Source organism: Oncorhynchus clarkii, chromosome 5 (genome assembly GCF_045791955.1).
Source record: "Oncorhynchus clarkii lewisi isolate Uvic-CL-2024 chromosome 5, UVic_Ocla_1.0, whole genome shotgun sequence".
Taxonomy (NCBI): domain Eukaryota; kingdom Metazoa; phylum Chordata; class Actinopteri; order Salmoniformes; family Salmonidae; genus Oncorhynchus; species Oncorhynchus clarkii.
Window position 1 is genome coordinate 9,757,008 of NC_092151.1, and position 110,808 is coordinate 9,867,815.

At 42.1% G+C, this 110,808-nt stretch overlaps 3 protein-coding genes across 3 annotated transcripts; 2 read left to right on the forward strand and 1 right to left on the reverse strand.

The window, feature by feature from the left end:
- Positions 1 to 28,111: 28,111 nt before the first annotated feature.
- Positions 28,112 to 41,186, reverse strand: LOC139408314 (receptor accessory protein 5). The gene is made up of 5 exons (XM_071152040.1): positions 40,933 to 41,186; positions 40,505 to 40,598; positions 38,130 to 38,268; positions 29,074 to 29,242; positions 28,112 to 28,508 (listed from the first exon to the last, which is right to left on the reverse strand). The coding sequence occupies exons 1-5, from the start codon at positions 41,057 to 41,059 to the stop codon at positions 28,453 to 28,455; spliced, it is 585 nt and encodes a 194-aa protein (XP_071008141.1). The 5' UTR covers positions 41,060 to 41,186; the 3' UTR covers positions 28,112 to 28,452.
- A 4,963-nt stretch (positions 41,187 to 46,149) lies between these two features.
- On the forward strand, positions 46,150 to 64,201 carry LOC139408315 (decapping mRNA 2). Its single transcript, XM_071152041.1, has 11 exons — positions 46,150 to 46,450; positions 47,340 to 47,491; positions 47,783 to 47,910; positions 48,052 to 48,150; positions 48,302 to 48,454; positions 48,565 to 48,677; positions 55,762 to 55,866; positions 55,974 to 56,100; positions 59,260 to 59,343; positions 62,040 to 62,091; positions 62,762 to 64,201. The coding sequence occupies exons 1-11, from the start codon at positions 46,398 to 46,400 to the stop codon at positions 62,902 to 62,904; spliced, it is 1,209 nt and encodes a 402-aa protein (XP_071008142.1). The 5' UTR covers positions 46,150 to 46,397; the 3' UTR covers positions 62,905 to 64,201.
- Positions 64,202 to 78,344: 14,143 nt separating this feature from the next.
- LOC139409836 (carbonic anhydrase IX) lies at positions 78,345 to 102,091 on the forward strand. The gene is made up of 12 exons (XM_071155221.1): positions 78,345 to 78,905; positions 91,718 to 91,750; positions 92,806 to 92,976; positions 93,107 to 93,249; positions 94,191 to 94,283; positions 94,527 to 94,593; positions 96,055 to 96,212; positions 98,026 to 98,152; positions 99,606 to 99,689; positions 100,687 to 100,701; positions 100,955 to 101,048; positions 101,517 to 102,091. Exons 1-12 carry the CDS (start codon positions 78,773 to 78,775, stop codon positions 101,575 to 101,577), a joined length of 1,179 nt encoding a protein of 392 aa, XP_071011322.1. The 5' UTR covers positions 78,345 to 78,772; the 3' UTR covers positions 101,578 to 102,091.
- The last annotated feature ends 8,717 nt before the right edge of the window (positions 102,092 to 110,808 follow it).

The following is a 110,808-nucleotide window of genomic DNA, read 5'->3' on the forward strand; positions in this document are numbered from 1 at the left end:
TGAAGCAAGCCAGCAGTGGTATGCTGCTGGCATAGCTTGAACTTGAAGCTTGAACTTAAGCTCGAACTTGAAGCTCAACTGACGTTGGGTGATGCAACAGGACCACGACCCAAAACACAGAAGTAAATCAACAACAGAATGGCTTCAACAGAAGAAAATACGCCTTCCGGAGAGGCCCAGTCAGAGTCCTGACCTCAACCCAATTTAAAATGCTGTGGTATGACCTCGAGCGGTTCACACCAGACATCCTAAGAATATTGCTGAACTGAAACAGTTCTGTAAAGATGAAAGGTCCAAAATTCCTCCTGACTGCTGTGCAGGTCTGATCCGCAATTACAGAATACATTTGGTTGAGTTATTGCTGCCAAAGGAGGGTCAACCAGTTATTACACCCAAGGGTTCACATACTTTTTCCACCCTGCATTGTGAATGTTTACACGGTGTGTTCAATAAAGACATGAAAACACATTGTTTGTGTGTTATTAGTTTAAGCAGGCTGTTTGTCTATTGTTGTGACACATTTTATGACCAATTTATGCAGAAATCCAGGTATTTCCAAAGGGTTCACATACTTCTTCTTGCCACTGTGTATGTGTGTGTGTGTATATATATATATATATATATATATATATATATATATATATATATATATATATATATATATATATATATTGACATATATACACAGTACCAGTCAAGAGTTTGGACACACATACTCATTCAAGTTTTTTTTCTTTATTTTTACTATTTTCTACATTGTATAATAATAGTGAAGACATCAAAACTATGAAATAACACGTATGGAATCATGTAGTAATCAAAAAAGTGTTAAACAAATAAAAATATATTTGAGATTCTTCAAAGTAGCCACCCTTTGCCTTGATGACAGCTTTGCACACTCTTGGCATTCTCTCAACCAGCTTCATGAGGTAGTCACCTGGAATGTATTTCAATTAACAGGTGTGCCTTGTTAAAAGTACATTTGTGGAATTTATTTCCTTTTAATGCGTTTGAGCCAATAACTTGTGTTGTGATAAGGTAGGGGAGGTATAAAGAAGACAGCCCTATTTGGTAAAAGACCAAGTCCATATTATGGCAAGAACAGCTCAAATAAGCAAAGAGAAATTACACTTTTTTTGTTAACATGATTCCATCTGTTATTTCATAGTTTTGATGTCTTCACTAATATTCTACAATGTAGAAAATAGTAAAAATGTAGGATAAACCCTTAAATGAGTCGGTGTATCCAAACTTTATATATATACACACACGAGATGCAGTTACTCAAATAATACAGCAGGTGGTTCTACAACTATAAATACATATTCATAACCTAGCTGCTTAATTATGACAAAACTTATACAACTAAGGATGTCTTTTTCAACCCTGTTACACCTGCAATCCTCCTCCATGCCATTGACCTTCAGATTGTCACTATATTCTAAAATAATTCTCAGCAGAAAAAAAGATGTAGAATTAACGCTCTGCACACCGTTATTTTCCTTAGACTAATTGTAAGCTCCTTATTTTTCATGTACTTTACCTATATGGAATGCAAGGGTTGGATTTGCACTTAACAATTTCATGTAAAAAAAAAAAGAGTAAAAAATCTGGCTCATGTTACCCTCATACATTATCTAGTGGTATCATTTACAATTGAGAACATATAGCTTATCTCAACGATATGGGGATGATTTGTGAGTTCAGCTATTCTCTGTCTCAGATGTACAATGACAAGGGGCACATTGATTGCATATGCCCATTAGGCCAGTAATGCCATCATACTGTAGGTCTATGGCTGTATTGGTAATGCATGCCATTATGATAAGCAGCTAAATGGGTTCACATGGCTGATATCCTGAGACAGTGCCAAGCAAATAAACCCCATTGGAGCTCTCACAACTGTACAAAAACAATGTTCAGTTAAAAAACACACCTTCACACCTTTTTATTGTAGAACTATGATCTGTGATTAATGAACATTGACACTAGTTCATCTTGAATAATGTTTTTTAAATTAACAATTAAAACAAGTTTAAACATATAATTTCAAAATGTACAAATTAGCTAACTTGTTTGTAAATATTAGACATCTTAGTAAGGAGGCTATAATTACTAAAGCATCATTTCAGGTGAACAAAAAAAGTCCATACCAGTTGTGACAAACCTTGATCCACTCCCTGATCTACTGGGTGGGCAGACTTCTACTTCCCACCAATAATACACATTATTATCAACTCATTCGGTTTGATCATTTTAATCAAATGTGTTAGTGCTGGGCTTGAACAGAAAGAAACCTGCACACCCAGCATACCTCCAGGAGAAGGATTGGCCTGCTACAGTTGTAATAGGTTTGTAGTCTAAATTGTGTGTGACTTTTAACTGTATTGTTGTATATAACATGTGCTAACATATACAATCCATGGTATACGAGGATGTGCCAGCAGGTTCTTGGGACATTCACTGGGACCTCTTCATCTGCAGACAGTGTTTCACAGCTGAGGAGAGACAACAACACAAACAGGCTCCATTATATTGCAATTAGACAGCCCTGACTATTATCTCTGTTTGTCTTCATGGTTTTCCTATCAAGGACTAGAACTGTAGAATGTTTTAATACACTATGTCATCCCACAACCTGCCCTATCTAACTAGCTAATAGACCTACTCCCTTGTCTGACAGCTGGAGCAGGACATGCTTTCACCCTGTTGAAATTTAGAGTATGCCTTTTTAATTTACAATGATAAATAGGCCTACATCAAGACAACAAGCTAATATGAAGTTTGCTAGCTGATTATATTTCACTTAGCTATAGTATGTAAAGTTGTCTAGCTGGCTAGCTAGCAGCTCATTAGCCTACACACAGTTGCCTGTTGTAGCTAGCTAGCTAATAATACTGTAACGACCCTGGGTTTATAAGCGCGGAACTCGAGCATGCCTTTGCGGCACAGTCGATAGCGCGCCGGACCAAGGGCTAGAAGGTCGAGGGTTCGAGACCTGCTCCCTGCTGTTCATTACAATACTGTAAATACTGTAATGACACTGCAGGGGGCAGGTCTCGAACCCTCGACCCTCCCCTCAATGAGCGCTAGTTTGCGACTCGACGTCTTTTCGGAACAAGCTCACCGGCCAAGCACACGCATTCTAAATGTTTATTTTGGAGCAAAGGGTTGTCAAGCGGAGGCTCCGCTTATGGTCAAAACATACCGTTAGGGGCCAAGCTGAAATTGTCTCCTTAGGTTGAAGAGGCACTGTTGCGCCTTCTTCACCACGGTGTTGTGTGGTGGGACCATTTCAGGTCCTCTGTGATGTGCCCACCAAGGAACTTGAAGCTTTTTACCCTCCACTGGGGCCACGTCGATGTGAATGGGGCGTGTTGTCTCTGTGGTCTCCTGTAGTCCCAGATCAGCTCTTTCGTTTTGTTGACATTGTGGGAGAGGTTATTTTCCTGGCACCACTCCGCCAGGAGTAGTAGTAGGCTATCTCATTGTTGTTGGTAATCAGGCCTACCACTGTTGTGTCATCAGCCAACTTGATGATTGAGTTGGAGACGTGTTTAGTCACACAGTCATGACCAATGAATTCAAAGCTGCATTATATTCATTGGCTAAATGCCATGCTAAGTGCGTACGGCCCAGTACATCACTGGGGCCAAGCTTCCTGCAATCCAGGACCGCGCCTATATCGGCGGTGTCAGAGGAAAGCCCATAAAATTGTTAGACTCCAGTCACCCAAATCATAGACTGTTTTTGCTGCTATCGCATGGCAAGCGGTACCAGAGCACCAAGTCTAGGAACAAAAGGCTCCTTAGCAGCTTTTACCCCCAAGCCATAAGACTGCTGAACAAATAATCAAATGGCCACCGGACAATTACATTGACCCCCCCCCCAATTAGTTTTGTACACTGCTGATACTTCTGTGCATAGTCACTTCACCCCCCCCCCCCCCACTTCACCCCTACCTACATGTACAAATGACCTCTAACCTGTACCAAATGACCTCTAGCCTTGTTATTGTGTTAATTTTTTTAAAATGTTTTTATTTCATAAATATTTTCTTAAGTCTTCCTGAACTGCGCTGTTGGTTAAGGGCTTGTAAGTAAGCAATTCACGGTAAGGTCTACACTTGTTGTATTCGGGCGCATGTGACAAATAAAGTTTGATTTCTAAATATACAGTGCATTCAGACCCCTTGACTTTTTCCACATTTTGTTACGTTACGCCTTATTCTAAAATGGATTACATTTTTTCTCATCAATCTACACACAATACCCCATAATGACAAAGCGAAAACAGTTTTTTGAAAAACAGATACCTTATTTACAAGTATTTAGACCCTTTGCTATGAGACTCTAAATTTAACTCGGGTGCATCCTGTCTCCATTAATCATCCTTGATGTTTCTACAACTTGATTGGAGTCCACCTGTGGTAAATTCAATTGATTGGACATGATTTGGAAAGACAAACACCTGTCTATATAAGGTCCCACAGTTGACAGGGCATGTCAGAGCAAATACCAAGCCATGAGGTCGAAGGAATTGTCCGTAGAGCTCAGAGACAGGATTGTGTCTGGGGAAGGGTACCAAAAAATGTTTGAAGCATTGAAGGTCCCGAAGAACACAGTGGCCTCCATCATTCTTAAATGGAAGAAGTTTGGAACCATCAAGACTCGTCCTAGAGTTGTCCGCCCGGCCAAACTGAGCAATCGGGGGAGAAGGGCCTTGGTTAGGGAGGTGACCAAGAACCCGATGGTCACTGTGACAGAGCTCCAGAGTTCCTCTGTGAAGATGGGAGAACCTTCCAGAAGGACAACCATCTCTGCTGCACTCCACCAATCAGGCCTTTATGGTAGAGTGGCCAGACAAAAGCCGCTTCTCAGTTAAAGGCACATGATAGCCCGCTTGGAGTTTGCCAAAAGGCACCTAAAGGACTCTCAGACCATGAGAAACAAGATTCTCTGGTCTGATGAAACCAAGATTGAACTCCTTGGCCTGAATGCCAAGCGTCACGTCTGGAGGAAACTTGGCACCATCCACCATTAGAACGTGCGTTGAAGATGTCGTTCCCATAGCAACGATTAAAACATTCCCAAACCAGAAACCGTGGATTGATGGCAGCATTCGTGTGAAACTGAAAGCGCGAACCATGATTTGCTACATTCACCTTTCTATCTCACTTCAGATATCATCAAATGTGAAGTGAAATAGAATGGTGAACACAGCGATCAGGACGGGTTATGCCCTGGACATTATATGCACCTAAGAAGTAGACAGTAAACAACAAATAATGTATTACACAAAACCAAAATAATGGGCATCAATATGGAGTTGGTCCCCCCCTTTGCTGCCTCCACTCTTATGGGAAGGCTTTCCATTAGATGTTGGAACATTGCTGTGGAGACTTGCTTCCATTCAGCCGCAAGCACATTAGTGAGGTAGGGCACTGATGTTGGGCGATTAGGCCTGGCTCACCGTCGCCATTCCAATTTATCCGAAAGGTGTTTGATGGCGTTGAGATCAGGACACGATGCAGACCAGTCATGTTCTTCCACACCGATCTCAACAAACCATTTCTGTATGGACCGCGCTTTGTCATGCTGAAACAAGAAAGGGCCTTCCCCAAACTGTTGCCACAAAGTTGGAAGCATAGAATCGTCTAGAGTGTGATTGTATGCTGTAGCGTTACGATTTCTCTTCACCGGAACTAAGGGGCCTAGCCCGAACCATGAAAAACCGCCCCAGTCAATGTTTGTCTATGGAGATTGCATGGCGGTGTGCTCGATTGTATACACCTGTCAGCAATGGGTGTGGCTGAAATAGACAAATCCACTAATTTGAAGGGGTGTCCTCATACTTTTGTATATATAGTGTACCTGTGTCATGACATTGATTATAGCTCAGTTCATTCTCTCAGCAATGAATGTTACATGGGTAAAGGAAATTGTGGTTTTGACTTGCAAATCTCCCTTCCCCCACCATCAACACCAACATCTCTGTGTAACCGCTCTCATATGGCTCATCGACAAAGGACACGGTGCTGTTCTACACAACACTGTGTAAATTGCAAACCCACCATGCAATCTCCATCAAGATTTAACAACCCTTTTGACCGGATGCTGCGTGATCATATACAGTGGCAATAATAAAGTATGTCAAAAAAAATTGATCTGATCTTAGTTACAGCAATAGACAAACACACCCATTATTGTATTTTTCTTGTCTATATTGAATACATCATTTAAACATTCACAGTGTAGGTTGGAAAAAGTATATGACCTCCAAGGCTAATGACTTTTCCAAAAGCTAATTGGAGTCAGGAGTCAGCTAACCTGGAGTCCAATCAATGAGACGAGATTGGAGATGTTGGTTAGAGCTGCCCTGCCCTATAAAAAACACATACATTTGAGTTTGCTATTCACAAGAAGCATTACCTGATGTGAACCATGCCTCGAACAAAAGAGAGCCCAGAAGACCTAAGAATTGTTAACTTATATAAAGCTGGAAAGGGTTACAAAAGTATCTCTAAAAGCCTTGATGTTTGTCAGTCTGCGGTAAGACAAATTGTCTATAAATGGAGAAAGTTCAGCACTGTTGCTACTCTCCCTAGGAGTGGCCGTCCTGCAAAGACAGCTAAAGACTTACAGAAATCTCTGGAACATGCTAACATCTCTATTGATGAGTCTACAGTACGTAAAACATTAAACAAGAATGGTGTTCATGGGAGTACACCTAAGAAGAAGACACTGCTGCCCCCCAAAAAACATTGCTAGACATCTGAAGTTCGCAAAAGAGCACCTGGATATTCCACAGTGCTTCTGGCAAAATATTCTGAGGACAGATTCAACTAAACTTGAGTTGTTTGGAAGGAACAGAAAACACTTTGTGTGGTGAAAAAAAAGGCACAGCACACCAACATCAAAACCCCATCCCAACTGTAAAGTATGGTGGAGGGAGCATTTTGGTTTGGGGCTGCCTCAGGGCCTGGATAGCTTGCTATCATAGACGGAAAATGAATTCCCAAGTTTATCAAGACATTTTGCAGGAGAATGTAAGGCTTTCTGTCCACCAATTATTTCGTTATATTCGTTATTTTACCGGGTAAGTTGACTGAGAACACATTCTCATTTACAGCAACAAACTGGGGAATAGTTACAGGGGAGAGGGTGGGGATGAATGAGCCAACTGGGGATTATTAGGTTTCCGTCATGGTTTGAGGGACAGATTGGGAATTTAGCCAGGACACCGGGGTTAACACCCCTACTCTTACAATAAGTGCAATGGGATCTTTAATGACCTCAGAGAGTCAGGACACCCGTTTAACATCCAATCCAAAAGACAGCACCCTACACAGGGCAGTGTCCCCAATCACTGCCTTGGGTTATTTTTTTAGACCAGAAGAAAGAGTGCCTCCAACACCACTTCCAGCAGCATCTGGTCTCCCATCCAGGGACTGACCAGGACCAACCCTGCTTAGCTTGTGCGAGTTCATTAGAACGTGCGTTGAAGATGTCGTTCCCATAGCAACGATTAAAACATTCCCAAACCAGAAACCGTGGATTGATGGCAGCATTCGTGTGAAACTGAAAGCGCGAACCACTGCTTTTAATCAGGGCAAAGTGACCGGAAATATGACCGAATACAAACAGTGTAGCTATTCCCTCCGCAAGGCAATCAAACAAGCTAAGCGTCAGTATAGAGACAAAGTAGAATCTCAATTCAACGGCTCAGACACAAGAGGTATGTGGCAGGGTCTACAGTCAATCACGGATTACAAAAAGAAAACCAGCCCCGTCACGGACCCGGATGTCTTGCTCCCAGGCAGACTAAATAACTTTTTTGCCCGCTTTGAGGACAATACAGTGCCACTGACATGGCCTGCAACCAAAACATGCAGCCTCTCCTTCACTGCAGCCGAGGTGAGTAAAACATTTAAACGTGTTAACCCTCGCAAGGCTGCAGGCCCAGACGGCATCCCCAGCCGCGCCCTCAGAGCATGCGCAGACCAGCTGGCTGGTGTGTTTACGGACATATTCAATCAATCCCTATCCCAGTCTGCTGTTCCCACATGCTTCAAGAGGGCCACCATTGTTCCTGTTCCCAAGAAAGCTAAGGTAACTGAGCTAAACGACTATCGCCCCGTAGCACTCACTTCCGTCATCATGAAGTGCTTTGAGAGACTAGTCAAGGACCATATCACCTCCACCCTACCTGACACCCTAGACCCACTCCAATTTGCTTACCGCCCAAATAGGTCCACAGACGATGCAATCTCAACCACACTGCACACTGCCCTAACCCACCTGGACAAGAGGAATACCTATGTGAGAATGCTGTTCATCGACTACAGCTCGGCATTTAACACCATAGTACCCTCCAAGCTCGTCATCAAGCTCGAGACCCTGGGTCTCGACCCCGCCCTGTGCAACTGGGTACTGGACTTCTTGACGGGCCGCCCCCAGGTGGTGAGGGTAGGCAACAACATCTCCACCCCACTGATCCTCAACACTGGGGCCCCACAAGGGTGCGTTCTGAGCCCTCTCTTGTACTCCCTGTTCACCCACGACTGCGTGGCCACGCACGCCTCCAACTCAATCATCAAGTTTGCGGACGACACAACAGTGGTAGGCTTGATTACCAACAACGACGAGACGGCCTACAGGGAGGAGGTGAGGGCCCTCGGAGTGTGGTGTCAGGAAAATAACCTCACACTCAACGTCAACAAAACTAAGGAGATGATTGTGGACTTCAGGAAACAGCAGAGGGAACACCCCCCTATCCACATCGATGGAACAGTAGTGGAGAGGGTAGCAAGTTTTAAGTTCCTCGGCATACACATCACAGACAAACTGAATTGGTCCACCCACACGGACAGCATCGTGAAGAAGGCGCTGCAGCGCCTCTTCAACCTCAGGAGGCTGAAGAAATTTGGCTTGTCACCAAAAGCACTCACAAACTTCTACAGATTCACAATCGAGAGCATCCTGGCAGGCTGTATCACCCACCGCCTGGTACGGCAACTGCTCCGCCCACAACCGTAAGGCTCTCCAGAGGGTAGTGAGGTCTGCACAACGCATCACCGGGGGCAAACTACCTGCCCTCCAGGACACCTACACCACCCGATGTTACAGGAAGGCCATAAAGATCATCAAGGACAACAACCACCCGAGCCACTGCCTGTTCACCCCGCTATCATCCAGAAGGCGAGGTCAGTACAGGTGCATCAAAGCTGGGACCGAGAGACTGAAAAACAGCTTCTATCTCAAGGCCATCAGACTGTTAAACAGCCACCACTAACATTGAGTGGCTGCTGCCAACATACTGACTCAACTCCAGCCACTTTAATAATGGGAATTGATGGGATATTATGTAAAATATATCACTAGCCACTTTAAACAATGCTACCTAATATAATGTTTACATACCCTACATTATTCATCTCATATGTATACGTATATACTGTACTATATCATCTACTGCATCTTTATGTAATACATGTATCACTAGCCACTTTAACTATGCCACTTTGTTTACATACTCATCTCATATGTATATACTGTACTCGATACCATCTACTGTATCTTGCCTATGCCGCTCTGTACCATCACTCATTCATATATCTTTATTTACACATTCTTTATCCCCTTACACTTGTGTGTATAAAACAGTAGTTTTGGAATTGTCAGTTAGATTACTTGTTGGTTATTACTGCATTGTCGGAACTAGAAGCACAAGCATTTCGCTACACTCGCATTAACATCTGCTAACCATGTGTATGTGACAAATACAATTTGATTTGATTTGAAGCAAGCCAGCAGTGGTATGCTGCTGGCATAGCTTGAACTTGAAGCTTGAACTTAAGCTCGAACTTGAAGCTCAACTGACGTTGGGTGATGCAACAGGACCACGACCCAAAACACAGAAGTAAATCAACAACAGAATGGCTTCAACAGAAGAAAATACGCCTTCCGGAGAGGCCCAGTCAGAGTCCTGACCTCAACCCAATTTAAAATGCTGTGGTATGACCTCGAGCGGTTCACACCAGACATCCTAAGAATATTGCTGAACTGAAACAGTTCTGTAAAGATGAATGGTCCAAAATTCCTCCTGACTGCTGTGCAGGTCTGATCCGCAATTACAGAATACATTTGGTTGAGTTATTGCTGCCAAAGGAGGGTCAACCAGTTATTACACCCAAGGGTTCACATACTTTTTCCACCCTGCATTGTGAATGTTTACACGGTGTGTTCAATAAAGACATGAAAACACATTGTTTGTGTGTTATTAGTTTAAGCAGGCTGTTTGTCTATTGTTGTGACACATTTTATGACCAATTTATGCAGAAATCCAGGTATTTCCAAAGGGTTCACATACTTCTTCTTGCCACTGTGTATGTGTGTGTGTGTGTGTGTGTGTGTGTGTATATATATATATATATATATATATATATATATATATATATATATATATATATATATTGACATATATACACAGTACCAGTCAAGAGTTTGGACACACATACTCATTCAAGTTTTTTTTCTTTATTTTTACTATTTTCTACATTGTATAATAATAGTGAAGACATCAAAACTATGAAATAACACGTATGGAATCATGTAGTAATCAAAAAAGTGTTAAACAAATAAAAATATATTTGAGATTCTTCAAAGTAGCCACCCTTTGCCTTGATGACAGCTTTGCACACTCTTGGCATTCTCTCAACCAGCTTCATGAGGTAGTCACCTGGAATGTATTTCAATTAACAGGTGTGCCTTGTTAAAAGTACATTTGTGGAATTTATTTCCTTTTAATGCGTTTGAGCCAATAACTTGTGTTGTGATAAGGTAGGGGAGGTATAAAGAAGACAGCCCTATTTGGTAAAAGACCAAGTCCATATTATGGCAAGAACAGCTCAAATAAGCAAAGAGAAATTACACTTTTTTTGTTAACATGATTCCATCTGTTATTTCATAGTTTTGATGTCTTCACTAATATTCTACAATGTAGAAAATAGTAAAAATGTAGGATAAACCCTTAAATGAGTCGGTGTATCCAAACGTTATATATATACACACACGAGATGCAGTTACTCAAATAATACAGCAGGTGGTTCTACAACTATAAATACATATTCATAACCTAGCTGCTTAATTATGACAAAACTTATACAACTAAGGATGTCTTTTTCAACCCTGTTACACCTGCAATCCTCCTCCATGCCATTGACCTTCAGATTGTCACTATATTCTAAAATAATTCTCAGCAGAAAAAAAGATGTAGAATTAACGCTCTGCACACCGTTATTTTCCTTAGACTAATTGTAAGCTCCTTATTTTTCATGTACTTTACCTATATGGAATGCAAGGGTTGGATTTGCACTTAACAATTTCATGTAAAAAAAAAAGAGTAAAAAATCTGGCTCATGTTACCCTCATACATTATCTAGTGGTATCATTTACAATTGAGAACATATAGCTTATCTCAACGATATGGGGATGATTTGTGAGTTCAGCTATTCTCTGTCTCAGATGTACAATGACAAGGGGCACATTGATTGCATATGCCCATTAGGCCAGTAATGCCATCATACTGTAGGTCTATGGCTGTATTGGTAATGCATGCCATTATGATAAGCAGCTAAATGGGTTCACATGGCTGATATCCTGAGACAGTGCCAAGCAAATAAACCCCATTGGAGCTCTCACAACTGTACAAAAACAATGTTCAGTTAAAAAACACACCTTCACACCTTTTTATTGTAGAACTATGATCTGTGATTAATGAACATTGACACTAGTTCATCTTGAATAATGTTTTTTAAATTAACAATTAAAACAAGTTTAAACATATAATTTCAGAATGTACAAATTAGCTAACTTGTTTGTAAATATTAGACATCTTAGTAAGGAGGCTATAATTACTAAAGCATCATTTCAGGTGAACAAAAAAAGTCCATACCAGTTGTGACAAACCTTGATCCACTCCCTGATCTACTGGGTGAGCAGACTTCTACTTCCCACCAATAATACACATTATTATCAACTCATTCGGTTTGATCATTTTAATCAAATGTGTTAGTGCTGGGCTTGAACAGAAAGAAACCTGCACACCCAGCATACCTCCTGGAGAAGGATTGGCCTGCTACAGTTGTAATAGGTTTGTAGTCTAAATTGTGTGTGACTTTTAACTGTATTGTTGTATATAACATGTGCTAACATATACAATCCATGGTATACGAGGATGTGCCAGCAGGTTCTTGGGACATTCACTGGGACCTCTTCATCTGCAGACAGTGTTTCACAGCTGAGGAGAGACAACAACACAAACAGGCTCCATTATATTGCAATTAGACAGCCCTGACTATTATCTCTGTTTGTCTTCATGGTTTTCCTATCAAGGACTAGAACTGTAGAATGTTTTAATACACTATGTCATCCCACAACCTGCCCTATCTAACTAGCTAATAGACCTACTCCCTTGTCTGACAGCTGGAGCAGGACATGCTTTCACCCTGTTGAAATTTAGAGTATGCCTTTTTAATTTACAATGATAAATAGGCCTACATCAAGACAACAAGCTAATATGAAGTTTGCTAGCTGATTATATTTCACTTAGCTATAGTATGTAAAGTTGTCTAGCTGGCTAGCTAGCAGCTCATTAGCCTACACACAGTTGCCTGTTGTAGCTAGCTAGCTAATAATACTGTAACGACCCTGGGTTTATAAGCGCGGAACTCGAGCATGCCTTTGCGGCACAGTCGATAGCGCGCCGGACCAAGGGCTAGAAGGTCGAGGGTTCGAGACCTGCTCCCTGCTGTTCATTACAATACTGTAAATACTGTAATGACACTGCAGGGGGCAGGTCTCGAACCCTCGACCCTCCCCTCAATGAGCGCTAGTTTGCGACTCGACGTCTTTTCGGAACAAGCTCACCGGCCAAGCACACGCATTCTAAATGTTTATTTTGGAGCAAAGGGTTGTCAAGCGGAGGCTCCGCTTATGGTCAAAACATACCGTTAGGGGCCAAGCTGAAATTGTCTCCTTAGGTTGAAGAGGCACTGTTGCGCCTTCTTCACCACGGTGTTGTGTGGTGGGACCATTTCAGGTCCTCTGTGATGTGCCCACCAAGGAACTTGAAGCTTTTTACCCTCCACTGGGGCCACGTCGATGTGAATGGGGCGTGTTGTCTCTGTGGTCTCCTGTAGTCCCAGATCAGCTCTTTCGTTTTGTTGACATTGTGGGAGAGGTTATTTTCCTGGCACCACTCCGCCAGGAGTAGTAGTAGGCTATCTCATTGTTGTTGGTAATCAGGCCTACCACTGTTGTGTCATCAGCCAACTTGATGATTGAGTTGGAGACGTGTTTAGTCACACAGTCATGACCAATGAATTCAAAGCTGCATTATATTCATTGGCTAAATGCCATGCTAAGTGCGTACGGCCCAGTACATCACTGGGGCCAAGCTTCCTGCAATCCAGGACCGCGCCTATATCGGCGGTGTCAGAGGAAAGCCCATAAAATTGTTAGACTCCAGTCACCCAAATCATAGACTGTTTTTGCTGCTATCGCATGGCAAGCGGTACCAGAGCACCAAGTCTAGGAACAAAAGGCTCCTTAGCAGCTTTTACCCCCAAGCCATAAGACTGCTGAAAAAATAATCAAATGGCCACCGGACAATTACATTGACCCCCCCCCCAATTAGTTTTGTACACTGCTGATACTTCTGTGCATAGTCACTTCACCCCCCCCCCCCCCCACTTCACCCCTACCTACATGTACAAATGACCTCTAACCTGTACCAAATGACCTCTAGCCTTGTTATTGTGTTAATTTTTTTAAAATGTTTTTATTTCATAAATATTTTCTTAAGTCTTCCTGAACTGCGCTGTTGGTTAAGGGCTTGTAAGTAAGCAATTCACGGTAAGGTCTACACTTGTTGTATTCGGGCGCATGTGACAAATAAAGTTTGATTTCTAAATATACAGTGCATTCAGACCCCTTGACTTTTTCCACATTTTGTTACGTTACGCCTTATTCTAAAATGGATTACATTTTTTCTCATCAATCTACACACAATACCCCATAATGACAAAGCGAAAACAGTTTTTTGAAAAACAGATACCTTATTTACAAGTATTTAGACCCTTTGCTATGAGACTCTAAATTTAACTCGGGTGCATCCTGTCTCCATTAATCATCCTTGATGTTTCTACAACTTGATTGGAGTCCACCTGTGGTAAATTCAATTGATTGGACATGATTTGGAAAGACAAACACCTGTCTATATAAGGTCCCACAGTTGACAGGGCATGTCAGAGCAAATACCAAGCCATGAGGTCGAAGGAATTGTCCGTAGAGCTCAGAGACAGGATTGTGTCTGGGGAAGGGTACCAAAAAATGTTTGAAGCATTGAAGGTCCCGAAGAACACAGTGGCCTCCATCATTCTTAAATGGAAGAAGTTTGGAACCATCAAGACTCGTCCTAGAGTTGTCCGCCCGGCCAAACTGAGCAATCGGGGGAGAAGGGCCTTGGTTAGGGAGGTGACCAAGAACCCGATGGTCACTGTGACAGAGCTCCAGAGTTCCTCTGTGAAGATGGGAGAACCTTCCAGAAGGACAACCATCTCTGCTGCACTCCACCAATCAGGCCTTTATGGTAGAGTGGCCAGACAAAAGCCGCTTCTCAGTTAAAGGCACATGATAGCCCGCTTGGAGTTTGCCAAAAGGCACCTAAAGGACTCTCAGACCATGAGAAACAAGATTCTCTGGTCTGATGAAACCAAGATTGAACTCCTTGGCCTGAATGCCAAGCGTCACGTCTGGAGGAAACTTGGCACCATCCACCATTAGAACGTGCGTTGAAGATGTCGTTCCCATAGCAACGATTAAAACATTCCCAAACCAGAAACCGTGGATTGATGGCAGCATTCGTGTGAAACTGAAAGCGCGAACCATGATTTGCTACATTCACCTTTCTATCTCACTTCAGATATCATCAAATGTGAAGTGAAATAGAATGGTGAACACAGCGATCAGGACGGGTTATGCCCTGGACATTATATGCACCTAAGAAGTAGACAGTAAACAACAAATAATGTATTACACAAAACCAAAATAATGGGCATCAATATGGAGTTGGTCCCCCCCTTTGCTGCCTCCACTCTTATGGGAAGGCTTTCCATTAGATGTTGGAACATTGCTGTGGAGACTTGCTTCCATTCAGCCGCAAGCACATTAGTGAGGTAGGGCACTGATGTTGGGCGATTAGGCCTGGCTCACCGTCGCCATTCCAATTTATCCGAAAGGTGTTTGATGGCGTTGAGATCAGGACACGATGCAGACCAGTCATGTTCTTCCACACCGATCTCAACAAACCATTTCTGTATGGACCGCGCTTTGTCATGCTGAAACAAGAAAGGGCCTTCCCCAAACTGTTGCCACAAAGTTGGAAGCATAGAATCGTCTAGAGTGTGATTGTATGCTGTAGCGTTACGATTTCTCTTCACCGGAACTAAGGGGCCTAGCCCGAACCATGAAAAACCGCCCCAGTCAATGTTTGTCTATGGAGATTGCATGGCGGTGTGCTCGATTGTATACACCTGTCAGCAATGGGTGTGGCTGAAATAGACAAATCCACTAATTTGAAGGGGTGTCCTCATACTTTTGTATATATAGTGTACCTGTGTCATGACATTGATTATAGCTCAGTTCATTCTCTCAGCAATGAATGTTACATGGGTAAAGGAAATTGTGGTTTTGACTTGCAAATCTCCCTTCCCCCACCATCAACACCAACATCTCTGTGTAACCGCTCTCATATGGCTCATCGACAAAGGACACGGTGCTGTTCTACACAACACTGTGTAAATTGCAAACCCACCATGCAATCTCCATCAAGATTTAACAACCCTTTTGACCGGATGCTGCGTGATCATATACAGTGGCAATAATAAAGTATGTCAAAAAAAATTGATCTGATCTTAGTTACAGCAATAGACAAACACACCCATTATTGTATTTTTCTTGTCTATATTGAATACATCATTTAAACATTCACAGTGTAGGTTGGAAAAAGTATATGACCTCCAAGGCTAATGACTTTTCCAAAAGCTAATTGGAGTCAGGAGTCAGCTAACCTGGAGTCCAATCAATGAGACGAGATTGGAGATGTTGGTTAGAGCTGCCCTGCCCTATAAAAAACACATACATTTGAGTTTGCTATTCACAAGAAGCATTACCTGATGTGAACCATGCCTCGAACAAAAGAGAGCCCAGAAGACCTAAGAATTGTTAACTTATATAAAGCTGGAAAGGGTTACAAAAGTATCTCTAAAAGCCTTGATGTTTGTCAGTCTGCGGTAAGACAAATTGTCTATAAATGGAGAAAGTTCAGCACTGTTGCTACTCTCCCTAGGAGTGGCCGTCCTGCAAAGACAGCTAAAGACTTACAGAAATCTCTGGAACATGCTAACATCTCTATTGATGAGTCTACAGTACGTAAAACATTAAACAAGAATGGTGTTCATGGGAGTACACCTAAGAAGAAGACACTGCTGCCCCCCAAAAAACATTGCTAGACATCTGAAGTTCGCAAAAGAGCACCTGGATATTCCACAGTGCTTCTGGCAAAATATTCTGAGGACAGATTCAACTAAACTTGAGTTGTTTGGAAGGAACAGAAAACACTTTGTGTGGTGAAAAAAAAGGCACAGCACACCAACATCAAAACCCCATCCCAACTGTAAAGTATGGTGGAGGGAGCATTTTGGTTTGGGGCTGCCTCAGGGCCTGGATAGCTTGCTATCATAGACGGAAAATGAATTCCCAAGTTTATCAAGACATTTTGCAGGAGAATGTAAGGCTTTCTGTCCACCAATTATTTCGTTATATTCGTTATTTTACCGGGTAAGTTGACTGAGAACACATTCTCATTTACAGCAACAAACTGGGGAATAGTTACAGGGGAGAGGGTGGGGATGAATGAGCCAACTGGGGATTATTAGGTTTCCGTCATGGTTTGAGGGACAGATTGGGAATTTAGCCAGGACACCGGGGTTAACACCCCTACTCTTACAATAAGTGCAATGGGATCTTTAATGACCTCAGAGAGTCAGGACACCCGTTTAACATCCAATCCAAAAGACAGCACCCTACACAGGGCAGTGTCCCCAATCACTGCCTTGGGTTATTTTTTTAGACCAGAAGAAAGAGTGCCTCCAACACCACTTCCAGCAGCATCTGGTCTCCCATCCAGGGACTGACCAGGACCAACCCTGCTTAGCTTGTGCGAGTTCATTAGAACGTGCGTTGAAGATGTCGTTCCCATAGCAACGATTAAAACATTCCCAAACCAGAAACCGTGGATTGATGGCAGCATTCGTGTGAAACTGAAAGCGCGAACCACTGCTTTTAATCAGGGCAAAGTGACCGGAAATATGACCGAATACAAACAGTGTAGCTATTCCCTCCGCAAGGCAATCAAACAAGCTAAGCGTCAGTATAGAGACAAAGTAGAATCTCAATTCAACGGCTCAGACACAAGAGGTATGTGGCAGGGTCTACAGTCAATCACGGATTACAAAAAGAAAACCAGCCCCGTCACGGACCCGGATGTCTTGCTCCCAGGCAGACTAAATAACTTTTTTGCCCGCTTTGAGGACAATACAGTGCCACTGACATGGCCTGCAACCAAAACATGCAGCCTCTCCTTCACTGCAGCCGAGGTGAGTAAAACATTTAAACGTGTTAACCCTCGCAAGGCTGCAGGCCCAGACGGCATCCCCAGCCGCGCCCTCAGAGCATGCGCAGACCAGCTGGCTGGTGTGTTTACGGACATATTCAATCAATCCCTATCCCAGTCTGCTGTTCCCACATGCTTCAAGAGGGCCACCATTGTTCCTGTTCCCAAGAAAGCTAAGGTAACTGAGCTAAACGACTATCGCCCCGTAGCACTCACTTCCGTCATCATGAAGTGCTTTGAGAGACTAGTCAAGGACCATATCACCTCCACCCTACCTGACACCCTAGACCCACTCCAATTTGCTTACCGCCCAAATAGGTCCACAGACGATGCAATCTCAACCACACTGCACACTGCCCTAACCCACCTGGACAAGAGGAATACCTATGTGAGAATGCTGTTCATCGACTACAGCTCGGCATTTAACACCATAGTACCCTCCAAGCTCGTCATCAAGCTCGAGACCCTGGGTCTCGACCCCGCCCTGTGCAACTGGGTACTGGACTTCTTGACGGGCCGCCCCCAGGTGGTGAGGGTAGGCAACAACATCTCCACCCCACTGATCCTCAACACTGGGGCCCCACAAGGGTGCGTTCTGAGCCCTCTCTTGTACTCCCTGTTCACCCACGACTGCGTGGCCACGCACGCCTCCAACTCAATCATCAAGTTTGCGGACGACACAACAGTGGTAGGCTTGATTACCAACAACGACGAGACGGCCTACAGGGAGGAGGTGAGGGCCCTCGGAGTGTGGTGTCAGGAAAATAACCTCTCACTCAACGTCAACAAAACTAAGGAGATGATTGTGGACTTCAGGAAACAGCAGAGGGAACACCCCCCTATCCACATCGATGGAACAGTAGTGGAGAGGGTAGCAAGTTTTAAGTTCCTCGGCATACACATCACAGACAAACTGAATTGGTCCACCCACACGGACAGCATCGTGAAGAAGGCGCTGCAGCGCCTCTTCAACCTCAGGAGGCTGAAGAAATTTGGCTTGTCACCAAAAGCACTCACAAACTTCTACAGATTCACAATCGAGAGCATCCTGGCAGGCTGTATCACCCACCGCCTGGTACGGCAACTGCTCCGCCCACAACCGTAAGGCTCTCCAGAGGGTAGTGAGGTCTGCACAACGCATCACCGGGGGCAAACTACCTGCCCTCCAGGACACCTACACCACCCGATGTTACAGGAAGGCCATAAAGATCATCAAGGACAACAACCACCCGAGCCACTGCCTGTTCACCCCGCTATCATCCAGAAGGCGAGGTCAGTACAGGTGCATCAAAGCTGGGACCGAGAGACTGAAAAACAGCTTCTATCTCAAGGCCATCAGACTGTTAAACAGCCACCACTAACATTGAGTGGCTGCTGCCAACATACTGACTCAACTCCAGCCACTTTAATAATGGGAATTGATGGGATATTATGTAAAATATATCACTAGCCACTTTAAACAATGCTACCTAATATAATGTTTACATACCCTACATTATTCATCTCATATGTATACGTATATACTGTACTATATCATCTACTGCATCTTTATGTAATACATGTATCACTAGCCACTTTAACTATGCCACTTTGTTTACATACTCATCTCATATGTATATACTGTACTCGATACCATCTACTGTATCTTGCCTATGCCGCTCTGTACCATCACTCATTCATATATCTTTATTTACACATTCTTTATCCCCTTACACTTGTGTGTATAAAACAGTAGTTTTGGAATTGTCAGTTAGATTACTTGTTGGTTATTACTGCATTGTCGGAACTAGAAGCACAAGCATTTCGCTACACTCGCATTAACATCTGCTAACCATGTGTATGTGACAAATACAATTTGATTTGATTTGAAGCAAGCCAGCAGTGGTATGCTGCTGGCATAGCTTGAACTTGAAGCTTGAACTTAAGCTCGAACTTGAAGCTCAACTGACGTTGGGTGATGCAACAGGACCACGACCCAAAACACAGAAGTAAATCAACAACAGAATGGCTTCAACAGAAGAAAATACGCCTTCCGGAGAGGCCCAGTCAGAGTCCTGACCTCAACCCAATTTAAAATGCTGTGGTATGACCTCGAGCGGTTCACACCAGACATCCTAAGAATATTGCTGAACTGAAACAGTTCTGTAAAGATGAATGGTCCAAAATTCCTCCTGACTGCTGTGCAGGTCTGATCCGCAATTACAGAATACATTTGGTTGAGTTATTGCTGCCAAAGGAGGGTCAACCAGTTATTACACCCAAGGGTTCACATACTTTTTCCACCCTGCATTGTGAATGTTTACACGGTGTGTTCAATAAAGACATGAAAACACATTGTTTGTGTGTTATTAGTTTAAGCAGGCTGTTTGTCTATTGTTGTGACACATTTTATGACCAATTTATGCAGAAATCCAGGTATTTCCAAAGGGTTCACATACTTCTTCTTGCCACTGTGTATGTGTGTGTGTGTGTGTGTGTGTGTGTGTATATATATATATATATATATATATATATATATATATATATATATATATATATATATTTATTGACATATATACACAGTACCAGTCAAGAGTTTGGACACACATACTCATTCAAGTTTTTTTTCTTTATTTTTACTATTTTCTACATTGTATAATAATAGTGAAGACATCAAAACTATGAAATAACACGTATGGAATCATGTAGTAATCAAAAAAGTGTTAAACAAATAAAAATATATTTGAGATTCTTCAAAGTAGCCACCCTTTGCCTTGATGACAGCTTTGCACACTCTTGGCATTCTCTCAACCAGCTTCATGAGGTAGTCACCTGGAATGTATTTCAATTAACAGGTGTGCCTTGTTAAAAGTACATTTGTGGAATTTATTTCCTTTTAATGCGTTTGAGCCAATAACTTGTGTTGTGATAAGGTAGGGGAGGTATAAAGAAGACAGCCCTATTTGGTAAAAGACCAAGTCCATATTATGGCAAGAACAGCTCAAATAAGCAAAGAGAAATTACACTTTTTTTGTTAACATGATTCCATCTGTTATTTCATAGTTTTGATGTCTTCACTAATATTCTACAATGTAGAAAATAGTAAAAATGTAGGATAAACCCTTAAATGAGTCGGTGTATCCAAACGTTATATATATACACACACGAGATGCAGTTACTCAAATAATACAGCAGGTGGTTCTACAACTATAAATACATATTCATAACCTAGCTGCTTAATTATGACAAAACTTATACAACTAAGGATGTCTTTTTCAACCCTGTTACACCTGCAATCCTCCTCCATGCCATTGACCTTCAGATTGTCACTATATTCTAAAATAATTCTCAGCAGAAAAAAAGATGTAGAATTAACGCTCTGCACACCGTTATTTTCCTTAGACTAATTGTAAGCTCCTTATTTTTCATGTACTTTACCTATATGGAATGCAAGGGTTGGATTTGCACTTAACAATTTCATGTAAAAAAAAAAGAGTAAAAAATCTGGCTCATGTTACCCTCATACATTATCTAGTGGTATCATTTACAATTGAGAACATATAGCTTATCTCAACGATATGGGGATGATTTGTGAGTTCAGCTATTCTCTGTCTCAGATGTACAATGACAAGGGGCACATTGATTGCATATGCCCATTAGGCCAGTAATGCCATCATACTGTAGGTCTATGGCTGTATTGGTAATGCATGCCATTATGATAAGCAGCTAAATGGGTTCACATGGCTGATATCCTGAGACAGTGCCAAGCAAATAAACCCCATTGGAGCTCTCACAACTGTACAAAAACAATGTTCAGTTAAAAAACACACCTTCACACCTTTTTATTGTAGAACTATGATCTGTGATTAATGAACATTGACACTAGTTCATCTTGAATAATGTTTTTTAAATTAACAATTAAAACAAGTTTAAACATATAATTTCAGAATGTACAAATTAGCTAACTTGTTTGTAAATATTAGACATCTTAGTAAGGAGGCTATAATTACTAAAGCATCATTTCAGGTGAACAAAAAAAGTCCATACCAGTTGTGACAAACCTTGATCCACTCCCTGATCTACTGGGTGAGCAGACTTCTACTTCCCACCAATAATACACATTATTATCAACTCATTCGGTTTGATCATTTTAATCAAATGTGTTAGTGCTGGGCTTGAACAGAAAGAAACCTGCACACCCAGCATACCTCCTGGAGAAGGATTGGCCTGCTACAGTTGTAATAGGTTTGTAGTCTAAATTGTGTGTGACTTTTAACTGTATTGTTGTATATAACATGTGCTAACATATACAATCCATGGTATACGAGGATGTGCCAGCAGGTTCTTGGGACATTCACTGGGACCTCTTCATCTGCAGACAGTGTTTCACAGCTGAGGAGAGACAACAACACAAACAGGCTCCATTATATTGCAATTAGACAGCCCTGACTATTATCTCTGTTTGTCTTCATGGTTTTCCTATCAAGGACTAGAACTGTAGAATGTTTTAATACACTATGTCATCCCACAACCTGCCCTATCTAACTAGCTAATAGACCTACTCCCTTGTCTGACAGCTGGAGCAGGACATGCTTTCACCCTGTTGAAATTTAGAGTATGCCTTTTTAATTTACAATGATAAATAGGCCTACATCAAGACAACAAGCTAATATGAAGTTTGCTAGCTGATTATATTTCACTTAGCTATAGTATGTAAAGTTGTCTAGCTGGCTAGCTAGCAGCTCATTAGCCTACACACAGTTGCCTGTTGTAGCTAGCTAGCTAATAATACTGTAACGACCCTGGGTTTATAAGCGCGGAACTCGAGCATGTCTTTGCGGCACAGTCGATAGCGCGCCGGACCAAGGGCTAGAAGGTCGAGGGTTCGAGACCTGCTCCCTGCTGTTCATTACAATACTGTAAATACTGTAATGACACTGCAGGGGGCAGGTCTCGAACCCTCGACCCTCCCCTCAATGAGCGCTAGTTTGCGACTCGACGTCTTTTCGGAACAAGCTCACCGGCCAAGCACACGCATTCTAAATGTTTATTTTGGAGCAAAGGGTTGTCAAGCGGAGGCTCCGCTTATGGTCAAAACATACCGTTAGGGGCCAAGCTGAAATTTTCTCCTTAGGTTGAAGAGGCACTGTTGCGCCTTCTTCACCACGGTGTTGTGTGGTGGGACCATTTCAGGTCCTCTGTGATGTGCCCACCAAGGAACTTGAAGCTTTTTACCCTCCACTGGGGCCACGTCGATGTGAATGGGGCGTGTTGTCTCTGTGGTCTCCTGTAGTCCCAGATCAGCTCTTTCGTTTTGTTGACATTGTGGGAGAGGTTATTTTCCTGGCACCACTCCGCCAGGAGTAGTAGTAGGCTATCTCATTGTTGTTGGTAATCAGGCCTACCACTGTTGTGTCATCAGCCAACTTGATGATTGAGTTGGAGACGTGTTTAGTCACACAGTCATGACCAATGAATTCAAAGCTGCATTATATTCATTGGCTAAATGCCATGCTAAGTGCGTACGGCCCAGTACATCACTGGGGCCAAGCTTCCTGCAATCCAGGACCGCGCCTATATCGGCGGTGTCAGAGGAAAGCCCATAAAATTGTTAGACTCCAGTCACCCAAATCATAGACTGTTTTTGCTGCTATCGCATGGCAAGCGGTACCAGAGCACCAAGTCTAGGAACAAAAGGCTCCTTAGCAGCTTTTACCCCCAAGCCATAAGACTGCTGAACAAATAATCAAATGGCCACCGGACAATTACATTGACCCCCCAATTAGTTTTGTACACTGCTGATACTTCTATGCATAGTCACTTCACCCCCCCCCCCCCACTTCACCCCTACCTACATGTACAAATGACCTCTAACCTGTACCAAATGACCTCTAACCTGTACCAAATGACCTCTAGCCTTGTTATTGTGTTAATTTTAATTTTTTTTTGTTTATTTCATAAATATTTTCTTAAGTCTTCCTGAACTGCGCTGTTGGTTAAGGGCTTGTAAGTAAGCAATTCACGATAAGGTCTACACTTGTTGTATTCGGGCGCATGTGACAAATAAAGTTTGATTTCTAAATATACAGTGCATTCAGACCCCTTGACTTTTTCCACATTTTGTTACGTTACGCCTTATTCTAAAATGGATTACATTTTTTCTCATCAATCTACACACAATACCCCATAATGACAAAGCGAAAACAGTTTTTTGAAAAACAGATAACTTATTTACAAGTATTCAGACCCTTTGCTATGAGACTCTAAATTTAACTCGGGTGCATCCTGTCTCCATTAATCATCCTTGATGTTTCTACAACTTGATTGGAGTCCACCTGTGGTAAATTCAATTGATTGGACATGATTTGGAAAGACAAACACCTGTCTATATAAGGTCCCACAGTTGACACATGGAGTAAACAATTAACAAGTCAATAACACAGTAGAAAAAAAGAGAGTCTATATACATTGTGTGCAAAAGGCATGAGGAGGTAGGCGAATAATTAAAAATTTTGCAGATTAACACTGGAGTGATAAATGATCAGATGGTCATGTACAGGTAGAGATACTGGTGTGCAAAAGAGCAGAAAAGTAAATAAATATAAACAGTATGGGGATGAGGTAGGTAAAATTGGGTTGGCTATTTACCAATGGACTATGTACAGCTGCAGCGATCGGTTAGCTGCTCAGATAGTAGATGTTTGAAGTTGGTGAGGGAGATAAAAGTCTCCAACTTCAGCGATTTTTGCAATACGTTCCAGTCACAGGCAGCAGAGAACTGGAACGAAAGGCGGCCAAATGAGGTGTTGGCTTTAGGGATGATCAGTGAGATACACCTGCTGGAGCGCGTGCTACGGGTGGGTGTTGCCATCGTGACCAGTGAACTGAGATAAGGCGGAGCTTTACCTAGCATGGACTTGTAGATGACCTGGAGCCAGTGGGTCTGGCGACGAATATGTAGCGAGGGCCAGCCGACTAGAGCATACAGGTCACAGTGGTGGGTGGTATAAGGTGCTTTAGTAACAAAGCGGATGGCACTGTGATAAACTGCATCCAGTTTGCTGAGTAGAGTATTGGTAGCCATTTTGTAGATGACATCGCCCCCCCCCCCCCCCCCCCCCACACACACAGAGGGCCACAGTTTAGAGAAGTCATCTCAGACAGATCCAGCTCAGAGGCCCAACTCCTGAGCTTCGATCAGCAGTATTTTAAAATGAATGTTCATGCAACAAAACAAAAAAATCTAACACGTATCAGAGACTATGCATCTTGATGGGTATCGGATTGTTAAGGAGAGAAGCACATCCCTAGTAGATAACAGTCGTTAGAAACGTTTGGTGATCAATGAGACAGAGCTAGCTAACCAGCTGAGCTAGCAAACAATGTTACAAAAGTAACATTTTGGATTGGAAAAATACTCTCAACAGGCTCTGCAATTCATAAATCAGAGTAGCAAGTAATCATGATGCACTGTTCAATTATTTATCCATTTAAACATACATTTTTTGAAGAAACCGCAGTTTTTGCCACAGCCTTCAACGGCGCTCATGCGTTTTAAACGTGAGCTTGTCCAAAGTGTCGGACTGGAAGACAGCTGCTATCCATTGGAGCACTGCAATTTGTTTCCCAAAACGCTGGGGCCAGGCTTAGCAAAAGGTCATTGGGTGAAAGTTTGCAGTGTATATACCTCGAGCGTATCAAAGTTATATGTGTGTTGTGAATCGCGAACGGGATACATTTATAGCCTGGTAAAAACGTTAGAGCCTATTGTGCAATATGTTCCAAAATGCAAATAAAATACACATGTGACAGTAATTCAGAGATGCAGTTCATGAGCATAGTGTTTCTGTATTTGTCTGGCTACGATGTACATTTCGACACGTCTTCACTCCATGACTGTGTAACAAGAACCCAGCATTATTTTCGGAATAAAAAAACATCATGCATCATAGACAACGTCAGAAAGTAGAAGTTACATTTATTAGACATCGGTAGTTTCATTTCTCTTGAAAGCGAGCAGAAAATTATGTTCGGTAAGCACAATTAGAAGTTACATCAAATACATGTAATTTCTGATTTCTCATTTTTGATGCATGTTTTTTTTCTTTGGGAAATAAATGCTAGGCTCTTGTTACACCGTTTACACAGTCATGGAGTAAAGACGTGTTGAAATGTCCCCGAGTCCGGGTTATTCAATTGAGTATAATATCCTAATTTAGCACAAGTTGTAAGTATAGGGTTGAACAATGGCGACGAGGATAACGTTTGAAAAAGTATAGTCAAATATGAAAAGTGTGTTCGTGTCGACAAGATGGAAAGCACCGTACTAAAGTTTGACTGCTACAGTGAACCTGCTACACTCGTCCGCGTTGAACTAGGTGGTTGATGGCGTTAGAGCAGGATGAATACTACCGGTTTATAATTCCCAACAACGCACAGAAAAATGACAGTCAGGTTGCACCAGAAGCGAGAGGGAAAACCACTGACTTCATCACACCTCTATCAGAAACCATGGAGATACGTGCCGCTGCTCACACCAATGCACCACATTACAATGGCCCCTCCCACTGTCCCCAACAACGAGTAGGCTTCCTTTCACCCTTCATTTCATGGACAACCAGGACACTGGCAATGTTGCACTGATATCATGCTTAAAAACATTTCCCAAATATGATACTGGTTACCTGGTAATGGTTTCTTGTTGACAATCCTTGAACACAGCGCCAGGCCTACAGGTACACGTGACATAAAGTGGAGGGAGGGAGAGAACACTCAATATTCTCAGTGGTATAAAGTACTTAAGTGAAAATACTTAAGTCTTTTTTTTTTTTGATATCTGTACTTTACCTTACTCTTTATATTTTTGACTACTTTTACTTTTACCACACTCCTAAAGAAAATAATGTACTTTTTACTCCGTACATTTTCCCTGACACTCAAAAGTACTCATTACATGAATGGCTAGCAGGACAGGAACATGATCCAATTCATACACTTATCAAGAGAACATCCCTGGTCATCCCTACTGCTTCTGATCTGACAGACTCACTAAACAGAGAACATCCCTGGGGGGGTGGCAGGTAGCCTCTGAGCGTTGGGCCAGTAACTGAAAAGTTGCTGGATCAAATCCCAGAGCTGACAAGGTAAAAATCTGTCATTCTGCCCCTGAACAAGGCAGTTAACCCACTGTTCCCTGGTAGGCCGTCATTGTAAATAAGAATTTGTTCTTATCTGACTTGCCTAGTTAAATAAAACAATCCCTCTGATCTAACAGACTCACTAAACAGAGAACACGTGGCCATCTGTACTGCCTCTGATCTGGCAGACTCACTAAACACAAATACATCTTTTGTGAGTGTTGGAGTGTGCCCCTGGCTATCCCGTACATTTTCAAAACAAAATGGGTCCGTCTGCCATATAAGAAATTTGAAATTATTTATACTTTTGATACTTGAGTATATTTACAACCAAATACTTTTACTCAAGTAGTATTGTACTGGGTGACTTTCACTTTTACTAGAGTAACATTTAAGTATGACAATTGGGTACTTTTCCCACCATTGAATATTCTAGCATCTCATGCACCGCTGACAGCAAGGGTTCAGCACTCATCTACCTTTCACCTCTGCATCTCTAACCAATAAACAGACAAAAAAATGTTTTTCCATTATTGATCATGAATGTACACCAATTGTTCCTCACTCATATATCAGTCTATCGTGTTACCAAAGGATACATGGGAAGGTTTCTGCTTCAAGCCCAGAGGGGTATACGTCAAAACAGGATCAATGAGTTAGCCTGCTAACTTGCCTATTCAGAAGAAGTTTTGTTTAGAAGGATATGCTTGAAATTGGCATCATCTACTTAACTCAACAACCAAAAACACATATCTAAATCTAGCTTTATGAACCAGAAATTAAATGGTTCTTTCTGGTTGTTTGTCAAAGTTAACTTGCTTTGTAGTATACCCCGCTGGACCGGACTAAATAAGCTGGAACTAACCTGGCAACAGATGGCTGCTGATCTCTGATCCCAGGTACTATTCACTGCCAACGTGTCCTTGAGCAAGTCACTTAACCCCTACAATTGCCCCAGCGATGCTGATCTGCAGCCGAGTCTGTGCTGCTGCCAGCCTTGTGTGTTTGTGCTGTTTATTAGGTTGGATTTTGTATCAGCAAATCAATCCTTTTCCATGTAAAGTTAATCTTCTATCAGTATCTTTCTTCTATAAGCAGGCCCCAATTTACAGGGGAGGTTCAGGTATGCAAATCAAAACAGTAAATCCAGCCAAAATGTTAGCTTTTGGTCTAGTACACGTCACAAACTCTCTGCCAAAAATAACATTGTAAAAAAGACCATAATCCATACACAATGAGGGAGAGAAACAATGGAGAAATAACAGCAAGTTTCTTTTTTATTTTATTTGGTGTACTTAAAGCGTAGCAGGAGGAGAAACAACATCACTGGCTCATTACAGCCTTAAAGGTACGCAAACAAGTTAAAGGTTTCAAACGGTTTTACATCACTCTTGGATACGTGACCATCTATCGCTGTGTTTTTTTTTTTTTTTTTTTTTTACAGACAAACTGTGCAAGACCAAGATGCTATCCTTCAGATAATTTATAAAATAATAAACAATAAAAAAAATCCAAGGCAACATTTATGAGCTGTGTAACACAGTCCACTCCAGAGATGACAATGCTGTTGAACTTTGGGAACTTTGTCCTCGCCGCGCCTTTAGGAGTCCTTCTTCATCCCCTCCTCCCACATTATGTTCGCCGTCGCTTTCTTCGCTGTGGAACAAAAACATTACACTTTAGACGTAAGAGGCATACCTAAACAACTCTGCCTGTCTGTCTGTCAGTCAATAGGCCTACGTCAACAAAACTATATGTGTGTCTGCCTGTCTGTCAAGAGACCTACCTCAACACCGTCTGCCTATCAAGAGGCCTACCTCAACAACACCGTCAGTCTGTCTGTCAGAGAAGCAGTCACAGACAATTTGACAATGAAAATGAATGGTCAAGACCAGAGCATTCCAATTAATGTGATGCTGACCTTTTAAAATTGTACATATCAACAATGGCCATTTAAAATCTGTTAATGTGACAGGTTCACCGTTCCTCAATAATGCAATGAAGAAAACGTGTTACATTTCCGAAAACTGTCTGAACCCATTCCTCAAAACCTGTTAGAGCGAAAGGCATCACCGTCAGCTACTGTCAAAGAGCAGATGCTGCATATTTAATCCTTTAAAATGGTAAAGATAAGATTCAAAAGGGCAAAAGCTGAGACAGTTTTAAAAAGGATTCATCGTGTTTCAGAGAGACATTGAAAACAGATGCCCGGTGTGCCTACCTTCATCTTTGAACTTGTCCGCAGCCTCTGTCGCCTTGCCCTTGAGGTCCTTGGCTATGTTGTCAATCTTGGACTCGTGCTTGAGGAAGATGGGGCGGATGATCCGCGTGTATATCTGGATGGATCCGTTAGAAGGAGTTGGAGCCATGCACCACACCAAGAAGGCACACTGAGGGGAAACAAACAAAAGAACGTTCTCACCCAATGCTTCCAGGAAACGCCGCCAAGAATAAATCTCAGAGTAAGTGCTCTAGCAAATTACACAAGCTGGCAGGCATGAGCTCCGTTGCCATGGAGATTTAGATGGGAAGGAAATAAGTACATCTGCTTCATACCAGCACATGATGAATGTAGATTAAGGAAGGAGATTAAGTTATTGAATCGAGTCCATATAATGTTATGATTTAACATGCTTTTAAATACCTTAACGATGAGCTACTGTGCCTTCAGAAAGTATTGCACCCCTGGACTTTTTCTAAATGTTGGTGTGTTACAAACTTAAAATGTCGTCACTGGCCTAAACACAATACCCCATAACGTCAAAGTGGAACTATGTAGAAATGTTTACAAATTAATTACAAATTAAAAGCTAATGTCTGGAGTCAATAAGTATTCAACCCCTTTGATATGGAAAGCCTAAATAAAGTTCAGGAGTAAAAATTTGCTTAACAAGTCACATAATAAGTTGCATGAACTCGCTCTGTGTGCAATAAGAGTTTACATTTTTTTTTGTGTGTATCAATACAAAGATACAGGCATCCTTCCTAACTCAGTTGCCGGAGAGGAAGGAAACCGCTCAGGGATTTCACCATGAGGCCAATGGTGATTGTAAAACAATTACAGAGTTTAATAGCTGTGATAGAAAACTGAGGATGGATCAACAGCATTGTAGTTACTCCACAATACTAACCTAGTGGACAAAGTCAAAAGAAAGCCTGTACAGAATAAAATATTCTAAAACATGCATCCTGTGTGCAACAAGGAAAAGTAATACTGCAAAAAATGTGGCAACGCAATTAACTTTCTGTCCTAAATGCTAACTTATGTTTGGGGAAAATCCAACACATTACGGAGTACCACTCCATATTTTCAAGGATTTTTTATTTTACCTTTATTTAACCAGGTAGGCTAGTTGAGAACAAGTTCTCATTTACAACTGCGACCTGGCCAGGATAAAGCATAGTAGTGTGAACAGACAGCAACACAGAGTTACACATGGAGTAAACAATAAACAAGTCAATAACACAGTAGAAAAAAAGAAAAAATGAGTCTATATACATTGTGTGCAAAAGGCATGAGGAGGTAGGCGAATAATTACAAATTTGCAGATTAACACTGGAGTGATAAATGATCAGATGTTCATATGCAGGTACTGGTGTGATACTGGTGTGCAAAAGAGCAGAAAAGTAAATAAATATAAACAGTATGGGGATGAGGTAGGTAAATTGGGTGGGCTATTTACCGATGGACTATGTACAGCTGCAGCGATCGGTTAGCTGCTCAGATAGCAGATGTTTGAAGTTGGTGAGGGAGATAAAAGTCTCCAACTTCAACGATTTTTGCAATTCGTTCCAGTCACAGGCAGCAGAGAACTGGAACAAAAGGCGGCCAAATGAGGTGTTGGCTTTAGGGATGATCAGTGAGATACACCTGCTGGAGCGCGTGCTACGGGTGGGTGTTGCCATCGTGACCAGTGAACTGAGATAAGGCGGAGCTTTACCTAGCATGGACTTGTAGATGACCTGGAGCCAGTGGGTCTGGCGACGAATATGTAGCGAGGGCCAGCCGACTAGAGCATACAGGTCGCAGTGGTGGGTGGGATAAGGTGCTTTAGTAACAAAGCGGATGGCACTGTGATAAACTGCATCCAGTTTGCTGAGTAGAGTATTGGAAGCTATTTTGTAGATGACATTGCCGAAGTCTAGGATCGGTAGGATAGTCAGTTTTACTAGGGTAAGTTTGGCGGCGTGAGTGAAGGAGGCTTTGTTGCGGAATAGAAAGCCGATTCTAGATTTGATTTTGGATTGGAGATGTTTGATATGAGTCTGGAAGGAGAGTTTACAGTCTAGCCAGACACCTAGGTACTTATAGATGTCCACATATTCTAGGTCGGAACCATCCTGGGTGGTGATGCTAGTCGGGCGTGCGGGTGCAGGCAGCGAACGGTTGAAAAGCATGCATTTGGTTTTACTAGCGTTTAAGAGCAGTTGGAGGCCACGGAAGGAGTGTTGTATGGCGTTGAAGCTCGTTTGGAGGTTAGATAGCACAGTGTCCAAGGAAGGGCTGGAAGTATACAGAATGGTGTCGTCTGCGTAGAGGTGGATCAGGGAATCGCCCGCAGCAAGAGCAACATCATTGATATATACAGAGAAAAGAGTCGGCCCGAGAATTGAACCCTGTGGCACCCCCATAGAGACTGCCAGAGGACCGGACAACATGCCCTCCGATTTGACACACTGAACTCTGTCTGCAAAGTAGTTGGTGAACCAGGCAAGGCAGTCATTATAAAAACAGAGTCTGCCGATAAGAATACGGTGATTGACAGAGTCGAAAGCCTTGGCCAGGTCGATGAAGACGGCTGCACAGTACTGTCTTTTATTGATGGCGGTTATGATATCGTTTAGTACCTTGAGCGTGGCTGAGGTGCACCTGTGACCGGCTCGGAAACCAGATTGCACAGCGGAGAAGGTACGGCGTGATTCGAGATGGTCAGTGATCTGTTTGTTGACTTGGCTTTCAAAGACCTTAGATAGGCAGGGCAGGATGGATATAGGTATGTAACAGTTTGGTTCCAGGGTGTTTCCCCCTTTGAAGAGGGGGATGACCGCGGCAGCTTTCCAGTCCTTGGGGATCTCAGACGATAGGAAAGAGAGGTTGAACAGGCTGGTAATAGGGGTTGCGACAATGGCGGCGGATAGTTTCAGAAATAGAGGGTCCAGATCGTCAAGCCCAGCTGATTTGTACGGGTCCAGGTTTTGCAGCTCTATCAGAACATCTGCTATCTGGATTTGGGTAAAGGAGAAGCTGGGGAGGCTTGGGCGAGTAGCTGCGGGGGGGTGGGGGTAGAGCTGTTGGCCGAGGTTGGAGTAGCAAGGAGGAAGACATGGCCAGCCGTTGAGAAATGCTTGTTGAAGTTTTCGATTATCATGGATTTATCGTGGTGACCGTGTTACCTAGCCTGGGCAGCTGGGAGGAGGTGCTCCTGTTCTCCATGGACTTTACAGTGTCCCAGAACTTTTTGGAGTTAGAGCTACAGAATGCACATTTCTGCTTGAAAAAGCTGGCCTTTGCTTTCCTGACTGACTGGGTGTATTGGTTCCTGACTTCCCTGAACAGTTGCATATCGATGGGACTATTCAATGCTATTGCAGTCCGCCACAGGATGTTTTTGTGCTGGTCGAGGGCAGTCAGGTCTGGAGAGAACCAGGGGCTATACCTGTTCTTAGTTCTGCATTTTTTGAACGGAGCATGCTTATCTAAAATGGTGAGGAAGTTACTTTTAAAGAATGACCAGGCATCCTCAACTGACGGGATGAGGTCAATATCCTTCCAGGATACCCGGGCCAGGTCGATTAGAAAGGCCTGCTCGCAGAAGCGTTTTAGGGAGCGTTTGACAGTGATTAGGGGTGGTCGTTTGACTGCGGACCCGTAGCGGATACAGGCAATGAGGCAGTGATCGCTGAGATCCTGATTGAAGACAGCGGAGGGGTATTTGGAGGGCCAGTTGGTCAGGATAACATCTATGAGGGTGCCCTTGTTTACAGATTTAGGGTTGTACCTGGTGGGTTCCTTGATGATTTGTGTGAGATTGAGGGCATCTAGCTTAGATTGTAGGACTGTCAGGGTGTTAAGCATATCCCAGTTTAGGTCTCCTAACAGAACAAACTCTGAAGCTAGATGGGGGGGGGGGGGGGGGGGATCAATTCACAAATGGTGTTCAGGTTACAGCTGGGAGCTGAGGGGGGGGGGGGGGGGGTCGGTAGCAGGCGGCAACAGTGAGAGACTTATTTCTGGAGAGATACATTTTTTTAATTAGAAGTTTGAACTTTTTGTGTAAGGACCTGGAAAGTATGACATTACTTTGCAGGCTAACTCCTCCCCCTTTGGCAGTTCTATCTTGACGGAAAATGTTATAGTTGGGTATGGACATTTTTGGTGGCCTTCCCAAGCCAGGATTCAGACACAGCAAGGACATCAGGGTTGGCAGAGTGTGCTAAAGCAGTGAGTAAAACAAACTTAGAGAGGATGCTTCTGATGTTGACATGCATGAAACCAAGGCTTTTTCGATCACAAAAGTAAACAAATGAGGGTGCCTGGGGACATGCAGGGCCTGGGTTTATCTCCACATCACCCGCGGAACAGAGGAGTAGGATGAGGGTGCGGCTAAAAGGCTATCAAAACTGGTCGCCTAGAGCGTTGGGGACAAAGAATAAAAGGAGCAGATTTCTGGGCGTGGTCAAATATATTCAGGGCATAATGCGCAGACAGGGGTATGGTGGGGTGCGGGTACAGCGGAGGTAAGCCCAGGCACTGGGTGATGATAAGAGAGGTTGTGTCTCTGGACATGCTGGTTGTAATGGGTGAGGTCACCGCATGTGTGGGAGGTGGGACAAAGGAGGTATGAAGAGTGGAACTAGGGGGTCCATTGTAAACTAAAACAATGATAACTAACCTGAACAACAGTATACAAGGCATATTGACATTTGAGAGAGACATACAGCGAAGCATAAAGTAATCGCAGGTGTTGATTGGGAGAGCTAGCTAAAACAACAGGTGAGACAACAGCTAATCAGCTAACACAACAACAGCAGGTAAAATGGCGATGACTAGGCAGAGAGGGTCGGATTAACTACACACAGAGCCTGAGTTCGCGGCTGGGGCCGACAGATAAAAAATAAATAAACAGAATGGAGTACCATGATTAATGGACAGTCCAGCAGGCATCAGATATGTAGCCAAGTGATCATAGTGTCCAGGGGGCAGCAGTAGATGAAACAGGGGAGCCGCCACTACGCTAGTGACACGGCGTTTAAAGTTAGTAGCCCTGGGCTAGTAGGAGCATCTGCTCCAACAGAGGCCGGATGAAAGCACAGCTGATGGAGTATTCGTCGGCAGACCAGTCGTGGTGGTGCGGCGGGGCGCCGTGTCGACAGAGAATCCAAGCCAGATGGTGAAAGAGGTATAGTGGAATTTAGTTTGCTAGCCGGGAGATGTGCCTGGCTCACGGCTAACTGGTGCTAGCTTCGTGGCAGTGGCGTTAGCCACTATATCCAATCGGTAGCAGCGGTGATCCGGTGCCAAGGTCCAGAGTTTACAGCAAGGATCCGGTGGAGTTTTGGGCTCTAGCCGTGTATGAGTGGGGTTCGTGTGAACAGCTGAGTAGGCCGGGAGGTGGGCCTCGGGGATAGCTTCGGTACTGGGTGCCACGGTGAGTGAAAGCTAGCTGTGAGCTAGCTAGCTGTAAGCTGTGAGCTAGCAAGCTGTAAGATGTGAGCTAGCTAGTGAAGATCAGAAGTAGTGGTCCAGGGATTACGGCAGGAATCCGGCGTTGTTGTGGAGAGACAGTCCGATATTGGTAGACTAGCGAGTATTATCCAGGCTAAAAACAGGGCTGGTATCTGTGCAGAAGGTAAAAGCCGCTAGCAGTGGTTAACAATGACTAAATAGCTTGTAGCTCATTAGCTGGTTAGCTTCTGGAGATTCTTGAATGTGTTCTAAAATTGAAAATAATATCAATTCCGTATCACATTGGGTGAGGCAGGTTACTGGAAGGTATAATCGAATAAAAAAATTGAAAAGAGATTGAAAATCAATTGAAATATATATATACAAAAAATACGAAAAATACAAAAGTACACGAGAGGACAAAACAAACACATCTTCACTGCTACGCCATCTTGGATAGTGGTAACTGCATCATGTTATGGGTATGCTTGTAATTGTTAAGAACTGTGGGAGGTTTTTTTATATATAAAAAAGAAACAGAATGGAGCTAAGCACAGGCAAAATCCCAGAGGAAAACCTACTTCAGTCTGCTTTCCACCAGAAACTGGGAGATAAATAAAAAAATTCAGCTGGACAAACCTAAAATACAAGGCCAAATCTAACCTGGAGTTGCTTACCAAGAAGACAGTGAATGTTCCTGAGTGGCCAAGTTACATGTTGCAAGACCTGCAAAAGGTTATCTAGCAATGATCAACAACCAATTTGACAGAGCTTGAAGAATTTTGAAAATAATAAACGGGCAATTGTTGCACAATCCAGGTGGGGAAAGCTCTTAATTAAGAGACTTCCCCAGAAAGACTCAAAGCTGTAATAAGAGACTTCCCCAGAAAGACTCAAAGCTGTAATTGCTGCCAAAAGGTGATTATAACATATTGACTCTGGGTTCAATACTTATCTAATCAAGATATTAGTGCTGAGAGATTAGTCCTTTAGATTGGTTCAGATTCATTTTGATTATAAAATAAATACGTTTTTGATTTGGATTATTTAGGTTGAATGCTGTAACACAGAACAAAACAATAAAAGTTCCATGATGGTAGTGACTGCCCATTACTGCTAATCACTTATTAGCCATCATGTCTACTTTAAAATATTTCAGTTGTTGTGTATTACATTTGTTTTATTTGATTACTTTATTTCAATCTAAGTCATCTCATCTCTATAGATCTGCTGTCTGACAAAAATCACTTTTCTAGTTCTTCAAACTAAATAAGGCATACTTTCATTACTGCCGAATACCAACTATCACTTAGATCATGTGTTTTCAGGTAGAGATGCCCGATACCCCTCAAAATAACGCACTCCGTCTCTTCCGTAGCAGGCATAAAAGAAACACAGACCGAACAAGTAGATAAGAAATGGATTATGGTCATTAGAGTTAATTACCACGTTTTATGAGCTAAACTATGTAGAACATTGGCCTGTTGATCTGATAAACACTACCAGTCAAAAGTTTTAGAACACCTACTCATTCAAGGGTTTTTCTTTATTTTTTACTATTTTCTACATTGTAGAATAATATTGAAGACATAAAAACTATGAAATAACACATATGGAATCATGTAGTAACCAACATATGCTGAGCACTTGTTGGCTCATCCCAAAAGTTGGTTGAGGTCCGGGGATTGTGGAGGCCAGGTCATATGATGCAGCACTCCATCACTCTCCTTCTTGGTAGAATAGCCCTTACACAACCTGGAAGTGTGTTGGGTCATTGTCCTGTTGAAAAACAAATGATAGTCCCACGAAGCCCAAACCAGATGCGATGGCATATCGCTGCAGAATGCTGTGGTAGCCATGCTGGTTAAGTGTGCTTTGAATTCTAAATACATCACTGACAGGATCACCATAACACCTCCTCTTCCATGCTTAAAACGGTGGGAAATACACATGTGGAGATAATCTGGTCACCCACACTGCATCCCACAAAGACACGGCAGTTGGAACCAAAAACCTCCAATTTGGACTCCAGACAAAATAACAAATTTCCACCGGTCTAATGTCCATTGCTCGTGTTTTTTGGCCCAAGCAGGTCTCTTCTTCTTATTGGTGTCTTGTAGTAGTGGTTTCTTTGCAGCAATTTGACCATAAAGGCATGTTATCCTCTGAACAGTTGGATGTTGAGATATGTCTGTTACTTGAACTCTAAAGCATTTATTTGGGCTGCAATTTCAGAGGCTGGTAACTCTACTGAACTTATCCTCTGCACCAGAGGTAACTCAGGGTCTTCCATTTCTGTGACGGTCCTCATGAGACACAGTTTCATCATAGCGCTTGGATGGTTTTTGTGACTGCACTTGAAGAAACTTTCAAAGGTTCTTGAAATTTTCCAGATCAACTGACCTTTGTTTTAAAGTAATGATGGACTGTTGTTTCTCATTGCTTATTTGAGCTGTTCATGCCATAATATGGACTTGGGTCTTTTACCAAATAGGGCTATCTTCTGTATACCCCGCTAAATTGTCACAACACAACTGATTGGCTTAAATGCATTAAGAAGGAAAGAAATTCCACAAATTAACTTTTAACAAGGCCCACCTGTTAAATGAAATGCATTCCATGTGACTACCTCATTAAGCTGGTTAAGAGAATTCCAAGAGTGTGCAAAGCTGTCATCAAGGCAAAGGGTGGCTATTTGAAGAATCTCAAATATAACATTTTATGATTTGTTTAGCACTTTTTTGGTTACTACATGATTCCATATGTGTTATTTCATAGTTTTGGTGTCTTCACTATTATTCTACTATGTATAAATAATCAAAATAAAGAAAAAGTATGTGTTCTAAAACGTTTGACCGGTAGTGTAGCTCCTGGGGCGGCAGGGTAGCCTAGTGGTTAGAGCGTTGGACTAGTAACCGGAAGGTTGCGAGTTCAAACCCCCGAGCTGACAAGGTACAAATCTGTCGTTCTGCCCCTGAACAGGCAGTTAACCCACTGTTCCCAGGCCGTCATTGAAAATAAGAATTTGTTCTTAACTGACTTGCCTGGTTAAATAAAGGTAAAATAAAAAAAAATAAATAAAAAAGTGTAGCTCCAGAGAAACTGCATTGCGTGCGTTGACAAATTGGAATTCAAATTATTGAACAGACATCAGTGATTTAGTCATTTAAAACAAAAAAAAAGAACTGCAATGTTTTTTCTTCATGAATTGTTTTCCACATTTTAGCATTGATCTTCTACTTTGACATTAGTTTTGTTTAGATCTTAGACAAAATTAGAATTAAAACAATTTTAATCCCACTAACAACAAAATGTGAAAAAAGTCAAGGGGTGTGAATACTTTCTGAAGGTACTGTAAGTGTGGTTTATTTTCAGAATTCACACCTTTTGAAGTTGAAAACATTTCAGCCAATTATTTAACTATGGAGTGTGTTTGGATGTTGGCAACTGTGTGCAGAAGGTTTCACAATAGCAAGACAGTTTGACAAATGAGGGTGTATGTGCACTGCACATCATGCCCTCAATGTTAATCTCATCAAATAGTATCAAAGATGAGGAAACCACTGTACTTCAGGACCTTGAGGTTAAGGACAAACACCAGTATGCATTACCTTTCCCATGTAGTAAAATGGGAACCAGGACAGGAAGATGTCAGCAAAGAACTCTGCCACGCTGAACACTCCATACACCACCCAGTAGGTCAGCCATTTTGTGTCATCATCTTTGGTTACACTCTCAATGGCTTTGATCCTGCAATTAAAGGATAAGTCCATGTTAGCGACAGGATGCCTAGAAGCATAATGGAAAAGTATTATGCAAGATGACATGAACACACTGAGCAGGATTCATAACAAACACGAATTCGCATTGATTTTATATTTGGGAAAGAATAGCCAGGCTGTTAAGCTACAGGCTAAAGAAAGAACATAATAGATACCATACGGCCTGACAACTAGGTTTCCATGGTAATATTTTGACTCACGAGTGGGAGTTCAGAGCAAATTGTGAGTCTTGTCTCAATGTTTTGCATGCCAAATAAGAGTGAGTGTTCCATTTGTATCTTTGAACAGCATTTGCGTTGTTTCACTGTGTGCGCTGACGTTCGTAAACTCATCCATATCTAAACAAGTTATGAATTTAATAATATAACTTGTTGTACGAGGATAACACTATACGTCAGAGTTCAGTTGAACTTTGTCCAGACATGCAGAGTTAATCACAAGGAGCAACTCAAATGACTGAGTCACTTACGTTTTGTTTCTGTGGTTAATCATGTGCATCTGGATTTTCCTCTCTGTGCTTATTGCCCAGTCTCTTGCAACACTCCACAAGAGCAGCAGTAGCCTCATGGCTGCTTTTCCCCACATTTAGGCCTACATGTTGAATAACTAAAATATAGTACTCATTGCAGATCCATACGGTCAGTGCGTCTGGGAGAAAATGTGATCTCCTCACCCCGAGGAGTGATTTTATATCATTCATAGAGTTAGAGTTTGATTAGATCATCCACACCAAAAAAAAGTGTTAGATTGTGACATTTTAATGTTTCAACGGTTTTTGCACAATAGAGAGCGGAACCACAACACAAAGTAGCCAGTTAATCATGTGGCAATACATTTAATAGGATTACGGCTATAGCATATTGCTGCACTAAGTATTTTACGCAACTGTAGACACAGGAAAGCATACATTACTACCTTATGAAAGATGCCTTTAACCCATAACAGTTTAAGCCTCTGAGGGGGGGGGGGGGGGGGGGGGTTCTACTATGCTATATGGAATTGTTTTAAGGTCATACAAGGATAATCTTGGTATTTGATTTTGAATTTTAAGACCCCTTAATGCATAATAAAATAATAATAATAAAATATTTTATTTATTATTTTTGTCCTTACTGCTATTAGCCCATACAAACGCATTCACTACATGGAACAACAGATTGTAGTCCGCTGCCCCCTTCAAAAAAAGAAAGTTTGTTCTTTAGTGTCTGTCCTATAGGCCAACTCGTTCGGACGCTACGGACGATTTTGAGAGATTTCCGGGACGTCTCATGGTCTGACAAACACCGCTCTAGCTCTGCCACCTTTCACCGCAGACACGGAAGTGCAACGTTGGCGGATGTGGTGGATTGAGCCGCAACTAATGCAAAATAAAAAACATATCTCTAGTTTAAATAGACAGATTCTTATGGAGATTTTTGTATTGTGCTAATTAGATTTCCGCGGAGGCGAGAACATCGACTCTAGGTTTTTTTTAAAGGTGATATCAAACACACACCCGACCTGCAGATGTAACGGATATGAAACGGCTAGCTTAGTTAGCGTGGGCGCTAAATAGCGTTTCAATCAGTGACGTCACTTGCTCTGAGACCTTGAAGTAGTAGTTCCCCTTGCTCTGCAAGGGCCGCGGCTTTTGTGGAGCGATGGGTAACGACGCTTCGAGGGTGACTGTTGGTGTGTGCAGAAGGTCCCTGTTTCGCGCCCGGGTATGGGCGAGGGGACGGTTTAAAATTATACTGTTACACAGACACAATTGTCTACAATTGGACCTTAGTTAGTATGTAAGATGCTGCTGGCATATTGCCGAGTACTTTACCAGTGCCATTCAAAGAATCCTGACTCTCAAGCTAATAGTAAGGTGCACATACCCAGACATTATTCTTCAGCATGGGTATGACTAACGTTACATTGAACACCCATCAAGCAAAATGTGTTTAAAATTATTCACAAGATCAAATAGGCTCTCTCCGTGCAACGTGGGCGATTGATTCCCCGTTGGGCCTTGTTTTCTGTGGGCAATGTTGAAATAGCAGTGATATTGTGTTCATGCTATTGGGCGTGCGTGTGAGGAACAGGGTAGGGTGGGTCATATATGACGCAATTCATTAATTGTTTTTTTTTGTTGCCCAGAACAGGGCAGCAACAATTTAATATTTGGTTTGCTATCCTAAATGACCAATTTATGAGAAGAATAAAAAAAGACTTACGATATGTAGGCTGGATAAACAAATCCGATGAGGTTGCACAGTAGGGAGGCTCCATACCCAATAACCAGGTAAATTGCGAGAATGACGACGACAACTGCAAGATAATAACATCTGTTTATTAGCCTACAGGCTACAAATGTCATCGATTAATATAAGTGATTGTCTAATTATCATCTAGTCAAAAAATAAAAATGGTGTACAGTATGCTCATATGGAAGCGTATTGTATTCTGACAAAGCCCCTCAAAACGTACAACAATTTATTTGATCAGAATATTGACTTGACGTTATTTGTCAAAATAACAAACTGTGCCACGACCGATGCAGGCTGTGTTATCAGAACTCTCACAGCATACCCCCATTTTCTTTTCAATAAATAGATCCCTTGTGCCTCCCCCCCCCCCCATCTCATAACAGCAAAATACTTACCGATTGCGATATAGGCCCTGTTTACTCCAGTTTTAGCTTCTATCTTTGCCAATGCATCGGTCATGAAATTCTTTTCATGAAGAAACTTGTCGAATCTCTCTTTTATGTCCTGTACCATTGCTGCCATGATTTTCGTGTTGTATGGTGCTGGTTGGCTATTGAACTGCGACACCCATGCAACTCTATCCTGCTTCTTCTCGCTGTTCAGAGTAAATGAATGGAAGCACGGCCAGAATCACACTGAACGAAACGTCACTGCAATATGTCTACAGCCACACCCAATACTTTGATGACATTGCTAAATTGTATAAAATCAAATTGTATTTGTCACATGCGTCGTAAACAACAGGTGTAGACTAAACGTGACATGCTTACTTATAGGGCCTTTTCAACCATTCCAGTGTTTTACTTGCTATATTGTATTTACTTCGCCACCATGGCCTTTTTTTTTGCCTTTACTTCCCTTATCTCACCTCATTTGCTCACATCGTATATAGACTTGTTTATACTGTATTATTGACTGTATGTTTGTTTTACTCCATGTGTAACTCTGTGTCGTTGTATGTGTCGACCTGCTTTGCTTTATCTTGACCAGGTCGCAATTGTAAATTAAAAATAATAACGCAAGCAATAAATACACAATGACAAACGATTTTCTATATACACGGGGTATTTGTATTTGTATTTATTATGGATCCCCATTCGCTGCTGCCTTATCAGCAGCTACTCTTCCTGGGGTCCAGCAAATTAAGGCCGTTTATATAAAAAAAATATACAATACATTCACCGATTTCCAAACACACGGTGTGCCCTTAGTCCCCTACTCCACCACTACCACATATTTACAGTACTAAATCCATGTGTATGTACAGTGTGTATGTTATCTTGTGTGTGTATGTGTGTATGCATGTGTCTGTGCCAACGTTTGTGTTGCTTCACAGTCCCCGCTGTTCCATAAGGTGTTTTTTTAATCTGTTTTTTAAATCTAATTTTACTGCTTGTGTCAGTTACTTGATGTGGAATAGAATTCCTTGTATTCATTGCTCTATGTAGTACTGTGTGCCTCCCATAGTCTGTTCTGGACTTGGGGACTGTGAAGAGACCTCTTGTGGCATGTCTTGTGGGGTATGCATGGGTGTCCGATGCATTCAGGTGCATTCAACATGTCAATACCTCTCATAAATAAAAGTAGTGATGAAGTCAATCTCTCCTCCACTTTGAGCCAGGAGAGACTGACATGCATATTATTAACATTAGCTCTCTGTGTACATCCAACGGCCAGCTGTGCTGCCCTGTTCTGAGGGCCAGCCGTGCTGCCCTGTTCTGAGGCCCAGCCGTGCTGCCCTGTTCTGAGCCAATTGCAATTTTCCTAAGTCCTTTTTTGTGGCACCTGACCACACGACTGAACAGTAGTCAAGGTGCAACAAAACTAGGGCCTGTAGGACCCTTCCTTCTTGATAGTGTTGTTAAGGCAGAGCATCACTTTATTATAGACAGACTTCTCCCCATCTTAGCTACTACTGCATCGATATGTTTTAACCATGACAGTTTACAATCTAGGGTTACTCCAAGCAGTTTAGTCATCTCAACTTGCTCAATTTCAATGTAATTTATTACAAGATTTAGTTGAGGTTTAGGGTTTATTGAGTGTTTTGTTCCGAATAAAATGCTTTTAAATTTAGAAATATTTAGAGCTAACTTATTCCTTGCCACCCACTCTGAATCTAACTGCAGTTCTTTGTTGAGTGTTGCAGTCATTTCATTCGCTGTAGTAGCTGACGTGTATAGTGTTGATGTGACGGATGTGAAATGGCTAGCTAGTTAGTGGTGGTGCGCGCTAATAGCGTTTCAATCGGTGACGTCACTTGCTCTGAGACCTTGAAGGCAAGGGCCGTGGCTTTTGTGGAGCAATGGGTAACGATGCTTCGTGGGTGACTGTTGTCTGTGTGCAGAGGGTCCCTGGTTCGAGCCCGGGTATGGGCGAGGGGACGGACGTAAAGTTATAATGTTACATTGAGTCATCCGCATACATAGACAATCTGGCTTTACTCAAAGTCAGTGGCATGTCGTTAGTTAAAATTGAAAAAAGCAAGGGGCCTAAACAGGGGAATTCCTGATTATATTTGAGAGGCTTCTAAACACCCTCTGTGTTCTGTCAGACAAGTACCTCTTTATCCACATTATAGCAGGGGGTTAAGCCATAACACATACGTTATTCCAGCAGCAGACTATGATCGATAATGTCAAAAGATGCACTGAAGTCAATCAAGACAGCCCCCACAATCATTTCATCATCAATTTCTCTCAGCCAATCATCAGTCATTTGTGTAAGTGCTGTGCCAGTATCGAGTCGATGTGCAAGGGTACGTACGAGGTAATTGAGGTAATATTGTACCAGTCAAAAGTTTGGACACTTACTCATTCAAGGGTTTTTCATTATTTTTACTATTTTCTACATTGTCTGCACTATTATTCTACAACAAACAATTAAATAACACATATTGGAATCATGCAGTAATCAAAGATGTGTTAAACAAATCAAAATATATTTCAGATTCTTCAAAGTAGCCACCCTTTGCCTTGATGACAGCTTTGCACACTCTTGGCATTCTCTCAATCAGCTTCACCTGGAATGCTTTTCCAACAGTCTTGAAGGAGTTCCCACATATGCTGAGCACTTGTTGGCTGCTTTTCCTTCACTCTGCGGTCCAACTCATCACAAACCATCTCATTTGGGTTGAGGTTGGGTGATTGTGGAGGCCAGATCATCTGATGCGGACTCCATCACTCTCCTTGGTCAAATAGCCCTTACACAGCCTGGAGGTGTGTTGTCATTGTCCTGTTGAAAAACAAATGATAGTCCCTCTAAGCGCAAACCAAATGGGATGGCGTATCACTGCAGAATCCTGTGGTAGCCATGCTGGTTAAGTATGCCTTGAATTCTAAATAAATCACTGACAGTGTCACCAGCAAAGCACCATCACACCTCCTCCTCCATGCTTCACGCTGTGAATCACACATAAGGAGATCATCCAATCACCTACTCTGCATCTCACAAAGACACGGCAGTTGGAACCAAAAATCTCAAATTTGGACTCATCAGACCAGAGGACAGATTTCCACTCGTCTAATGTCCATTGCTCGTGTTTCTTGGTCCAAGCAAGTCTCTTCTTATTATTAGTGTCCCTTAGTAGTGGTTTCTTTGCAGGAATTCGACCATGAAGGCCTGATTGACGCAGTCTCTGAACAGTTGATGTTGAGATGTGTCTGTTACTTGAAACTTTTGAAGCATTTTTTGGGGCTGCAATCTGAGTCCTCTGCAGCAGAGGTAACTCCGGGTCTTCCTTTCCTGTGGCGGTCCTCACAAGAGCCAGTTTCATCATAGCGCTTGATGGTTTTTGCGTCTGCACTTGAAGAAAATGTAAAAGTTCTTGAAATTTTCCGGATCAATTGACCTTTGTCTTAAAGTATTGATGGACTTTCGTTTCTCTTTGCTTATTTGAGCTGTTCTTGCCATAATAGGGTTATCTTCTGTATACCACCCCTACCTTGTCACAACACAACTGATTGACTCAAACGCACTAGGAAGGAAAGAAGTTCCACAAATTAACTTTTAACACGGCACACCTGTTAATTGAAATGCATTCCAGGTGACCACCTCATGAAGCTGGTTGAGAGAATGCCAAGAGTGTGCAAAGCTGTCAAGGCAAAGGGTGGCTATTTGATTTTGATATGATTATGTATTTTGATTTGTTTAACACTTTTTTTTGGTTACTACATGATTCCATATGTGTTATTTCATAGTTTTGATGTCTTCGCTATTATTCTACGATGTAGAAAATAGTACAAATAAAAACCCTTGAATGAGTAGGTGTTCTAAAAATTTTGACCCGTAGTGTAGCTCTAGAGAAACTGTGCAATGTGTGCATTGAGCTCGCAGGGGGGGGGGAAACTAACAAATTGGAATTCAAATTATTGAACAGACATGAGTAAATTAGTTGTTTAAAAAATGAAAAAAGAACCCCAATTATAATAAAGAAAACCCCTTGAATTAGTAGGTGTGTCCAAACGTTTGACTGGTACTATATGCACATATAGGTACGGATGAAGTTACTAGGCAACAGGATAGATAGTGCACTGTAACAGCAGTTTATGTGATGAGTCAACATAGTTAGTGCAAAAAGAGTCAATGAAGATAGTCCGGGTAGTTATTGGTTAACTATTTTTAACTAACTATTTAGTAGTCTTATGACTTGGGGGTAGAAGCTGTTCAGGGTCCTGTTTTTTCCAGACTTAGTGCATCGGTATCGCTTGCCGTGCGGTAGCAGAGAGAACAGGCTATGACTTGGGTGGCTGGAGCCTTTAACCATTTTTTTATATGATATATTTTTTTACTACAGCCCAGTCACACATATCTCCATTATGAAACATTTAATATGCCTACACATTAATATGTCAGCCTATGAAAACACATAATATTTATAACGTCTATAATGTCATATATATAATGCCATATATCCTAATATTTGTTTTATTTTATTCATATGCATGTTCATTCAAAAAGGTCAATCCTGGGGTTCACTGACATTCTGCCATTCATATCCTAAAATAGCATCCAACTTTCAAATTACTGTCACAAATGAGAGGTAATTTTGTCTATTTTATTGAATTAAACAACTATTAATATCCACACGTGTAGACGAGGGCAGTAGACTGAATGAATGGTTGTAGCTGTATAATGGTTTAGTGCTTTTACAGGTCGCTTGCCTCTCACAATAGAAGATATAGAATATAATCACTTATAAGGGCACGTATAACAATATTCTATATATGTTATTACTAGGACAAGTTTATATTATTCCTATAATAATGTAATTGTGGCCAAGGATATCGCATGTTATTTATTGTGATTACTGCTAATGAGAAACTGTTCTAATGCCACTGGGATGTCCGCGTATAAAATGTAATTTACATGGCTACACAGGCCTCGCCTCTTCCTCAATAATGTCTAGTTGTCTACTTTATAATCTTGCTCGAATATCTTTGCTTACCGTTTCCTTGTTTTGTCAACCAAACTTAAATACATTGTGCTCGAGTTATTGTGCGTCTTGATTGGTTAGAATATTTTGACAGGCCATCATTTAGCCTAATAAGGTACCACCTACTCAACGTGGCCAGCCTCCCCTGGTATACGATTGGATAATAACGTCCCCTCACATCATCAACAGTGGCCTTTCTACCTTTCTTTTTCGATTGCGCGGTGTTGGAGTTTGTTTTTAGCGAGCTAACGTAGCTTACATGTATTTATTTGTGTAAGTTTAGGGACATTTGACGAACCTGGCACATATAGTTCGCCTTGATTGATCAATAGAATGCATTGATTCGAGATTTAAGAAAATAGTAGCTTTGCGCTGTTTATTTTTCGCCTCATTGTTTCGCGAGTTCGGGATGTTTTTATCCTCAACATGGAGACAAAAAGAGGGGAGATTCCCAACGGCGTATTGGACGACCTCTGCAGGTAAATACCGCGTCAAACGCGACTAACTTGTTTTCTTACTAACACTATACCCGGAGGGGTGTCTTTTATTGTGCTTGTGGCTTGTCGTAACGTTGGTTGTGGATAGCTAGCTAGATACCGAGGTAGTTAGTCTGTCTCCAAGTGACAATGGGGTTGACTTAACGAAAGTGCGTTGCATCAGTGTTCTCAGGGGTTGTATTGATTATGTTACAAAACGTTTCTCAAACGGAACGAAACGAAACGGGGAGGGACCTATCTGAATGTGTTAATCAATCATCAAATTGTATTGGTCACATACACGTGTTTAGTAGATGTTATTGCAGGTGTAGCGAAATGCAAGTGTTTCTAGCTCCGACAGTGCAATAATATCAAGTAATATCCAACAATTTCACAACATATACACACATCTAAGTAAAGGAATGGAATTAAGAATATATAAATATATGGACGAGCAATGTTAGAGCGGCATAGACTAAGATACGAATATAGTATATACATATGATATGAGTAATGCAAAATATGTGAACATTATTAAAGTGACTAGTGTACCATTTATTAAAGTGGCCAGTGATTTCAAGTCTATGTATATAGGCAGCAGCCTCTGTGCTAGTGATGGCTAATCGTCAAATATTAACTCGTGATTTGCTCTGTTTGGTTCTTAAACGGTTTTTGTAATGAATGCGCCCCTAGATGCATACACGGAACCTCAAGCTTCGCTACAGTCATGATGGTACATCATTAATGTTTGGCTACCGTCATGGTACTTCATTATACTGTGTTGTAGTTTCATAACTCAAACTGTATTGTGACATGGACCACAGTATGTTGTCTAATTAACTATGTCCGTGTAGTTCTGCTACTGTACTGATTTGCCCCTCCTCTCTTCCAGTCGATTCATCCTCCACATCCCTAGTGAAGAGAGAGACAATGCTATCCGCGTGTGCTTCCAGATCGAGCTTGCCCATTGGTTCTACCTGGACTTCTGCATGCAGAATGCACCAGGATTACCTCAGTGCGGGATAAGGGACTTTGCCAAGGCTGATATCCTTACATGAGAATAATGATGTGAGAGGGGGCTGGGGGGGTTGATTTCATGTTCTTTTTTTCTTTGGTTAGTTCATTCATGATAAAAAAAAATTAAAAAAAAGCTTTATGACCATAGGCCCGCTGTGTGAAAGGTTATGTACATGTCATCACCTAACCGTTTCTTGTTGAACTTGCAAAGACCCCTTCAATTCAATTCAAATAACGTCTTGTGAGGAGCGGTACATAAAACTAAACTTAATATTTTTTTTGCAAATGTTCCTTACATTCTCCTTGACACCATGCTACTTTTTAATCATTGTCCATTCTTGCTGCCCAATGGGGAGGATGTACAGAAGGTTCTAGAACAGTGGAAGGAATATAAGATGGGTGTTCCAACCTATGGTGCCATTATTCTAGATGAGTCGCTTGACAATGTGCGTATAGTACATACATTATAACACTGGCTGTGTATGGTGATACTTCCTGAAACATTTCATGTCTTAAGTTGTCTCAGGTGTGTGTGTGTGTGTGTGTGTGTGTGTCCTTTTATAATATTTAATATTTCTTCTCTTTAGGCATTGCTGGTTCAGGGCTATTTGGCCAAGTCAGGGTGGGGCTTTCCAAAGGGAAAAGTCAATGAAGATGAGGCTCCCCATGTTTGTGCTGTACGAGAGGTAATTGCCTCTTACTAAATTATCTCAGTTTTATAGGTCTTTATAATTCTGATTTGGCAAGAAAGTATTTGCTCAATACAGAATGGCTAGATACTATATATGACGTTTCATTCAATAATGTTTTCTCATACCCATGTCTGTATTCTCTTAGGTTATGGAGGAGACGGGTTTCGATATCAAAGATCGCATCTGCAAAGATACGTACATCGAGCAGAAAATCACTGATCAGTTGGCCCGATTGTACATAATACCTGGGGTACCCAAGGAGACGAAGTTCAACCCCAAAACAAGGAAGGAGATAAGGGTACGGTTACCCCTTAACTTTCTCATCTTTTGTTCCTATTTGCAATTTGTATTTACAACGCAGATGAAGAGAACAACTAGGACTAGCTTATTGTGCTGTGTTTCTCCTAGAACATCGAGTGGTTCCCGATTGAGAAACTACCATGTCACAGAAATGACATGACTCCCAAGTCTAAACTTGGACTCGCCCCCAACAAGTTTTTCATGGCCATTCCTTTTGTCAGGTAAGGGTCTTGTTGCGCTTCACACATTCAGAAGAACATCACTAGGACAAAAGAACAGGCACTTAATGAACTAATGAAAGATTCATCTTTGGTCATCAAACCTGTAGACAAGGGGGGCGCTTTGGTTGTTTTAGATTATGACAAAGAAGATATTCAGAGACAATTCAATAATGAACGTTTAAATAGAAAACTGAGTGTTGATCCCACACAGGTGTTCCAAAGGGATATATGCTCTAATCTGAAGCAAGCCATATTAAACAACCTTATCTCAAAACCTGAATATGAATACCTTTGCTGCAAATGTGTCGTGCGTCCATGCCTGTACATTTTTGCCAAAATTACACAAACCTAAAACACAACAAGGCAGTTATCCAGGCAGACCAGTGATCGCAGGAATAGGTTCAATGCTAGAGCCATTGTCGAATTTCGTAGACTCTTTTATTAAATCACATGTGCAAGTATTGCCATCATATGTGAAAGACTATAGACTTCATAAACAAGATCTCGCCAATAAAGGGTTTAACAGAAGACTGTTGGTCACATTTAAATGTCGGAGTCTATGTAACAGCATTCCCATACGGGGTAGCTGGCAGCCCTAGCTCACTATTTGAAAGACAGAGATACTAACGAATACCCACCAACAAACTTTATTCTTGAGCTGGCTGTATATGTTTTGACGTACAACTATTTCAGGTTTGATGATGAATACTACCTCCAAATCAAATGTATTTATATTGCCCTTTGTACATCAGCTGATATCTCAAAGTGCTGTACAGAAACCCAGCCTAAAACCCCAAACAGCAAGCAATGCAGGTGTAGAAGCACGGTGGCTAGGAAAAACTCCCTAGAAAGGCCAAAACCTAGGAAGAAACCTAGAGAGGAACCAGGCTATGTGGGGTGGCCAGTCCTCTTCTGGCTGTCCCGGGTGGAGATTATAACAGAACATGGCCAAGATGTTCAAATGTTCATAAATGACCAGCATGGTCAAATAATAATAATCACAGGCAGAACAGTTGAAACTGGAGCAGCAGCACGGCCAGGTGGACTGGGGACAGCAAGGAGTCATCATGTCAGGTAGTCCTGAGGCATGGTCCTAGGACTCAGGTCCTCTGAGAGAAAGAAAGAACGAATTAGAGAGAGCATACTTAAATTCACACAGGACACCGGAGAGGACAGGAGAAATACTCCAGATATAGCAAACTGACCCTAGCCCCCCGACACAAACTACTGCAGCATAAATACTGGAGGCTGAGACAGGAGGGGTCAGGAGACACTGTGGCCCCATCCGATGACACCCCCGGACAGGGCCAAACAGGAAGGATATAACCCCACCCACTTTTCCAAAGCACAGCCCCCACACCACCAACTTCAACCACCAACTTACCATCCTGAGACAATGCCGAGTATAGCCCACAAAGATCTCCGCCACGGCACAACCCAAGGGGGGGCGCCAACCCAGACAGGAAGATCACATCAGTGACTCAAACCACTCAAGTAACGCACCCCTCCTAGGGACGGTATGAAAGAGCCCTAGTAAGCGAGTGACTCAGCCCCTGTAATAGGGTTAGATGCAGAGAATCCCAGTGGAAAGAGGGGAACCGGCCAGGCAGAGACAGCAAGGGTGGTTCGTTGCTCCAGAGCCTTTCCATTCACCTTCACACTCCTGGGCCAGACTACACTCAATCATATGACCCACTGAAGAGCTGAGTCTTCAGTAAAGACTTAAAGGTTGAGACAGAGTTTGCATCTCTCACCTCCAAACGATTGAAACATCGATGGGCTCCGCATTCGTTCTGAGCTATGCTAACCTTGCTAGCAGTCTTTTCCATATGGGGAGGAACGGGGGAAAGAGCTGTCAGACTTTCTGGAATTATTCAATGACATTGACTCCAATCTCAAATTCACTATTGAATGTGACACTAAATGTGTTCATTACCTCGACATATGGATTGAGAAATGAAATGGAACCCTGTTTACAACTCTGTATAGAAAATAAATGGACAGAAACACACTATTACAGGGGGGACAGCTTCCACCCTGAGACAGTTTTTCAGACTGTGCTAATTATGCCACTCCACAAAGGACTATATCTAGAAAAAGCAGCAGAGATGCGCATTCGGTTTCTAAGAAGAGGCTATTCTCCACAATGAACTCCCGAAAAGTGGGAGATGCTGTCAAGAAACACGGGCATGTTTTATCATCGGACCCAGCTTTGCCAGCTGAATTTAAAAATACACCACTTATTGTATATAGGAGAGGTCGCAATTTACGTGGTAAATTGGTCCATGCTAACTGCCAGCCACAAAAGGAAATCAGCCAGGCTCTTTTACGCACTTTTCTGAATGGTAGCTATAAATGCAGAGGTTGCTCACAGTGCAACAATATGATGAAAGTGTGAATATTTCTGCCACCCACATACAGTAAAACAGTTCCAAATAAATGGCATTAATATGTGCTCCACCACTGACGTTATCAACACGATTAAATGTCCTTGTGGGCTGTGTTATGTAGGTAAAATCTCTTGTTCTCTCAAAGAATTTGTGAACATAAAAGATTAATCAGGAGAAACGACAGGGATTATCCAGTCGCAGTACATTTTAATGACCTGAAACATGACATTTTAAATGTTAAAAAAATGAAATAAATTGGGGCATAGAGAAAGTTAAGATATCAGACAGGGGAGGTGATAAATAATACTCTGAGCAAAAGAGAATGTTTTGGGATTTTCACCCACCAGACATTATTTCCTAATGTATGTTGTGAATATGAATTATACCCCCATGTCAGATTACGCTGATGTTTTTCTTGCGCTGTACACAATGATTTATGAAAACTTTCTTGGTAGGTCGATGTCCTCATTGTGGTTTTACAGACTTAATACGTTTTTATATACACACTTTATTCAAATTTTTTTTTTGAAATGCACATTGTTGTATTTGTTAGCACTTATTTGTTTCCCCTCGACTCCAACCCCATTCGATGCGTGGAACGGATGTGGGCGGGGCTAGGTCTACATGAGGGTGTTCATTATTTTTTTTTACTCATAAAAGCTCTGACAAAGGCCGTGAGTCCGATGCGTAAAGCTTATTAAAAAGCCGTGTGTAGCTTTCTTCTTTTTTTCTTGCTTCACACTGATAAAGATGCCCATTTCTGAAATATTATTTGTCTTATTTTTTGGGGTGGGTGGTTCTGCTGTAATATTGTAGCTTCCATCAATGTAATCAATCCCCATATATTTTTGGGGTAAATATACATATGTAGTACCAGTCAAAAGTTTGGACACCTACTCAAGGCGTTTTCTTGAATTTTACTATTTTATACATTGTAGAATAATAGTGAAGACATCAAACTATGTAATTACACACATGTAATCATGTAGTAACCCAAAGTGGTGATTCTTCAAAGTAGCTGTTGCCTTGAGTTTGAGTTTATTTTTATTTTTACAGGGACAGTGCCCATTAATCAACGTTTCAGTAAAAGTGCCGGTTTTAGCCAGCCGGCTAATTTTCAACCGCAGTCCCTGGGCAGGTTATTAAAAACAATTACAATATAGACAATAGCAGCATAGAACAAGCAAGACATAGCAACATAGGACAAGCAAGACAAAGCATACAGAGCAACATAGGACAAGCAAGACGTAGCATACAGACAGAGCAACATAAACAAAAAGCAGCAAGACAAAATTCATAAAAGCAACAAAGTGTTTCCACACCTCACAAGCTACAGACAACAGACAACATGGAAAGCGGCAACACACAGCTAGGGACCATGTTCACAAATCTGATTGACCTTTAGCCATGACTTCAAGCATTTTGTGAAAGTGTGATATGTGGTGCAGTTATGTGTGTCTGATGGCAGTGTATTCCAGACATGGGAAGCTCTCACAGAGAATGCAGATTTACTAAAGGTGCTTTTCCTTAGGGGAACTATACAGTCACCTCTCATGGCAGACCTTGTGGATCTGCTGCCATATGTCTGGGTTTTCTGTTTAACAAAAATATTGAGTGGAGGGGGAGCCAGACCATTAAAGATCTTGAATACAAGACATGCGTCGGTGTATTGCACAAGATTTTCCCAACTCAAGAGCTCATGCTTTCTAAGAATGTGACAATGATGATGGCTATTGGGCTTCCTATCAAGCACTTTGAGAGCCTGTTTGTAGACAGACTGAATAGGTTTTAATGTTGTACAGCAAGCTTGAGCCCAACTAGTCAAGCAGAATGTTAAGTGGGGGAGTATCATAGTTTCGAAGTACAGTTTTGCTACCTCTGTAGTCAAACAATTTCGTATAAATCGGAAATTAGCTAGGTTGAATTTGGTTATTTGAATTACTTTTTTCACATGCTTTTTAAAAGAGAGGTTGGAATCAAGGCTTGATGACAGCTTTGCACACTCTTGGCATTCTCTCAACCAGCTTCACCTGGAATGCTTTTCCATCAGTCTTCAAGGAGTTCCCACATATGCTGAGCTCTTGTTGGCTGCTTTTCCTTCACTCTGCAGCCCAACTCATCCCAAACCATCTCAATTGATTTGAGGTCGGTTGATTGTGGAGGCCAGGTCATCTGTTGCAGCACTCCATCACTCTCCTTCTTGGTCATATAGTCCTTACACAGCCTGGAGGTGTTGGGTTATTGTCCTGTTGAAAAACAAATGATAGTCCCACTAAGTGCAAACCAGATGGGATTGCGTATCACTGCAGAATGTTGTGGTAGTCATGCTGGTTAAGTGAATTCTAAATAAATGCCTTGAATTCTAAATAAATCACAAACCGTGTCACCGGCAAAGCACCATCACACCACCTCCTCCATGCTTCACGGAGGGAACCACACATGCAGAGATAATCCGTTCAAATTCTCTGTGTCTCACAAGGACACGGTGGTTGGAGCGAAATATCTCTCATTTGGACTCATCTGACCAAAGGACAGATTTCCACCGGTCTAATGTCCATTGCTTGTGTTTCTTGGTCCAAGCAAGTCTCTTCTTCTTATTGGTGTCCTTTAGTAGTGGTTTCTTTGCAGCAAATTGACAATGATGGTCTGATTCACGCAGTCTCCTCTGAACAGTTGATGTTGAGATGTGTCTGTTACATGAACTCTGTGAAGCATTTACTTGGGCTGCAATTTACGAGGCTGGTAACTCTAATGAACTTACCCTCTGCAGCAGCAGTAACTCTGGGTCTTCCTTTCCTGTGGCGGTCCTCATGAGAACCAGTTTCATTATAGCGCTTGATGGTTTCTGCGACCGCACTTGAAGAAACTTTTTCAAAGTTCTTGAAATTTTCCGTATTGACTGACCTTCATGTCTTAAAGTAATGATGGACTGTCGTTTCTCTTTGCTTATTTGAGCTGTTCTTGCCATAATATGGACTTGGTCTTTTACCAAATAGGGCTATCTTCTGTGTACCACCCCTACCTTGTCACAACACAACTGATTGGCTCAAACGCATTAAGAAGGAAATGAATTACACAAATGTACTATTAACAAGGCACAGTTGTTAATTGTTAAGGCAAAGGGTGGCTACTTTGAAGAATCTAAAATATATTTTGATTTGTTTAGCTATTCTTTTTTGGGGGGATACTACATTCCTTGTATTATTTCATAGTTTTGATGTCTTCACTATTATTCTACAATCTAAAAAAATTAATGAGTAGCTGTCAACTTTTGACTGGTACTAGTATGTGTATACACACATACAAACACCTTTTTTTAAATAAAAGGTTTGTCAAATATAACCTGTCCGTGCAGCATGAATAACAAAATGGTAAAACTATTGTATGTTTAGGGTGTAGCCATAGGTGACACCGGAGTTTCTAGTTTGGGGAAGCACATTTTCACCATTAAAGATGCACCTTCATAAAGCATTCCATGCGTCACTGGCATTTGCAGACTAAAGTCAGAGCGCCTACTATTCATAATGTGATGATTGGATAGGCATTACAGGCTAATAAATTGATTACTGTTGGGAAAATATACAGTTCAATGCGTAGCTGAGTGTGTAGTGGCGTAGAGTAAACCTAGGCTGTATTCAGATGTGTTTCTTCTTCTCTTGCACAGGGAAATGTGGTCTTTTTTTTTATTAACCCATTTCATTCCTCCTACACTTTTTTGAATAGCCTACGACACAAATTACAGGGTAGCCTACGACGACAACTACTCTGCTGATACTGACAAACAGAATTATAAAAAGGACGCTCTCTGATCCATATAATAGGTTTATGGGTAGGGGAGACACAAATACAATATGAAGTCCATCTAACCTGGAAGACAATATTATTGTCCAAAAACACATTTTCAGGTGGCACTGACCCAACCATGATAAAGAGTGAATATGCACACTCATCGGAGTGGACAGTGCTCTCCGCAGGTGTCAATAAGATGGACTATACTGTTCGCTGAGAATTTTGATAACTAAAAGATGGTTTAGTCTCTTCATTATCTGGTCTTTACAGCAATAGCCATTTGTTTTCCAGAGATTGTCGAGTAGCAACAGAGATTCAAAATACAATCTGGTATTTGCTGTGTGCGCTGACCAAGTTGCAGAACTACAGGCAGACTACAGGCAATGCGATTTTGAAAACCATCCACAGCTTCTTGTTTTTTTGGTAAAGAAGCTAATGATCCTCTGGCTTTCCTCATGCTTTCTGGTGTAGTAGCCTATTATTTGTATGATTTCTGTAAAGATTGGAGTAGGCAATTTGAATGAATTTACTTTAGGGGAAGCCTTTTAGGAAAGCCCGTTAACAAATTCTTATTTACAATGACGGCCAAATGACGCTGGGCCAATTGCGTGCAGCCCTATGGGTCTCCCAATCACGGCCGGATGTGATGCAGCCGGGATTCGAACCAGGTACTGGCAGTGACGCGCCTCTTGCACTGAAATGCAGTGTCTTAGACCACTGCGCCACTCGGGAGCCTCTTAGCATCCCCTAGTCTTATGGAGGCGTCCCCTATAGTTGTAGCCAACTTGTACAGTATTTTATTGTGTAATCGTCTATCCTGTGTGTATAAAGCTGACGCCAGTTTTTAATACCATTTTTAATAATTCAGTCGTTTGATTCTAGCATCTCTACTTTGCCCTCCACAGACCACTCCGAGAATGGATTGCCAAGCGTAAAGGAGAGTCTACAGACAGTGATGAGGATTTTGCATCCAATGGCAGCACTCCATGCAAACCTCTGGACAAAGCACGGTAAGACACTTATGCCCATGCTGAAGACAATTTGTATATACATTTGGTGGACAATAAAGCTTAGTTTTATTTTTTTTGAATGAATTGAATAATTTCTTCTTCTATAGCTCCAAGCATCGACGGGCCCAGATGTTGCCTGAGGCATCTCCAGGAGAGGGGTGGGGGAAGCAGAAGCAACCCAAGCCTCTGGGACAGCTGAGCCAATACGAGGTCTCTGAACTCTTGAAAGCCAAGGTTGGTTGGTCTCTGCTGTTTGAACGGTCATCTATGGTCAGGAATGTCTGTTTGGGTAGTGCTGAGCGATTTTTATTTTTTATTATTATTATTTTTAAAAAATTGTGCTATTTTAGGTTGTTTTGGTTAGATTTTTATTTTTAAATAGTCACTGTTTTCGATTTCTGTTTCGATAATAAGAAAAACATTAAATGCATAATGAAATAATACAATTAAAAATAATTTTAGAGCTTTCTAATGGAAATTCCTAAGCAAAAAATTGTGAACATTCAATTGCCAAACATAGAAAATATGTTGTCTGTCAGGTCCACATCAATAGAAAATGACTATGAAGTAAAATATTTCAGTTGGTTACATTATTTAGTTTTTATTTGACTTTATTATTTTTCATTCTTTAGTCATCATCTCTGCTCAGGAAGTAGCAGCCACCCAGATCACATCTCTGTGCTTCCTGTACGGTCTTTAGTCATCCTATTTATATAGCCTGCCTCAGTATGCTGCAGAGCTGTCTGACAATCAGTTGACTAGTTCTTCAAAGTAGATAAGACACACTTTCACGAACTGTCCCTCTTGTCATTGTGTTGTGTTGTCTCTTATGCGCTCTGTGTGTCACTAACCTAATGTAGAGGGCATGAAAGTGTATCCGTCCAGAGATTATGTATATATTGACGAAATGCTCACGCGTGCTTAACTCGAGTCTCCCATTGACATGAATAAATGACTTTTGGGAAAGTCATTATCGTGCACTAATCTCAACTCTGAATCGTGCAGTATCAGAAAATGTTACGGCTCAGGTACCCCACACTTGCTCCAGCAGACTCTATAAATTAGATGCTTTGGGCAGTTATCCACAGATTTAACTTCAGAGTGCTGAGGCCTGCTGCAGCTGGCACGTTTAGTTTAGACCAAATGCAAGATGGGGGGGGGGGGGGTAGATGTATGAAATGTCTGTGGTACATCTGCTTTAAAAATACTACAATGGATAAACTAACAAAAGCATGACAAACACTCAGGTTGAAACACATTGCATGCTCACTGCCAGTCTTCCTCAGGCAAAGCCAGATTGTTTAATTAATGGGTGAGGCAACACTGAGTGTGTGTTTACTCTGCGCTAGGATACTGTAGCATACTGATACAGTGCCTTGCGAAAGTATTCGGCCCCCTTGAACTTTGCGACCTTTTGCCACATTTCAGGCTTCAAACATAAAGATATAAAACTGTATTTTTTTGTGAAGAATCAACAACAAGTGGGACACAATCATGAAGTGGAACGACATTTATTGGATATTTCAAACTTTTTTTTAACAAATCAAAAACTGAAAAATTGGGCGTGCAAAATTATTCAGCCCCTTTACTTTCAGTGCAGCAAACTCTCTCCAGAAGTTCAGTGAGGATCTCTGAATGATCCAATGTTGACCTAAATGACTAATGATGATAAATACAATCCACCTGTGTGTAATCAAGTCTCCGTATAAATGCACCTGCACTGTGATAGTCTCAGAGGTCCGTTAAAAGCGCAGAGAGCATCATGAAGAACAAGGAACACACCAGGCAGGTCCGAGATACTGTTGTGAAGAAGTTTAAAGCCGGATTTGGATACAAAAAGATTTCCCAAGCTTTAAACATCCCAAGGAGCACTGTGCAAGCGATAATATTGAAATGGAAGGAGTATCAGACCACTGCAAATCTACCAAGACCTGGCCGTCCCTCTAAACTTTCAACTCATACAAGGAGAAGACTGATCAGAGATGCAGCCAAGAGGCCCATGATCACTCTGGATGAACTGCAGAGATCTACAGCTGAGGTGGGAGACTCTGTCCATAGGACAACAATCAGTCGTATATTGCACAAATCTGGCCTTTATGGAAGAGTGGCAAGAAGAAAGCCATTTCTTAAAGATATCCATAAAAAGTGTTGTTTAAAGTTTGCCACAAGCCACCTGGGAGACACACCAAACATGTGGAAGAAGGTGCTCTGGTCAGATGAAACCAAAATTGAACTTTTTGGCAACAATGCAAAACGTTATGTTTGGCGTAAAAGCAACACAGCTGAACACACCATCCCCACTGTCAAACATGGTGGTGGCAGCATCATGGTTTGGGCCTGCTTTTCTTCAGCAGGGACAGGGAAGATGGTTAAAATTGATGGGAAGATGGATGGAGCCAAATACAGGACCATTCTGGAAGAAAACCTGATGGAGTCTGCAAAAGACCTGAGACTGGGACGGAGATTTGTCTTCCAACAAGACAATGATCCAAAACAAAAAGCAAAATCTACAATGGAATGGTTCAAAAATAAACATATCCAGGTGTTAGAATGGCCAAGTCAAAGTCCAGACCTGAATCCAATCGAGAATCTGTGGAAAGAACTGAAAACTGCTGTTCACAAATGCTCTCCATCCAACCTCACTGAGCTCGAGCTGTTTTGCAAGGAGGAATGGGGAAAAATGTCAGTCTCTCGATGTGCAAAACTGATAGAGACATACCCCAAGCGACTTACAGCTGTGATCGCAGCAAAAGGTGGCGCTACAAAGTATTAACTTAAGGGGGCTGAATAATTTTGCACGCCCAATTTTTCAGTTTTTGATTTGTTAAAAAAGTTTGAAATATCCAATAAATGTCGTTCCACTTCATGATTGTGTCCCACTTGTTGTTGATTCTTCACAAAAAAATACAGTTTTATATCTTTATGTTTGAAGCCTGAAATGTGGCAAAAGGTCGCAAAGTTCAAGGGGTCCGAATACTTTGGCAAGGCACTGTATCTCTTAGTGTCATCAAAACAATGCAGCAATTGTAATCCAGCATCAATTCACTCAAGGGCAAAAGGTCTGTTTTGGGTTTTTCTGTTACCAGCAGAGGGAGATGTCACCTTAGTCTTCCCAGTTTGGCCTTGTTCAGAATCAGGCCTTGTAGAATGCAAAAATATTTCTGTGTCTAGCCTGAAATTATTATTATTTTTTAAATCAAGAATTCCTGCTTTTCTGACAGCACCCATTAATCAAAACTGACCTAAACCAAAATATTTTTTTCCCCAATTTTCTATGTTATTCAGAGGACACTATAGTAGGAGAAGTGCATCAGTGGCTACTCAATATATTTTGTTGTTGTTGAATGTCCAAAGTATGAGTCCTGGTTCTATGGTACTTGCTCCTGTCTGCAGAACCTCAATGTGAAAGGCAATGGGAAGAAGCACCAGGATTCTCCCAACCTGAAGAAAAGAGCCAATGGAGTCGGCAACCAGCAGGTGAAACTTAGCTTGGCTGAAGCTGTGTGTAACGCCTCACCATAGTTTGTTAGGTGTGCTTGCTGAAAGTGAAAACAACTACTGAAATCTGGCTTACTTTTTCTCATTATTGGCTGTCCTCCGCCACCTGTAGCCCCAAAACCGTAATGGCTACCAACGCCAAAACTACTTTAAAACATCCAGGCTAGCACTAGTCTTTAAAAAAAAGTATATATGCTACTTTCTCACTGACTCGGCTTGTATTGCTTGCCAAAAAACTTCTGGATTTAGTGTATTCTAGTACTTTTTTTAAAAATATCGAAGCCCTATAGGCCATCCATTTTAGATTCGATATGTGTCTTCAACTGTTTGCTCTACAAACATCAAACTGACGTTGACAAGTGCGAGCCGTCTCAACTTAGATTTGTTTAATTTGACCTTTTAACTAGACACGTCGGTTAAGAACAAATTCTTATTTTCAATGTCGGCCTAGGTTAACTGCCTTGTTCAGGGGCAGAACAACAGATTTTTTTACCTTGTCGGCTTGGGGATTCGATCTTGCAACCTTTCGGTTAATAGTCCAACATTCTAACCATTGGGCCATTGATTTCGTCAATACAGATTTTTATAGCTACCTTAAGATGAATGCTCCAACTGTAGTAACTGGGACTTGCTCTGAATAAGACTGTCTGCTAAAATGACTAGATGTAAAACCTCACAGCTTCCTGTCGTCGTCATCTCCCCCCCCCCCCCCATGTCATTAGTGGAATACAGATTTCCACATTCTAAATCACTGGTGCAGAACTATCAGAATGTTCAAACTAAAAAAAATTCAGAGCTTAAAACACTCTCAATTTGTTATGATGCTATAGTACTCACTACCTTACTGTGCTAACCCACTATAATAATGCCATACCTACAAGCCACCCCTAAATAGCTCACTATAACTACTACCATTACTACTGCAGTCACTACATGTGTCAAACTTGCAAAATGCGAAACCTTCTGCACACCCTATAGGAGAAGTGTAGGAAATAGGAACACCGCTTCGGTCGCTGTCTCCCTTTCGTCTTGTTGTTTAGTGTTTCCCAAACCTGTACTCCTAGCCAGTCCACTTATTGATGTATTCCCGAACTAGCACAGCTGATTCTAAATGGTCCCATTATAATCAAGCCCCGCATTAGTTAAATCAGTGGACTGGTTTGGGTGTACTCCAGGAGCTGTTGATCTATCCTTATGAGGTATCAAACTTCACTATACATCTAGACATCTAACTATAACTGACCTAGACCCTCTACACATCTAACTATAACTGACCTAGACACTCTACACATCTACAATTGAAGTCGGAAGTTTACATACACAATTAGTATTTGGTAGCATTGCCTTTAAATTGTTTAACTTGGGTCAAACGTTTTGGGTAGCCTTCCACAAGCTTCCCACAATAAGTTGGGTGAATTTTGGCCCATTCCTCCTGACAGAGCTGGTGTAACTGAGTCGGGTTTGTAGACCTCCTTGCTCGCACACACTTTTTCAGTTCTGCCCACAAATGTTCTAATCTGTCTGTAAACAATTGTTGGAAAAATGACTTGTGTCATGCACAAAGTAGACGTCCTAACCGACTTCCCAAAACTATAGTTTGTTAACAAGAAATTTGTGGAGTGGTTGAAAAACAAGTTTTAATGACTCCAACCTAAGTGCATGTAAACTTCCGACTTCAGCTGTAACTATAACTGACCTAGACCCTCTACACATTTAACTATAACTGACCTATACCCGTCAAACTATAACTGACCTCTACCCATCAAACTATAACTGACCTACACCCTCTACACATCATCATAGATGTAGGTCCAGACCAACTGAACCGCTCCCGAAATAAAGCCAATTATACAAACTAGACCTCTTACTAGTCTAAACTATAGACCAGGATCTAGACCAATTTACTTGACCTCTACCGAGACTATAAGAACGTAGATTAAGTCTGAGTGCCAGTCTTTTCATGCCAACTCTTTGTCAAGCCAAACCTCTATAGCTTGACAATAACAGCAATGGAGTTGGCAAGAGCACTAACAGATCTGGGACCAGGCTAGAGGAGGAGACAACAGATCTGGGACCAGGCTAGATGTAATCTAGACCAATACTAACAACACTTCTAGCTAGATCTAATTTCTTGTGGACAGATGCAGGTAACATAAATGGTAGTAGCATCTGTCGACAGACTGTGGTATGCGACAACTAACGAGGAACTTTGTTCCGGTACGCTGATTTTCCGTCGCTGATCATTTTGACAAATCACGATTTCACAGGTGCTCGCGTCTTTCCAATTTCAGAAGGGACTTGCCCGAAACTGGCCGAGAGCTTCCGTTGAGAGGGGTGGAGACTTCACTAGTCTCGTTAGTACTCCCCCCCCCCCCCCCCCCAGAACTCTATCGAGCATCTGAAAAAATTACGGAAGATTTCAGTTCTGGGTGTCCAAGATTAAACTAGATCTAAAACAAGTGAATAGCTGAAGAAACTACACACATTTTCTTGACGCTTTCTAGTTATTATCTACTAATTCAATACAAATCGGTCTCGCATTTTAAATTGAAATTATATTCATGTGTTCAATGGTGATTGTGTGTATTGTTGTTTTTTGCTTGAAGTTTGATCATAATCTGTTGATTTATCATGGACATATTTTTTTGCATTTAAAATGTTAACTGTTCTTCCAGAAAGAGGAGAAGAGACTTCAGCCCAGGAGACTACAGGACAACTTCGACACAGGTATTGCACAAAGTGAAGATTAGGAATGAGACAAGTTTTCAATCGATATGTAACAGCTTTTATGTGCTGTTTAAAGCAACTATACGTTCATTTTTTCAGATACGCATTGTTTTGGGTCCCTCTTTTTCACTATAGAGATCGTCTAACTAGCTCAGGGGTGGCCATGACTCCTGGAGATCTTCTAACTAGCTCAGGGGTGGCCGTGAATCCTGGAGATCTTCTAACTAGCTCAGGGGTGGCCGTGACTCCTGGAGATCTTCTAACTAGCTCAGGGGTGGCCGTGACTCCTGGAGATCTTCTAACTAGCTCAGGGGTGGCCGTGACTCCTGGAGATCTTCTAACTAGCTCAGGGGTGGCCGTGACTCCTGGAGATCTTCTAACTAGCTCAGGGGTGGCTGTTACTCCTGGAGATCTTCTAACTACTGTAGCTCGGGTACAGTTAACACACCTGATTCAGCCAATCAAGATCCTGAGGAGCACATGACTAGAATGTCACAAAATTATGTTGTGAGAGGGTTGCTCCCCAAGAGGTTTGGCCACCTTTTTATTAGTTCAGAGTGAGAATTGAAAGGTATTGTTCACTTCAACATCAGTCAGACATTTTCAGAGAGCAGGGGGGGGGGGCTGTGTCCACTGGCCTTGAGTGAAACTGCTCCCTTTCTCTTCCCAGATTCAGCACTGCCATCTGACACGTGCAGCTCCACCAATGGGCAGCAGGTGGTCTGCAACAGCAACTGTGAACACCTCTCCTCCAGGTCCTTCCTCAACTTCAAGTTCGACAGGGAGGCCATCATGAAATGCTTTGACTCCTGAAATAGCCAACGGACACCTTGGTCGTGTTCAGTAGGGACCAAAAGGAAGTAAATGCATTTTTTTTTGTTGCTTTTCGTTGTATGCCCTAATGAACACCACCCTGGAATGGCACACTAGCAGATACTTCAGTTCTATGGAAACGGCAGCCCCTCCAACCGTATGGTTGAGATGAAGAGTACTGACCACATATATAAAAGCCTTCTGTTGTAGGTTTATTATTTTTTTGTCAAGCACAGAAAGGTGAACTTGGTGTCGCTGTTTGTTCATTCAAGCCGAATACTTGCTTTGGGATTCTTAGTAACTTAGTTTCGCTTCCAGGAAATCATGCAGTGATGTCAATGGCAAAAAAATAGGGATGAACAGTTTGTACTCTTGTGCACAGATCTCTAGTTAGGATTCAGCCCATATGATCCAGATTTACTAAGCATTTGCATCAGGTGCAAATGTTGTACCTGTATTTTTATAGAGGGAATGAATCACCGAAAGTAGTGGGGGGAGGGTTGAAAATACAGGTTCTGAGAAGAATAATGGTAAAGGTAGATTTAAAGGTTAAATAAAAAATAAAGGTAGATAAAGAGTTTTAACTTTGGGGTTTCATCCCCTGTTGACACGAACAAAGCATATGTTTAGTAAATCTGGCCAGTGAGTGAAGTCGGCGCCATTACTTGCCAAGGTCAGTGTTTTTTTTGTTTGTGTGTTTTTTTTGTCTAATTTTAATGGACGACATAGTCCAACTTTGGTCAGTTTCACCGCCTTACCAACTGAGCTCCCGATTTATGTTTTAGGGCAGTGGTTCCCAACCAGGGGTCCTAGGACCACTTGGGATATGTGGTCTATCCACAGGGGGTACTTGAGAAGACTCAAGAGACCATAGGACTGCTGGTAAAATGCACATGAGGGGGTACTCCGGGTAGAGCGAAATTCATTTGCAGTGGTACAGTAACCGAAAAAGGTTGGGAACCACTTTTTTTTGTGTGTGTGTATAGCTGGTGTGAACTGATCTGAGGCTAAGCACAGAGTACTGTACATTGTGATTCTATGCTTTATCCCCAAAGTCATAGAGCTGGTGTAGATGGTCTTGTACAGGCAGTCATGTTGAATGGCTCAAGCAGTGTCCGCTCCAAGTAGCCTCGTCCTACCAACTGTGATGCCAATGGCCGCGTTCCAGGTCAAGCTTCTTTCTTTTGCAGTCGTGCATCTCAGAAGATTGCTATATGATACGAATGTGGTTTCCACAATGTTAAATGTGATTTTTGCGCAGTACGACTGCAATAAAGACAACCTGGTACGTGTCCTATGTCTGTCTTGTCTGGGGTCTGTAGCAGGGCTCGGTGCAGCTAGCCTGACTTCAGAGGCTGATGGCAGAGGTGTAAGACCGAAACAGCTTGTGTTAAGATTCCTCTGTGCAAAACACATCACTCTCACAATGCGCCTGGTTAAAAAAGTATCTGTACCTATTCTACACCTGGAACAAGACAAATCACATTTTACACAAGGGAACAGTAATAGGTGGATGGAATCCTAAGACAAAACAGAAATAAATGTTTCCTGTTTTCTATCTTTTGTTTGTTCTCCCTTCTAAAAAATGATTCAAAACTGAACGCACAGGTGCAAAGGCTTAGTAAATTTAGCCCAATATGTGTGGTACAAAGTATACTGCTAACTGGCATAAATGAAAATCGATTTACCCTTGCATCATCAGTATGCTTGTTTGAAGTATTTCAGACCTCTGAATCATAATACCGTGCCTGCTAAGGTATACGTTATGTTTGTCATGGCAACAGGTCATAGAACCCCAACTGGGACTGGAATGTAATGTATGATTGAACAATACATTGACCCTACATGTAGTCAAAGGTAGGTTTTTAGAGAACTTCATGGTAATACTTTACTTGATGCTAAGTAATGCATTGTGGTTAAAATGCATGTAATCCTTGTCATAAGAATATATGAACCCCGCTGTGTTTTAGTAAGTGTCGTCTCTTCGTGATCCTTTAAAAAGACTTCTATTTTCAGTGAAGCATTGTAAGGGCTCATACCTGCTTATAACAGGTCATGAAGTGTCATACCTGCTTATAACAGGTCATGAAGTGTCATACCTGCTTGCATTAAGTTAGTAGAGTATTACAAGCTTCATGTTCAGAGGTGGTTATTCAACAATACATTAACATTGTCTTCTCATTCAGGAGGGCGCAACATTACAGAATGTTTACGTAGAAATAGATTGTGTAGAAGATACACACTTCATGTAGAATTAAGACTCATTACATGTCTACGTTGCATCTCACGGAATCAGTCCCATGATTCAATCTGAGTAAGAGACAGTCTAAACAGGAACCTGTTAGAGATGTTAGAAGACATACGTCCCCTCTTGGGAGAAACACTCTGATCTTGTTCTGGTGACGTTTCCTAACGGCAGTCATTTCCCCGTCTGTGGTCGGCACTGCGCTGAGACGGTAATGATCCCATGTTTGTTGGTGTGTATTTCTGGAGTGGAGGTATTTCGGCGTTTCCAGCAGCAAGCTCTGATAATAAATAATGAAAATAGTGGTCAGAAGTGTCCTGTGACCTCTTCACATTGCTTCATCACTCTCCCTTATTGGAATAACTGCTTTTAAAGTAATTTGAGTCTCACTGCTCTCTTACAAGTAGCAGGCTACTTTTTTTGTCCTAGAATTAGCCACTGTGTTAGTCCATAACCTCCTGCTCTCACCTGTCTTCTCGAGGCGGTCTGCTCTTGTATGTCTTCTCGAGGCGGTCTGCTCTCGTCTGCCTTCTCGAGGCGGTCTGCTCTCCTCGGCCTTCTCGAGGCGGTCTGCTCTCACCTGTCTTCTCGAGGCGGTCTGCTCTCACCTGTCTTCTCGAGGCGGTCTGCTCGAGGCGGTTGCTCTCACCTGTCTTCTCGAGGCGGTCTGCTCTCACCTGTCTTCTCGAGGCGGTCTGCTCTCACCTGTCTTCTCGAGGCGGTCTGCTCGAGGCGGTCTGCTCTCATCGGTCTGCTCTCGCCGGTCTTCTCGAGCCGGTCTTCTCGAGGCGGTCTGCTCGAGGCGGTCTGCTCTCATCGGTCTTCTCAAGGCGGTCTGTTCTCGTCGGCCTTCTCGAGGCAGTCTGCTCTCGTCGGTCTGCTCTCGTCGCGGTCTGCTCTCATCGGTCTTCTCAAGGCGGTCTGCTCTCGTCGGTCTTCTCGAGGCGGGCTGCTCGAGGCGGTCTGCTCTCATCGGTCTGCTCTCATCGGTCTGCTCTCATTGGTCTGCTCTCGTCGGTCTTCTCAAGGCGGTCTGCTCTCGTCGGTCTGCTCCCGACGGTCTTCTCGAGGCTGTCTGCTCTCATCGGTCTTCTCGAGGCATCTTTTGTCTTGCAGTAAGTCAAGATATTTTGTGGCCCTTGGCGTTTGAACCATAGTTAACCCAGGTGCCTGCTGAGAAAAAATGTGATGAGTTTTGATATTATGTACGGTATGCTGATGAACCCGCGGGACTATGACGAAGCAGGACTTTCCTTTTGATTAACAGTGTTGTATTCACCGCGTACGGTTCATTCTCATGTGTCTGTAACAAATACCTGTTCATGAGGGTACAACATTGAAATGTATTGTTTAGAGTGGATATGATGGTCTGGTCATATAGAATAGGGAACCGTGTCAGCTCTATTCGTTACATTTCTATCTGCAATGTTCTGAACTTCCTCTGTTGATTTGGAGAATTGCATTGGTGGTGTACATCTGAACGCCGTTGACCTGAGGTTGGTAGATATAAGCAGGACTTCTTCCTTTTATCTTCATGTGTAACTCGTTTTCAATGCCAATCATTATTCTTTTGATCGTAAGCTTTCATTTTAAATACTGTACTGTTGGGTTTTTCCCCCAGTTTTTATTTTAAAAAAGTTACATTTTTTGGAACATGGTCAGTTGCAGCTCAAGTTGCTTCTGTTATTTCATCTATAAAACGTAGATAATTTATCTCAACCGTTTTCTATACTTTATGGGTAACACTTAATTTGAAAGGGTACTTAGTAAGGACTTCCTGACACATTAATTTCATCAATGGCTACGTCAACATCCACAATGTTATCTATTCATTATTTCACAGTAATGTTCTTTACTTGTGATTGTTGACATAAGCATGTACTGCTTATGAAAGTTTTATGCATGGCTTATTAAGTATTTAGGTAGGTACCCTTCAAGCACTGTTAAGACTGTTTTTGCATAAAGTAGACCTGCCATTAGTTTTTACTGAAATTGTGAAGTAAATGCAGTAAGATAGTTAATTAAGAAAAGCAGTCCATCATGCTTTTGGTGGGTAAAAAAAAAAGAAGTTAATGTAATGTACAAGTTGCTTGTCTCATCTGTTGTCTCCAGGAAGCAATCTCCTCCGACTGTTTTATTGTTATGTTTCTATAAAGACATTGTTCTCTTCAGTCAGAATGGCCTCTTTTTCCTCCCCTCATTAGCAACATCTGATTTATCTGTCAATGGAGCGAAACGACATCAGGCTTTCATAGTGTCTGCCTGATCTGATGGGAATCACGTCTTATGTGAGACTGGATAGCCTCCTATGTCTGTTAGTTTAGAGGATTCAAAGGTTGACAGTACCGATGGTAGTGACAAAAACATAAATTGTCACTATCTTTTTATTTGTTTGTGGTCATAGTTTTACTGTATATGCTTTACATATCTACAACTTTTATTTTATTTAACCTTTATTTAACTAGGCAAGTCAGGTAAGAACAAATTCTTATTTACAATGACAGCCTAGGAACAGTGGGTCAACTGCCTTGTTCGGTGGCAGAATAACGGATTTTTACGTTGTCAGCTTGTTGATTCAATCTAGCAACCTTTCGGTTACTGGCCCAACACTCTAATCACTAGGCTACCCGCCGCCCCCAAACATACAGGTAACTGCCAAAATAAAGGAAACCCCAACATAGTGTCTTAATAAGGCGTTGGGCCACCACGAGCCAGAACAGCTTCAATGCGCCTTAGCATAAATTCTGCAAGTGTCTGGAACTCGATTGGAGGGATGCAATACCATGTTGCAATAAATTCCATAATTTGGTGTTTTGTTGGTGTTTTGGAAAACGCTGTCTCAGGCGGACCTCCAGAATCTCTCATAAGTGTTTAATTGGGTTGAAATGTGGTGACTGAGACACACACCTTTTAACCCCCTATGGTCCTGTGAGACCCCTCTTTCGTAGCCTTTGAGATCTCTTCTAGCCATGGTAGCCAAAATAATGGGAAACTGGGAGTTTTTATACATGACTCTACATGTGATTGATGTTAATTGCTTAATTAACTCAGGAACAACACCTTTGTGGAAACACCTGTGTGGAAGCACCTGCTTTCAATATACTTTATATCCCTTATTTACTCAAGTGTTTCCTTTATTTTGGAAGTTACCTGTACACGCATGAGGTAGCTTACACATGTTAATGATAGTATAACAGGAAACTGCAAAACGCAAGCGAGACCCCACTACCACAAAAAGTGTATTTCTCTCAAATTTTGTGCACAAATTTGTTTACATCCCTGTTAGTGAGCATTTCTCCTTTGCCAAGATAATCCATCCACCTGACAGGTGTGGCATATCAAGAAGCTGAATGAACAGCATGATCATTACACAGGTGCACCTTGTGTTGGGGTCTGAAGTTTTGGCACACAACACAATGCCATGGATGTCTCAAAATTTGAGTGAACATGTAATTGGAATGATGATTTGCAGAAATGTTCTCTAGAGAATGTAATGTTAAATTCTCGTCCATAAGCTGCCTCTAACGTTGTTTGAGAGAATTTGGCAGTACGGTCCAACTGGCCACACAACTGCAGACCACGTGTATGGCGTGTGGGCGAGCGGTCTGCTGAATTCAATGTTGTGAACAGAGTGCCCCATGGTTGCAGTGGTGTTATGATATGGGCAGACATACAGTGCATTTGGAAAGTATTCAGACCCCTTCACTTTTTCCACATTTTATTACGTTACAGCCTTATTCTAAAATGGATGAAATAATTGTTTTCCTCATCAATCTACACACGACCCCATAATGACAAAGCAAAAACAGGTTTTTAGAAATTTTTGCAAATGTATGTATATATATAAATAAAAAAAAATGAAATATCACATTTACATAAGTATTCAGACCCTGTACTCAGTACTTTGTTGAAACACCTTTGGCATGACGCTATAAAATTGGCACACTTGTAATTGGGGAGTTTCTCCCATTCTTCTCTGCAGATCCTCTCAAGCTCTGTCAGGTTGGATGGGGAGTGTTGCTGCACAGCTATTTTCAGGTCTCTCCAGAGATGTTCGATTTTGTTCAAGTCTGGGCTCTGGCTGGGCCACTCAAGGACATTCAGAAAATTGTCCTGAAGCCACTCCTGTGTTGTCTTGGCTGTGTGCTTAGGGCCTTTGTCCTGTTGGAAGGTGAACCTTTGCCATGGTCTGAGGTCCTGAGCACTTTGGAGCAGGTTTTCATCAAGGATCTCTCTCTGATCTCTCCATTCATCTTTGCCTCGATCCCGACTAGTCTCCTGGTCCCTGCCACTGAAAAACATCCCCACAGCATGATGCTGCCACCACCATGCTTCACCTTAGGGATGGTGTCAGGTTTCCTCCGGACTTGACGCTTGGCAGTCAGGCCAAAGAGTTCCATATTGGTTTCATCAGATAAAAGAACCTTGTTTCTCATGGTCTGAGAATCCTTTAGGTGCTTTTTGGCAAACTCCAAGTGGGCTGTCATGTGCCTTTTTACTGAGGAGTGGTTTCCGTCTGGCCACTACCATAAAGGCCTGATTGGTGGAGGGCTGCACAGATGGTTGTCCTTCTGGAAGATTATCCCATCTACACAGAGGAACTCTGGAGCTCTGTCAGAGTGTCCATCGGGTTCTTGGTCACCTCCCTGACCAAGGCCCTTCTCCCCCGATTACTCAGTTTGGCTGGACAGCCAACTCTAGGAAGAGTCTTGGTGGTTCCAAACTTCTTCCAATAAAGGATGATGGAGGCCACTGTTCTTCGGGACCTTCAATGATGCACTCATTTTTTGGTGCCCTTCCCCAGATCTGTGCCTCGACACAATCGTGTCTCTGAGTTCTAGGGACAATTCCTTCGACATCATGGCTTAGTTTTTGCTCTGACATGCACTGTCAACTGTGGGACCTTACATAGACAGGTCTGTGCCTATTCAAATTATTTCCAATCAATTGAATTTATTGCAGGTGGACTCCAATCAAGTTGTAGAAACATCTCAAGGATGATCCAACAGGATGCACCTGAGCTCAATTTCAGGTCTCATAGCAAAGGGTCTGAATACTTATGTAATTAAGGTATTTCTGTTTATTTATTTGTAATAAATTAGCAACATGTTCATAACTGTTTTTTCTTTGTCATTATGGGGTATTGTGTGTAGATTGATTATATATTTTTAATTATTTAACATTTTATTTAACTATACAAGTAAGACAAGAACAATTGTAGATTGATGAGGCCATTTTTTTAAAATTTAATCCATTTTAGAATAAGGCTGTAAACGTAACAAAATGTGGGAAAGATCACGTGGTCTGAATACTTTCCGAATGCGCTGTATATTACGGACAGCGGACACAATTGCGTTTTATCGATGGTAATTTGAATGCGCAGAAATACCGTGACGAGATCCCGAGGCCCATTTGTTTTTTGTATCTGTAACTAACAGATGCATATCTGTATTCCCAGTTATGTGAAATCCACAGATTAGGGCCTAATGAATTTATTTAAATTGACTGTAACTTAGTAAAATCTTTGGAATTCTTGCATGTTGTGTTTTTAAATTTTTGTTCAGTGTAATAGTAGTATTATACTGCCTAAGATCATCATACACAATGCCAAGCGTCGGCTGGAGTGGTGTAAAGCTCAACACCATTGAACTCTGGAGCAGTGGAAACACGTTCTCTGGAGTGATGAATCCCACTTCACCATCTGGCAGTCCAACGGACGAATCTGGGTTTGGCGGATGCCAGGAGAACGCTACCTGTCCCAATGCATAGAGCTAACTGTAAAGTTTGGTGGAGGAGGAATAATTGTCTTGGGCTGATTTTCATGGTTCGGGCAACAGTTTGGGGAAGGACCTTTCCTGTTTCAGCATGACAATGCCACTGGCCAACCAACATCACTCCTATAGCAGAAGGTTAGTCTCAACCATATGCCAATTTGAGAACAATTAATGAATGTACTTCCACTCGCTGTGATCATCCAAAAACCTGTATTATTTTAACCTGTATATTATTATATTAACCTGTATATTATATTATTCCCAGGGGAAAAATTGTTTCAGTGGAGCTGTTTAGTACATAAATGGCTCTTTTTTTGGTTGCTTTATTTGGAAAATGTGCAAAGAACATTGAAACTGAATGCATTTGAATTAAGTCACAAATGTCTTTGTCACTACTTACAAAGGGAGGCCACCTCCTTGAGAAGTGTGATACTTGCATAAGACATTTATGCCATTAACCAACCGCGTTGTTGCTCCTGTAAAAGCATTGGGTCGGCTCAGTCAAGCGGAAGCCTTGCACAGTCCACGGGGAATTGGAAAGACAGGAGTTATTCATTAAACCTTCCTTCAGGAAAGCGTGAATTTAATGAGGGATTACAACGGCAAACGTAACTTTTAATCCTATTTATATCAGTGTTAGGCAGTGTCAAGTTACTACTACAAGTTATGAAATCGGGGAACCAGTCCGTTATTGGAAAAAATAAGTCTTAAAAAGACCTGACTTGTGAGTTATTTTAACAATAACTACATGGATAAAACTAGAACATTAGCTTAACTTGGTCTATCTGAAGGTATAGTGAATTCTATAGCTGTTAGAAGAGGGTGGTACCAGAAACAACACACTTGTAAAAACACAACATTTATTAAACGATAAAACAAACCAACAATACACAAGATAAAATGGTACAGAATAAATGAAAAGGGAATTTGGGATAGTGATTTTCGACAAAGCATTCAGGCAGTGCTTCTGGGGACACGGACAGTTTCTGAGCATTGAATAGGTAGGTAGGTAGGTAGGACTGGAGCCTGATTGGATAGTGCAGAGCTTCTGCTCATTGAGATGCAGTGCCTTAGACCGCTGCGCCAGTCAGGAGCAGTATCAAAGATAAGAAATCAGGTCTCTAAAACATTCACAGTAGTTATAGTTCTCCAGGGAGTGTCTTCACAGTAGTTATAGTTCTCCAGGGAGTGTCTTCACAGTAGTTATAGTTCTCCAGGGAGTGTCTTCACAGTAGTTATAGTTCTCCAGGGTGTGTCTTCACAGTAGTTATAGTTCTCCAGGGAGTGTCTTCACAGTAGTTATAGTTCTCCAGGGTGTGTCTTCACAGTAGTTATAGTTCTCCAGGGAGTGTCTTCACAGTAGTTATAGTTCTCCAGGGTGTCTTCACAGTAGTTATAGTTCTCCAGGGTGTGTCTTCACAGTAGTTATAGTTCTCCAGGGAGTTTCTTCACAGTAGTTATAGTTCTCCAGGGTGTGTCTTCACAGTAGTTATAGTTCTCCAGGGTGTCTTCACAGTAGTTATAGTTCTCCAGGGTGTCTTCACAGTAGTTATAGTTCTCCAGGGAGTGTCTTCACAGTAGTTATAGTTCTCCAGGGAGTGTCTTCACAGTAGTTATAGTTCTCCAGGGAGTTTCTTCACAGTAGTTATAGTTCTCCAGGGTGTGTCTTCACAGTAGTTATAGTTCTCCAGGGTGTGTCTTCACAGTAGTTATAGTTCTCCAGGGTGTGTCTTCACAGTAGTTATAGTTCTCCAGGGTGTCTTCACAGTAGTTATAGTTCTCCAGGGAGTGGCTCCTGAGTGGTGCAGCGGTCTAAGGCACTGCATCTCAGTGCTCGAGGCATCACTACAGACACCCTGGTTTGAATCCAGGCTGTATCACAACCGGCCGTGATTGGGGGTCCCATAGGGCGGCGCACAATTGGCCCAGCGCCATCCCGCTTTGGCCAGCGGAGGCCGTCATTGTATGTAAGAATTTGTTCTTATTAACTGACTTGCATAGGTAAATCAAAAACTTTTGACTCTGTCTACTTGGCCGAGTTTCAGATCAGGTGTGGCTGAGTTAGGTTCTGTTTGTGCAATCACAAAACCTGTTTCAATATTTACATTTTAGCCGGCGCTCTCATACAAAACAAATAAAATGAGTTTTTGAATACAACAAGTGTAGACCTTACAGTGAAATGCTTACTTACAAGCCCTTAACCAACAATGCAGTTTTAAGAAAATAAAGTTAAATTAACTAAAGTAAAAAATAAAATAATAATAACAAGGCTATATATACAGTGGGTACCGGTACCAAGTTAATGTGCGAGGGTACAGGTTAGTCATACAGAGGGACTTACAGGAGCAATTAGGGTTAACAACCTTGCTCAAGGGCACGTCAACAGATTTTTCACTTAGTCGGCTCAGAGATTCAAACTAGCAACCTGCCAGTTAATGGCCTAACGCTCTTAATCGCTAGGCTACCTGCCGCCCAATGTTTGTGTATTTTCCTTGTGGATACCAAAATTGACTTAAATTTCATGATTGCTAGCAAATATCTGAAATTCATTACACAAAGCATAGTAATTCTACTCTATCATTAATTTATAACGCTGGATATCAGAAATACTTGTTGGCACTCCTTGTGTCCTTAGGTCTCCTGAGTGGTGCAGCGGTCTAAGGCACTGCATCTCAGTGCTCGAGGCATCACTACAGACACCCTGGTTTGAATCCAGGCTGTATCACAACCAGCCGTGATCGGGAGTCCCATAGGGCGGCGCATAATTGGCCCAGTGTCGTTAGGGAAGGGGTGACTAGGGTAGGCCGTCATTGTAAAATAAGAATTTGTTCTTAACTGATTTACCTAGTTTAATAAAGGTTAAAAAAAAGGAAAAAGTGAATGGAAGTTTCAGGGACTTTTTACTGTAGCTGTCTGTTTCCTGGATATCATCCAGGACAAACACTCTGCATATCTCCTTTGTTATGCAAAACTGGAATAGTCTTCCATTGAAAGCAGACCATTTGGCTACTTCCTTTGTTATCCAACCATAGCCATTTGGCAGCATTCTAATCTCAGTCTAATCTCCATTTGAATGAGGGGAAGAAGGGTTCTCAGCTGGGTGCCTTCCTGGATAAGGTGAAGCCATTGAAGTAGAATGGGGGGCCTTCTTCCTGGTGGAAAGGTGTCTCCTGTGATTTTGGAGATTGTTCAGCCTTCTCCATTTTAGTGTTAATTTGCAGATTGGGAGAAGGTGTCCTTCCTGGCCAGACGGCATGGACGAGAGGGGTGGTGGGAGGCGACTCCGTATTTGAGATCTAGTGTTGCGGCGTGACGTCACTACATCAGTCAAAAGCATGTTTTCTCCAAATACCGCTCCAGCACAGTGTGAAGAGAGGTAACTTAACTGCTTGTAGTGACAGAGAGTAAACCACTGGGCACAGACCTCAATTCAACGTCTATTCCACGTTGGGGGCAACAATGTTGATTCAACCAGTGTGTGCCCAGTGCGAAGTTATTGTGTGATGAAGAAACAAAGTATATTGTAAACTGTAAATAAATGTTTCCCCTCACAAGCAGAACCTGAGAAAGCGACCTAGCTGCACCTGCCTGTTGAGCCACTAGGGGGGGGGGCTGATCCCCATTGGGATTCAGGAGGATTAACGGCATTTGTCCAACTATGTAGCCTCGTGCTTAGTGTCCACCCTGAGATTGGAAGGTTGTGAGTTTGATCCTTGGCTGAGCTCCCTGCCATCCAGGACCTCTATATCAGGTGGTATGAAAATAAGGCCCGTAAAACCGTCAAAGATCCCAAGCCATAGACTATTTTCTCTGCTGCCGCACGACAAGAGGTTCCGGTGCATCAAGTCTGACCCCAACAGGCTCTTGAACAGCTTCTATCCCCAAGCAATAAAATGGATAAATAGCTCCACGGATGGACCGAGTTCAACTTGTATCTTTATTGACCTTTTATTTCAGTATTTACACTGTCTCTATGCACACTCACAGGGCCCTACACACTCACACACACACTCACTCCAACGCACACACAAACACTCACTCCATCATCTGCTCCCTCACACATAATATGCACATACATTTATACTGACTCTACACATCTACTCACATACAAGCCATTCCTACTCTGTTTATCTTATGTCCTGCTGCCTAGTCACCTTACCCCTATCAATATCTACCTCCATCACTCCAGTATCCCTGTACATGTTAATATGGTACTGACCCTGTATATAGTCACCTTATCCCTATCAATATCTACCTCCATCACTCCAGTATCCCTGTACATGTTAATATGGTACTGAACTGACCCTGTATATAGTCACCTTATCCCTATCAATATCTACCTCCATCACTCCAGTATCCCTGTACATGGTTAATATGGTACTGACCCTGTATATAGTCACCTTATCCCTATCAATATCTACCTCCATCACTCCAGTATCCCTGTACATGTAAATATGGTATTGGAACTGACCTTTTAAATATTACCTGTATATAGTATGCTTACTTACTTTATAGTGTATTTCTTATTCTTATTTATTGTGTGTTTTTTTTTATTTTTCTAGTAATACATTGTTATTGATTATTGCATTGTTGTGTTTTGAGTTTGCAATAAAGGCATTTCACTGTACTTGTGCCCTGAGATAGACTAGCGTCCTGTTGAGGGGGTGTAGTTGTACATCAAGCTCCCTCATGCTACAGAAACCGGAGATAGGTTCCTGCCACTATGAGGCAAGGCTACTTACTGCTATTTGTCTTCTCTACCTGATTCATTAGCTTTCATCATCCAGGGCTGACCTCATGTTGATCTCCCAAATGTCTACACGCTCAATGACTCTGAAAATACCAAGAATTAGGGAAGAAGAAGTAGGATATGGTTATTATAGATGCCTCTCTGCACAGAGAAAAAGGGATCCCCCCCCCCAATGACTTGTTGGTCCATACTTTTGAAAACCAGTTGAGATATGAATGAATTTGATTGATGAATGCAGCAAGCTACCTCTATATATAAGTGCCTAAACAGGAGATGAATATGAATAGCCTCATGTACGGTCATCTGAGTAGGATCAGTTATCTATGGAATTAATCTGTATGCGTGATTTATTGAGAGATGTGATCATAAAGATCCCTGATGACCTCCAGCTTGAGATAGACTCTACTCAAGCCCTTGAGGGCCAAAGTGTGTGTGTGTGTGTGTGTTGCAGTGGGAGGGGATGAATTCCACAAAATGGAGGGTGAATGTGGCTTCCACAGAATAGGGAGTAAGAATTGCAAATTTTCTCCTGTTGCAAAATGCTAATGTTTCCAGAAATTATTTGAATAAAAAAAATTACGTTTTAATATTGCTGCTAAACATGGTTGGGGTTGTTGTTTTTTTAAAATTATTTTTATTATTAGGGTTGTTATTGGGGTTGTTGTTATGGTTGTTGTTGTGGTTGTTATTGGGGTTGTTGTTATGGTTGTTGTTGTGGTTGTTATTGGGGTTGTTGGGGTTGTTGTTATTGGGGTTGTTGTTATTGGGGTTGTTATTGGGGTTGTTGGGTTGTTGTTAGGGTTGTTATTGGGGTTGTTATTGGGGTTGTTATTGGGGTTGTTATTGGGGTTGTTGTTAGGGTTGTTATTGGGGTTGTTCTTGGGGTTGTTGGGTTGTTGTTAGGGTTGTTATTTGGGATGTCGTGTTATTTGGGTTGTTATTGGGGTTGTTGTTATTGGGGTTGTTCTTGGGGTTGTTGGGTTGTTGTTAGGGTTGTTATTTGGGATGTTGTGTTGTTATTGGGGTTGTTGTTAGGGTTGTTATTGGGGTTGTTCTTGGGGTTGTTGGGTTGTTGTTAGGGTTGTTATTTCGGATGTTGTGTTGTTATTGGGGTTGTTGTTAGGGTTGTTATTGGGGTTGTTGTTGGAGTTTTTGTTATGGTTGTTATTGGAGTTGTTGTTAGGGTTGTTATTGGTTGTTGTTGGCATTGTATTTGGTGTTGTTGTTGGGGTTGTTAGGTTTGTTATTGGGGTTGTTCTTGGGGTTGTTGGGTTGTTATTAGGGTTGTTATTGGGGTTGTTCTTGGGGTTGTTGGGTTGTTGTTAGGGTTGTTATTTGGTATGTCGTGTTGTTATTAGGGTTGTTATTGGGGTTGTTATTGGGGTTGTTGTTATTGGGATTGTTCTTGGGGTTGTTGGGTTGTTGTTAGGGTTGTTATTGGGGTTGTTCTTGGGGTTGTTATTAGGGTTGTTATTGGGGTTGTTCTTGGGGTTGTTGGGTTGTTGTTAGGGTTGTTATTTGGGATGTTGTGTTGTTATTAGGGTTGTTATTGGGGTTGTTATTGGGGTTGTTGTTAGGGTTGTTATTGGGGTTGTTCTTGGGGTTGTTGGGTTGTTGTTAGGGTTGTTATTTGGGATGTTGTGTTGTTGTTAGGGTTGTTATTGGGGTTGTTGTTATTGGGGTTGTTCTTGGGGTTGTTGGGTTGTTGTTAGGGTTGTTATTTGGGACGTTGTGTTGTTATTGGGGTTGTTGTTAGGGTTGTTATTGGGGTTGTTGTTAGGGTTGTTATTGGGGTTGTTGTTGGAGTTTTTGTTATTGGAGTTGTTGTTAGGGTTGTTATTGGTTGTTGTTGGCATTGTATTTGGTGTTGTTGTTGGGGTTGTTAGGTTTGTTATTGGGGCTGTTGTTAGGGTTGTTGTTGGGGTAGTTGTTGTTGGGGTTGTTGTTATTGGGGTTGTTATTGGTGTTGGTGTTGTTGTTAGGGTTGCCAGTGAACAACATGTGTAAGTAATAGTAAAAATCCCTGGCTGTAGTAAATGTGTTTATCTTTCATAGTACAGTTACACCCCCTTGTCAGGCAGAACAAAGAAGGTGACAAACATGTTTATATGTCCTTGAGTAAAGGCACTTAACCCTAATTTGCTCCAGGGGCACAGTACTACTCTGACTGACCCCTATCATACAACACACTTCACCTATCCGGTGTATGTGACAATACATCTTAATTTATTTATTTTTCACTTTGATATTTCATTGATTCCTGACTGCCCTTATCATTATCTGCATTTCTCCTCACTCCATCAAACTCCCCCTCTCATACCTCCTCTTGGCAGTCCTCTGGACTTTGCTCTGTGCAGCTATAGGGACTGAGAGATAGAGAAAGAGAGAGTCTGACAAGGCAGGAGATTAGATAGGGACTGTGTGTGTGTGTCTGTGTGTGTGAAATTGTGCACAAGTGTGTGTGTCTGACCGACTGTGCCTGTGTGTGGGTCTAGTCCAGCAGAAAGAGAGGGAGGTGGGGGAGAACAGGGGATGTACCAGGCACCTTGAGCAGTTCCTAGGCTCCTGATTGGTGCCTGGGCTGTCCTCTGAGTTGCCTTTAAAAAGCCCAGCCCAGATGTCCTGGCCCTGGATCCAGTAACGGTGAAGGAGAGGAGACACAGGTCAATGAGTGAAGAGAGAGTATGAAGACTGAAGCTGGGCATATTGAAGACAACTTTACTCCTCTTACCTTCTTGCTAAGTGTGCTTTGTGGAAACGTGCTCTGTTGAAACGTGCTCTGTTGCCTAGCTGAACATTTCTCTTCTCAGGACAAAATGACTACTGGGTGTCCGGTTGATAACTAGCTGGGTGCTGTCTCACTAAAGACAGTTTGACTGAACACAGACGGACAGTAGACTTCCTTACATAGTCTGTCTGCAGACTACCTGAGAGACAGACAGTAGACTTCATTACATAGTCTAACTGCAGACTACCTAACAGACAGACAGTAAACTTCATGACATAGTTTAACTGTCGACTGAATACCTGACAGACCATTTTCAGAGAACAGCCACAGTGCTCAATTGACACAGGAGATCCTAACAGTACCTTGACCAGATGATTCTCAAGATCTTCCTCACCCTCCTCTTCCTCCATGGTTTGGTGCTAAATGCATCCTCCTCTTCCTCATCCTCCGAAGAGGAGGATGGCGGGAGCAGTGAGAAGGACAGCGGGGAGCATCATCCTAAAGGTGAGTGTTGTGGCTGCAACTGACCCAGCAAGGTGGTGTTATTTCAACTGGTCAGGTGGGATGTTTTATGTTGTTTAGTGGTGGTGTTATTTCAACTGGTCAGGTGGGATGTTTATGTTGTTTAGTGGTGGTGTTATTTCAACTGGTCAGGTGGGATGTTTATGTTGTTTAGTGGTGGTGTTATTTCAACTGGTCAGGTGGGATGTTTTATGTTGTTTAGTGGTGGTGTTATTTCAACTGGTCAGGTGGGATGTTTATGTTGTTTAGTGGTGGTGTTATTTCAACTGGTGGGATGTTTTATGTTGTTTAGTGGTGGTGTTATTTCAACTGGTCAGGTGGGATGTTTATGTTGTTTAGTGGTGGTGTTATTTCAACTGGTCAGGTGGGATGTTTATGTTGTTTAGTGGTGGTGTTATTTCAACTGGTCAGGTGGGATGTTTATGTTGTTTAGTGGTGGTGTTATTTCAACTGGTCAGGTGGGATGTTTTATGTTGTTTAGTGGTGGTGTTATTTCAACTGGTCAGGTGGGATGTTTATGTTGTTTAGTGGTGGTGTTATTTCAACTGGTCAGGTGGGATGTTTATGTTGTTTAGTGGTGGTGTTATTTCAACTGGTCAGGTGGGATGTTTATGTTGTTTAGTGGTGGTGTTATTTCAACTGGTGGGATGTTTATGTTGTTTAGTGGTGGTGTTATTTCAACTGGTCAGGTGGGATGTTTTATGTTGTTTAGTGGTGGTGTTATTTCAACTGGTCAGGTGGGATGTTTTATGTTGTTTAGTGTGATTTGTGTAGTAGTGTGATTTGTGATGTGTGTAGCAGTGTGACGTGTGTAGCAGTGTGATTTGTGATGTGTGTAGCTGTGTGATGTGTGTAGCAGTGTGATTTGTGATGTGTGTAGCTGTGTGATGTGTGTAGCAGTGTGATTTGGGATGTGTGTAGCTGTGTGATGTGTGTAGTAGTGTGATGTGTATGGTGCTTCAGAAGACGTTGGCGAAACGTTGAATGGACAGCGGACCTGGTTTCAGTTCAGAAGACGTTGGCTAAATGTTGAATGGACAGCGGACCTGGTTTCAGTTCAGAAGACGTTGGCTAAACGTTGATTGGACAGCGGACCTGGTTTCAGTTCAGAAGACGTTGGCGAAACGTTGAATGGACAGCGGACCTGGTTTCAGTTCAGAAGACGTTGACGAAACGTTGAATGGACAGTGGACCTGGTTTCAGTTCGAGATTCATTCATGATTCACTTTTTTATTTGAATATTTGGTTAGATATAAAAATGTTTTTTTTTACAATAATGCTTTTTTTTATTGTAACATCTCAATAAAGACTGTTACTCAAGTTTGTATTCAAAAGCTAGTCTTTCCAGCAATAATTTTCACCTTTTATGCAAGTCTTATCAAAATGGTTTTGATTAAAGTTCATTAAAAAAAATATTTAAACCCAAAACATGTGTTTTAAAGCCTGTAAGAGTGATTAGGCAAAGCTGCGGATGTGTGTGGGTAAGCGTTCTAACACGAGGAAAATAGAGCCAGTGTTTTTCACCACTGTCATAATCACTCCTCCAGATCACCTCAGGCTTATTTTCCAGTGCAGATAAGTCACCTAATTGTGTCAGACGCAATTACCACCTAGATAAACGAGTCCTTCCTTTAGACTTTGGACAATGGACGAGACATACAGGGGCAGGGAAAGGAGTATGGATTCTGTTATAACCTACAGTATTATCTCAAATTTCAACAAATAGTTTGAGGATATTGTTTATGCAGAGTATTATATTCCAACAAGTGATGACTTAGTGCTTCCTAGTTGAATGTATTTGATTTCAACAGGAGGAGGCCTACACCTGAGATTGGAACACTAGGCAATATTCAGTATTTAACCAGTCTATTATACAATTTGTTTGTTTTTAGCTGGATAGAGATGTTCCATCATGAAAAGGCATACACAAGTAATCAAAGTAAGGATTTCAAGATTCAAAATCATATTTTACATCCATTTCTTTTCATGTCATGTAAAACCTTCAATTGTTGCTCTTTATGAATATTCCAATGGCAGCCTAATTTCTTAATTATAATTATTTAATATTGTCACTGTAAAACCAATTTCCGTCAGGTTGGACTCTACTGACAGCTTACAATTAAGTGCTCGGTCCCAAAGAAAATACCTCAGATCTGAACACAAGCCTCACAGGAATTCATTCAAAAAAATAAAAAAGTTTGAATTTTCCTCAGCCAACAGTGCAGTGCGTCTGTGGTATTTCGGGGGGGGGGGGGGGGGGGGGGGGGGGGGGGGGGGGGGGGGGGGTACAGGCAAAGTCACTGGGATACGTGCTGTATTGGGAGTACTGAGAACTAAACCAATGATGTTTCATCGTGGCTGACTCAGTCTGTCTTTGACAGGAAGTTACACAGTGGAGACAGCAAGACAAGTCCTATAAACCATGTCTCCACTCATAAGACTAGTGTTGACACTGTAGACTACACACTTGACTTGGCAGCATCTGGTCTCAAATATTGGATCTAGCCAATTTTATACACATGATTTATACATAAGTTTTTTTGATATGGCTGAGACAGGTTTTCATCAAGAACAAGACTAAACTAAAACCGTTTAAAGCTTCTGGATGAACATTCTGTAACATTGGATTTATGAAGCAGAATGGGGATGTCAAAAAGATAGCTGTCCCTAAAGGACATGCTGTGTTTGGCTAAGTAGACAGCCAATATGGATAGAATATGTCAAAAAGATAGCTGTCCCTAAAGGACATGCTGTGTTTGGCTAAGTAGACAGCCAATATGGATAGAATATGCCAAAAAGATAGCTGTCCCTAAAGGACATGCTGTGTTTGGCTAAGTAGACAGCCAATATGGATAGAATATGTCAAAAAGATAGCTGTCCCTAAAGGACATGCTGTGTTTGGCTAAGTAGACAGCCAATATGGATAGAATATGTCAAAAAGATAGCTGTCCCTAAAGGACATGCTGTGTTTGGCTAAGTAGACAGCCAATATGGATAGAATATGCCAAAAAGATAGCTGTCCCTAAAGGACATGCTGTGTTTGGCTAAGTAGACAGCCAATATGGATAGAATATGTCAAAAAGATAGCTGTCCCTAAAGGACATGCTGTGTTTGGCTAAGTAGACAGCCAATATGGATAGAATATGTCAAAAAGATAGCTGTCCCTAAAGGACATGCTGTGTTTGGCTAAGTAGACAGCCAATATGGATAGAATATGTCAAAAAGATAGCTGTCCCTAAAGGACATGCTGTGTTTGGCTAAGTAGACAGCCAATATGGATAGAATATGTCAAAAAGATAGCTGTCCCTAAAGGACATGCTGTGTTTGGCTAAGTAGACAGCCAATATGGATAGAATATGTCAAAAAGATAGCTGTCCCTAAAGGACATGCTGTGTTTGGCTAAGTAGACAGCCAATATGGATAGAATATGTTAAAAAGATAGCTGTCCCTAAAGGACATGCTGTGTTTGGCTAAGTAGACAGCCAATATGGATAGAATATATTAAAAAGATAGCTGTCCCTAAAGGACATGCTGTGTTTGGCTAAGTAGACAGCCAATATGGATAGAATATGTTAAAAAAAGAAGAAAGAGGCCTCCCGGGTGGCGCAGTGGTTAAGGGCGCTGTACTGCAGCGCCAGCTGGGCCATCAGAGTCCTGGGTTCGCGCCCAGGCTCTGTCGTAACCGGCCGCGACCGGGAGGTCCGTGGGGCGACGCACAATTGGCCTAGCGTCGCCCGGGTTAGGGAGGGCTTGGTCGGTAGGGGTGTCCTTGTCTCATCGCGCACCAGCGACTCCTGTGGCGGTGCACGGTGTTTCCTCCGGCGCATTGGTGCGCCTGGCTTCCGGGTTGGATGTGCGCTGTGTTAAAGAAGCAGCGGCTTGGTTGGTTGTGTATCGGAGGACGCATGACTTTCAACCTTCGTCTCTCCCGAGCCCGTACGGGAGTTGTAGCGATGAGACAAGATAGTAGCTACTACAACAATTGGATACCACGAAATTGGGGAGAAAACGGGGTAAAATTCACAAAAAAGAAGAAAGAAAAAAAGTTACATTATTTTGTCAAAATAATCAGACCTTTGAAAATACTTGAAGATTTTCATTTAGTTCCAAAAACAAGCTCTTTTAAAACAAGATTTTTGGCATTGATGGAAGTTGCCCAACAAACTTATTAGGGTTTCAGTGTTTACAAATACCAAAACAGTGAGTTTACTAATCCATATTAAGCACTTGTGAGAACAAACACATTTTCTGTTTATTTTCACACAGAGACATGCTTCCATGTTGGTTGTTTGAAACTAAATTTGGCCTCAGCGGTATTTTGAACTGTCTAAATAAAAGTTCAACATTTACTTTAACACATCCTTGTTGAGGAATAGAAAGGGCTTTCATTTCTAACTCGTATCTTTCTTTTGATACAATAATCGGATGCAGTGGGATTTAGTAAAGTAGTTTATAGAAAAGTATTTACACCCAATTAAATTGTAACCATTGTAACCTAACTGTAATTAATGTTCATCCACCTTATGGGCAATATAAAAGTCGAATTACAGCTACCTAATAATAAAAGCAAATTTGTGCTTCTTTAGCATCTTTTGGCGTAATAATGCAATTATTTCGAATGAGGTGGACTAATATAGTAACATTTATTTGAAATGACTCAAAAATACTGACATCAGGTTTTCCCTTCTACTGACGTACTGTGGAAGGAGTGAGGTACTAAATGCCAGACTGCACATTCTGAATCACAGCACATTCTGCCTTGAGACTTGACTGTACGTTTTTAAAGGCACGTAGAGTCCATTTGCCCTGGCAAAAGGTGCAGTGATTCAGAATGTGCAGTCTGGCATTTCATCAGCCAGGCTTTCCAAGTGTCAGACTCGATAGCAGTAATACACTACTGTCTTCTGTGTGGCTGCCTGCCGCAGAGACACACCCACAAACCAATAGTATGGTGGCTCTTTTTAAACCGTAGAATGAAAAAAAAAGAGGCATCACCAATGTTGGGGTAAAATATTGAATTCATGATTTACTGACCAAGTGTTAAACTTGGGGTTCTGCTTGTGGCTTTTCTCAGTGGTACAATAAGTATATCCATACATCAAACAGACAGGTGAATCAACTGAACGTTCCCTCCAAAGTTGTTGGCGAGGTTGTTATAGTAAACTAAAACTAGGGGGGAAAATGTGTAAACTGAAATAAAAATTTTAAAAACGGTAACCTTTTGAGAAAATTAAACCTAACTGAAAGTCAACTCAGTCTGGCTGTGTGCAGTGGGTGACTCCTCACCAGTTTCTAAATGAAGTCTGAAGACGTCACTCACAGAACTACCGGTTTCAAAATGAAGGGTCACCTCCCTTCCTAAAGTATGTCTCAGACAGACACAGTGAGGTTTTCACAGTCAAGTCTCACTGCCAGTTGTTCAATGCATCAAACTTCTCACTAAGATTCCTCAGTCCAGTCCTATGGTCTATTCTTAAAGGGGGATAACTGTATTCCAAATTGGATTTTTTTATTTTTTTTTATTTTTTATTTCACCTTTATTTAACCAGGTAGGCTAGTTGAGAACAAGTTCTCATTTGCAACTGCGACCTGGCCAAGATAAGGCATAGCAGTGTGAACAGACAACACAGAGTTACACATGGAGTAAACAATTAACAAGTCAATAACACAGTAGAAAAAAGGGGAGTCTATATACATTGTATGCAAAAGGCATGAGAAGGTAGGCGAATAATTACAATTATGCAGATTAACACTGGAGTGATAAATGATCAGATGGTTATGTACAGGTAGAGATATTGGTGTGCAAAAGAGCAGAAAAATAAATAAATAAAAACAGTATGGGGATGAGTTAGGTGAAAATGGGTGGGCTATTTACCAATAGACTATGTACAGCTGCAGCGATCGGTTAGCTGCTCAGATAGCAGATGTTTGAAGTTGGTGAGGGAGATAAAAGTCTCCAACTTCAGCGATTTTTGCAATTCGTTCCAGTCACAGGCAGCAGAGAACTGGAACGAAAGGCGGCCAAATGAGGTGTTGGCTTTAGGGATGATCAGTGAGATACACCTGCTGGAGCGCGTGCTACGGATGGGTGTTGCCATCGTAACCAGTGAACTGAGATAAGGGGAGCTTTACCTAGCATGGACTTGTAGATGACCTGGAGCCAGTGGGTCTGGCGACGAATATGTAGCGAGGGCCAGCCGACTAGAGCATACAAGTCGCAGTGGTGGGTGGTATAAGGTGCTTTAGTGACAAAACGGATGGCACTGTGATAAACTGCATCCAGTTTGCTGAGTAGAGTGTTGGAAGCAATTTTGTAGATGACATCGCCGAAGTCGAGGCTCGGTAGGATAGTCAGTTTTACTAGGGTAAGTTTGGCGGCGTGAGTGAAGGAGGCTTTGTTGCGGAATAGAAAGCCGACTCTTGATTTGATTTTCGATTGGAGATGTTTGATATGGGTCTGGAAGGAGAGTTTAGAGTCTAGCCAGACACCTAGGTACTTATAGATGTCCACATATTCAAGGTCGGAACCATCCAGGGTGGTGATGCTGGTCAGGCGTGCGGGTGAAGGCAGCGAACGGTTGAAAAGCATGCATTTGGTTTTACTAGCGTTTAAGAGCAGTTGGAGGCCACGGAAGGAGTGCTGTATGGCATTGAAGCTCGTTTGGGGGTTAGATAGCACAGTGTCCAAGGACGGGCCGGAAGTATATAGAATGGTGTCGTCTGCGTAGAGGTGGATCAGGGAATCGCCCGCAGCATGAGAAACATCATTGATATATACAGAGAAAAGAGTCGGACCGAGAATTGAACCCTGTGGCACCCCCACAGAGACTGCCAGAGGACCGGACAGCATGCCCTCCGATTTGACACACTGAACTCTGTCTGCAAAGTAATTGGTGAACCAGGCAAGGCAGTCATCCGAAAAACCGAGGCTACTGAGTCTGCCGATAAGAATACGGTGATTGACAGAGTCGAAAGCCTTAGTAAGGTCTATGAAGACGGCTGCACAGTACTGTCTTTTATTGATGGCGGTTATGATATCGTTTAGTACCTTGAGCGTGGCTGAGGTACACCCGTGACCGGCTCAGAAACCAGATTGCACAGCGGAGAAGGTACGGTGGGATTCGAGATGGTCAGTGACTTGTTTGTTGACTTGGCTTTCGAAGACCTTAGATAGGCAGGGCAGGATGGATATAGGTCTGTAACAGTTTGGGTCCAGGGTGTCGCCCCCTTTGAAGAGGGGGATGACTGCGGCAGCTTTCCAATCCTTGGGGATCTCAGACGATATGAAAGAGAGGTTGAACAGGCTGGTAATAGGGGTTGCGACAATGGCGGCGGATAGTTTCAGGAATAGAGGGTCCAGATTGTCAAGCCCAGCTGATTTGTACGGGTCCAGGTCTAGCAGCTCTTTCAGAACATCTGCTATCTGGATTTGGGTAAAGGAGAACCTGGAGAGGCTTGGGCGAGTAGCTGCGGGGGGGGGGGGGGGGGGGGGGCTGTTGGCCGAGGTTGGAGTAGCCAGGCGGAAGGCATGGCCAGCCGTTGAGAAATGCTTGTTGAAGTTTTCGATAATCATGGATTTATCGGTGGTGACCGTGTTACCTAGCCTCAGTGCAGTGGGCAGCTGGGAGGAGGTGCTCTTGTTCTCCATGGACTTCACAGTGTCCCAGAACTTTTTGGAGTTGGAGCTACAGGATGCAAACTTCTGCCTGAAGAAGTTGGCTTTAGCTTTCCTGACTGACTGTGTGTATTGGTTCCTGACTTCCCTGAACAGTTGCATATCGATGGGACTATTCGATGTTATTGCAGTCCGCCACAGGATGTTTTTGTGCTGGTCGAGGGCAGTCAGGTCTGGAGTGAACCAGGGGCTATATCTGTTCTTAGTTCTGCATTTTTTGAACGGAGCATGCTTATCTAAAATGGTGAGGAAGTTACTTTTAAAGAAAGACCAGGCATCCTCAACTGACGGGATGAGGTCAATGTCCTTCCAGGATACCCGGGCCAGGTCGATTAGAAAGGCCTGCTCACAGAAGTGTTTTAGGGAGCGTTTGACAGTGATGAGGGGTGGTCGTTTGACTGCGGCTCCGTAGCGGATACAGGCAATGAGGCAGTGATCGCTGAGATCCTGGTTGAAGACAGCGGAGGTGTATTTGGAGGGCCAGTTGGTCAGGATGACGTCTATGAGGGTGCCCTTGTTTACAGAGTTAGGGTTGTACCTGGTGGGATCACGGTTTTAGTGATGTCAACATTCTGATGATATCATCATCAGGCATGTCTTTAGGTGATGACATGCTCACAATGGTGAAACTGACGGAGGAGCTATTTACAATGGAGGCCAGTCTGTCTCCTCGGTCTCCCTGGTGGCTCAGGGCCCATGTAACGCAACAATGACCCTGGGTTTTCCAATCAGGCTGTTTGGACCCTTCTACCCCTGTTTGGACCCTTCTACCTGGCTCTCTGTCCCGTCTGATCCCTTAGGAACCTGGCTCTCTGTCCCGTCTGATCCCTTAGGAACCTGGCTCTCTGTCCCGTCTGATCCCTTAGGAACCTGGCTCTCTGTCTCGTCTGATCCCCTTAGGAACCTGGCTCTCTATCCCGTCTGATCCCCCTGATCAAGGTTTAAAGGCGTCCGCTCGCTTCTCAGCCAAAACAGTTTGGAAGAGTTTGTGCATATATTATGAAGACACTTTGTGAAGTTTTTGTTCATTTTGGACTTCAGTGTTTTTTTTTAAGGCTGTTCAGGCACACCATTTTTTTTCTTGAGGCAAGTCCAAGTCTACGCTCATTTTCATGCATTTTTTTTCATTTAAAAATACTGCATCAAACATCCTAGTTAGATGTAAAATTGCGTGACTAAGATCTCTGCATAACGTCAAAATGAATGACATATTTTTTTAAATCTTAGCTTAAGACCCAAACTGCTACAGACCTATATCTATTCTACCCTGCCATTCTAAGGTCTTTGAAAGCCAAGTTAACAAAACGATTACCGAACATTTAGAATCTCACCGTACCCTCTCCGCTATGCAATCCGGTTTCAGAGCTGGTCATGGGTGCACCTCATCCACGCTCAAGGTCCTAAACGATATCATAACCACCATAACCATAAGAGACATTACTGTGCAGCCGTATTCATCGACCTGGGTAAGGCTTTCAACTCTGTCAATCACAACATTCTTATTGGCAGACTCAACAGCCTTGGTTTCTCAAATGATTGCCTCACCTGGTTCACCAACTACTTCTCTGATAGAGTTCAGTATGTCAAATCGGAGGGCTTGTTGTCTGGACCTCTGGCAGTCTCTATGGGGGTGCCACAGGGTTCAATTCTTGGGCCGACTCTCTTCTCTGTATACATCAATGATGTCACTCTCGTTGCTGGTGATTCTTGGATCCAACTCTACACAGACAACACCATTATGTATACCTCTGGCCCTTCTTTGGACACTGTGTTAACTAACCTCCAGATGAGCTTCAATGCCATACAACTCTCCTTCCGTGGCCTCCAACTGCTCTTAAATGCAAGTAAAACTAAATGCATGCTCTTCAACCGATCGCTGCCTGCACATGCCCGCCCATCCAGCATCACTACTCTGGACGGTTCTGACTTAGAATATGTGGACAAATACCGAGGTGTCTGGTTAGACTGTAAACTCTCCTTCCAGACTCACATTAAACATCTCCAATCCAAAATTAAATCTAGAATTGGCTTCCTATTTCACAAACAAAGCATCCTTCACTCATGCTGCCAAACATACCCCCGTAAAACTGACTATCCTACCGATCCTTGACTTCGGCGATGTCATTTACAAAATATCCTCCAACACTCTACTCAACAAATTGGATTCAGTCTATCACAGTGCCATCTGTTTTGTCACCAAAGCCCCATTATACTACCCACCACTGCTTACTGTATGCTCTCGTTGGCTGGCCCTCGCTTCATATTCGTCGCCAAACCCACTGGCTCCAGGTCATCTACAAGTCTCTGCTAGGTAAAGCCCCACCGTATCTCAGCTCACTGGTCACCATAGCAGCACCCACCAGTAGCAATTCTTCCTCTGGCCGCCTCTCCTTCCAGTTCTCTGCTGCCAATGACTGGAACGAACTGCAGAAATCTCTGAAGATGGAGACTCTTACCTCCCTCACTAGTTTTAAGCACCAGCTGTCAGAGGAGCTCACAGATCACTGCACCTGTACATAGCTCATCTGTAAATAGCCCATCCAATCTACCTCATCCCCATACTGTATTTATTTATTTATCTTGCTCCTTTGCACCCCAGTATCTCTACTTGCACCTTCATCTTCTGCACATCCTACCATTCCAGTGTTTAATTGCTATATTGTAATTACTTTGCCACCATGGCCTATTTATTGCCTTACCTTTCTTATCCTACCTCATTTGCACATGCTGTATATAGATTTTTATACTGCATTATTGATTGTACACTGCTCAAAAAGATAAAGGGAACACTAAAATAACACATCCTAGATCTGAATGAATTAAATATTCTTATTAAATACTTTTTTCTTTACATAGTTGAATGTGCTGACAACAAAATCACACAAAAATTATCAATGGAAATCAAATTTATCAACCCATGGAGGTCTGGATTTGGAGTCAGTTTGAAAAATCACACTACAGGCTGATCCAACGTTGATGTAATGTCCTTAAAACCAGTCAAAATGAGGCTCAGTAGTGTATGCGGCCTCCACGTGCATGTATGACCTCCCTACAACGCCTGGGCATACTCCTGATGAGTTGGTGGATGGTCTCCTGAGGGATCTCCTCCCAAACCTGGACTAAAGCATCCGCCAACTCCTGAACAGTCTGTGGTGCAACGTGGCGTTGGTGGATGGAGCGAGACATGATGTCCCAGATGTGCTCAATTGGATTCAGGTCTGGGGAACGGGCGGGCCAGTCCATAGCATCAATGCCTTCCTCTTGCAGGAACTGCTGACACACTCCAGCCACATGAGGTCTAGCATTGTCTTGCATTAGGAGGAAGCCAGGGCCAACCGCACCAGCATATGGTCTCACAAGGGGTCTGAGGATCTCATCACCTAATGGCAGTCAGGCTACCTTTGGCGAGCACATGGAGGGCTGTGCGGCCCCCCAAAGAAATTCCACCCCACACCATGACTGACCCACCGCCAAACCGGTCATGCTGGAGGATGTTGCAGGCAGCAGAACGTTCTCCACGGCGTCTCCAGACTCTGTCACATGTGCTCAGAGCAGACACATGCACATTTGTGGCCTGCTGGAGGTCATTTTGCAGGGCTCTGGCAGTGCTCCTCCTGCTCCTCCTTGCACAAAGGCGGAGGTAGCGGTCCTGCTGCTGGGTTGTTGCCCTCCTACGGCCTCCTCCACGTCTCCTGATGTACTGGCCTGTCTCCTGGTAGCGCCTCCATGCTCTGGACACTACGCTGACAGACACAGCAAACCTTCTTGCCACAGCTCGCATTGATGTGCCATCCTGGATGAGCTGCACTACCTGAGCCACTTGTGTGGGTTGTAGACTCCGTCTCATGCTACCACTAGAGTGAAAGCACCGCCAGCATTCAAAAGTGACCAAAACATCAGCCAGGAAGCATAGGAACTGAGAAGTGGTCTGTGGTCACCACCTGCAGAACCACTCCTTTATTGGGGGTGTCTTGCTAATTGCCTATAATTTCCAGCTGTTGTCTATTCCATTTGCACAACAGCATGTGAAATGTATTGTCAATCAGTGTTGCTTCCTAAGTGGACAGTTTGATTTCACAGAAGTGTGATTGACTTGGAGTTACATTGTGTTGTTTAAGTGTTCCCTTTATTTTTTTGAGTAGTGTATGTTTGTTTATTCCATGTGTATCTCTGTGTTGTTGTATGTCGAACTGCTTTGCTTTATCTTGGCCAGGTCGCAGTTGCAAATGAGAACTTGTTCTCAACTAGCCTACCTGGTTAAGTAAAGGTGAAATAAATAAAATAAAAATGTATTCTGACTATTTTGAGGAAGTGTCTACTGGCTACGGTGTCTCAAAATGGACAAATAGTACTATTGCAGCTTTCTTCAAGTTTTTCAAGTGAAAGTCTTTTGAGTATGCGAGTACACTCGTTAGGTTCTCTACTGTTCGGTTCTCCGCAAGGCGCCAGCCGAACTGAAGCATGCTGACGCCTTTACTGGCAGGCTGGATAATATACTCATTCACACAAGGGCATACAGTGGGGATTGATAATGGACTCATTCACACAATAGCATACAGTTAGGATTGTGTGTGTGGTTAAAAGAGTAATAGCAAATATCTGCGTCATCTAGAACCAGAGTGCTCAGATACCTGGCTCTTTCAACTTGGCTGCTTCCTTTTTAACCATTTAAGGAACCTGCGCTGATGAAATACATCCTGAATGGTTGACCAGAATTGTACAGTTATGCCTAAATATGTACTTTCGTCGTAAACGGATATGTATTGGGTTAGCCTAACACATAAGAATGGGTTACAGTTGTTCCATGTCCCAGTCTTGTAATCCAAGTGATTTTTGCCAATTTCTGTTTGGTTGCTGCAATAGCCTGATGTTGCTTTAGCATAGTTTGCAATTAACTTTAATAGACACAATATTTCAAGATCAGAGGAGACAACCTGTTAGCCTGAAGCTTTAGCCACAAAACAGTTTGAAGAATTATTCTCTAATATAACGTCAACTTTTTTTGTAACCAGTAAAATTATAAACTCACAAATGCATATATTCATGCTTGCTCATATTGTTTTGCTGCCTTTCACTACAAATCACTGATGAATTAACCCTCTTCCCTCTTTTTCTGCAGGTGTCCCTCATGGTGGACACTGGGGCTACGAAGGTAAACATACACAACCGTTGTTATTACGAGAATACATGCACTGTATCCTTCTCTCTGCACAGGCTAATCTGCCTTATCAGTCCAACTATCAGTTACCAACACAAGTCTTTTTTTCTGTCGCTCAAAGAAAGGCTTATCATGTCTGTAATAAAGAGAGAACCATATTTTGTTTTAGTTACGGTGGTAAAATAAGATCATAATGTAAGCCAGAGATGTCAACTCTACCAATACTCAAGACACCTTACTTAGAATCTAGTCTTCATTGATATGAGTGGAACGTACCACTGTTAATGTCCACCTCCGCGATCGATCTGGTACCTGTAGCTTGGTATTACTTAGTGAGAAGAAGCCATAATGTAACTGAATGAGTGAAGTTAGCGTGACCTAAGATCGATAGTTATTAAACAGTTAATTGATAATAATAATAATTTTGTTTGATCTCTTTATGACTGGTTGTGATCAGGAACTTTAATTTATAGCCTCTTGTTACAGGTGTTAAAATTAAACACATTAATACTCCCACATCATTAATCAAATATTGTCGTCCTGGAGTTAAATAAGACGGTATAAAGCTTATTCATTATTATTTCCTGGTGGTCATCACTATTTCCTGGTGGTCATCACTATTTCCTGGTGGTCATCACTATTTCCTGGTGGTCACCACTATTTCCTGGTGGTCACCACTATTTCCTGGTGGTCATCACTATTTTCTGGTGGTCATCACTATTTCCTGGTGGTCATCACTATTTCCTGGTGGTCACCACTATTTCCTGGTGGTCATCACTATTTCCTGGTGGTCATCACTATTTCCTGGTGGTCACCACTATTTCCTGGTGGTCATCACTATTTAGTATTTCATGATTCCTTACTAACTTTTTCTTGCTGGTGTTCATAGTTTCATTTTGACACTTGAAGTGACTTCTGGGATTTCCTGTGTAAATCTCATGTGCAAAAAACTTGTGTTCATAAGAAGAGAGCCGTGTCTTATCATTAACTAAGTCACACTGCCGAAGGGCCATTGTTCTGTTAATAATTTCCCCACATCCTATTGACAGATCAAGCTGCCTGGTCCTCTGAGTTCTCACACTGCAGTGGAAAATCCCAGTCTCCCATTGACATTGATACCAGGAGAGCCCTCTATGACCGCAGCCTGCCACCCATAACTCTGGAGGACTATGATCTGACAGACAGCTCAGCATTGACACTGTTGAACAACGGCCATACCTGTAAGTTCATTTATTAGGCAACATTGTTCCTTATAAAGCTGTACCAAAACGTGGATGGCTTTGCAGAGGGTTCTACACTGGAAAAACTAAATAGAACCAAGTAGTTGTTGTGCCCTGTGTGTGTCTCCAGTGCAGCTGGTCCTGCCCAACACCATGCGCATCACCAGTGGGTTTGACAACGAGTTCCGGGCCGCCCAACTGCATTTCCACTGGGGGACCAAAGAGGTGCCAGGATCTGAACACACCATAGATAACGTCCACTTCCCTGCAGAGGTGAGGAAGTCAGAAATACTGGGGAAATTAAAAAATGCCCCAGAATTATTGCAGGTTCAATTAGTTTAAACTCAAAATCCTTTTATTGCCCATCAAATGTAAATGTCAAGACAGGAAGTTGTCTTTGGCATGTGGCTCATTGTCAACATACTAAAAGCGACAACACTGACAAGACAACACAGCTATTTTAGTATTTTATTGGGACCCCATAAGCTGTTGCGATAGCATCAACACCTCTTCCAGGGTTACACAAAACATGAAACATGACATAATACAGTACATTAATAGACGAGAAGAGCTCAAGGACAGAACTACAGAAATGTATAACAAGAAAAAAGTTCTGTACTTACTCAGTACTGAGAAAATAAACCCAATATTCTAGGCTTTTAACATTTACATATTTACACATTCTAGGGCTTTTTCATTAACATATTTACATATTCATATATTCTGTGGCTTTAACATTTACATATTCTAGGACGTTACCATTTACACATTTACATATTCATATATTCTATGGTTTTACCATTTACATATATACATATTCACACATTACATTTACATCCAGAAGCACCTAGGACATCACTTACATGATTCACTACTAACTCTTTCTAGCTGGTGTTCATAGTTTCACTGACACTTGCAGTGTCTGTACTGACTCAACTCTGAGAATAAAAACTTACTATTCGAGGCTTTTAACATTTACATATTCTAGGCCTTTAACATTTACATATTCATATATTAAATGTATATTCAATAGCATCAAGGCCATCACTTACACATAGCCTACATATCAATACATGCATACAAAATATTCAGGTCAAATAGGGGAGAGGTGTTGCTTTATCTGATTTTTGAAACCAGGTTTGCTGTTCACTTGAGCAGTAGGAGATGGAAGGCTGTTACGTGCAATCATCACGTTCCCATGCTTCTCTTCCCAGATCCACATAGTTCATTACAACTCTAAATATGCAAATCTGTCCGAGGCAGCCAGCAAATCAGATGGCCTGGCTGTATTAGGGGGCTTCATCGGGGTAAGTTATTCCACACATGTAGAATTATACCAGTACCCTCATAATAACTCATCATGGTGACTCAAAAGTGTCATTAGTCTATTTTCATGCACCACTATTGGATAAGATTCTAGGATAAGACAATTGTCTTGGGTTTCACACACTTAAAAACAGACATTAATCAGAAGAATCCTCGAGATGATTAAATAAATTATACAGAAGCAATCACTTTAATCTGCTTCTTTCTGACTCTTTTTGATTTAGATTGGTCTTCATGAGAATGACAACTATGAAAAGATCCTGTCTGCGCTCGCTGATGTCAGCATCGAAGGTAACCCCGTGATACACCTCTAGCCATAGACCTTTATTTTTGGCCAAAACATTGTGTACTACAACGTTGGATATAGTTTACATACTCCTTTCTTGAAATGTCCAACAGAATGGAGACTGTTTTCTCATATATACTTTCTAGGTTCACAAAATGAACATAGCAAGATCATTTTAGAAAATTGACTGAAAATTAAACAGCACTGTATTACTGAGAATCTAATCTCGGAAACCCAGAACTAAAATCTTGCATAATTGGTATCAGATGCTCCATTGGCTTCTAGGGGAGATATATGAGAAAAGATGCTAACAAGACGAGCAAAGTCTTCACCCCCCTAAACAGAAACTCTCAGCAGGGTTGGGGTCAATTCGGGAAAATTATATTCTAATTCAAATACCTCTACCTGTAAATTCCATTTCATTAAATTAAATTCCAGGTTAGTCTTTTAATTTAAAAAAAATATTTAATTCCTCTCAATTCAAATGTTAGGTAAATTCCAAGAATTCAATTCCCACTTTGGTATTATCCCCAACAGGTATTATACCTAACATATGAATTCCAATTGGAATTCAGTGGCCGTACAACATTTACTAGATTTGACATCTGCAGAAGTAAGAGCATTCATAGTTCTTGCGCTTCGGGGGGGCTGTCATACGCATTCAATACTCGTAGAGATTCAGGGATAATCTAGCCATCCAGCTAATTACGAGCAACTGGCTAAATGAAAGAAAAAAACCAAGACTTTACCTTTTCTCAGATGTTGGAATCCATTTCCCGGTGCTCGACATAGGAACTCAGCAAAGATAACATGAAGTAAAAAGGCAGCATGGTTTTCCCCTCCTGCATCTCCACTTCAACCATCCATTTAGCTCTATGAGCTTATCCTACAACTGTCTTCACTTCTTGTGGAAAGCTTCCCCTTCCATAGATACGGAAAGAGGTCAATGGAACTCAACCAAAACAATGGGAATGCCATGGAAACGGGTTGGGGAAAGATCCCGAATCTCCTCTTTGCCCCCCAGCAAACTTTGCCTGCATTTAAGCTAATGTTTATATGTATTTCACACTATGTGCAGGTAAAATCAGAGTATGATGCTTGTATGGATGTTAAACCCAATACATGTTCACGTCATCGCCACCAATCAACTGCATTACAGTTAAAAACAACATTGACTACCACCACCGATTTCTGTATGCTAGCCGAGAACGGGAGTCAGCATTTATGTGTGTCTGTCCACAAGAGATTACTAAGAACCCCCATGGTGTTTCTCACATTCTTAGTGATTAGATTAGATAGTACTTTAATGTCAGTTTTCACGGAAATGTGTATTCCATAAAGAAACTGTAGTGCGTTAAAATAAATCCACAACAGAAGGAGAGACATAGTCATGAAGGAGAAACAAAATGACAGCTTAAGGACCCACATGGTCCACACAATTGATGAACTATTTTACACCTTTCCAGAGTCTAACACTGAGATCCCTGCCTTCAATGTCCGTCATCTTTTGCCAAACAAGCTGGAGCGCTTCTACAGATATAATGGCTCCCTTACCACTCCTCCCTGCTTCCAAACAGTCAACTGGACAATGTTCAATGATACCATCACAGTGTCCAGGAGGCAGGTCAGTAATGATACCATCACAGTGTCCAGGAGGCAGGTCAGTAATAATACCATCATAGTAGCCAGGTGGCAGGTCAGTAATGATACCATCACAGTGTCCAGGTGGCAGGTCTGTAATGATACCATCACAGTGTCCAGGAGGCAGGTCAGTAATGATACCATCACAGTGCCCAGGAGGCAGGTCAGTAATTATACCATCACAGTATCCAGGAAGCAGGTCAGGAATGATACCATCATAGTGTCCAGGAGGCAGGTCAGTAATGATACCATCATAGCCTACAGGAGGCAGGTCAGTAATGATACCATCACAGTGTCCAGGAGGCAGGTCAGTAATGATACCATCACAGTATCCAGGAAGCAGGTCAGTAATGATACCATCATAGTGTCCAGGAGGCAGGTCAGTAATGATACCATCATAGCCTACAGGAGGCAGGTCAGTAATGATACCATCACAGTGTCCAGGAGTCAGGTCAGTAATGATACCATCACAGTGTCCAGGAGGCAGGTCAGTAATGATACCATCACAGTATCCAGGAGGCAAGTCAGTAATGATAGCATCATAGTGTCCAGGAGGCAGGTCAGTAATGATACCATCACAGTGTCCAGGAGGCAGGTCAGTAATGATACCATCATAGCCTACAGGAGGCAGGTTATAATGATACCATCATAGTGTCCAGGTGGCAGGTCAGTAATGATACCATCACAGTGTCCAGGAGGCAGGTTAGTAATGATACCATCACAGTGCCCAGGAGGCAGGTCAGTAATGATACCATCACAGTATCCAGGAGGCAGGTCAGTAATGATACCATCATAGCCTACAGGAGGCAGGTCAGTAATGATACCATAATAGTGTCCGGGAGGCAGGTCAGTAATGATACCATCACAGTATCCAGGAGGCAGGTCAGTAATGATACCATCATAGCCTACAGGAGGCAGGTCAGTAATGATACCATCATAGTGTCCAGGAGGCAGGTCAGTAATGATACCATCACAGTGTCCAGGAGGCAGGTCAGTAATGATACCATCACAGTGTCCAGGAGGCAGGTCAGTAATGATACCATCACAGTGTCCAGGAGAAAGGTCAGTAATGATACCATCATAGTCTACAGTATGCAGGTCCGTAATGATGCCATATTTTACAGGAGGCAGGTCAGTAATGCTACCATAGTGTACAGGAGGCAGGTCAGTAATGCTACCATAGTGTACAGGAGGCAGGTCAGTAATGATACCATCATAGTGTACAGGAGGCAGGTCAGTAATGATACCATTACAGTGTCCAGGAGGCAGGTCAGTAATGATACCATCACAGTATACAGGATGCAGGTCAGTAATGATGCCATGTTTTACAGGAGGCAGGTCAGTAATGATGCCATATTTTACAGGAGGCAGGTCAGTAATGGTACCATAGTGTACAGGAGGCAGGTCAGTAATGATACCATTGTGTACAGGGGGCAGGTCAGTAATGATACCAGGGTTTCCAGGAGGCAGGTCGGTCACCAACTCAGGAGATTGATTTACAGATTGACTTGCATCATGAATACCTCCTTGAGAGTACAAGAGATCCACTACTACTTGTACTGTCTGTATTTTCATGTCTAAAAATAGATCTTCAAACAAGATAAAAATAACCTTCAGACAGAGCACTACTAGATACTGTTTTAATTTGTTCTAGACATTTATTAAATTCAATTATATGGTAATCTGTTTGAAAACTGTGTGGGTCATGTGGGCTGAACATAACAGTAGAATCTATCTTCAATCTACAATATGGTAATGGTTTTCCATGTTGATGGTGCCCATGTTGTGTTCTCCAGTTGGCTGCTCTGGAGGACACCCTGAAAGCAGGCCAACACCAGCACCTGACCAAGAACTTCAGAGCACCTCAGCTTCTACATGGGAGACACGTCCTCGCCTCGTTCACAGACACTCCCACCATAGTCGGTTAGTAAACATCATCCCCCTATGCACACTTGACGTGTGTTCCACCTTAGGCAACCTTGCTGTCTTGAGAGACATTCACAAACTATAGACCAACGTCATTTGAGAATCTGAGCCCAGGTCAAGGGTTAGGGTCCTAGTTGCACATATCTTACAAGCCAGAGACTTTTTGTTGAGGTTTCACAAGACAGAAACCCAGTGTGCCCTTAACAGGTCTTAGCACTCTATACATGTTGTTCAGTCTCATGACCAGAGCACACATGTACATGCATATACTTCAATGGGTTCATGTATGACCTTGTAAAGGTTGGGAGTACTTACCCTTCAGAAACAAACTCACAGACAGGGGTATTGCAGGGGTACGTGCAACCTTCACGAGAAAATCAGAAAATTCCTTCTTCTCATATTTTTTATTTATTTATTTTTTACTAGGCAAGTCAGTTAAAGAACAAATTCTTATTTTCAATGACGGCCTAGGAACAGTGGGTTTAACTGCCTGTTCAGGGACAGAACGACAGATCTGAACGACAGATCTGCCCCTGAACAGATCTGCTGACCTTGTCAGCTCAGGGATTTGAACTTGCAACCTTCCGGTTACTAGTCCAACGCTCTAACCACTAGGCTACCCTGCCACCCCAATATTATTAGTGTGACGGTTGCGTGCGAGGCCGCAGGTGGTCGACTCTAGGGAATTCTGTCATTTATTTGTTTATTCATTCATGTTCTTCTGACCACTACACTATTCACATTGATATTATTATTCATATTATTACTGTTATTACAGTTATTATTATAGTTATTATCAATATTATCACTATTATTACTATTATTATTAATATGATCATTAATATTATTACTATTGTTATTAATATGATTGTTAATCTTATTATTATTATTATTAATATGATTATTAATATTATTACTATTGTTATTAGTATGATTGTTAATCGTATTATTATTATTAATATGATTATTAATATTATTACTATTGTTATTAATATGATTATTAATAGTATTATTATTAATATGATTATTAATATTATTACTATTGTTATTAATATGCTTATTATTAATATGCTTATTAATATTATTACTATTATTATTAATATGATTGTTAATCTTATTATTATTATTAATATGATTATTAATATTATTACTATTGTTATTAATATGCTTATTATTAATATGCTTATTAATATTATTACTATTATTATTAATATGATTGTTAATATGATTATTATTAACATGATTATTAATATTATTATTATTAATATGATTATTAATAGTATTACTATTGTTATTAATATGATTATGAATCTTATTATTATTAATATGATTATTAATCTTATTATTATTAATAATATTATTAATAGTATTATTAATAGTATTATTATTAATGTTGTGCTTTCTATCTATTCCCATTAACATTGAGATAAGTCATTGTTTTTGCTTGCAGTTGCAGGACATCCAAGTATCTCTATCAACACCTTGTCGGAGACTGATGCCTCTAACAGTGAAGGGCCATCAACTGGGCCATCTGGTAAGCAAAGTATTATTAATCCAAAGACTATTTTTAGTATGATAAAAAAAAGTCAAACTCTGACGACCCTGAAGTTATAGGATATATAATAGTGCCTTCTCGCAGCCGCTGTCGTGCGGAGCACCGTGAGAGTCTAGATATGGAAGGACAACCATGTAATTTAAATGTGGGCTAATAATCACGTGTTGACTACGCAGGCCCCAATTGTCATCCATTTAGAAAAAATATGGTAGCCTAGTCCCAGATCAGTTTGTGCTATCATATCAACATGGTTTGGTATGACAAAGAGTGACAAGGAGTTGATAAGCAGCTGACCTGAGCACAAACAAATCTGGGACCAGGTTAAAACGCTGGTGAGTACAAACAGATCTGGGACCAGGTTAAAACATTGGTTGTTCATAGGGCAATTATTCTCTGGTCGTACATGGGTTTTAATAAGGGCAGGTGGCGCATGGTAGCCATACTCCCCTTATCTTAATGTTTTCTTGAACATGCTCTTAGGCTGTTTGTCATACAGTTAACTGGAGTCCTGTGTGTACTGTGCGGTGTGTACACAGCATCTTGACTTTTCATTATTGATGTGATAGATGTCACTGGCTTTGATGCCAGAGCTTTTATTTGTAAAGGTAAACTGTTATTGGAGTAGAGTGAAGTTTCCCCAAGACGCTGATCTTGGGTCAGTACTTCATTTCCCCCACTAATGGTTAAAGTTAGGATTGGGGGAAGTGGAAGCTGATCCTAGATCTGTATCTAGGGGAAACTTCACCCCGGAGCACTATTATCAGTGTCTGACGGGGCGTTTAGATGTAGATTGTACATATCAGAAGTTAAACAAGGCCTTGTGCTCTGAGCTGATGTTATACGTTCACCATGCTGACCTTACCTGTGTGACAAGAACACAGACTGTTTATATGCAGGACTGTTTAACATTTTACATGATGAAGTATATGTTTAACATGCTTTAATATACATCTCTCTTTTTGTCATGTTTCTGTAGAGGTCCTAGCAAGAGGTAAGCTGTGCTCAACGGTAATACAAATCCAACGTGTACAACTTCTAACTAAATATAAGATATACAGTTTAAACCATTTAAATACTTTCCCATGTATTCACTTCTTAAACAGTATTTAAATGAAGTTATTAAAAAACCAAATATGTAATTGATACATTTTCAAAATTCAGAATTGGTTTGTAACTGCCCTATTAAGGTAGGTTTTATAAAAACATCTACATGGTAAACATCTCATTTATCTCTTGATTTACAGGAGATATCTTGGCCATAGCCTTCGGAGCTCTCTTTGCCGTCACTTTGCTGCTATTCACGCTCTACGCATACCAACAGCGTAAAAAATACTCTAGGTAGGTAAGACTTCTTGATTTTCTCATTTCTGACATATTATGAGTTCTGGTTTTGTTCCCAGCATTTCCCAGAATAAAGACAGTCTTTGGCCTGCCTGTCCAATCATAAAACCAAAAGTCCATGGAAAGATGCCTCTATTTTGGTATGCAACAGATGTTCATTGCTGAAGACCAAATGTCCTTCGTCAAAGACCAAAATGTCCTTTGTCAAAGATTTATTTTAATAAGAATAAGTCGTTTTGTAACTCTTTGTTCCCTTGATTCTGTGATTCGTCATGTTTTCTAATGATTGGACCCTCTGCACCCAACATGCATACAGCTATACATACATCTATATAAACTGGTCAATATCGACCATTGTTATGTCATATCATACGGGTTACATGTACACACCTATGCCTTTGAGTTAAGCAGAGGCTGCAGGTACACCTTTTGTAGACTAAGTCTGTGTATTTCCTTTCTCTGCAGTATCAAAAAGGACTCCAGGCAGAACGTTATCTACAAACCAGCAACTAAAGAAGAGGCATAGATGTCACTGGAAAGGACTCTTATTCAGATTCTATATTCAAACTATTTTCAATAGGAATTAAAGAGATTATCCAGTACTTTTGTAGACTTTTTAGCCTAGAACTAGGTACTTTTGTAGACTTTTTAGCCAGTAGTTCTGAAAGTAGCTCTCACAAGCCAAAAGTGGTCCCTGGAAATTGCATACTATATCAGATTGTGTGCAGATACTGTATGAGCAGCACATCATCGCTCTCTCGCTCGCTCTTCTGTGGTGCATGATGTGCCTCTTGCTAGCTGTCACTATTATGACAAGGGGTTGAAGCTCATTAGTTGAAATCAAACTGGAAAATGGAGGGAAAATGGACAAATACAGCTTCCCGAAAAACAGTCGCTTTCAAGCTAGTGATTTCATGGCTAATTACAGTAAGACAGTAATTCTGATAATAGATTATTCATGTATGAACTGCACATTGACACATCCAGCCCAAAGTGGGATGTTTAAAAAATACTTATTCGTTGCCAATGTTTCGGAGGCGGTGTCTTTAAAAGAGTTATGATCGAGAATTCATATTGCTCAAACCAAGTTTGACATTTGCTCAGAATGATTGTTTGTTGTCGTCTTTGTTACTAATGCAAAGTGGTTTAAGTATGTAATATGTGTCAGTGGAGGCTGCTGGGTGGAGGACGGCTCATAATAATACCTGGAATGGCGCGAATGGAATGGCATCAAACACATGGAAACCGTGGAAACCATGTGTTTGATGTTGTTGATCACTTTCCACCTATTCTGCTCCAGCCATTACTACGTGCCTGTCCTCCCCAATGAAGGTGCCACCAACCTCCTGTGATGTGTGTATATGGTACGTGTAGAAGAACAGCTGTAGTTACCACCTGAGTAAGAATGTATACAATGTGTTCTATTTAATTGTGGTGGAAAAATGATAAATGTTCATGAACTTCAATACAATTGACTTACTGTCGAAGAAAGTCAAATCACTTTTTCCCAGGGTGTTCACTTCGTTACAAGTACTAGAGCTGCAGATGAAAGTGTTATGCTGTATCGTGTGTGTTGGATATCATGCAGGAAGTGTTTTATATGAGTGTTGTATTGTTATTACTATATATCCTCTAATGTATGGACACTTGTCACTAAAACCGTTAAGTTGTTTTGTAGTTTACCTCTCAACCTCTCCACAATGGTGTATACTGATGTGCAATTGGACCTTGAAATGTACAATAAATGTGTTATATTCTTATAAAGTCTGTCTCATAGTCCATCTATTAACTATGAGCAATACAAAATCCACCAAAATGAGGATTAAATGAAGCCACCTACTGTGTCATTTAGTTAGTAGGGTCAATCAATCATCAGTCAAATGCTGTAGTAAATAGCTATTTTATTTAACTGGGCAAGTCAGTTAAGAACAAATTCTTATTTACAATGACGGCCTACACCGGCCAAACCCAGATGACCTGGGCCAATTGTGCGCCGCCTTATGGGACTCCCAATCACAGCCGGATGTGATACGAACCAGGATTCGAACCAGGGACTGTAGTGACGCCTCTTGCACTGAGATACAGTGCCTTAGACTGCAGTGCCACTCAGGAGCTATACAGTAATACATTTTACGGTTTCTCATCTATGTATAAAAAATTAAAAAAATTAAAAATCTACTGTATTCCACATAGCATTTATAGTAATATACATGGCTTTTTAAGCAGGGTTTCTGTACAGAACTTTGTGACATCAGCTGATGTAAGAAATGCATTATAAATAAATTGATTTGATTGACATACACAGTGTGATCAGGGAATCATACAGACAACATACGGTGCCTGTGTCTGTGCATGTCTTAGAGGAACGTCAGCTGAACATGAACCCCAGCAGGCCTGGATAATGACAAACCCAGAACATGGTGGTGCCGTGTATCAACACTATCTCTAGACTCCCTGGAAGAAGGCCATAACATGCATGTGAATTAAAGAATGCCATATGACTTGTGATATGGCTAAAACGATAAGCAGACACACACCAGCTTGAATATATAAACTACCAAAAGTTCCTTTTCTGAAGAAAATCTGTGTGCTTCTATCAATTGTCTTAGTATTTTTCATAGTAGTGGTGGAAGTTACCATTTTTTAGAATGTAAAAATATAACGACGATCTACAGAAGAAAGGGAAATCAAACTAAAAGATGTATATTTCAGAAAATTTGTTTTCATTTGTGGGTTGGAAAAATGTTGGAAAAATGTCTGGGTTGATGGAAGGATGCATTAAATGGTTGGGTGGATAGAAGGATGCATTGAATGGTTGGGTGGATGGAAGAATGCATTCAATGGATCGGTGGAAGAATTACATTTTGGAGGGATGGATGATGGATAAAGAGAGGAAAGTTTCAAATGTAATTATACATAATTTACCTCCAAGTTTTTAGAGGACAAAAAGCTAATAAGTCATTTAAAAAATCCCAGTAACCAATCATATCCCACTTCTCCTCAATCTCATCAGCAGAGGTGGGACTTCCAGCACATCCTTTCCTTCATTGAACGGTGGTGTACCAGCCTGGACGATAATGTACCAGCCTGGACTGTGGTGTACCAGCCTGGACGGTGGTGTACCAGCCTGGACGGTGGTGTACCAGCCTGGACGGTAGTGTACCAGCCTGGACGGTGGTGTACCAGCCTGGACGGTGGTGTACCAGCCTGGACGTTAATGTAGCAGCTTGGACTGTGGTGTACCAGCCTGGACGGTAGTGTACCAGCCTGGACGGTGGTGTACCAGCCTGGACGGTAATGTAGCAGCTTGGACGGTAATGTACCAGCCTGGATGGAAGTGTACCAGCCTGGACGGTACTGTACCAGCCTGGACTGTGGTGTACCAGCCTGAACGGTAGTGTACCAGCCTGGATGGAAGTGTACCAGCCTGGACGGTAGTGTATCAGCTTGGACTGTGGTGTACCAGCCTGGACGGTAGTGTACCAGCCTGGACGGTAATGTAGCAGCCTGGACGGTAATGTACCAGCCTGGACGGTAGTGTACCAGCCTGGACGGTAATGTAGCAGCTTGGACGGTAATGTAGCAGCCTGCACGGTGGTGTACCAGCCTGGACGGTGGTGTACCAGCCTGGACGGTAGTGTATCTGCCCGGACTGTGGTGTACCAGCCTGGACGGTGGTGTACCAGCCTGGACGGTAGTGTACCAGCCTAGACGGTGGTGTACCAGCCTGGACGGTAGTGTATCTGCCTGGACGGTGGTGTACCAGACTGGACGGTAATGTACCAGCCTGGACGGTGGTGTACCAGACTGGATGGTAATGTACCAGCCTGGACGGGGGTGTACCAGCCTGGACGGTATTGTACCAGCCTGGACGGTGGTGTATCAGCCTGGACGGTGGTGTACCAGCCTGGACGGTGGTGTACCAGCCTGGACGGTATTGTATCAGCCTGGACGGTGGTGTATCAGCCTGGACGGTAGTGTACCAGCCTGGACGGTGGTGTACCAGCCTGGACGGTGGTGTATCAGCCTGGACGGTAATGTACCAGCCTGGACGGTGGTGTACCAGCCTGGATGGTGGTGTACCAGCCTGGACGGTGGTGTATCAGCCTGGACGGTGGTGTACCAGCCTGGACGGTAATGTACCAGCCTGGACGGTGGTGTACCAGCCTGGACGGTGGTGTATCAGCCTGGACGGTGGTGTATCAGCCTGGACGGTAATGTACCAGCCTGGACGGTAGTGTATCAGTCTAGGTGAATTTCTGCTCTCTACTACCAACTCATTGTGTGAGTATAACGCATGCATGCCACACCACACACACACAGTCAATATAGATACGCGCACATCAAATCAAAGTTGATTTCAAAGTTTATCAAATCAAAGTTTATTTGTCACGTTCACCTTACAGTGAAATGCTTACTTACAGGCTCTAACCAATAGTGAAAAAAATGTATTAGGTGAACAATATGTAAGTAAAGAAATAAAAACAACAGTGAAAAACAGTAGTGAGGCTATAAAAGTAGCGAGGCTACATACAGACACCGGTTAGTCAGGCTGATTAAGGTAGTATGTACATGTAGATATGGTTAGTGACTATGATGATATATGATGAACAGAGAGCGTAAAAGAGGGGGTGGTGGGTGACGGGACACAATGCAGATAGCCCGGTTAGCCAATGTGCGGGAGCACTGGTTGGTCGGGCCAATTGAGGTAGTATGTACATGAATGTATAGTTAAAGTGTTTATGCATATCTGATAAACAGAGAGTAGCAGCAGCGTAAAAGAGGGGTTGAGGGGGGGGTGCACACAATGCAGATAGTCCAGGTAGCCATTTGGTTACCTGTTCAGGAGTCTTATGGCTTGGGAGTAAAAACTGTTGAGAAGCCTTTTTGTCCTAGACTTGGCACTCCGGTACCGCTCGCCATGCGGTAGCAGAGAGAACAGTCTATTACTGGGATGGCTGGGGTCTTTGACAATTTTTAGGGCCTTCCTCTGACACCGCCTGGTGTAGAGGTCCTGGATGGCAGGCAGCTTAGCCCCAATGATGTACTGGGATGTACGCATTACCCTCTGTAGTGCCTTGCAGTCGGAGGCCGAGCAATTGCTATACCAGGCAGTAATGCAACCATTGAGATGCTCTCGATGTTGCAGCTGTAGAACCTTTTGAGAATTTCAGGACCCATGCCAAATCTTTTTTGTTTCCTGAGGGGGAATAGGCTTTGACATGCCTTCTTCACGACTGTCTTGGTGTGTTTGGACCATTCTAGTTTGTTGGTGATGTGGACACCAAGGAACTCGAAGCTCTCAACCTGCTCCACTGCAGCCCCGTCGATGAGAAAGGGGGCATGCTCGGTCCTCCTTTTCCTGTAGTCCACAATCATCTCCTTAGTCTTGGTGACATTGAGGGATAGGTTGTTATTCTGGCACCACCCGGCCAGATCTCTGACCTCCTCTCTATAGGCTGCCTCGTCGTTGTCGGTGATCAGGCTTACCACTGTTGTGTCATCTGTAAGTTTAATGATGGTGTTGGAGTCGTGCCTGGTCATGCAGTCGTGGGTGAGCACGCACCCAGGGGCCTGAGCACGCACCTCCGGGGGGCTCCAGTGTTGAGGATCAGCGTGGCAGATGTGTTGCTACCTACTCTCACCACCTGGGGGCGGCCCGTCAGGAAGTCCAGGATCCAGTTGCAGTGGGAGGTGTTTAGTCCCAGGATCCTTAGCTTAGTGATGAGCTTTGAGGGTACTATGGACAAGAGAGGCCAGCCAGCCAACCAACAAGCCAACCAGCCAGCCATCCAGGGACAAGAGAGGCCAACCAGCCAGCCATAAAGCCAGCCAGCCAGTCAGCCAGGGACAAGAGAGGCCATGCAGCCAACCAGCCAAGGACAAGAGAGGCCAGGCAACCAACCAGGGAGAAGAGAGGCCAGCCAGCCAGCCAGCCAGCCAACTAGCCAACCAGCCAGCCAGCCAACCAGCCAACTAGCCAACCAGCCAACTAGCCAACCAGCCAGCCAGCCAACTAGCCAACCAGCCAACCAGCCAGCCAGCCAACTAGCCAACCAGCCAACCAGCCAGCCAGCCAACTAGCCAACCAGCCAACTAGCCAACCAGCCAACCAGCCAACCAGTCAGCCAGCCAACTAGCCAACCAGCCAGCCAGCCAACTAGCCAACTAGCCAGCCAACCAGGGAGTTACAGAAGAACATGCAACACTGTATGTCAGGCCTTCCTCTAGCACGCCACATGTATCCTCAGAGTAATGGAATGTGGTGGAGTTTTAAAAAAAAAACAGCCAACCAGCCAACCATTCAGGGACAAGAGAGGCTAGCCAACCAACCATCCAGGGACAAGAGAGGCCAGCCAGCCAACCAGCCAGCCAACCAGCCAACCAGGGACAATAGACAATGCCAGTTCACACTGCACTATATATTCTGCGTCTGAGCTGGGATTCAAACAGGCAACCCTCTGGATGCTGGCCCGCCTCTCTAACCTCTAGGCTACCTTATGCAATTAATGTAGTCTGTTCAGTAGCTATAACTCAGCAAAGAACCCCTCTAGCTTTCCGTGTGTTTTTTAAAAAACTCCACCACATTCCATTACTCTGAGGATACTGTCTGACATACAGTGTTGCATGTTCTTCTGTAACTCCCAAAAGAACATGCACAGGACACACTGTACTGGACAGGCCTATAGGAGCTATGCAGGCAGATTCCAGAGGTGACTGATTCATGTGTCTATAATACTTTAATCTACCGTGACAGACTGTCCGTGGACATAGCTACGTACAATACCTTCTAGACATGTACTGGTTGCGTGACAAATTCTTAAGGTATTGTATGAACATTCTGGGTGTAATGTGGCAATAGAGCTTATTAACTCCTGAGAAATTGGTCAAGGACTGTTATGTAGCTTCTCAAATCCACTTTAATGACATCAAGAGCTCTAAATGAAGTGTGTAATTCTTATCCATTATTTTGGGTACAGTACATGCTTAACTAAATGACATAGATAGAAAATGAGGCGTTCATGTGAGTTACATAAACTCAAGATCATAAGCAAGTAAGTTGTGTCCTGGTCCTGGTAAACAGTAACATGCAAAACATAAACAAGACAGCCAGAGGGATTCCACAGAGAAATTAGAGAATACATTTTACATTAATTATTTTTTTTAAATCCACATTATATCAATTCAAATACAGACTTGTAGCGAACACATTTTTCAGGTATATATTTAGAAATCAAGCTATTATACAGATATAATCTATGGATAATCTCAAAGGAGATCTCCTTTACTTTATTGGTCAACATAAATGTGTGTGGAGTGAGCCAATCACAGCGCCAGTTTACATCAAACGATGAAGCCCAACAAAATATAGCAGAGGGAATAGACTTCCTGTAGAAAATATCCCTTAATAAACTAATGTTGAAATTCTTATCTAGTAGACCTATGCCATTCACCTGGATATCACTTACAATGGGAGATATTACAAAATATGCATTATTCTGAAGTAAAGTTTTTATCCCATTAGGTATAGCTTTAATAACAGTGTCATATTCCTTGCTTGAAACCTCAAAGTTGAATCTTTCCATAAATTCCACGTAAATAGATTCCTACTAATACTAGCTAATTGGCTGACAAGGACAATGTTTTTCGAGAACCAGTTACGGTAAAATATCATCTTGTTTCTTTGAAATATCACCTCATTGTTCCACATAAAACATTTATGAGGTGAAAAGTTGTGTTTAAACCGCAAAGCCCAGCACATTAAAGCCTGCATGTGAAAATCCGCCAATTTCACAGGAAGGACCTATGCACTTCTCAGTAGTTGGTATTCAGATTTACTGTTACGGGCCTTACAGGCATAGTTTCCTTGCCTGCACTGAATAAATGTAATTCAACCACTGAAAAAGCCTCCCACTTGCTGGCAAACAGATTTTCTCAAGGAGTTTTCAATCAATAGGGTTTTCAGTACATTTATCTGAAGCCATCCCTTTAAATATGGTGTACCTTTTAGTTAGTATTTTGTTGACAGACCCAATTTAACATATAGAGAGAACAGGTTCAGAATATTAGGGATCAATGAAAGCAAGTCATCTAAATATATGCATATTAGTCTCCGTTTCTGCACCAACTGGTAGATGTAAAAATACTCTGATCTTGTAAATGATTTAGGGTTAGGAAAGTACTTCTGAATCATAAAAAAAATGTCTTGGAGAGGCTTTACACACGAAATAAAGAAAACGGTGGTTTGATTCATTTTGAAAATTGCCACATTCAGTTCTTTAATTCATGGTAATGTTGGAAGATAAGTGTACATATAATTATAGTAGGGAGAATAGTGGACAATAGTAGGCTACACCCTCGTCTATTGCCTGCACTAACCATGGAACTTTGTGATGTCACAGCCAAGTATAGGCTACACCCTCGTCTACTGCCTGCACTAACCATGGAACTGTGTGATGTCACAGCCAAGTATAGGCTACACCCTCGTCCATTGCCTGGACTAACCATGGAACTGTGTGATGTCACAGCCAAGTATAGGCTACACCCTCGTCCATTGCCTGGACTAACCATGGAACTGTGTGATGTCACAGCCAAGTATAGGCTATACCCTCGTCCATTGCCTGGACTAACCATGGAACTGTGTGATGTCACAGCCAAGTATAGGCTATACCCTCGTCCATTGCCTGGACTAACCATGGAACTGTGTGATGTCACAGCCAAGTATAGGCTATACCCTCGTCCATTGCCTGGACTAACCATGGAACTGTGTGATGTCACAGCCAAGTATAGGCTACACCCTCGTCCATTGCCTGGACTAACCATGGAACTGTGTGATGTCACAGCCAAGTATAGGCTATACCCTCGTCCATTGCCTGGACTAACCATGGAACTGTGTGATGTCACAGCCAAGTATAGGCTACACCCTCGTCCATTGCCTGGACTAACCATGGAACTGTGTGATGTCACAGCCAAGTATAGGCTACACCCTCGTCCATTGCCTGGACTAACCATGGAACTGTGTGATGTCACAGCCAAGTATAGGCTACACCCTCGTCCATTGCCTGGACTAACCATGGAACTGTGTGATGTCACAGCCAAGTATAGGCTATACCCTCGTCTGATGGTCGATACTGATAGTGGCTAAAATTTAACATGATAGAAACAGGAGACAGAGAAAGTCGGGGTAGCCTATAATTAAGACATTTGACAGTGCACATCCCTGCAAGTTAAAAGGCCATACAGTTAAAATTCTGCATAATGGCACAGCATTTCATAAACTTTAGCGTGGGAAAGTTGATACAGTTGAAGTCGGAAGTTTACATACACTTTAATCATATACATTTAAACTAAGTTTTTCACAATTTCTGATATTTAATCCTAGTAAAAATTCCCTGTTTTAGGTCAGTTAGGATCACCACTTTATATTAAGAATGTGAAATGTCAGAATAATAGTAGAGCGTATGATTTATTTCAGCTTTTATTTCATTCATCACATTCCCAGTGGGTCAGACGTTTACATATGTAACGGATGTGAAACGGCTAGCTTAGTTAGCGGTGCGCGCTAAATAGCGTTTCAATCGGTGACATCACTTGCTCTGAGACCTTGAAGTAGTAGTTCCCCTTGCTCTGCAAGGGACGCGGCTTTTGTGGAGCGATGGGTAACGATGCTTCGTGGGTGACTGTTGTTGATGTGTGCAGAGGGTCCCTGGTTCGCCCCCGGGTACGGGCAAGGGGACGGTCTAAAGTTATACTGTTA

Bases quoted from the DNA above. Each gene is read 5' to 3' on its own strand.
- LOC139408314 (XM_071152040.1), bottom strand. From the start codon at position 41,059: ATGGCAGCAATGGTACAGGACATAAAAGAGAGATTCGACAAGTTTCTT. The intron at 38,269-40,504 runs GTAAGTCTTTTT...CTTTAATTGCAG, and splicing joins GTTTATCCAGCCTACATATC to GATCAAAGCCATTGAGAGTG. The intron at 29,243-38,129 runs GTAATGCATACT...GTTTCCCCTCAG, and splicing joins CATTTTACTACATGGGAAAG to TGTGCCTTCTTGGTGTGGTG.
- LOC139408315 (XM_071152041.1), top strand. From the start codon at position 46,398: ATGGAGACAAAAAGAGGGGAGATTCCCAACGGCGTATTGGACGACCTC. The intron at 46,451-47,339 runs GTAAATACCGCG...CCTCTCTTCCAG, and splicing joins GTATTGGACGACCTCTGCAG to TCGATTCATCCTCCACATCC. The intron at 55,867-55,973 runs GTAAGACACTTA...CTTCTTCTATAG, and splicing joins AAACCTCTGGACAAAGCACG to CTCCAAGCATCGACGGGCCC.
- LOC139409836 (XM_071155221.1), top strand. From the start codon at position 78,773: ATGATTCTCAAGATCTTCCTCACCCTCCTCTTCCTCCATGGTTTGGTG. The intron at 92,977-93,106 runs GTAAGTTCATTT...GTGTGTCTCCAG, and splicing joins GTTGAACAACGGCCATACCT to TGCAGCTGGTCCTGCCCAAC. The intron at 98,153-99,605 runs GTTAGTAAACAT...TTTTGCTTGCAG, and splicing joins AGACACTCCCACCATAGTCG to TTGCAGGACATCCAAGTATC.